The sequence below is a fragment of the Alosa pseudoharengus genome, unplaced genomic scaffold (genome assembly GCF_046254945.1).
Source record: "Alosa pseudoharengus isolate Yale_2024_CS ecotype anadromous, Long Island Sound unplaced genomic scaffold, YU_APseudo_1.1 YU_APseudo_1.1_scf_7, whole genome shotgun sequence".
NCBI classification, from domain to species: domain Eukaryota; kingdom Metazoa; phylum Chordata; class Actinopteri; order Clupeiformes; family Clupeidae; genus Alosa; species Alosa pseudoharengus.
Genome location: NW_027468859.1, coordinates 39,853,398 through 39,997,576, shown reverse-complemented (window position 1 = coordinate 39,997,576; position 144,179 = coordinate 39,853,398). Strand labels below are relative to the sequence as shown.

Genomic DNA, 144,179 nt, shown 5'->3' with positions numbered 1-144,179 from the left:
CTCTCTTACTCTTCCATTGACTTCCATTGTATTAAAAGAGCACCACATGTGGTGCAAAGTGGTACTGCAGATAAAGTACAAATTCAGTGGATTTATAGACAATATTTGTAAAAAAATCTTATCTCAATGAAGAAACTCAGCAACAAGCCAAAATTTTGGGCAGATGATCCTCACATACAGAATGATATATGGTAAAATTAAAAAAAATCCTGTAAACTGTCCACGTGGTGAAATGAGAAGATGAAAACAGGCTTTTTGAAAATCAAGCCCAATTTAATAAAAATGCTCTGACAATATGATAATGTTAACAACCAAAGTTAATGCATGGACATGACCTTATAATCCATACATGAGTGGGAAAAAAATCTGATGAATTTGTGTCACATACTTTTTGAATGACAAGCCCTCAAAGGTGGTGATGTTTTTTCACATAATGAATTTATAGCCATTTTCAGAGCTTTGCAGAGGGGAAATTACACAAGATACACCTGATTTGATTGGATTGTTTAATTCAACAGGAAAATGTACTTCTATTCACATAGTTTCACTAATGTGTGTGAAATACCAAAAGAGCCAATAATGTTGGAAGTTGAACAAAAAGATTGTTCACCACGATGCTTAAAATGACTTGAAACTTCAAAGGGCTGTAGTTTTGGAACCATTAGTGATACAGATATACTATTTAAGATTTATGCATAGGTTTGGTCTACAAACACCTGTGATTTTTTTCAGATTTTTTGGGAGAGGGTGACCTGCCAGCCACTGGGTGATTTGACACGGAATGACCCTTAACAGTCTCCAATGTAGGCCTATTATTTATGATGATTGACAAAATGTTATCAGAACCACTGAAAGCAGAATTTTCATCTCTCTAAATGTATGTCATTTGTATGAGCCATTATCTCACATGCGCAGTGGCAGGAGGGTTTGGGCATTTTTTTGCCATCATAACCTACCCTGAAAAGCCATTTTTAAACAGCAATATCTGGAAAATAATCTCACCTGTAGCCTTCAAATTTCAAATTCATACCTATCTGAGCCCATGTGATCTCACACGCTCACTCACTTAGCACCTGAGATCAATTAAGATTTAAAAAATTCACTGTGACAAAATGAGGCTGAACACCCTCACAGTTGTTTTTTTTCACAGGACTTTGATCATTCAAAAAAAGTCAGTTTGGATCTGATACCTGTCGAAAATGGTTTTTTTTTTTTTTTTTTTTTTTTTTTAGCCTTAATATCTGTGAAACTAATCATCTAAGAGAGACCACATTTTGTACAGTGTTTAACCTGGTACCAGAGATGCTTACTGTAATATCTAAGTTTTCTATCTGAAAAACTGGGGTTTAACAACTCTTCAAATCTCTCTTCAAATGTGCTATTTTATTTCGCCAAGCCAAATTTTGGAAGAAGTTTAAGTACCATTCTAGGTTATACTTGAGCTACACACCTGACAGTATGGATGCTATTAGCAACAGATATTGACTGTAGAAAAATTGAAGGCTACAGGTGAGATAGTTTTCCAGATATTGCTGTTTAAAAATGGCTTTTCAGAGTAGGATGCCAAAAAAATGCCCATAAAGACCCTCCTTTCACGGCTCGCATTATGTGTGGCCCAATTAGATGACGATTGTTTTTGGATCAGTAGATGTTCCTCTCTCCAGCAACAGTAAAAACATCCACCAAAGCGATGAGATAATGCCTCATAAAAATGACCAAAATTTCTGCTTTCAGTGGTTCTGATAACCCCCTACACCCTCTTAATTTCAATGCTTCATCTTCAACTTTTAGTCTGTGAGACTAGGAAACTCATGCTATATGGAAATATAAGGCTTATGTTTGTATCTTTATCAGAATAATCAGGGTAGCCATTGCAATTTCAGTAATGTTCAGCCATGAATTGTTTGATTTTCGAGGGTCTCCAAGGGGGGCCCCAGAACTCAGTAACGAAAAATAGCTGGAGGGTTTTAATTATATGGCTGTTCATAGTTCCACATACTTATCACACATACAAAGTATGAGCCGATTTGGCCGACCCCCATCTTTCGACCTCTGCCTGGTTTTCTTGCGCAATGACTTCAGTGTGGGAACCATTCGCGAATTTCACACCAATTATATCTCCATGCTGCGCTGCAACAATTGTAGCAAAAGTGTTGCGACTATTGGAAGTTGTGATGCACAGGATAGGATCTGTGTTTACAAGGTATAAAAAAATATGTACGACTTCAAATTTACTGTTCTGATGTATTCTGTATTCTGTACTGTATTCTGATGTGTTCATATGTTACTTCTGTGTGTAGTATACAACGGGGAGAGGTCCATATTGTGCATAACTTTGTCTAATACCAAAGGTCTTACCAGATGTGGACACTAAGGGAGGCTTAGGCCTGTGTCTATTTACAATCAGGAAGGTCCTGGCCCTGGGCAGTGGCGTAACAAACCAATGGTGCCAGGTGCAAGAGCGCTACGCGGGCCCCATAACGAAATTTTTTGACCCAGGATGAATTAGCTCTGATACATGCAATACACATTAAGGGTGACTTCAATTGTTTATGCAAAGGGCCTGAGGCACCGAAGTAGTTTAGTAGTAGTAACACACGACTACATAGTAGTAACACACGACTACATAGGATCGATCCATTACATGTGAAAACATTAAAAATAATTTTATTAACAGCCTGCAGGCCAGGGTAATCTAATATTACTGCATTAACATCAACTTGCATGGAATTATGGGAACACTCAATGCGCTCAATGCGCCTCTTCAACCCTCTGCTGAAACTGCAAGCGTAGATTGCTTGCTTATAAACTCACACTGCACAGAAACAAAACTTAATGTAGCCTAACTTATTTAACCGTGCAGAAACCAAATAAAATCATTTATATGCATACAATACCCAATATGCGTGAACTAGGCCATTAGAAGAAGGCCATCTTACGAGCCTTTCGTTGTGCAAAATCGTTAACAATGTTCCCAATATTTAATGCTCTGGTATTTTCAATGGACAGGATAGCTAACCCACTGAGCCTCTCCTGCCCCATGCTGCTCCTTAGGTAGGTCTTAATAAGTTTGAGTTTGGGAAAAGATTGCTCAGCTGTTGCCACAGTGACAGCCAATGTCAGAAACAACATGAGAGCAGTACACACTTCCCCGAATGTGGATGTTACACTGTCATAATCTGAGAGAGAGGGAAAAAAAGTCCGCAACACCAGTATATGCTCCCAAGTTATAATTTATTTACTGTGACGTTTCGGGCCAACTCAAGCCCTTCATCAGACGTGAGTCAACAATCCAAAGACACCCATATATGTACTATTAAGTGATCACATGATCACACAGTGGTGTTACACAGACAAGTAATTACTCAACAGTGTTGGGAGTAATGCGTTACAAAAGTAATGTAATTACTGTAATATATTGCTGTTTGCGGTAATGCGGTAATGTAAGGCATTACAAAAAAAAAATTGGGTAATATTTACTCGGTACAAACTTCAGTAACGCGCGTTACAATGCATTTTAAGCCAAAATTAAGCGCTTGTTTTGTTTTGATACATATTCGCAAACACCACCGCGAGAACAACAGACGAGAAAAAATCCGCGCAAAATAGTAGAACGTTATCTCCTGATACTGGTTGAAGATGACTGTGGCTGCAGCAGACTGAAAGTCGGACTCTATTTGCGGGATGGACATAAGCCTACGCTCATTATTTTTAGCTTGTCAGAGACAAGGATATGAAGAACATAATAGTTAGTGCACTTTGTGTGCGAAACCGAAAGATCTCACTATGCTTCGCGAAATAGCACAAGTCATTTAATGAAACATCTAAAGTGGTGCCACGCTAATCTTTTTTATTCTTGATAAAACACTTCTAGTGCATGTCAGCTTTGAGCTGTGAACTTGAATTAAAGAGAATAAAGGGATAGAAATGCAGAAAAAGATTGTGTAGCCTGGCAGTGCCACCGCTCCCACCACGCGCATCACGCACTTTGCGTAGGGCACCAAAGGACAGAGGGGGCACCCAAATGTACCAATGAATAGTAGCTTTACTGCAAACTGCGTTTCACTCTTCATCAATAACGTTTACAATGTCAGAATGCACTAACACCATGGTACATGGAAGTTTGATACTTTTTGGGTTCTCTCAATCTCCACCACGTAGTACTCAGGGATGGATTACTGCACGGGCCTACCGGGCCCAGGCCCAGGGGCCCAAGGGGTCAGGGGGCCCTGAAGCCCAAGCCTTTACATGGAATCATTGGCACAATATCAACAAATCAGGATGTAAGCTATGAATCTGATTGAATTTAGTATTGGCCATCCCCAAAATGCACCAGAATACAGGAAATCACATCAAACAACCCCCACCCCCCCCCCCCCCCCTACCACATATACGACAATAAGTGGAGGGCCCTTAATACATCTGGGCCCAGGGGCCCGAAAGTTCATAATCCGCCCCTGGTAGTACTAGTAGAATGGAATTGGTGGGTCTTCAATAATTCGTTTTCCAAGCATTTAGGCTACATGAAGCACATGATATGCCAAGTCGACAAAAAAATCCATTCAGATAGCTAGGTGGATACCAGGCTCATAATTCACTTTTATTTGCAAAACAAAATGTGAAGCAACATGTCATTGCATACTTTCCAAAGCAATGAAGGCTGCTTAAAACAACTTAACATTGTGCATATTATTGTTAATATTGTGCTATCAATGTAACTCAACAAACAAGGCTTGTAAACAAGAGCTGGCAAAAGGGCATTATGAGAACGTAAAGATCAATGCTCTTAAAGTGACTGTGCACCATTTATAAGAAAACAGCATTTCTTCAGAAATTAATGTTAAAAAACACACAGTAATGGTCTGTATAATAGGCCTTTTATTTTACTTTAGGTGTTTGAGTTATCATTGAAATGTCACTCACTCAAAGCCACTCACTTAGGGCACCGAAATGGCCAGTAGGCCACCATCTTGACATGTCTTTATTAAGCTTTGATTTACAATAGGCTCTCTATTGAGCAGGCCTAGGCCTTAAAGTTACAGTATTTATATCACAATTTACCAGACTTTGACCTTTTGTCGGTTTTTAACAAAATTCTGACTATGATTGTTCCTTGTTTTGCATCATGAGCACTGCGCCTATTGCATTCTTACTGTATGTTGTTAGCCTTAAGCCTAGCTCAGTCATTATGCTATACCACATCTCCCTCCATTGGAAGAGCAATGAGCTGCATTGAGCGTAATAAACTGCATTTAGAATGGCAAATCCATATTTCTAGATATTTTGGTGAAAGTAACTTAAAAGTAATGCAATAGTAGTGTAAAGTGTCAATTCAGAGACAGTAATATTATAATGTAACAAATTACTTTGAAATGACAGTAATAAGTAATGCATAGTACATTACGATTTTGAAGTAACTTGCCCAACACTGTTACTCAATCACAGCAAGAGCCAACACATGTTCAGTAATGCAGTGCATACATACATCCATACACCTATCTACATTTTCCAGAAACACCTACATACACTATATACAAAAATTACAGGAATCCAACAACTACAAAAACATGTAAACATGACCTCATTCTCTGTCCACTGTCATAATCTACCACCAGCATTTTGGCAAGTTTAAAAATAGATGTCTTCTGTGAAATCTCTGCTTTAAAGCAAGACCTGAATGAGAGGAGTTGTGTTGGGAATGTCGGTGCAATGTCCCTGCTATAATGGTCTGATAAACGTCTTTCCTTTTCAAGCAGTTCATCATCACCTGTGAGTTGAAGGGTCATAGGACATAAAGACTCAAACACATGACAAGTTTCCCGCATACTTGCAAATCTTTGGGAGAGCTGACTGATTATGATGTCCAGAGTTGCATTAAATACCTGCACCTGAAGTATCTCTGCATCGGTTAAGCGCTCATCTTCCGATAGTTGAAAGTGACGCTTCACTCTCCGTGCTCTAACATTTTCAAATGTACTCTGAACCCCCCATTTATTTGTGAGCGTCTGCGCTGTAGCCTTGGCCTGGTCAAAGGCACGCTGGTAGTCAGAAACGACCTGTATAAAATTTTCCAGCAATTGCATTGCGGGGGTAGCGACGGGCCCCGGGAGGTCACGGGCCCTGGTGCGACTGCACTTGCTGCACCTACTATAGTTACGCCACTGGCCCTGGGTTTAGGAACATCAGTGATAACGTGGACCGAGGGAGAAAGCGTTTTGTTCTGTTCGGGCTAGTATCTCCATCTGGTCAGAGCCGGTCTTGTACACTGATAGGCACCTGCCACGTTGCCATGATTTACGTTCGAATGTTTAAGTATAACAAGCTTGTCTTAGGTTTTGACTCTGAGACGGATTGAGGAAGCGACTCAAGGAGCATCTTCTGTTGGAAAGCTCAAGTAGCCTAGCCTGGCTAATGCCAAACCTCATCTCATTGAGATGGGGTCTGGGAACTACACATTCATTTTCTCGTATTTGATACGTGGTTTACGAATGCCCAGAGCTGTTTATTGGGCGCTACGAATGTCTATGAAATGGGTCTGTACGTAGCTCATAACCGCTTCGGTGTGTCGTCATCGTCTTGCTGTCCCTCCTCCGTTCTGTGATTGGTTCCTTCATTGAGGTGAAAATGAAGTCCATGGAATCCAGGCTGCCTAGCAGTGTGAATAAAAATGTGCCCGTAAGGCAGCATGGGAAAACCCAGGCTACAAGTAGCCCACTTCTAATAGCAACCACAACTGTTAGACTCTGCGCAGTTTTACTGTTCGAGACAGCCTGTGTTGTTATTCATTGTTGTACCATCTACAATAAATCATCATTTAATCGCTGATCCTGATCGAGCTGTCAAGCTTTATTGACCATCTTCAATACAGACATTAGAACCAAAACATAACGCAACAACCAGAGAATCCAACAGCACCAATAATCTTCTTTCCACTTTTCCGACCTAGGCCTACTGTCAATCCATCGAAAAGTTTTTTTTATTAGGTTTACTTGCTTCTGTGTAATGCTTTACCTAACATACAATGGTCTTGTAGCATATCCATTGTTTTTTTTCCATTGAGTTTCAGTGCTGGCTGGACTTCAGGCTGGACTGAGCTTCTTATTCAAACAATACGGTTATTTCCCTACGGTGCGACAGAAATTACATCAAAGTCAGCTTCCTACAACCGGACATGCTAAATATTCTTCTTACGGGAACCCAACATTACGTAGGCCTACGAGGTAGTTGAGCCTGTTTTGCCTTGTATTGTTTATGTAGATAATACAGAAGCTACATGTCGGCACAGGATATAATGGTATATTAAGTTATGAGATTTAAAAAAAAATCCTAAATTAATGGGGGTTCTATGGGGTTAGCGAAGGGCTGATAGTTTCAGCCTCCACGGGTCCTACCACTTCCGGAAATTCGCCTGCCCCCTTGCATGGATCGCACTTTTGGCACAGGTGCAAGTTCTGGCACATGCTGTGACATCGGCTGCCTACCTTTTCAGTTTACATGCGAACGTGCAAACAAAGTTTTCCAAAATCTCCACTTTGGCCAGAGTTTTTCAGAGGCGAATTATTCGTTTGCATGTAAACGAAGGGCACAAACGAAGGGAAATGTCTCCGTTTTTCAAAATAACCATGTACGTGTAAACAGTCTTGAGTTAGTGAATTAGCTTAAAATTGTTTGCTGTTAGCTAACCAGCAACAAGTAGGTGTTTGCCTACTTGTCATTCTCTCCTGTGCAAACAAAATGTGTGCGTTCCAAGTAGCCTAGTGCGTAATTTTGCTTCATAAAGTTGAATAAATGCATTTGGTTATTTGACAGAAAAATATAAATAGCCTACTGTCATTCAGTTTATGGGCTACAATACAGAGTTGGGAAGTTATGGTAGGCCAACTTGGAGTGAATACACACGGGAAATTCTTTCTCTATTCGTAGCTGAGTAGCCTGATGGTACGCACAGTGCATACGGCCATACACCTGCAGGCGCCACAGACAAGCGTGTGTGTGTGTGTTTATGTGTGTGTGTGCGTGTGTGTGTATGTTCCTGCATGTGTGTGCATGTATCTTTCTGTGTGTGTTTGCGTGTGTTCATGAGTGTGTGCGTGTGTGCATGCGTACTGTCACTAAATGTACACATAATATATTCATTTATTGTATGGTCACAAGTTTAACTCCAGATTTCACTTTCCCAAATAAAGAAAGCTCCACTTATACAATATAACAACGCGAGTTATTTCACTATTTCAGTTTTGTGTTTGTGTGTGTTTATACGTGTGTGTGGGTGTGTTTGTGTGTGTTTATATGTGTGTGTGTGTGTGTGTGTGCGTGTTTGTGTGTGTTTATGTGTGTGTGTGGGTGTGTTTGTGTGTGTTTATATGTGTGGGTGTGTTTGTGCGTGTTTATATGTGTGTGTGCGTGTGTTTGTGCGTGTTTATATGTGTGTGTGCGTGTGTTTGTGTGTGTTTATATGTGTGTGTGTGTTTCTGTGTGTTTATATGTGTGTGTGTGTGTGCGTGTTTGTGTGTGTTTATATGTGTGTGTGGGTGTGTTTGTGCGTGGGTGTACGTGTTTACGTGTGTGTGCGTGCCTGCCTGTGTGTGTATGTGTGAGTCTGTGCGTGCGTGCGTGTGCATGCGTATGCCTACATGTCTACTGTGTGTGTATGTGCGTGTGTCTTTATGTGTGTGTGCATGTGTGCTTGTGTGTGAGTGCGTGCATATCTGTGTGTGTGTGTGTCTGTACGTGTGTGTGTCTGTGCGTGTGTGTGTGTATGTTCCTGCATGTGTGTGCATGTATCTTTCTGTGTATGTTTGCATGTGTTCATGAGTGCGTGTGTGTGTGCATGCGTACTGTCACTAATGTACACATAATTTATTAATTTATTGTATGGTCACAAGTTTAACTCCAGAAGAGTGTTTGTATGTGTGTGTGGGTGTGTTTGTACGTGTGTGTGCGTGCCTGCCTGTGTGTGTATGCGTGAGTCTGTGCGTGCGTGTGCGTGCGTACGTATACCTACATGTCTACTGTGTGTGTATGTGCGTGTGTCTGTGTGTGTGCATGCGTGCTTGTGTGTGAGTGCGTGCATATCTGTGTGTGTGTGTGTCTGTGCGTGTGTGTGTATGTTCCTGCATGTGTGTGCATGTATCTTTCTGTGTGTGTTTGCGTGTGTTCATGAGTGCGTGTGTGTGTGCATGCGTACTGTCACTAAATGTACACATAATGGCGTTTACAAACGGAAGTTCGGGAGGAGCATGACGGAATTTGCCACGCCTCCTTCAATCAGACAGGTTATTTATTCGCAGTCTGCCTCTACCTGCCGAAGTTGCAGCATCGGCGTCACTCCGCTTGCAAGACACATTTGGTCAAGCTAGGAGCCAAGTCGCCGGTCGCGCAGAATTGCTTCCCCAGCGCCTTCTCGGGCATCCAATCGCTAGCCTGTTTCTAGCTGCCGCACGACCCGAAGAAGGAGAGCTACTCCGCGGACCATATCTTTGATTAGAGTAGAGCTGGATGTAGTATCGATTGCCCTCGTTTCGCAAGGAAAGCAGACCTGCGTTGGCTTCTCCAACAATCAGTTCAGTTGATCTTTCCTCTCCTACTATAGCCGATCAACGAGCACCAGCGTCGCAGCGCAGAGCTCCGTTCCTCCGGCGTCTCCCCCTCTGTTCATGCAACATGTTTTTCAACTCAGCAAGTTATGGCAGCCCGCGTGCAGCCCACTACCTTGCCTTCCGCTACTGCTGCCTCTTTCTCTTTCCAGCTAATCAACCCTCCCCACTTTTGTCTTTGCCTACCTAGGGTGCTGCGCAACCTCCTCCCCCTTCCCCCTGAGAGAAAGTGGAATAGAACACTATGTCCAATATTCCAATATATCGTTTAATGTTCTGCATTATGTCCAATATTCCAATATGTGGTTTAATGTTCTGCATTTCTCATTAGTAGGTCACTTTGATACTAAAAGTATGATTCTATGTAATGACTGTATTATATCTGTACTGTCCCTGTGTATATATCTGTGTGACTGTGTTTAGAGATAAGCAGGAATATTATGACTTTGCAGTGTTTCACTGTTCTGCTAGGCTGCGTCGGTAGCTATCTGCCTCGGATTGCCAGGCTGCCACTATTCAGGGTCTGTGTCAGTGTAGTCCACGTGAGATGGGATGACCAACGCCATCTCCCGTCAGCCTGGAAAGATACTTAAACTCTAACTATTTCCTTGTCTAGTTAGAGCAGCTGATGGATCTTTAGGTGAAGTCATGCTGTCTCTCCCTTGATGCGCATCATTGTAAATAAACTCTGTACCTGATTTTTCATACTATTGGTCTGACTGGGTCTCTATTAAATCTATGGTATCAAAATTACCATCACCCCGTAGCGACCGCGTCGCTACCTTTTCCCCTTTCCCCATAATCTCACGCCGGCGCAAACCGCGTTCGAGCCCGCGTTTTTTCCCAGCCGGTTCTCCCTCACCCCTCTTTCCCTGGATTGGTGCCACCACCCTATAGGCTACCGTCTCGGCATCTCATCTGAGACCATGTCTACATGAAATAGTAATACAATATAATCTATGTGGTGATCACAAAATGTATTTAGGGGAGCATCGCTTTACCTTAACTCAATGCCGGCGCTGGCCGCTGATACACAAAATGAGCAGCTAAACTGGTAATACTGGAGGTCAAATTGTCAGATTATTTGTAGTTTCCCACAATATTTACCACTGATGCATTGTTCTATCTCATTGTGCGTTCTCTCATTGTGCATCTATGCATTGTTAAGATGCGCTTAGCCTTCACAGCCAAAGTGATTCTCTTCCCGAGACACGTCTGAGGCTGCCTTATAAACTGGTGTCATTTTAACTTCTTCGCGAGCCCTGTATTAGTGGTGTCCACAATTATATAGGCCTACCTAAAGCAATTCCAGACACATTTTAAAAAGTGGATTTTAGTGTAATGTTTTCAGACTTTTAGTTAATTATATACTTAACTAATTTGGTCCAAAGAATGAAACACACATTTCAAATCATGAGAGGTTGGATACATTTTACTTTAATCTTCACTTCATATAAAACACAGGTGCATAGTGGCAACTGCTGTGAAATATAAATACGAATGTTACACTTGTTACAGCATTATGGCATCAGAATGGGATTGGAAGGAATCTGAAGGGAAAAAAAACATATATCACTAATTTCATTAGATAAAGTTGAATTCTACATGATTGCCTAGATATGAATTAAAGTATTAGTATGAAGTCTGCAGCAGTGATTTACCTTGTCATGAGTTTTGTAACAGTACCTCCTGACAGGCTTTATATACTTGTACTAAGCAATTCAACCTTGGCTTGGAACTCTGAAAAGCATTAAATACACATTTCTCAGAAAGATAATACTATTCCAAGTGATACATTTTAAATACACAATATAGAGAGATATAATTTCTTAAAGAAACATTACTATGTGTACATACCTGAAAAAGAGGAACTACACTGGATACCATTTCAGGATCTGAAGGGTCCTTCACAAGAATGCAGAGGTAGTATATGACTCTGTGCTGAAATGATCATAAAAGATGGTGCAGCTACATGGTTAGCTACATGGTTAGAATAGGGAAGTGTAAGCTCAATGCACTATTAAAATTAGTTTAGCGATAATAATAATAATAATACATTTAATTTGTTTCTCAACACCTTTCAAAGCACCCAAGGTCGCATAACAGATTAAAAAAAATAAAAAAATTACACACAAAATTACATCATAATAGTAATAAAAGGGCAATTTAAAGTCCATAAGCTAGCTTGAAAAGTTGGAGAAAGATATTTGAACAACAGCCAAAAACAGACCCCTCATTCAGTGGTCCAGGTCTGTGAGGTACAAAATAACACCACTGGTTTCTGATTGGCTGTGATAGTGTTGTGTGAGTGGGTAGGCTTACACAATATGTTTCTTTTCAGTTTACGGAGTGGACTGTGATGAGATATTTGCTGAATGTGGCATTTATTGGCTTGAAATGTACGCCTACTGTTAACCATTCTTTTAAGGTTATAGATCATGGTATAGTTCTATAAAACTGTAAAAAAAAAAAGTCCAATTGATGTACATATGTGCACTTACCATATGAACAGCCTCATTGATAACAATATCTTTTATTTTGCTCATTTCGATGAAAGATGTACATTCTCTCCCTGAGGCAAAGGATGATGACACCTGCACACCCAGGGATCTAATAATCAGTAATGTTTCATGGTCCACCTTCACAAAGTGAATGCAGATCATCATGCTGACCAGTGTCACAATGATGGCACACGAGAGGACAACAGTGTTCTGAAATAAGAACAAAATCATTAAAGCAGCAGTTAGGAGTTAAGTTTGACAAGCCTTAAGCATGCAAACACCTTACAAACAACAGCACATCCCAGAGAAAACTAATATTATTAAAGAATTTGGCATTGGCATAAGCCATCAGTCTGTCTCACACTAGTTTTTGCTCCTTATTTCTCCTTAAAAGGGAGTTAGGAGAAAGAGGTCAGAATTCAGTGATCTCCAAATAAGATGTGATCTGATTTATATGTTGAATTCCATAACATATTTATGACATATTTTACGAAACTACATTGATCAAGTTAACAATAATTTTCCAAATAGTTGAGATGCATTGGATGCGCTCATGCAGTTCAATTTGCTATCTAGCCCATGTCACAAGATTTCTACCTTATGTGCGTGTTTAATATTAGCCTACTTTCGTCATTAGGCTACTTTCACAGAAAACGGCATGTAGCCTAGCCTAGCCTAGGTCATCAGGCTACCCCAGCAGTTTGTACATTATTCGCCCAAACTGCAGCGAGCAAATGGCAACATTAGCATGGACTACTTCGCCAGCAAGAGGTCAAAGCACAGTATCCTATCCTACTATCCTACGAGCATCATCCAATAGTCATAGACAACAAAAGTAGCAAAATATGCATGTGTAGGCTACAAAGCCACTTGCACTTAGAGCATCCTTACGTCGGTTATGAAGAATACAGCATACGCAAATAACCATACAGTGCAGGTATACATCAAAATACTGCGCAGGGACAACTTCGGGTTGCTAATAGTGAATTCTCGGCAGAAGTCCGTATGTGACTGTGAATCAAGAGTAATTGTTTTTCCATTTATGTCTGTAAACTGGTTGACAGCCATCTTTCACAAGTTCCCCTTTTCACAGTTTCTCTACTCGCTCTTGTTGCCGGAACTACAAATGACTTCCTAGACAATTATATCTTGCCCCCTACTGGGCGGAAGTTACATTGACCTGCATAGCATAGCCTGGCACCTGCTAATAGTCTGATAGTTTTTATTTTCTTGATAAGTAAACAACACTGATTTCAGACAGGAGTGCTCTAAACCAAATATGATTTTCAGTGGGGGTGTGCATAGATGCTAATTTCTGATTTGAGATTTCAGGGAGTCAACGTAACAGGCAATCACTTCTATTCCTTTAACTTACTCTTGTATTCATTTTTCTGTGCTTTGTTCAGTAGGCTACCCTAGCCTATTTATTAGTGCAATAGCCAGCAAAATATATGTGTGATATAGCCTATGCCTATATATATATATATATATATATATATATATATATATATATTTTAAAATTAGTAAATGTGTAATGAGCCCAATTGTGTAGGAATAAAGGCCTTGGACTGCCACCTACTGGATGTTTACGGTACATGTCAGCTTGAAATGGGCTCAATGGCATTTTATGTTTGATTATTGGCTGCTCAATATTTGATTAAAGCACCTCAATATTATTAAGTTGGAATCGCAGACTAATATGTTTTATGCACTTCTACTACACTAATACACAGACATGGGGGACTCGAGTCATTTTTTAGGACTTGAGACTTGCTTGATCAACATGTATAAAAGACTTGACTTGACTTTGACTTGCTATTCATGACTTGAGACTTGACTTAGACTTGAGACAAATGACTTGAAATGACTTGACTTTTTATTTTTTCCATAGATATTAAGGAGTTAAATTTACGATTTTAGAAAATCTGCTTAGGTGCTGTTGCATGCGTTGCGCGAGTGAACCTGTCATTGTTACCAAGTGACGCGACAGACCAACAGCAAGTGCCAGATCAAAAGAGACAGACTGAGGTAGGCAACATTTTCGCCTAGCATATCAAGAAACAAGAAAATGTGTTTGAGAGTTTCATTGAGGTTTGGCTTTTTTTAAGATATTTTGTAAAGCTGCGACAGAGAAAATCTAACAAATGGAAGTCACCTGGTTTTAACACATTGTAATACCTCAAAATGGTTTAACTCAGGAGCAGAGTGTTTGTGGAGGGGAGTAGCATTATTATTATTTTATATTGAACCTTTATATTTAACCAAGCACTTTTTGTCTGGAGACATTAATTGTGCATATACTTTGCAGTGCTTAAGCCTACTCTGAAATAGTGACCTTATAATAAACATATTCAACATGTAATTTATGCATTAAGTGCAAATACAAAATGTGACTTTCAAGAAATGTTTAAAGACCCAGATGAATGAATGAATTAATTCTCTTATATATATGGTTTGTATGTTATGGTTTTTGTTCACATGAAGACTCATAATTTTCATACAATATTTGATACCAGGCCTATATCATTATTGATATTGTATATTATTACTATTATTATTATGCTTAATGCTTTTCAATTTTATTTGAAACTATTATTTTTAACTAATGTTGTGTTTAAGTTGAATTTCACCTTGGGGATCAATAAAGTATCTATCTAAGTTGCCAAAAAGCGTCTGCCAAATAGCCTACCATAAACATAAACATATTTTTTTCCTATTTAAAATGATTCCAGGTGAAATTTCTATTCTAAATGATTCCAGGTGAAATTTCTTGAAAAGTCAAATGCAATTAATTCTCAAAATACTGTGTAGGTTGCTAAAATGTCATGTAGCTGAAATATGAAGGCTCTTTACCATAGAATTATCGTGATAATTATATGGCAGGTGCAAACCTGAATTTCCATAGTGGACTAAATTCACTTTTCAAACAGGAAGCTGTGGGACATTTTGAGTGATAGACTCAAACCTCTTCCATTATCAAATCAAGCTGTCACAAACAGCCAGTTCCATTGTGAACCTCATTGACCTTTACTGAGATGTTGCTGAGGGTTGGTTTCATCCATTGATTTAATAACTACAAACCATCTAGTGTGCCAATATACATAAAATGACTGTGATGGTGATGATAAACCACTACACAATCATGAAACATTTAATCTGTAAAAATACAACAATAAAAAGCCTACAACATTCTAATTAAGCAAAAACATTCTATTTGTGCATTAGCGACCAATATTCCAATATTTTATTGTTTTTTATTCCTGTCTTTTTTTCTGTTGAGCACTGTCAGCTGTTCAACTTCAAAATAAACTTGTAGGCCTATGCTGTGTTCAAATAATCTTGTCTGGATCTATTACAATACTGTGTTAAGCTATACAATGGAGTATGGATGCCCATGACTACCCAAAATCATCATTTCATCTCATGGCTGTAGGCTAACCATATGCTATGACCAGGCTACCTATTGAGATCTTCAGACTGGTTATAATGTTAGGCTATTGATAAATCAACATGTTTTGTTTCAAGAAACAAGCCACGCCCTTTTCTTAACCACACCCACATTTGCTTTTTCATAGGCTAATTGTTTGTGTAAGAAAATAGATTGTTCATGATTATTAGCAGTGACTTTATTCAAAGCTTGGATACAAACTACAGAACAAATGCATAAAACACAAGTGCCCAATGATTTTTTCAGACTGTTCAATAGGCTACTAGGACAAAAGCCACTTGACAATTTATGATTAATCTCCAATATATCACACTAATACAGTAGGCAGTTGTGTTTACACTACATTTCATGTTTATAGATCAGTTAGCGAGAAGGCAAATTCTTTTCACTACACAATTTTAAATATTAAAAAGACAAAAACATTATGCCATCTCAATACAGTTCCAAACTATTTTAGAAACCTCATCTCTATAACATAGAATGACACTGTTCACATTGTGCAAGAACCCTGTAGCCCAGCTGCAGGGAAACCTTTGTGTTTTAAGTAAAGAGAACAACAGGAAATATCTAGACATCACTACAAACACTTCTACCTAAACACATCAAAACCATTTTTGTGCGGTATCAAGGAAATCATTATGAAGAATACCACTTATTACAAACGGCCTTGTCTAGTTTTTAATGTGCTTTTAAAATGTATTATATAGTAGTGTGACCAGCGCACTGTAGTTTTTGCTGATAGCAGAGCAAAGATTGATGTTGATTGTGTTTTTAATTGTATCTAGACCATTTATCAGTATTGTACAGTGGTTATGTGTCAACCGATGAGATCTGACAGTCAAATGAACACTGAAATGTTTTGACACCTCTGTTTCTGAAAAAGCAATACTGGAACATTTCAAATCCACAATAATAGTGGGTGCACAGCTGTGACTGCACACCAGTATTAAGTCATTCACATACTTAGAATATTTACATATAGATTAGTATAGTATAGCGGATTGTTTTATCTTTTGGAAGATACATTCAATGATCTTCTTTAGCTATGGTAAACACTCTATGGTGCGTGTTTACATGGCCCTTTGAAAGATAACATTTTGCAGTATACTTGAAGGTTCTATACTAGAATCCCACAGCTCAGAGTAGCAGTCATGAACTAGTCCAAATGCTGGGGTTTGCCTACTTTAAACTCTAGGCGTCACTCTAGAGCTATACAACAGAATTGTACACAATAAAATAAAGTTTGTCTGATTTTGTCTTGTTTTAGGCCATTGTGACGATACAGTATTTGAGTTAAAAGTATAACAGAAGGCATGAGTAAGTGTTTTTACAATCTACTCAAATATACATGATCAAACACTCAACATGATTCTTCAATACACAAAATATGAATACGAAAAGGACAAATAATATCCAACTGCAAAAGGATATTTAAATAAAAAATACTTCTGTTCTTAAGTGCAAGACAAACATTTGGTCAGAAAAAGCTTGGCTATATTTGATGAGGCATGAGATTCTATAGAATTCATGATTACATGAAAAATGTTAGTTCTCTCACTGAGATTATTTTAACATAAAATTCAGTAGCCCCTTATTCCCATGATAGAAGAAACAACTGTTCAAGAACCTGATTTTAATGTAGAAAAATACAATTCATGAACGGAAGGGCAAAAGTTGCCAACACATAGAGTGAGGTTTAACAAGAAACAACAAGAAGTTATGTGTTTCTGAAATGATGCTAACTTATTCAGTCTATCTTCATGATACCATGGTGCCATAAACTTCACTTTTAAGACCAAAGTTCCATTCTTTAAGATTGGTGATTGCTTGGCGCTTTAAACACTGTATCATATTATGGGTGCTCACACAGCATCGGCAGATGTCTCTGTGGAGACAGACATCGTTACTTTGGCTATTTTCACAGTGGTCTTCACACAACTCTCAGCAGCTCGATTGGCAGCAATATGGGGATGTCTATTCTGGCAGTCTGACTCCAGACTGTTATCTAACTGTTGGGCACTGCCTTTGCATGCTTGACAGGTGCTCAGGAAAGCACGGCGCATGTCTTTGCTCCTAAGGGCATAGATGATTGGGTTGACTGTGGAATTGAGGAGGGTGAGCATGCTACAGAAGGCAAATATTGTTTTGATAGAATCGTCCATCCTCCAGAAGAGGTCATAGACCATAATGGCTAGCAGAGGCCCCCAACAAATGACCAGCACCACTAGGATGAGCAACAATGTCTTAGCCAAGCGGATGTCCATGCGGGTCTGCTCTGGGCGTGTGGTCTGGACTTTAGTTCCGTCAGCTGAATACACCACCAAGCTCTTCTGAGAGGTCCGACTCAGCATTCGCACAGCATGGTGGTGTGCCCTCCACAGGATGTACATGTAGGCATAAATGATGAAGAGCACCAATACACTGGTCACACCAATCCAAAACATTAGGTAGTTCTCATCAATCAGTGGGAAGATGTCTGAGCAAACAGAGTTGAGACGCTTGCAGTTCCAGCCAAGTAGAGGAAGCACTGCAATGATAATGGAGATAGCCCACATCATGCAGAAAGCAATCACAGCCTTGGTGCGGGTAACAATGCGACGGTATGCCAATGGCCGATGTATGGAAATGTACCGATCTATGGCTGTGAGAAAGAGGCTTCCCACTGAGGCTGTGAATGAGGCAGTCACCCCACCTAATTTAAAGAGAAAAACATTTGGGCTGTCCTTCCGGTGAAAGACGTGAAAGTCTAAAAAGCTGTAGACAAAGATGACACTACCCAGTAGATCTGCCACAGCGAGGCTGCCAATGAAGTGGTAGGAGGGCCTGCAGCGCAGAGTGCGAGACTGCAAGATCACACATAGGACCACCAGGTTTTCCAACACAGTGAAGGTCCCCAGAGTAAGGGACATGACAGTCACTGCCAGCTGTTGGCTAGGTGTCAAAATCATGAAGCACTCCATGTCCATGAAATTCTCTCCACACTCAATAGTGCTGCCTTCATCCCCCATTGAGCTCTTGTTACCAAACAGGTCAGAGGAGTTTGTGGGGTAAAAGTTCAAACTTTTAAAGATGAGTTCCTCATTTGGTTGCACTTTATCTGGGAAGGAATTGCTGCGAAATGCCGACAATGGCTTCTGCAGGGAAAATCTTCCCTTTGTAAGGTCGGCATCTGTGGTTGGGTCGTCATAACTGGCATCATTAGAGCCAAGGTACTGCAGCCCAGAGGTAATTGTCCTGAAAGTGGTGTCTGCCACGCCATCCAGTACAGACTTCATAACTGAAGATGAAAGGGGATTAAACGGCCTTGGGTGCGTCAGGAACCTGGAAAACCTGAAAATCATTACAGAATATAGTGATATCAAAACTACAGTGTCTGTCTGAAATTGTGCCTATATTAAATTTGCATAATATGTAAGGTAACACATATTTATCATATTGACAAGTAACACCTGTTTCGCTCAACAATAAGATATAGGCTATCAAAATGGTCATATGCACTGTCAAATGCCTGCTTGTAATGGAGAACACTAGTAGACACAGACCAGCAGATGTCGCAGAAACAATTCCAATAGCCTAGTCATTTTGTAACTGGACAATTAGGCTGTAGACTCGGTCTCAACTTAACACGCTGCATTGATTGTGAAGTAATCACAATTACCCAATGTTGCATCAAGTAGCCTAGGCTAGTTTAAAATACATTTGACTGTAACTATATGATTCGTTGGAAGTTAATTTAAAAACTATACATTTATCCACTAATGCAATTCAACGTTATGCCAATTCAATGTTATAAATAATGTTTATGTTTTCACAGACCATCATGTTTTCTTTTGTAAATTATGAAAAAACGCTTTAAACTGAAATTAGAAGAAGCCTATGCTATTACAAGAATAATTCAATCGACAAGTGTCTCTCACCAGTGCTGCTAAGAACCGAGAAGAGCTAGTAAAAAACTGAGAAAACTGAGTGGACAAATAGTAGCTTACTATTGAAGCCCCATTAACACTCGTGGTTATGTTGTTCATTTGCGTTACCTCACAATAGCCAATAATTGTAGGCTATATTTGCATTGCCCTACCTTGCAATTTGCGTTCCCTCGGAATACTTTTTGCATTAGCCTGCCTCACAATACTTTTGTGTTCTCCTGGAAAAGTCAAAGTATTGCGACATAAATTTGTGAGAACCCATAAGTAGCCTAGGCTGTTGCTTGGAAATGCAAAATTGTTGAGCGGCAATAAAAAGGTCTTGCGGGGGGGAACAAATCAGCCTAGAAAAAACACCACCATGACCCATAGAGCTCTTTGCGTTAGTTATCTATTACATAGGGTATGTGCAATATAAATATATATATAAAATGTACCTTTACATAGTTCCCCGTGTCGTTAGTCGTCATCAACAATATCCACAAATAAATAATCCCACAGATATACTGAAAGTATTTTGAATAATACCAGTCTGACTGCTAATTCTACAATCAATTGTCAAAATACGACAATATTAAATCCAACTTGCACTTTCAATTGTATGATTTGCCCTGTAATAATAGCGAGCACGCAGAATATTTCACGTTCTTATGTTTGCACGCGTATGATTGTCTGCTGCAGGCGATGTCTGAGGTCTGCGAGAGTGCATATTTATGGAGCGTCGTTAAAACGGAGTAAATCACGTGCTTCAGAGCGTTCTCTACACCGTTGTAGCCAACTGAGTGAAGATTCAAGTGAAGAGTGAAGGGATGGGCGAAATTCATATAGCTACACCCCTAAATCAGTAGCCTCATTGACATCTTTGACAAAGATACAACTGCAAAGCGGAGACTGTTAAAAGGCCTGCAATTCCATTGTAAAATCAAGAAAAAAATCACAACACATGTGGCTAAGAATAATCCAATAATCCAACCGGACTTGTTTCATATCAACCACTGCTATCTCATGAATTGTCTGTGCGTTTGCATTTTTTAAAAACTGTTAACCCTTTTAGATTTTAGCAGAAACCACAACCAACAGCTCTGTTATCAGGATCAATCTAAGGAGGGCTAAGGAGGCTATTTATTCGGTAGGCTACCCATATGGGTTAACATTTTCTACATATGGAGTCCATTCACGTATGAGCAGCTGCAAGGAATTATCATTGTCATGAATACTACTATTTTTTTTCAAGTGCAAACAATAATACATTTATTGGACATGCAGTGAAGAGAGATCGAAATTGAGATGAAACTATCACTGCATTAGACACTCTTAATTGTTGTTCGGCTACATTTCACTATTGCATTAGTGAAAATAGGCCCAAACTACAACTACATTTAATCCCCTGCCACAATGAATTTATTAGTAATTAAAGTAATGTTTTAATTACATTAATTATCTTTATCAGCATAAGAGTGTGAATATAAGGTGAGCCATCATGAATGTAATTCTTCTGCTATCACATTTGGTCAGGATGTATCTGTGAGGATAACAAACCATGCTGCAGTCTAAGATGCAGAAGACATAAATAATGTAAGAATTTAAGAGGATACAGCTGCCTGCAGGACAGGATTAGTATGAAAGAAAAAAACATTATGAGAGACTGTAGCCTACATCAGGGCTTGTCAAAGCATCACCAACAGTACCACCACTGTGTGTATGCATTTCTATTTCACTGTGAAAGATAAGACTAACAATTTATAGTTAAATCCTTCTCTTGCATGTGGACGGACAGAAGCAATGCAGCCATTTTGATCAGTGAATCAAAAGGTGACTCATCATTCAGACACAAAAAGCTGCCATCTGGGCATATTTGTTGTTACATGTAGTACTGATGAGGATGCTGCTCTTCACCTAGGTGGGTATTACATGAGGGTATGCAGCCACGGGGGAAATGCAGCAGTAATAATACACCACAAATTTACAACCAAGATAACTATTTCAGATGCTTACACCACCGATGTCCTGGCTATGACAGAAGCAGAGGTATGTTGTGTAGAAAAAGGGTCACACATCCATCGTAAAACAGTAATGGTAATATAACAGACAAAGCAGAAGTCCTTACATGGAAGCAACACATACATGCTTACACTGCAATTTATTTTGAAACACACAAGAAAGTGCACAAGAAAGACCATCTTACATTCTACATGTTGCAATACATCTATGTTTTGAAATGAGATAGTTTCTCAAAGTGTTTTGACTATTCTGAAAAGACAGATGGGCTTGAATAGACTGAAAGAATGAAGATACAGCCGTGTTGGAACAGTGAAAAGTTCCCATGGATACATTTGTAATAAATGAGGCTAGCAACAAGGACACACAAAAAATATGCCTTAATGTTTTTTAATCGGGCTTGTCAAGACAGATTTAAGAGTAGAGCACTGTACACTCAACTCATCTTTGGAGGACCTTACTCCACTTGGTAGAATTAGCAATAGCCTATAGGCATCACTTTGTGAGAAGGCTATAATGCATTCTTTCTTGGTTTATATAGAACCTTCATGTGGGATGAGGGTGGAGAGATGTCAGCCAAAGTCAACCTGTCAGGTCTCAGGTGGCTTCTTGTGACTCACTGCCTCCCATCTGCTCTCACTACGTCACAGCACTCACCCACAGTTGCGCAGTCCAATGGATGTGTCTCCCTGCATGCATATGAGCCATCTATTCCCTTTACAATTGCTCGTCTCTTCATAACGTACCACATTCCTAAAAATGCTAACATGACAGACTGTGGCACAAAAGCACTTTTTTTATGAAAGCGTTTTTACATCTATACACCATTATTCATAAATTGTAGTTTTTAACATTTATCTTTGAATCACTCCACTCATGTTGCTATGAGGAAAATGCAAGCCACCTGTGCCTTTTCCTTCCCCTAGTTCACAGCACAACTAAAATGGTACCTGATTCTCTGGGGGGAAAAAACATGCAACCACATTCTGTGTGTAAACATCTCTAACTTGCTGGTGCCATGGCAACTGGACCATTTTGGATCATGCTGCAGGTGTTCCATCACAAAACGAGACACCAGGGTAACACCATCAGCAAATAAGTGTACTGTACTTTGTTCCTCAATGAGGTGACTTCAGTGTATTACCTGGACTTATTTGGTAAAGAATGGCATTACATAGGTGTTATTACACTTCTGTTCTATATATTCTAGTTGGCTTCAATGACATGTTACACACCAAAACACCAGGGATATATGTTCTTCAGGGAAGATATATGGGACATGGTTGGATGCTTCTAAAAGTGCTGACCCAGTTTAAGTTGTTATAAAGTACTGACAGACAATAGAAGTGATTCAATTCAATTCAGTCCTTAGAGCCCAGATCCTGGCCTGCCAAGAGCAAGCACTAAGGCAATCAGAAGCAATACATACAGATTACCTCTCCATGATACATACAAGAAGGTATATAGCCTACATGATACATACAACATTGACAGTGGATCCAAAAAAAATAGGTGTGGTCAGGTGCATGATCAAAAATCGCCATTTTAACATCACTAAAAAATATAACATTGACCAAGAAATATACCTGGTTTAAAGTGTAATCCACAGCTATCTTAAAGCAACACCAAAGAGTTTTTTGTACCTTAAAATAATGTTTCCAAAATCGTTTCAGTGGTTCATCTGCTTGGATGACTGTGCTTAGGATTTTTATTCAGTCTTTCAAATGTTATTGGGTTAAATGTTGCTTTTTGACTAATTAAGAAATGAACAACCCTATGTGCCTGGCAATGTTGTCGAGACAGCATATTTCGATTCAGACAGACCCTAAACGGAAGGTGTATCTCGCTTCAGATTATGAGTTTCAAATCATTAAAATAGAGCCCTATGTACAAAGAAAAGAGGTGAGAAAGAAACAGCAGAGAATAACTTATTATTTTGTTGTGCAAGGAAGATCATCTGAGATTATCTGAATCTGCTCTGTATAGTTTATCAAAACCAAAATTATAGCGTTCAATCTCAAAAATCTCAAAATGGGTAATATCCTGCTTGTCCAAAGGAAACTCAAGTAGATTACCGTACATGTATTGTATATTGTATATGCTCTTTCAGTTTTAACATTTTATCACATTGCTCCATCAGCATAGTTTTTTTTTATCCTTAACAGTTACATAACTGCACCCTGGCTCAGCATGGAACAAGATTATTAAAAATATCATATGTCATGTAGGGCCTTTTGGAAAGCAGCAATCCACAATTTACTTAGAGTTCACATCCCAGGTACATTAAGTAATCAATAATGATGGGCTGCTTAGCAAACCTAATTGAGAAGGAATAAATGTGTGTTCTATCAAAAGGCACTTAGCATGCTATGTTTTCTGTGATGGGAGGATAATGCAGTTCCAGACTGACTGACACAAATACATATGTGCACTGGCTCATCTAATGACTCACAAAACATCTATTTTAGACCTCCAGCCATCACACTTTTTTAGAAGAATCTTGCAATTCCTAAATGCTGTCTCCCATCACAGATTCACTCACAAAAATGAATTCTACCCAAACATGGCAAACCCCTCTTGGCAACCCAACATGGCTGATGTTACTTTCATCTCTGGATGTGTTGATTTCAGAGGGAGATGTTGGGGTCTCTGGATATTCCACAAGCCCAGAGTCATTTATCAAGGCTATTAAATATTAAACTGCCACAGAGGTAATACTTTCACTGGGATATTGGGTTAAAGGATCCTCTTTGATGTGGCTGGGGGCAATATTGCAGTAAATTCAAAATAGGAATTCTTATTGCAAAATAATACCTCAGATTAGCTGTTTGGTCTGTGGTCTGGACTCTGCCAATGAAATGATACAGGGGTCACCTGCAGTCAGTTAACTATGCATCTGTCCACATATATTTCTATTTAGACATTTTTGTTTATTCACTTATGCAATGTTGTCAGATGGATGGATCTTTTGGCATGTGTGATTCATTAATGTTGAAAGGACTATACACCATTGTACAAATTAATTTAAACAATAATTGATTTCCCAGAATGACAATATAGTCCCTTTCCACATGCTGAATGACACTATCATACAGTATTTCTAATTTGTTATTCAAAATGTGTAATGTTTTTCGTGCAGTCTGCCTGTTTAGCTGTAAGCAGGTGTAACTTGTGTTGAGTTGACCGTGCGGTTCAACCCCAGGCTTGAACCTGCAAACTTAAAGTTGACAGAGTTTTAGCAGATGGAAAGCAAACCCGGGTCGATCAATTGTTAGTGGGTGACTTGCAATGGACCGAGACTGTACACAAACACATACATGGAAATCAATGCTGTAGCTGCATGACTATAATGTACACATTGACATTCTTTATACAAGAATGTAGGATTCTGTTTAATATAACTCCGGTTCTACTCAGGGGCATTACTAGACATAAATCTCTGGGGCGCAGGCTCCCCATTACTCAAATCCCCTTTTTTATTCTTGAATGTCTGTAAACTGTGATATAAAATGTGCATTAGCCTACTAACACACTTGTAAAAATGTAGAAAAATCACATACCCTTCATTTGCAAATAATAACAACAAAACCAAAGGTGCACCTTCTACAATCAGTGCAAGGACAGTAATGAGAGTGCCGTGGTGTGCAAACCTAGACCCAAACCCAACAGTGATTACCTAATGAGTTCATCTAGCTTATATAAAGTGATTATTTGAAGATCCTTCAACCTGTTGGGGAGATATCACGCAGAGTCTTGGAGCAATATATATGTATAATCAAGGGGTATAATATGTTTAAGTAGCAAATGTGATGTGTATTTTCAGATGGTTTAGGGCCTTAAGTCTGAGAACTGTACTAATAAAAGTGTATGTGTGTTTTAATTCATATGTGGTGGAACAGGTTGGTGGAATCTTGCCATGCATGCTAAGGAAAATAGTGAAGACCAGTGATTATTATAGACAGGAATCTAAGTCACCTTTGTGACCTAGGTATAGTATGTATGTGTAAGCAATAGATCAGACATAGTTTTAGAATTGTATAATTAATGCAGGTTTGACACAGAACCAACCTGAGAATATTGGGATTATATGCATATTCAAATGAGATGTAATGAACTTGCTATGTAATTGAAGGATCATCTTTACAGTACTTTGGATTTGGTTGCATGAACTTACAGTATGTTGGTGTACACAGGGGCACTGCTAGAACGCTTGGGCCCTATGAAAAAATACTCTTTTGCTCCCTCCAAACCTAGACAACCACTTGTTGTAATGTTAATATTTATTGAGGCTATTTTGAGGGCCTTTTCTTTGCAAACACCGCTCTCTCCCTATTGTTCTCTTGTTTCTTTACTTGTGGGTGTGTGATCCAGGGAACTCACAGAAAATAACAGAATGGTCGCACTCCAAAAATCTTTTCTTTCTTGCTTTTAATCCATTTCGCAACAGGGGTTAACGAACAAACGTTTCGGCTTGATGGCCTTCGTCAGTGTGTTTCCTATTAACCTATTTTGAGGGCCCTACAACTTGGAGTGTTGTCAAAGACCTCCATAAAAAAGGGGTAATTTAAGATGTAAGCAGTCTTTCTAACAAAATCGGACAGAATATGCACATTTAAGTTTGAGTAAGTAATGTAGCAGCATAACCTTAATTATATTTTTGGGCTGAGAGAGAGGGAGATGGGGTGGGATCGTTCGGATTCGAGTCGTGGTGTCTGTGGGCACTCGGACCCGAATCTGGTCCAGATGCTGCCACTTGCACCACAGCTCCCTCAACATGTTGGATATTGTATCAAACTGATTTAACCAAAGACATTCTGGTAATGTGAGTACAAAGTAATGGGACTATCAATTTCAAACAAGAGGAAATAAGCCTGTTTAAGTATGGGATGGAACACATCATCAGACTAATGCGATAATCAATCAATTAATCAATCAACCAATCAGTCAATCAAACACAACATGTACAGCATGCGGTAAGTGATGTTTGGAAATTAGGACAGAAAGTTTGTGTAACGCAAGTCACAGTGATAACTGATAATATTTTCCACATCTTGTTCTTATACACTTAATTCTTCCTTGGAAAATGAAGGCAGGTCATCAAATATTTAATACTTAAGGAAAATGTGCACATCAGCAATAATCATACGCATTCTGCAGATGGCCAAAGCCATAGTTAAGAAGTCTAACGAGACATGTTCTGTCTGATTTACTGTAAATGTTCAAGTATGTTCCTCATATGAGAATACGCAGACTCACAAAATAATATGTGTTTTATTCACCAACATCAACATGCTGAGTTAATGTAGGCGCTCCGTATTAGCACTGGAATCACATTTTATTTACTAAATACATAAATTCGGTACTTCGGCACTTTGGCCTTTCCTTAGTCTGATATACACTTATTTTTAATTAGTTGCACTCTGTTTTTTTTCCGGCATTTTACTGTCAACTTTTAATCATTGGGCAGCCGTGGCCTACTGGTTAGCACTCTGGACCTGTAACCGGAGGGTTGCCGGTTCGAGCCCCGACAAGTTGGAACGGCTGAAGTGCCCTTGAGCAAGGTACCTAACCCCTCACTGCTCCCCGAGCGCCGCTGTTGTAGCAGGCAGCTCACTGCGCCGGGATTAGTGTGTGCTTCACTTCACTGTGTGCTAAATGTGTTTCACTAATTCATGGATTGGGATAAATGCAGAGACCAAAACGGGATCAAAAGAGTATACTTATATATATACTTTGCACTGTGTTTTTTATTTTATTTTTTATTTTTACGCATTTATGATCTTTAATGATGTATTTGATCCCTGGTAACTTATGTACCTGTGTTCTTTTTATATTTTTATATTTTCCTTTTTCATATATTTAATTCTATTTGTCCCTCTAGCTTTTGTTCATTATCATATGTTAATTCTTTGTTTTTGGATGATGAAATGTATGTTAATAAAACTGCCATGCTTGCATTTCTCATTAGGTTGCAGTCACTGGATGCCTTTTAAAACCATCTCCTCTCTAATCACAATGCCTTACCCCTCTAAGTGAGTCTTTTCAAGGAAAGCAGTCTGACTGTTGCTTTGCTCTTTTCCAACTAAAAAGGTCAAGTGTTATTCCAGCCTTCCCTAAATGAAACAACATATCATTTCAGTAGGCTATAACCTGCTCTGTGGTGACATGACTGCACACATGCCTGAGCATTTGGTTTAATCAAAGTCTAATTAGATCATTATGCACCTCATTTTCTGATGGCTGTTTGCTCACCCTTCTTTCCTTCTTCAACTGAGACAGGAAGACAGGAATTCTGGATTACAATGAAGACGGATATCATTTTTAAGACTTTTAGTATTGTTTAATTTAACTGGTTGTAATGGGGTCTCTATTAAACCAATGATACTGCCATCTCCAATTATCTTTAAGAGCCAGGAGTGTGTGTACCATGGCACATTCCTAATATGATGACGGGTAAATGCATCTCTGCTGAAGGAATCTGTTCACATACGCGACCATCTCACAGCAGAATTCCACCAAAGCTTGTTTCGCTGAAATGTGCGCTAAGGAGGAGCACTCGCCTATAAGACAATAATAACAAAATGAAGTCTTACATTTAGTTATTTACTTTCATAGTATTAGCTAACAAGGGATTACAGTTGAAAACATAGCCAGAGAGAAGTAATACTCACCTCAATTGTCATGCGAGTGAGTGAATTAAGTTCCTATAAGGACTTCAGCACCCCAGCAGTCTTTGCATGTTGCCAGGGACTCGGAACTATGGTCTCGCCACTAGGCAGACTCTCAAAATAATGGCGAAATGCTGCACATTTCTCTTTCTACCAGGTTTTTCTTGGTCAGAGGTTTGACCTTGCTTTCTTTTCTAGTTTTCAGACAAGACATATCTTTCCATGCTACAACCATAGCTGACCCCACCCACTCAATTCGGTTTACTCTCCGCTGTCCCTTTCAAACCTTCCAAAATTCCTCAAATCAGCACTGATGCATCTTTATTCCTTGACTTTGGAGGCCCCTGGCCTGGCCATCTAATCTTTGGCTTCTATCCTCAACATGTTTTCTTTGAAGTCTGTTGTTGGGGATTGAGTTGACTTGAATCAGTGGGCTCTCCTTTCACCAAATTTGTAGGCTTTTGGTGACTTCAAAACCTTGATCTGCTTTAGAGAAGAACTTGAGTCACTAGTTCATGGGAAATCAAAGCCTTCATTTTTTCATGTTAGTGAGAGGTCAATCCGCAGCAGCAGGCAAGTGATAGTGGCATCCAAGTAAAGACACGGTTTGCTGCTTGCTTAATATTAGTCTTCTTAAAAAAGAAAAGATCCTCTTACCTGTAGATGTTTGAGTTTGAAATTAAACATACCATATGATTTCTTTGACATCCCTCCAGAACTTGTTGCTCCTACATCCAATTTTTATTTGCTATATTTTGTGTCCAACTTGTGTCCTTCTACCAGGGGTAGGCTAAGTTACAGCAAGGGCCATGATTTAAAATCAAATATTATGGTCTGTAATAAGTAATAAATGAGCAATACGGCCAGTTTTATTAATAAAGGGCTTTCATTATCCTGATTGTGAAATCACCTGAATGTAAATGAAAATGAAGCCCACCCAGACTTTGACTTAAACTTATGATCTATGTTTAACCTAAAGAGCTTGGGGTCGGTCCAGTATAACGCAAATTATATCTAAAATATTGTGGGTATCTATGCAACATCCTTAAGAACTTGTTTTCAAATAAGACAAAGATATAACAGAAGCTTGACTTGGATGTATATTATCTGAGCTGATATGAGTGCGTGCCACGACACCTGTGCAAAGGTGAGGCTCCATACAGAGCAGGCTTCTCTCATGTGATGCCAGAAGCTGCAGGACACTGATGCCAGTGCGTGACCCGTGCCTTGGTCATTAGAAATCCACGGATCCATGAACACACACACACAGACAGAAACTCATAGTATAGGGAAACGGTTTATAGAGAAAGAGCTAAGACCACGTTCATTGTTTTGACCTGATATTTTAATGGTTCAAAGGAAAACAAATAGAGGAACAGCCTTAAGAGACGAAGATTCTAGGGAGTAAACTGATGGCAGTCAACATCTAACTGATACAAAAACCAGGAATGAGTCTGAGAGGGGTTGGTAATTTCAAAAAAATAAGTAAACACTAGGAAATGATACACCTGTCATTCAAAATAAAAAGAGACATGTGAAGTTTGTGTTGCAATCTTCTAGGATGAGAGATAAAGTTGGAGTTTGACACCTGCTCAAAAACCAAACACAGAGGTCTGTAATCTCCAATGTCATGATCAGAAGCAGGACTGAGGCCAGACTTGTTGCTTTAGTCATGATGCTGCCGTTATCTAAACATCAGGATCAGTATCAAAAGCTGCTCAACTCTGGAAAATAGTGACAGATGCCAACAACAAACCAATAAGAGTAAAATGAAACCATAAAATCACACAGATTAAATGTTTGATAACAACCAATGACTGCAGTATGGTGGGGTGCGGACTGTCCTCTGACATGGATCAGAATGCAATGAATGAAAACTCATTTTAGAATCTTCACATAAAAGCTTAAGTCAGCTAGTGGCTGGGAAACAATGGTCAGGTAAGTCAGCATCCATCACTCTGAAGGAAGAATGGATACAAAACTGTTTTGATCAGTCCCTCTCACGGTGGAGTGAACTATGGCAAACCCCACAGTGCAACCATATTCGCTCCACCCAACTGGAGAGCTATGGCGCAGTCATATTGGGTCTCTTGGGTGGTGGTGGGGGCATGAGTTTGGCATCAGGGTCAGAGGGGTGTTTGCGTGTCTGTCCTTGGGCACACCTGTCCACAAGCTCAAGGAGGATTTCCTTTGTGACGGGGTGCTGGATGCTGTTGCAAACAGCTGCAGAACAGGACACAGAAAGCAAAAACACATGTGATGACTGACACTTCCTACAGCCCTCCCACTGCTGGGATGGACAATGTATTTGGAGGCAGTACTGCAAATGTTTAGAACTGAAACATTAAAGGTGCTCTAAGCGATGCTGGGTAACGTCACTTCTGTTGACTTTCAATCAAAACTGAGAGCTAGCTCGCTGCTTCCTCCCCCTCTCTCCCGTGCAATTGAAACTCTCCTAAACGCGCATCTGGTCTGTGATTTGCTGGAACAGTTTGTTATGTTTTCATGGGCTAGGTTTGCCCAGGTTGTTTTTGTTGCCGTTTTTGGAGCCTAGGCTGTCCACAGAGATATTCAGGACACAGACAGCTAGCGGTTGATTAGGTGATGTTTGCAGTAAGTGACATAATTTAGCCTAAAAAACGCATGGCATCGCTTAGAGCACCTTTAACGAGGGAAATAAAGGGAGATTGGTCTGAAACAAGTGTTTTGATCAGATACTCACCCATTGCTGTATCATAGGAGTTCGGGAAACTCTTGTCTATTCTTTCCCTCATGAACACCCAGCTGTTATTGACGAATGTGCATTCAATGATCTTGTTGTCATACCTTTTCAATTCCTTGTTCACCTGCAAAGAGACAGACAACTCTTGAGACAAGGATCTTGTTTAACATTACATCTCAGACCCTATACTTTCACCACAGCACTTCTTTGTGAAGACATGACTTCAAAATGAGTGACAACCTGGGCAGCAACTGTAAAATCTCATAGCATAGACACACACAAAGAGGACAGAAAACACTGAACTGAGAGAACTATGAATGTCTATGTGACAGAAAATCTCCAAGATTCAAGACACTGTGATGCCAAGTCACATCCATCAAACTGAGAGAAACACCGGTCAATCCAATAACTTTGACATCATCATAGTCTATGCACATACAAGCAAACGATTATAAACTAAACATATAAAGCAAAGCAATGACAGAACAGGCTTAGAGTGTGGGAAATGGGAAATGGTTTGCTTAAGTCCCATCTGTACTGTGTTTGTGAATGTATGCATGCGTGAGTGTGTGTATGTGTGTGTGTGTGTGTGTAAGAAAAAAATAGAGGTTGGCTGTCATGCTGCTTTCACACTGGGTGCTTAATCCATCCAAATCTTCCTCATTCTGCCCTTCTGCTGGCTCTGGCCCACACACAGTCTGTACCGGGACCCACACTGGCTCACAAACATTTCTTATAATTATTGAATCATCCACAAAACCCCAAATGCCATATCAACCCCCTGTGCAACATTATAACCTGAACAAACTAAGAGAGATTCATTACAAATATTTACTTGCCATGCACACATGTTTGACATTTCCAGAGTACACTCATCACAGAGGTTCAAGTCTGTTGGTTAGACACTCAATCGTCTAATAGTACAAAAATCAGTCATTTTTTTAAAATCTTTTTATAAATTGGCTAATAAAAGTATGGTTGAAGAAAAACCTCCTCTTATTCACTTTACATGAACCTGGCTGTTATGTATCCATTATTGTTAATACTGTATAACTAATGTTAATTAGTCACAGCAGGTCCATATGGAGAATATATTCTATATAAAGAATATAAAGCTTTCTCACATCCAGGTGGGTATCGCCCCTCACAGTTTTCATGTAATAATTCGAACAACAGCTGCACCAACAATTACTACAGTTTTTTATGGATAATTTCACTCTCTAACTCATCACCAGTAGTACCACCCTGTGAATGATGTCAATGCAATCTAACTGCTTCAGTGACCAATATCTTATACTGAAAATATTCAAACTTGACACGTCGGAACAAAATTATATTTGAAATGTATGACTACAACCACATGCTTTGGGATAGTTTGGATTCCAAATTTTGTGAAATTTCAAGATTGTACAGAGACAACATTTTGATGAGTATGACAGGGGTTCCCCATTAGTTTGCCCCAAAGGCCAAATAATGTCAAGCATGCCAAGCCAGGGGCCAAAGCATCCAAGGTTACTCACATATCAGCACACACATTGAAAAACTGAAAAATAATCATCTTAACCCGCACACATATTTCTACATTTGAGGTGGGGCAGCCGGGGGATCCCTTTCTCCGTGGAGCGGGGAGTGTGCACATATTAGTAGTCCTAGCACATTTCGCCGCAACTGCCATTAGTTAAATGTTGGATATACAAACCGATGCTGTCAATTCACGGGGCATCATGGAAATATGTCAAATATGTGATTTTCGTGCAAACAGGCAATAATGATGTGTTGGTAACATTTGCAAAATAGCAATTTTTGAAAACTTCCATATGAAGAACAGGACATTTGATATATGGCCACAAGATTGAGTGCAACATAAAACAATGATCGTTTTCATTTTAGAATCCTTATTAACGGCAACATGTTACATTAATGAGTCCTCAATGTATTTGTGGCCTAGGCTACTTCCTGGCCATTTTTGGCTTTTTTCTCGGTCAAGAAGGCACTGACTTTAATGATGACTCCACATTTCTAATACATAAATGACCCAATTTAAATACACATTCATCTTCCCAGCGGTGAAATGCTCTTTTAACTACTCCTCTTACAGTATAATGAGATATGAAAGCTGCAAAAAATATCTTGATATTGATACTGAAAGGAGACTACAGAGCAAAAAGCTAAATGATCAGGAAATGGAATGGCATAATATGACAAATATGTAACTTAACATTCTGTTTTAATAATTAACAAAAACATTTCTGAAAATATGTTGGCCATGTCAATCTAAGTTAGTGGTAGACGTGAAAGCAGGCCATAACATAACATGATAGAAATATTGTAGCATAGTGTTTTCAAAGACAATGGTAGGGAAGTGAAGATGAGACAAGCTGCAGCATGATATATTTAACATACTTCTGCACTGTGGCTGGATAAGCCCAATCACACTAGCATGGGCCCTGGGTATACCCATACGAACCTTCAGGCAAATTTGGGATTTGCTCTGCAGTTCCCTCTGGCCAAGAGGCCATTGAAGCCCATTTCCAATGTTCCTATACGGGCACGCAAATACAATCGCTAATCCAGCATGCATGTGTATTTCTTTTGGAATTGAGTAAACAACTGTGTTTAAAACCTTTGTTTACAAGATTGCTACACTTCTGAAATGATTTGGTAAGAATTTAATGTACCAATTTAAGTTTAATTTCACTGCTAGTTACGCCCCTGCTGGAAGTCGTATGTCAGTGATCCTTTTCCAGACCCACTCTCTCAATTGAGAAGTGTCTAGTGTCAACAAGGCTGCAATCACAGTCAAGAGCTTCTAATTGCTTTTCTTCGGCATTCTTTAAATTTGTGTGTGTGTTTGTGTGTGTGTGTGTGTGTGTGTGTGTGTGCTGGTGTAGCTGTGCAATTTCTTACCCTCATCCGTGCAAAGGGCCTGTCATAGCTGCCGACATACAGTAAACCCACAGTCTCTGGTAATAGCCTGCAAATGAAAAAAAATCATTCAGTTTTGAACATAACTGCCATTTTGGCACTTACAGATTCATACGCCTCTCTCCATCTTCTACTTCCCCATTTCAGAAACATTAATCTTCCACAATAAAACGTATTTGCTCAAATCCAGAGAACAAAAAACTTAATTTGGTTGAGATAAGAGTCAATTTCTCTTCCTTATCTTTATATACACCCCAGTCCACATTGGGCCATATCACTGGTCATATCTGTTAACTGTGGCCTATAATTCAGCTCCTTAGCACCAGCCTCATGTTGTCTCCCAGTAAGGGAGCCTGAAAATCAGCAGTTCTACTTGCCCTCACAGTCACTGAATGGGGGCGGATGGGATGGGCCAGGGGTCTTTTGCAGCTGGCCATTAATTATACCCCCCTACACTTCCAGAGAGATGCTGAGAGAGAGCTCTAACCCTCATTGTTTTAAAGACCATCCACAGGCTTCCAGTGAATCTTTAGAAGGGGGTAAGGAAATGAATGGTTAGCAAAGTTCACCTAACATTCACATTAACCACATGTGGTGAGTCAAGAACAGGAGGCTTCATAACAGTGATGAAGGGCTTTTTTGGGATTTAATAATGATCCCTTCCTTCCAAATGACCATAAGAAATAGGGCAACCAAAATTAGTTCTAGGATGTGAGGACATGCAAGATGTTGCAATTTTGTACAGGACATGGACATTTGTACATTGAATGGCTCCACAGTAGAGAAACTTAACTTTTCAAACCTTAAAGCATAACTCTCGCCAAAATGGTCTTTTTGTGTACCCGAGTCAAACTTTCATTAAAAGCATAATTAGGACGGAAGTGCCACTTTTATGATTGACCGTATTGACGTTTTCGGGTCAAATGGCCTTTTGAATGGGAGTGCTAGAGGCATTACTATTTTGATACTTTCATACTATGATTGCATCAAAATCGCTATTTTTCAAAACACTAAAAAGGCTCGACACAATATGAAACTTTGCTCTAAGTATCACAATGTATACACAGAAACTAAAAAGAAAGGTTTTGGCAAGATGGCGGCAAGCGGAAAAAACAACAGCTAAAGTGAGTTGTTCAAAACCTTTCTTTTTAGTAAACTCTGTGTACACAAACAATGTTCTCAATGGCCGAGTTCATGAGTAGAGACCCTGGTGATACTTCGAGCAAAGTTTCATGTTGTGTCGAGCCTTCTTAGTGTTTTAAAATAGTGTTTTTGATGCGATCATAATATGATTATAGCAGTGGTGTAGTCTAGTTAGCTGTAATGGGTATACAGAGAAGTAGTATAGTTAGCTGTAGTGGGTATACTGTGATCAACCCCAAATGTTAATATGTATCCTTGCCTATTTTAAGTGGGTATACTGAGATGGTGATGCTTTTTAAGTGGGTATACTGCGTAGTCCTGCGTATCACGTAGACTACACCACTGGATCAAAAAGACCCTAGGATGCATTTTGGCCAGAGTTACGCTTTAAGAGGCAAGCACCTAGCATATAGGCAATAGATAAACCCCTTAATATTCTCTAAAGAAAACTCAACGGTCTTAGGCAGCAATCTATCCTATTAATGTACCGGTATGTTATTTAAACCATCTCAAGGTAATGCCTCAGAGATTCATACATGGCCTTGCATTTTCCCCCATTATCTTCTGCTGAAACTCATTGCAATTCTGTTTTTTTAAATTTGATATCGCAAGTGATGTCACTTGCTATAATTATGGCTTGATAAAATGGCATGCAATTAGACCAGAACAAAGATCTTTGTAGGAAAGCACGACTAAGCTACAAAGGATCTGTTATAACACTATTTTCTTTATATGTTTTCTTTTGTGTGCGCTATCAACATTTGAAGGTGACACTGAATAAACACTGCAGAAGAAACACTGACTTGACACGTGTCACTGATTCAACATCCAATTCTGAATTAAAAGTGTGCACCAATCAAACAAGCAGCTAGAAATCATGCTAATGTATGAACGCTTCCATTTTAACCATTAGGCTGAATGCTCTTGCTCAATGGAATGCTGAACAGTGTTCTGTATACTCCCTGGAAAGATGGCAAAATGACAAATGGCCATAGACATATGCAATAAAACATGAAGATGGACTAAGTGTGGCATATGTGAAATGGCAGACATAAAACAATACATCCATGGCACAAACATAGAGTAGCTCAGGGCTATAGCTAATGTGCTTCATGTACATCGTTCTCCTGTGTATTTGACCGTGCTTCTGTGTGTGTGTGTGTGTGTGTGTGTGTGTGCAAGGGAGGGAGGACACCCAGGTATGATGGTGCCAGATGGGTATGTAGCAGTGCATTGTGTGTGTGTGTGTGTGTGTCAGAGAAAGTGCTGCAGGCGACATAAGGCTCTGGGTCTGAGTCCTGCTTAGGAGCTGATAACGCTGCAGTGGGTCTGCTGCCTAGGGGCAGCTGTTTTCAGTTTACAAACCAAAAGCCATCAGCACCTGGCAGAAAGCTACAGAAATGACTGGAGGGAGAGGAATAAGAATTCTTTACAGACATTTCTGATAGCAAATTATTTCTGTGAGGGGACCCAGAAGGACATGTCGCCTTCCAAGGACATGAATTAAAAAGAGCATGATGCCTGGCATTGGAAAGTTAGCAGAACTATGCTGGCTTCATGCTAATGAATCATATCTTATTCAATTATGAAGTCTATGGGAAGAATGAATACAAGATGGGATCATTCTGTATCACAAAAATACAACGACTGAGCTTCGCAGCATGTGTCTAGCTACATTTAAACGGTTCACTATTGGAAGATCATACTTTAAGTCTCAAAGCAACATGTCGCACTTGTCTTCACTCTGAAGTTTCTTCAGAGCTTACTGAATATAATGGATAAGGTTATGGGCATCCAGATCTAAAGATGTGGAGCAGGGGTCCTTGTCAGTGTGTGGGCAGCACAGCAAGCACTTCTTTAACTTTTCCTGTCTGTGAGAGACAGTCTCATCCTGCTATCAAAACCTCCCGCACTGCTTTATGTTCAGTGAAAAAGGATTTTGAATCATAGTGTAAAAAGGGTAAGAGAGAAATACTAGAAAAAAAACCTTGAAAAGGAACTATTTTAACTAATCTGAGTGGTGGAGAAGCAGAGCTAGTTGGCAAGCTTTGCTGAGTTGCTATGGTTGTGATGGGCCATATTATATTATATCAAGTCAGTCTCTGATGTAGGGCATACAAGTGAGATAGCAAACGTTTGCTATTGTTTACAATGCCTCAAATCAACGAATGCAGCACATAAATACCTCAGACCAAGCAGGCTTAGAAGGCAAGCAGGATATACTAAAATGAACATAACACAAAGTTTGGAGGTCACTGACTGCCGGGGGAAAATGAATGGCCACTTTCAATATCTCCCATATCACTCTACTAGTAGTTAATTTCTACCCCAAAATACTGAAGTTTTACTTGCACAAATAACTTTTTTCTCGGCAGCAGCCTAAAAATGGCACGAAAATCATTATAAAAATATATTTTGAAGAAATATCTTATTGTTTTGACATATAATATGATCAACATAATCTTTATATAATCCACTACATGCTGGGGTCTTGTTCATATGGATTTATTTCCGGTGTCTATACATGATCCTTTTCTTATTAGCCGGGTAGCATCTTGACAAGATTTGCCCAATTAACTGAAGTCCTGGTGTTGGTTTAAATGTGTAGGGATATTTCATAGTCCTGAAAGATGACAGAATATGGTCTGTTATATATGGAGCAGCATGTAGAAGAACTACAGGATCATGCAAAAAAAAAAAAAAAAACTGGTATCACTCTTAGGTCTTGACAAAGCCAGAAACCAACAAGTAAAATATCCGACAAAAAAATGAAGACATACAATCTAAACTAGTCATACACACAAACATACAAGTGTACCAAGATTTCATGAGCAGGAAAGGACCACAGTGACTTTGAGAAACACCAATTCACATCATAACTTGTGTGAATAGGGTAAGGGGTAATTGATTTTTGCTCTTTTTGTCCTATATAATGTAGCTTTTTCCCTGCTTATTTTTGATAACATCTCTATGTTATTCATGATGTTAATAGCTGAATTGATGCAAATATCACTTATAACCTGTTACTCTGTACTGAGCTCACATAAGGGATTTCTAAAGTATGAGGAACCCTAAGGATGGCACTGACTAAAAATACATTTGTATTTAAAAAAGAAACATGCTTCAAAGTGAGCACATTCACGCTCTGTGTGTGGTCTGATGTTCAACTCCTCCAGCATGACAAGTAGGCTGTGTGTGTGTCATAAAGTGTTGGAAGCTTCCCCTGTGATTGTGACTCACCCCTCACCACCAACTTTGGTGATTTTTAGACGAAAGTCAACTGAGTTATGACTTGGGGGCTTCCACTTCAGAATGTCATCACATCTACCGGGCTTGTATCTCTGAGGACAACAGAAAAGACAGAAGAGGCAAGACGTCAGATCTGAAATTACACTTGAAGGTAGTTTTTAACACATAAATATCCCTGAGAAATTGGATTACAGTTTAACATCTGAATAAGAGACAAATTTAGTCTCGCCCCTCTGTGAATCTGAAACTGTGGTTAGAAATGCAATATCCCATTTCTTCCAGTATGACAAAAAGAAAAAGAATTGTCTGCTGAAGGGCAACAGATCTAGCTGCGATGGGTGTGACATTTACAACTCAGACAGACTTAAACACATTGGCTTTTGGTAGATCCACAAATTCTTCTGTGTAAATAAAAAAAATAGAAGTCATGTTATATCCCCTGTAACTTAGCAACAGCACAAGGACTGACTGCTCTTAAAGGAATAGAACACATTTTCTGCACCCTGAACACTCCTCAAGTCCTTTAGGTGTGCACTGGAGGCAAAGATAGCCATTTCCTTACAAGAGCATGTCTATATTGATGGGAAAGTTACCACCGTATGTATGGGTGAAGAATCTCAAGTTCTGATTTGAAGTGTCGTGTATAGGTTAATGGGTTCCAGAACAATGTTACTGTAGCTTCACCCAAATTGGCCCAAAAGCATTCAGTATCATAATACCTAGGCCCTCCTTACGTGAATGATATTTATTTCGACTCTAGGCTCCATTTTTGATCAAATCAATGATAAATCAATATGCTGTTTTGACCACAGCATTAAGTCTCTCCCTCCTGATATCTACAGGTTGTTCCTGTCCATCTAATGCATGCAAGCCTAAAATATCCAACCTCACACCTTTGTCCATCTGCACAGTCAAGGCAAAAGCAGAATTACAACTCGTCACACAAGACTTAAGACTGAAAAATAAAAAAAAACTAAATATATACACTGCTCAAACAAAAATTAAAGGAACACTTTGAAAACAGAAATCAGATCTCAATGGGGAAAAAACTCATGCTGGATATCTATACTGATATGCACTGGGTAATGTGTACTGGGTAAAGGACGCCACATTATTTTTTGGTAATGAAAATGATCAACCTACAGAGGGCTGAATTCAAAGACCCCCACGAAAATCAATGAAAAAAGTGAAAAAATGATGCGACAAGCCATTCCATTTTGCCTAAATTTCATTGCAGCAACTCAAAATGGTACTTAGTATTTCGTATGGACCCCACATGCTTGACAATGAGACGGCGGATGGTGTCCTGGGGGTCTGCTCCCAGATGTGGACACGGCCATCATTGAGCTCCTTGACAGTCTGTGGTGCAACCTGCCGGTGTTGGATGGACCAAAACACAATGTCCAAGAGGTGTTCTACTGGATTTAAGTCAGGGGAGTGTGGGGGACAGTGAATGGTATCAATTCCTTCATCCTCCAGGAACTGCCTGAACACTCTCGCCACATGTGGCCGGCCATTGTTGTGCACCAGGGGGAACCCAGCGGCCTCTGCACCAGTACAGGGTCAGACAATGTGTCTGAAGATTCATCCCGATACCTAAGAGCAGTGAAGGTGCCGTTGTCTTGCCCATAGTGGTCTGTGCATCCCTCCAAGGGTATGCCTCCCCAGACCATCACTGACCCACCACCAAATCGGTCATGCTGAATGATGTTGCAGGGAGCAGGGAGGGTGAACCTGCTCTCATCTGTGAAAAGCACAGGGTGCCAATGGCGGACCTGCCAATTTTTTTTGTATTCTATGGCAAATGGCAATTGAGGTCCACAGTGCTGGGCAGTGAGCACATGTCCCTCTAGAGGCCATCGGGCCCTCAGGCCACCCACATGAAGTCTGTTTCTGACAGTGTGGTCAGAGATATTCACACAAGCGGCCTGCTGGAGGTCATTTTGTAGGGCTTTGGCAGGGCTCCTACTGTTCCTCTTTGCACAAAGGAGCAGATAATGGTCCTGCTGCTGGGTACAGGATCTTCTACCACACTGCCCAGCTCTCTTAGAGCAACTGCCTGTCTCCAGGAATCTCCTTTTGAGACTGCGCTGGGAGACACAGAAGTCTTGGCAATGGAACGTATTGGTGTGCCATTCTGGAGGAGTTGGACTACCTGTGCAACCTTTGTAGGCTCCAGGTACTGGCTTATGCTACCAGTAGTGACACTGACCCTACCCAAATGCGAAACTTGTGAAAAATCACTCAAGAAGGATAAAGATGGAAAAATTATCAGTTGCCACCACCTGTAAAACCATTCCTGTTTTGGGGGTCGTCTCATCGTTGCCCCTCTAGTGCACCTGTTGTTAACTTTGATGACACCAAAGCAGGTGAAACTGATTCACAACCACCTCTGTTACGTAACTGGCCAGACCAATAGCTTACAAGTTTGATAGACTTGATGCTATACTCCTATGAAAAAGTGTTCCCTTATTTATTTTGAGCAGTGTATATATATATATATATATATATATATATATATATATATATATATATATATATATATATATTCAATCCGACAGAAGTACTTCTGGATTTTCATGACTTGAATGATAACGGACATGACAATGGAAAACAGCTCAAAATGAGGTGATTTAACACTCCAGTAACCCCTTGTAAATGTGTTTGATGAAAGTGCAATTGAGCGAGACCTAGAAAGGGAATGGATATAGCTCATGAATCCTGAAAGAAGATGAAGGACATCCATTGTGTGACAGACACGACATAGAACTGTTGGGTTTCATATTCTTTTATGAGCTGTCCACATTTTGTCAGACTAAAATGTCAGAAATGGCAAGGCTGTGGTCTTTTTGGGTTGGCACATTTGACTGGAACATTTTTTTTTGTCGGAGTGACCATGCCCATATCAGTGGAAGTGGACAGAAAGAGTACAAGCTATCCTCACTGCCTGTGCATACTCTGAGTGTAGGCGATGGCCTTCACACTCTTTTAAGCCACTTCTATTACACACAAACAAAAATCAGCCAGGGAGCATTTATACATACAAAACACAGAAAGCACAAGGTCTCTGTGTTCAGTACATCTTTTCATCAGCAGGAGGTACTGTAGGTGTGTAAAATGCTCTCTTGTTAGCTATGAAAAGCTGTCTCATATTAGGAGGGAGGCTGTTTCGTTTGAATAGTAGTTACAAGAAGAGGGTACAAATGATGCAATTTGTACCCATAAAGCATAAGGTGACAGGACAGAAGAGCACATTTTTAGAATGTGCTTATTACAGTGCATGAAACTGCACTGTTCGGTCATCCAAAGTCGTCGTCTTCTTTTTATTATTCTTCTAAACAAAATTCCTGCGTCTAATTCAGCTTCAACCGTTTAATGTAGAAACTTTGTTCAAACTTTGTAACGTAGGACTTAAAAAGGACACTTAAGCAATGTATTTGCCAGCTGCTCAACTAGGCCCCCTCAAAGAGCCAGTTCCGTCCTTGCTGAGATTCCTTTCATCATCTCATCAAACAACCAGTATGGCTTGGTGCAAGAGACAGGAATGTGTGGAACACCAAACTTTTTTAGTATATGTATAGCCATATATGTATAATAGCCTTCATAGCTATACAAGAACATAACCAATTGGCAGATAAAAACATCACAGAGCCACACTGAGCCACACAGAGCCATACTTTTTTCCAGAAATTTCTTTGGCAATCTTCATTAAATACCCAGGTAAATTTCCATTTTTATAAAGTGTTTCTTTTTAGATTAGGAAAAGGTTTCAATAGCTGGTCTGTAACCAGGATTTCCCGATTTCATATCTGTTTATCATGAGAGTAATTAGAAGATCTGGAAGTAATGACATTTTTGTTGTTTCCGCGTAGTAGCCTAATGATAAATCCTCAGATAAAAGTGTGTCACACTGGATCGGAACATGGTGAATATCATAGCTGCAGTTACATTTTGTGAGCTATACTAAAAACAATGTTGAGTATTTCAGTAAGAAAATTGGGTGGGTGAAGTTCTTCAAATAATACACAAAGATCACCATCTGGACACATTGCTCATTCGTCATCCAACCATCTGTACTGTTGACATTCATTAGTTATCTGATTATCTGACCAATGCTGAAATTTCCATTATCTGTCTCCACATGACAAAATATCCAACACATCTATTTCAGAGTTCATGAAATTCAAAAAAGACATGTTTGGCAAAATCTCTAGCCAGGGTCATGGAGTGCTTTGCAGGGATCATGCAGGAGGACTCAAAAAGGATCCATGCGTACACCCCTGTGCTATTCCTAACCTAAGAAGATAGGAGACGTGAGGCGAGGTAGGGGGTTGAAACAAGAGAGCAAACAAGTTGCTGCAGCATGAACAGGTAAGCTGGGAATAAATGACTTGATAGAAATGACACTGTAGTCGTGGCAAATTTCGTCAAGCTCCTCACAAACCTCCGTTTAAAAATGCCATTTAGCTCATTCAAAGATCATCAAAAAGAAATCATCATCAATACAAACACAATCAAGCAATAACAACCACACACACTCAAGTAACAACCACCAATAAAACATGATGAATTGCAGACAAGTTGAAAGGAACTGGTGTAAACACGCATGTCTCGATGTTTATGAGTCAAGACTAAGAAACAGCATTGGTTGCTATCAGATCGATCTATTGATGAATGGATTGTTACACTGCTATTCCATTGCACACAATAATATTAACACCAATAGTGATACAAAATAGATAATCTACACAATATATAAAACAAACATAAGACAACACAATATATAAACAATTTTTTTTTTTTAATGAATACAGCAAAAAGTTAATTTAGGCCTGGATACTGGAAACTCGTAGAACATTGTAGAATGAACTAACCTGGATGACTGATGTAAGACATTTTCCTTGCAATGTTACTTGGTTTTGATGTGGGCAATTGGGTAAACAAAGGACAGTCCCTGATCCCTGCTACCATTCACAATCACTATATGAACCGATGAAGGAAATGTTCTTGACTATTAAGGGACAGATGGTATGTGTGAGGAGCGCTCTAGCTAACAGCACATACATGTTGTCTTCTATGGACATTAACTATATCTTCAAAGAAAGAAAGAGAGAAAGAAACACTCCACAAGCCAATTTCTCTTCATTGTAACAAGGCATAGGACTCTACACAGGGGAACACCAGCTGGCTCTGGGCTTTCAGTCTTTGCTGCTGGATGTGTGCAATTCTTCTGACAGGCTAAGGGGAGCCTGACAGTGATATTTATTTGTAGGTGATATCTGACAGGATCTAGACAGGTATATTATTATGGCCCAGAGGGACGAGTGTGCTCCTAATTGTCCAACATATGTCAGCAGTTCTGTCTAACACTGCCAGGTAATGATGTATGGATTGTGCAACACTCCCATTTACCAACAAAATTCTACCGTGCTCAGCATACCCAGGCATAATTCGCTTTCAGAGATGGCATAAGTACACACTATCCATAATCAAGTAGAAGTACAGATACTTGTGTAAAAAAGTATAAGTACTGATTCAAGTTTTTCATTCAATTAAAAAGAGCAGATTATATGTTCTATGGTTATATTAAAGTAAAAAGTATCTTAGCCTTTTTGAGGGATTATTTTACCATCTTTCTGTAAAAAGAACAGACTGTAGCCTAAACAGATAAGTTTATTCAATTTTAACAACAGTAATCCCTTAACACCTTTTCCCTGTTCCTAAAAATACCAAATGAGCTTCTTGCCTTGTACCAAGCCAAGGATAAAGTTGCTGAGAAACAAACATTTTGTTTCAGGTAAGATTGCTGGCAGAATGAGACTAGTCAACAAAAAACGACACAACATTTTGTAATCTGTAGGCCTACATGTCCAGATAAAGGACTAGATTTGAGAAAGAAGTTTTCTGTTATCATGTAACCATTGTTTTGGCACTCCACTTTCTTTGGTGCCCCAGAATATGTTGCAAAGGCTACCCCCTTTTTGTGCCACTATTATTGTCCCATCCATTTAGTTTAAAATTGATCCTGATGTTGGGAAGGCACGCAATGACATGATATAAAAATAATTGATAACTCCCTTCAAATGCATTAACACAAAAGTAACAAGCCTTTTTTTGAAAATGTATGAAGTAAAAAGTACATAGGCAAACGTTTGCCAAGGCTTGCGCTTCGTTTCCATGGAAGTTTGCTAGCACTCACAAACAGTTTGAGGTAGTTCTCCATGAATAGGCTGAAATTTGGATGGAGGGTTAATGTTGAGATAGAATGTTTACACAAAATTGTTCAATTTATCTTTTTAGATAATACATATTCGCTGTGAATGTTAAACTTGTTTAACATTAGTACTCAAGTACAATTACCTGAAAATGATACTTAAGTACAGGCTCTCAAAAAGCTATGTCAAAAAGTCCAATAAACTCAATCTGTCTGATTATTCAGATCATTATTCAGAACTGACAAGCAATGCCAGAGTATCAGAGACATTAAATGAAGCTCCCAATATGTGCTCTGTATTTAAAATACAGTAAATGACTGCATCACATCAAGACAAAAATGAGCTATTAGACAATAAGCAGAAATCAATGGCACTTGGAAACAGGCTAGAAAACAGCATCATTGCTGCTGCATCTGAAGATTAAGCCACAGGAAATGAGTATGTGATATTAATAGCCTAAGTGACACATGAATTAGCACCCTGGAAAGGGACACTAATAGGTCTAATCTGTCAATGGAGTATGCCATCCTCTATCTTTATCTCTTTGTACCAACTGTAAGGTTGGTTGGTTTCACCATTCAGCCAACTACAATATAGTTGAAGAGCACAGCAGTAACTATAATGTGATTATTTGTACTAAACAATTCTCAGTGCACATGACTGTATACTTTAATGTCCCTAAAACACAACACATAGTTAAGACAAACCATACTGTTCAGACCAAATGTTTCACTACAGGCTTTTTGAAAACATCCAATAAAGATAATCTGTTATGGTCATAACCGATAATTTCTTGCGTCATAAATCAAACGCATCTGAGATAAAATTATTCATTAATTCTACATCACTATAATTGAACTCCACCTTCCTCCAGATATGATGGTGTAATATTAGGTAACACTTTAATTCATAATTTATGTATTACCTCATTCCTTAACCCATTCGCGCCGGATGCTGCACAACGCAACATTCTATCTCCCGCCGGTTGCTGCACAACATTAAATGTCCCGCTGGTTGCTGCGTAGCGCAGCATGCTTTTTATTTCATGTTTCTAGGTGCTACAGAGGCTTAGATAATAAGATTTTGGTCGACGTTGACAATTCTTAGTATTTTTTTCAGAAAACCCTCAGGAAATAAGGTTATTTAGTTTAGAATGCCATAGGATTCTATAGGCGTTTTTAGCAGGCATTTTAGGATTAAATGGGTTAATATCTCATGAATCATCAGGAATTGACATGAGTTCATAGTCTGTCATTCGTGACCTCGTTGATGAACAACACATAATTTAAAACATTAGGTACAGCGGGCACATCATTATGAATTATGATTTATTAAGCATGATCATGATTATTTCTTTTTCTGCCAAAAATGTGGTCATCACTGCTCAAATTCTGATTCGAACACAACTTGTGCAGTTATCTAAACAAATGTCATTATTCACAACGTTAGTTGAGGGGCCACAGACATGATGAACTCATGAGCAATTAACCTTAAATTTGTGTAATCATGATGATCATGCTTAATAAATCATAAATCATAATGATGTACCCACTGTACCTAATGCTTTGGTTGATGTGTTGTTCATGCATGAGGTCATGAATGAGAGACTATGAACTCATCTCAATTCCTGATGATTCATAAGATATAAGGGAATGAGGTAATGCGTAAATTGTGAATCAATTAATGCATAAATTCATGATAATTCATGCACGCTAACCGTAAAGTGTTACCCAATATTATGATGACCACAAACCGAAGCCAACCGGAATTGGCCGATTTTCACATGATCGGTCATGACCGGCGATCGGCTGGTCAGTCTGAGACATGCTGATTTTATGCCAGTCAAAGCACTCGCACGCCGCACTTGAAACAACATCACCCAGCTGAGTTTGCAAAGTTTGAAGTAGCTAGCCAAGGCCAGCAATCAAGGTTGGATGTAAATAGAAAGCACTACCGAGTTTTTCTATGCGCAGAAAGCGAACGCTGTGCTTTGCCATATTGCGTGGAATTTAGGCATACTAAGATGTCACTTACACACAACGCTCATCAACACCCGTCCCTGCCCCCTTTACAACACAAATTGCGTGCCCACAGCGCAGTTGAAAGGAGTTAACCCATTGCGACATTAAAAAGAATCAAAATTTAGTGATGCACGTAGACTAGGACTATGACTTAATACCCTAGTCTAGCAGATTGAGAAGTGGATGTCGTGAAAGTGAGCACATGATATTAGAAAGGCAAACAAAAGTTAAAGTTGCTTTTGACATTGTAGCCTACAATGAAGAAAACTTATGCTCTGAATACTGAATCAGCTGTCTCTGAAAGTTTCTATAATTGACGCATTTAACCGGAATTTGGATTACACCTGCTTTTAACAGTTTTTTCACCGCAAAACAGACAGGCGCTGTTTTCATACATATACGGAGTACCTAATCAATCACTATTAGCACTTCTCTTCCCCTGTGTTTGCGTAATACTCCCACTTGTCCCTCACCCTCCCATAAATGCTTATGCATCAATGCATATGAACATATGTTCCATGGCAGCATGTTCAAATGCATCATGAAAATTGTTTTTGTATTTTTAGTTGGATGTGAGAAGAAAAATTTTTTGTTCCATAACACAGGGTATTTAGTAGTGTGTGAATGTCCCACACTGGGAAGCATTATAGTTTGATACCTACTGCAGTTGAAGTTAGACTTGGAGAAGAATCTGTCTGTTAAATTTTTTTAACAGCCATTCCATTATTGAAAAGTTGATTACATTTCTATATTAAATGTTCTATTAAAGATAGAAAATAAATCTTTGTATGTGCTGTAAAGTGGTTAGAAGAAATGAAATCGGAATCGGCTAAAATCGGTATTGGCAGGGTTCCAGGGCAGGTCTATCATAACTGGAAAAATGAACCTTGATGGTGGACCTAACTATGCCATTTGTTTGGCTTCATTTTCCATAGATCTTTTTAAAGTTATTCAGAAATAGACCCTGTATGATCTAAAAGTCCTGTAATTGTAACCAAAAAGCATGTCTGGGGTGATTTACGAGATGTCCGTCTGCACACTATCTAAAGACAAAGTGTGTACTTCTGGTTCTGGTTACAGGCACTAGACTTGTTTTAGCTGTGTTATAATGAACAATATCATGGGTGGGGGCATGTGATCCAGCTGGTAATTACCTGTAAAATAAGACATTTAGCACCCATAGGAAAGGAATGATCCTGTTTCATAATCTCATTTTGTGAGCAGAGTTGAATAGGGGTATAAATAGTTCCAAATGGAGCTTTTCAAAATACATCCCTAACATCAAAAATATGTAACATATTTGCAAAAACAGAAAAATTAGTATAGCTTTGAAGGTAAGCAATGTAAAATGCAATTTGTCATATACTGAATTAACTTTTAATATTGATATTAATATGCAAGAGACAAGAGACAAAGTTAATTCTGTCTCATTTTTCTTCTATACTTCAGCTTTAAGGCTTCTGTTACACACACACACACACACACACACACACACCAGTGAGTTAGGTTACTGTCACTGCACCAGCTATGTACACACATGCTTAAGTGCATGCATATCCAGACCTGGGGTTGGTGGGTTTTGATAATATTTTATCGATGAGGAATCCTTAATGAATCCTCCTTATCAGTTTGAATTCTTGACCAATCTTTTATTGGTTGATTAAACCAACACCCTTACAGATACACTGGCCTGTAAAGCAGTGAATCTGCAATCATAAATCCATTTTCCTTTAATGTGCTGGACATTTTTCAAGGATGGTTCCGTCTCACACTCTCTCCACAAAAGACCGTAATAACAGCATTTCATGAGATGGGAGCAATAAAGAATAACTGGAAAATAAATATTTAAATGAATACAAGAATCAACTGTGGGAACCCATCAGACAACATTTCTCAGATGGAAAAAAAAATACATTTTCAAACTCTGCACAAAGCCATCAAGTCCCAGTCAGAGGGGTCACGATCAAGACAAGATTGTCCAATCAGTGGGCATGGTGGAGCAGCAATAACTTCACCGACTCACAATTGGTTGACCAGAGTTTGATTTTTTGATTTTTTGAAGTCCATTTTGCTTCAGATAAAATTGTGTACTGAATATCAGTCAACTTCTACGTTAGTTATGGAGAATGGACAAAAGAAAGCAATGTACTTGAGCAATAGTAACTATGACATGACGCAGCAGCTCAGACTCACCCCCATAGGCTGGAAGATAAGACCATCCGTTTCATGGCTAACCTGGGCAGTGAAGCTCCCCTCCAGAAGCTGAAAGAGAATGAGAACATACATATGACAAAATACACATGTAACTTGAAGAGGAATACCATAGTTTTGATGCTCTCCATTTATGTGCATTGCTTATGAAGGTGAGGTCATTGAAGCTGACCAATAACTGGGCTACTCGTACAATACCAGGAAATTAACAAATGAAGAGACCTCCGTTGAACATTCTGCTATTACTAACTAAACTTTATGTCAGTAGCCAGTGAACAAAAAAGACTGACGACTGTCCATTTCTATATAACAATCCTTTTGTTTTCTACAAGAAGAATTTTAAAAGGGAGTACTTTAGGTAGCGGTAAGTATCTTACCCAGCCTCACTCTTAAGAGGTATGAGGACATAAGCAATATTGAGCTGGAACCAGGGTTCGAATTGGATTGTAATCAGTTATCATTTTGCCAACAGCCTGAAAATCCCCTTTTCAGAACAGAGCCCAAAGCTGGTGCATGTAAAAAAATGTAACTGGATGTACCTAATCCATTGTCAATATGAGTTTACACCATCAAGTAATTTCCTATATAATTTATTATTTAGATGGCTTCTTCTGCATAAAAAATGCATAATCGAAAACAGAATCATAATTGATGCTCTTGTTATTGGGCAATTCCATGGAAAATGACATTTTTTGTAACATCCATAACACCAATAAAATGTGATGGTAATGTATGATGTGAATGATTACATGAAATTTGAGCATTTGCTATTTTTGGCTGAAGAATGTACAAAAAATGAATCATACAAATGCCAAGGCATTTCACTGGCGTTATGGAATTGCCCTATTGTTCAGGGTAACATGGTTACATTTAAACTAAGAAATAGTCGTGAACTATTTTTCAAACAGCTTTTCCTAGGGTATGTCTAAACTTTTGGAGGAAGAAACTTGTTGCTAAGGAAATTTTCTTTGGACAACATTCAAGAAAAGATTATAAAATGGTGAATACATCATAAACACCAAACGAGGTAGACTACTATATAACACACTTCAGTTAACAAGGGCAAGGTTAAGATGTTACATTTAGGGATGTAACAGTATGAATATTTTGGTCACTATAACCGTGAGGTTAAATTGTCACAGTTTTCGGTATTATCGTGGTATTTTTAAAAGTGTGTTCAATATGTTCAGAAAGCACCGATAGGCCCACACAAGCTGAAATAGTTTCAAAAAGTGTCCCGTTCACTTTTTCCTTGGTGATGTTTAATTGGCTATGTGCTTATAGCTTAACTTAACCTACCGTGACTTGGAGTTTGCTATTTCTGTTATTTGGATCCAATGAGTGAGACCAAAATAAGTGTAAATAAAACTGTAGGCTACTGTATTCTCCTGACAACATGAGTGGAATGGATTTAATGTGGACGCAAATATAAAAAGACGCAGAGTGGCTACATGATACAGTGCACATTTTGTGGTGAAAATGTTCTGCCTTTTAAAATCAGGTGTAGCCTAATCCCAATCGCAGTTAAATCGATCAATTAGACAACAGAATCAGTAGGGTACCAGTTTTGTTTCATTGTACCAGGCCTACTGTATGTCAAAAGCAGGCTCGGATGAAGCTGGGAAGGATTCAACACTGTGGTAATCAACCGTGATAATTATGACATTTGAAATGAAAACGGTAATTGTTATCGTCATTTTTATCGCAGTTTGCCATTATACCGGTAATCGTTACATCCCTAGTTACATTAATGTTAGTGTTTGTGACCGTAGGCCTGACTTATCTATCAAATAAGATAATAATAATAATAATAATAATATTAATAAATAATAATAAGCTTTATTTGTATAGCACCTTTCATACACAGAATCCAGCCAACAACAGCAAGCATTCAAAATAAATTCACTCAAATGCAACTCCCATCAGGAGATTCAGAGGTGGAGTAATACCTAAAAAATTAAGTGCATAAATACTCAATCAATATGTTGATTTTGAAAATGAAGGCTTTATGCAAAATCACACATAATCTAAGCTGATTAGAAGCATGTTGTTTGGTAATTGCTTTCAAATAGAGGCACATACATGTGTGGACATACAAGTACAGATGCACACAAACGAGGATGAGAAATATGCCACATAGTCATAATTCATAATAAGTCATAAGTCATATGCCACAAAGTCACAACTACTAAAGGTTGTTTGCGTGGTAAAACTAATCTCTAGTAGACAGGTACAGTTATAATTATGGTAACTTTCAGTAGGAATGAGTTGAGACTGATCTGAAATTTGACACAATAATTCTGGTTTCAGCATGTGGTCTGACAAAGCACTTATCTTTCACAAAATAATAAAATAATAAAACCAGTGATCAGAGGACTGCAGGCACCATTAAAGTCTACCTGCCTTACCTATTCCTGTCCAAAATTGCACACACGGGGAATAGCAAATTACACTATACTAAGTACAAGCTAAGTCAGGAATATCAATCAATAAATTCAGGCTGATTATCAAGGCAGGTGTGAAGGAGAGAGGAACATCCGAGTCTGTTACTCAGTTGCAGCTGCACCCTGGGCAGATATTATCAAGTTGTCAACTGTGATCAGCACCCAGATGAATGGTGATGCATTCAAGATGGTGAGGACACAAGCACTTATCAGTATTGTCAGCTGGTGTGATATGTCAAAGGAACTGCCACATACATCTACACAAGATCATTTGACTGGCTAAAGCTCTATGATCTGCGGATATTAAAGACTAAGTTCTTCATTGCCCAATGGTGCATATTTTCTGACCTGTTGCCAGCATTTCATTAACTGTACATTTTCACTTGCTTCAGTACAGTTTGAATTGCTCAAAAAGACCTAATATATTTAGGAAATTTTGGGGGGAAAAAATTCACTCTTTTTGATTATTTTCTTTTATCAGGAAGAAACAGCATACTCCTCTTTTGGGGCTTTCACCATTCTGTAAGAAATATCCAAAACAATTGACCTCAGTTCAATATGGTTGACAGTGGAATGTGACTGACACAAATAGACCCTTTCTTATAGTAGAAAATCATCATCATAGCCCCAGGATGAATAACCCATAGGGTTCTAGGGGAGAATGAGTGACTAACAGAGAAGTGACTGTCAACATTACAAAAACTCTATTTTCGCTGCAGCATAGATGATGTTTGAATATTCTGACAGAAAAATGTATTGGACAGCATGAGTGAGAATGAGAGCGGGAGAACTCCACAACTCAACTCCACTCCACTTGAGATACTGTCTTCTTCCCATCTCTTGCCACACACTCGCCCTCTCTCCCCTGGAATCATAAAGATCTCCCTGAATCTCAGTTTACATGAAAAGAGGGTTTATGTTCTGATTCTAATAATATTTCTGGACACTGCAGTGGCTACAATTTGCGCAACACAAAAAAAAATACTCTGCGCGAACAGCATGCAAATTAATATAGCATTACGAAGGAGCACAAACAAATTCGGTCTCCTCAGACTCAGACAGTTTTTGCAAATACAGATCTTTTTTCTGAGGGGCATGAGATTTTACAATGTTTTGCAAGATGGATAAACAACTCTTCTGAATTGTTATGGCATTGCATATGACTGCAGGCATCAACAAATAAGGCCTTGTCTATATGTGGTGGTAATGTTCTGGTATCACTTTCAAGTCCCTTTCAAAAGGCAGCACCATTGGCTGAGACCTCAGAAGCCCATTATGACAATGTCCATAAAAAGACTTCTGCCTAATGGAACAGTGTCTGAGAAATGTGCCCTCAAGAACACCACTCAGTCACTGGCAGCTGATTCTCTTGAGTCTTCTGCTGTGGCTGCAGAGATAACATGGCCTATGTGATTCATGACAAACAGGCTGAGGTGGGTGGTGTGATGCCTCTGACACATCTATCCCTGGCTCAAACACAATCTCCTCCTAACAGAAGGGAGTTAGCTAGGGCTCAAACCTAACACATTCACACATCTCCCTGAATTCATCTTCTGTTCACTCCATGTATTCATGAATACCTCAGAAACAAAATAAACCATGTACTTTTGTGTTGGGAAAAAATCTCACCCAAGGGTTTTCTTCTTCAGTTTTCTCAGCATTTCCTTCTACAGTGTACATGTTTAGTAAAGATCTGTTGGTTTGGGTTTTATAGTCGTACTAATGAATGTTTTGTCTGCACCCAGTAACAGAAGATTACCTGTGGAATACCTTAATGAATGCCTTTGTTCCATCTAAGTCTCTGAGCATATGTGTTGATTCCAACAAGAGTCCACTGAATAATACACCTTTCCAAAAATCCATCTCAGATTTTTTTTAACCTTCTCCACAGACGCTCTTCAGATGATAATCAATAGGATTTTAGTTACTTGTCCTAAGAGAACTGTGCTAACACTGTCTAGTAACCACTGCAGCTAAGTAGCTCTTTACATTTCAGGGTTCATTGTCAAACTGTTATCATTAATCTATGCAGAATTACCACAGAATTAACAGAGTTGACGATAACAGAGTTGACTTTTCCCATCATGTTGTGGCTTAGCTCCACATCCTAACCTCAAACTAGTTACTGCATGATATGTATAAAACCAGAATTTAATGGCTTTTAATCATATTATTGTTTTTTTTAAAAATTGAGTGAGAGTTTCACTCCAATAACGCAATAATAGAGTTGACGGATAATTAACCTACTGTTAAGTGTATCCTTAACATTTTGTTCAAATTAAAGGGACACCAGGCAACATTTTCGTGTTAATTAATCATCTTCATAAGTCGGTATATGGTTAAATGACTCATTACAGGGAGAATGAAGACTCTCTCGCCCGCCCCTACTGCCTGTAGGAAGAATATCCCGCTTACAAGTTCAGTCTCAGACATCGCGAGAAGCAGGATCAGTTTACATCCTGCATCCACAGCACAGAGGCAGGCTAACGAAACGCTAGCGATTGTTGCACTCGTGTGTATAATGGCAGAGCCGGTGAAGCAGCAGCGAAAACCCTTGACGGAAGATGCAAAGAAAAGGAAAAAAGCTTCAGACCGAGCGAGGGCTCGCACACGTACAGATGCTAAGGGGAGTTTCATAGAGAAAAAGCATCAGGCTTGCCTAGTGTCCCTTTAATGAGAGAAGAAGCTTAACATATCTCACTGCCTTTCCAAAATGTCCTGTCAGAGGAATTTACATCTCTCTGTGTAGGCATCATGCTTCATATTCAAAGTCTGTGTAGATTTTAAGCAGTTTTATAACAGAGTTAACGGAGCTGACAAGAACTTTGAGACGGACCAAAATTATGTTGTTGTTTTTTTTAACTTAAATCTTGCATAATACAGAAAATAGACATTGTATATAACTGATATTATAACAGTAAGTTAATCTCCAAAAAATAGATTGTTAGACTTGATAACATCATGTTTAGTCGAATTGAATGCATGACTCTGTAGTCTGAGACAGTCAATAATATAGAAGTAATTTAGTTAATATTTTGTGGATATATTGGGTCTAAAAAAAATATAAAGCATTGTTATTGGTGAAAGGGTGTTTTATTAGCATAATTGATCAAAATTGATTCCATAAAGATTTATTTTTTTGATAATAACTAAATCTTTTATCATGGAGATGGTAAATGTACTCTGAATTATAGAATGACCCATATATATATATATATATATATATATATATATATATATATATATATATTCTGATCTGAAGCTATTGCAAAGATCCACTCGAAATGTCAGTCAACACGCCAGGCAATCACCCTTTTTTAATTTAGTTTGCTGATTTCTACATTGTTAATTACCAATAGCTAAAATGAAAAGATATTCAGCCTATAACGTTAGAGCACACTTGTCTGGCTGTAGCCAAATTGCAAATGTCTGTAGCCCTATCATGAGCCTAATAATAATAGCTTTTTTTTTTTTTTACAACAAACAACATGCCTTCTCTTTTGGCAATGGCAAGTCAAATAGGACAAAATAGGCTAGCCTACAATGCAAAATGTAAAAGAGAACCCAGGGCGATTTGTGTTCACAATGCACAGATAATGCGAATCTTCTGAGGTGTTCTCAGTTCGGTTCGCGTTAGAGCGGTCTGTGTTCGGTTGGTGTGTTCACATATGGACAACAAATGCTGAGTCATCTATTTGAGTTCGTTTAGAAGGCTAAAAGGGACCAAGTCTAAAAAACACTATCATTGACGTTTTGAAACACTGTTAAAACACTTCAGATTCTTCCATCAAAGAGTTCACTCAGGACAACATAATGGCCATGGTTGACCTGGTCTGATTTTTTGTAGGACTGGTGATGTAGAACTTTTGAACTCATGAAATTGCAATTATGATGCCTATACAGTATAGGGTCTGTTCTATACAGTTGTGGTCATAAGTTACCCATGCTAAGGTTGACTAACAACAGGAATACAAAATAATCTTTTGGAAATTGATCTTAATGCCTTAATGAAAAAAAATAAGGAATGATCTAACCTTTAAGGACTTTGTGAATGAATAATGTATTGTAAATAAATAAATAAATGTTCTTTTACAGGGGGCATAAGTATATACACCCCTATGCTAAATTCCCATAGAGGCAGGCAGATTTTTTATTTTTAAACGCCAGTTATTTCATGGATCCAGAATACTATGCATTCCTGATTAAGTTCCCTTGGCTTTTGGAATTAAAATAGCCCCACATCATCACATACCCTTCACCATACCTAGAGACTGGCATGGTTTTATTTCAGTTAGCCTAATAACTGGTTTGATTTGCATTGAGAGATGATCTTATGGAAAGTATCTTTTTTTCTTTTAATTAAGGCATTAAGAAAAAATTCCAAATTATGTTTTTTATTCCTCTTTTTAGTCAACTTTAGCATGGGTATGTAAATGAATAAAGCACAACTGTACATCATCAGCAGCATGGGCTTCCCCTAAGGTTTGCTTTTATACAGCCTCTCCTTCGTCATCAAGTAGAGAAACACAACCAGGACCTTCTGCTGTTGCTGGGCCATTTCACGTCAGCATTTGTCTCATGAGGCTTTGACCATGCAGCGTCCCAGCAAGGGTGGAGTCTTCATTACCTTATTACAACCAGCTAAATGGATGAGTTGCTCTGGGAGTTCAGAGAGCTCCGTGCTGAGTCTGACCGAGGCAGATATGGATTGATGATGGTGAGAGCCGACCTATTGGGAAGTTTTTCCGCCAACACATTACATTACTATTACTAGGTCTCATTTGTGAAGCTGACGTATGAGGAGGCAAATACAGAGTAGGGAGAGAGTCCCTGTAAGCCGTTGACCGTTTCCTTTGAGTATTTGTGTGTGTACTATAATGCAAGTTCATCATATTTTTAACAATTATTAATAATACATTTGAATAATTAACAACATAAACTTAATTCCAATAATAATAGTTAGTAATAATATTAGGATTGTATTGTAACTGTTCTGTAACTTCTACAAATGCACTGAATCCTGTATTAAAGCTTACAAACAGCAATACAACAATGACGTATGTACCTCAACAGCCAGTGACAGTGGGATAGATAGCACAATGCCTATGACATGCTCAGGCCTCTGGCAATTGCAAGCGCAAGTGCTAGTGGTTTTAGAATTTTGCGGCCACTTCCAAAACAGAGACAAGGATGGCAAATCATCAAGAGACCTTGAGAGCCATTGTGAGGTGAAAGTCAAGTTACAGGTAGTGACATCACCTGCTATACCAACTACCTCTTTTGCCCCCACTGTAGAGGACTAATTTGCAATAAATAATGAATACTACTTTTAGAAAAGGTTCTGCATAGATGGACTTGGGATGACCCGACATGGTAGTAGGTATATCTATTGTACATTGATTTGGTAAGGCATGGGCTATTTTAATCACTTTCTACACAGTGATTACACAGTGATTAACACAGTTCTTTTCATCCCAAAGCTATTAAACCACTACTTCACACAGACAGATCACTTGTCACAAGCAGCCCAATCTTACTAATCTGATTAATTAACTGATGGCTAATTCTTTTTTTTTTTTTTTTAAGTGAACTCTTTTCAACTTCTGAAAGTATTTTGCTCTAGGTAAAGTATTTTAAAAGCCATCATGTAAGAAAGGCCTTTGGCTATTGAAGGGAAATGCTATGTGTCCACACCTGATGTGTATGCTTATGGCTCTCCACCTGTATTTAATTAGGTCAACAGCTACATCTCACTTTAAGAGTGGATCAGTATGAGCCTTTTTACACTCAGTCAGAAATAATTCCATATAGCCTCCATGGTTTCTGTCTGAAAACACAATGTATAGACCCTCCAAACACATAACATTAAAGACTAATCCAATTCCATGGGATTCCACATGGCATTACATGATAGAATGCATAAATCCTATTACGTTTAGTTACAAGTCTATCACAAATGTAAGTATTCAAAACAAAATCTGAAATGTTGATGATCTTATTTTGGAAATATGGTTGAGACTTGGGAAATAGGGCCAAGCTGGGCTCTTGCTCCTATGGCCCTTCTCAGCCTGAAGAACAGAGATGCTGCTGTACTCTAGGGGCAGATGGCAGGAGTGGAGAACAAAGACACTCTCAAATAAAGATGGAAGCACTGATGACTTCACCATAGGAACATCCCAACAGACGCCCAATCCCAAACAAGACTGGATTTATCCATCTCAAAGAAAGAGGGATGTGGGACAAAGAATCAGACATGAGGCAACCAAATAGGGATCAGGGGTTAGCCAGAGGTTAAAAATGTAATTCATGCTCCACAATGACTAAAGGCAAAACTTGGCTACAAAGAGATAAGAGATAAGTCCTGAATACGGTCATGTCTAAACGTCTTAACAGGCTGGTCAACACATCTTAAAAGTCTACTGCCCCTTGCCTGTTACCATGACAAAACATCACAAGCTTCTAAAATGAATGTACAGTGAGACAAAGCTGAAATATGATCATGTCAAGCTAAAGGCTTGATGACCTTGAAGATTTTTGTTTTAAATTTGCAGCCCTGCAGCCTTATGGTAAAACTTCAAAGCATATCAGGGGGTCTGAGTGTATTTTTGGTCTTGGGACACTACAGCAGCTCCATCAGCAACAAGGCCCAATACCCATACTTACCAAGGCCCTAAGGACAACCATTTTTATTTTATTTTATTTCTGATGTTGAACTCAATGAATGAATAGCTGATCTGATGGATAGTTGATAAAAATGCTTACATAGATGTACGATTAACATACATGGTTTAAAAAACAAAAAAACACAACTAATCTATCAATGAATTCCTTTCATAGATGCGTGTTAATACAATCAGTCATTAACCTTATGAGCCCTAGACTATTTTAAGGGCATTCTCACTACCTTTAGTTAGAAGCATTTATCCTGGTCATTGTAAGTGCCAATCTCAGATGCTACTGTATTGTTTTTTTCAGCAAAGTCTAGGCTACCCATATCTACTACCATTTTATTACATTTGAGAATGAGTAAGATTCCATGAACATTTGATTCAATATGTTTCATTACCTTTCTTGTGGCATGTATGTCGAAAAAGGGTTTGTTTCGGACACTGAAGGGCTCCTTGGTTTTGTCAATCTGTCCTGTTTTCATCTTCTCTTGCCTAGGAAATATGATCTCTTTCTCCATACAGAAGAGCCGGGTGTTGAAATCACATTGGCCCACAGGATTGTCCTGGAAGACATTTGAGAAAGAAAGTAAACTAAAACCAACAACCCAGTTTTATCATACTCATAGTCATAAGTCACGCATTATTGTTGGTAATTGTATGAATAACAAGTAATGGAGTTGTTGATTTGTGATTTTTTGATAATAGACTTTGAACAAACAAGATGCAAAGACATTGTTAGAAGTAATTATGACCGCCGCGCAGCGAAGCGGCGGTCATATAGGTTTAGTCAGTAGAAACTTGGTGGGCATGTAACCCCACATGGATAGCATGGAACCATCATTTTTCGTTTTGATCTGTAGCCCCCCCGCTGGACTGGACCCCCCAAAAGGAGGGTAGGGCAGACACAGTTTTCTGTGAATATCTCGAGAACCGTAGGGTTTAGGAGGACCATTTTTTTTTGTATGTTGATCTCAAGGGGCCATGTCAACCCATTCCATAACCACTCATTTCATCTATAGCGCCACCTAGTTAAACACAAAAAAGTAAAAATGAGGTGTTGTAATCGCAGGTATCTGTGACCTAACATAGTCAAAACTGCACGAAATTGGAAGTGTAGGATCATTATGACACCCTCTGAATGCACACCAAGTTTCGTGGAATTCCGTTCATGGGGGGCCACACAATAAATTAATTTATGTTACTATACACCAACTGGCCTGTAGGTGGCCGGAGGCAGTTTTCTGTGAATATCTCGAGAACCGTAGGGCCTAGGAGGTCCTCCTTTTTTTTGTATGTTGGTCTTAAGGGGGCATGTCAACCCATCCCATTACCACTTATTTCATGTATAGCGCCACCTAGTTAAAAATTAAAAAGCAAAGAATTAGGTGTTTTCATCACAATATCTCTAGCTGACATGGTCAAAACTGCACGAAATTGAAAGTGTAGGATCATTATGACACCCTCCGAATGCATGCCAGTTTTGTGAACTTTCGTTCATGGGGGGCCTTACAATAAAATAATTTATGTGTACATTTAGTGACCGTACACCAACAAGGATTCCCGGGACACTGAAAGACCGGGGTACACGAAACTTGGTTTTCTGTGAATATCTTACCGTAGGGCCTAGGATGACCAATTTTTTCCGTATGTTTGCCTCCAGGGGTCATGTTAACACATGTGCATAAACAGATACACACGCACACACATACATTCACAGTAATCATACGTATGACACATACTCTCACAGTAGACATATGTACGCATGCATGCACATGCACAAACAAACATACGCAGACAAACACACAAGGACGCACACACACACACACACACACACACACACACACACACACACAAACGTGTGCACGCACACATGAACACAATTCACAATTTTGAATTATGAACAGGCAAGATGGGGGTGGGGTTGTATAAAATGAATTTTACATGTGAAATCTATGAACTAATCATGTTGGTACTTGCTGTCTAGCAGATACCAGTGAGAATTGAGTGTGGATAATGCAATTTAGTAAAACAGTTAGAATCATATAGGCTTTTCAGCGTGATTTTTGTGGAAAAAATGTGCTGGACTGGGCGGCGGTCATATTTTGTACCGTTCTGCGGTACATCTAGTTATTATTGCATTACCATAATTTCTGCAGGTGACATTTCATCCTTTTATACCCACCACTGATGCTACTAAATGTAACAACTTATTTATGTACTGTACCTATAGCTGTTTAAAAAAATGCCTACATGAAACACTATATTTTCTCTTTAAACTGTGAAAAGTCATATGCTGTCAACTCAAAATCAAACATGTTCTATGCATCTTTGAGGCTTGCAGTGAGCTGTCACTAGATGGCTTTCCAACTTTTAAAAGTCAATTAATGCACTTAAAATGAGTGTATGTGATGGATGAGAGCCCAACTACACTCTGCACCAGACGAAGCACTGTCTTATTTCTAGAGAGAGAAGTAAGTAGAAGTAAGATAGTGTAGCCGAGTCAGGTACCATATTGCTGAATTCATTAGTAAGCACTATACAAAAGTGAAGCCCCCAGAACCATGGAGCACCACCATCTCAATCCACTACATCTTGTGCATGTTTTTAATTAATCAGTTTTTATAAGTTGAATAACACTATAACAACAATAACAGTACAGCCCTGTCAGAGCATACAGGCGCAAATAATTTCATTTTTACTGTGTACTCCTTTTTTGGTTCATGGTAATTTTTCTAAATGCATATAATGTACTGTACACAACCTAACGCTTTTCTGTTTTCCATCTACCATCTGTTGTTTAGTCGACATCATTTCTGCTCCTGCTTTCATGGCCTTCTTCATTTCCTCTTTCTCCCTTTCAAAGGGCAAGCAAATGCCTTTCCACCTCATCAACTAAATTGGGGACTGAATTGTCCCTTACCACTGTTTCCAAGGGCTTGGTCTGGGGGACATTAGGCCTTAGTATCCTAAGACAATGCTGATTGTTAATGGTAGTATATAAATCACATAATTCAACAGAATGAAACTGATCTTCCTGCCAGTGTTACATAGATCTTGTTTTGGAACCTGTGACACTACACTGATTACCCAACTTATGTGAGTCAATAAGCAGTCATAAATTGATATTATCCATAATGTTATGGACATATTTCATGACGACGCATTATCAACTCGGTTGGTTTGGCTTAACTTTTGCCTGTAATTTTCCAAAATTACAGTGTCAAGTAATACAGACTGAATAACACATAATTGCCTACCTCTCACAAGCAGGCGTTTTCCCTAAGCTAATTTGTTTTGCTGTTTATTTCTCCCTGAGTGGCAACTCACTGCCATGGAAACAGCACACTTGTTGTTAGAGATCTGAGGATAGTATGAGAAGACCGTGTAGGAGATTGAGTGCTGTCACTGCAGAGTGTGCATCAGTAGGCTTGTGGCGACGTGCCAGGGGTAATGAACGTTGGTTTAATCTCCCTCTCACATTCACTCTCAGTCTCATAGGCACTCTCAGCTAGTCACCATAGCAACAGCTGCCTCTAATGTTCTATGTTCTTCTACCTGTCTAAGGATGGATGTTTGGCTTCAGATGACGCATCAATTCTGTGGCATAGCCACAATAACAGGCAGACCACTACTGGAACATGTATGAAAGTCTCCTGGCAGAAAAAGTAATCAAATAACAACAGACAAATTACAGATTGCATCTCCAAGATTAAACAACAAAGCTGAATAGGATTAACCACATCTATCTTTGGTATGCCCATGGGCAATGTGGTTATGAGGTGATCATGAGGTTTAGGTTGGCGTATGTTGGTGCTATCTTGAGGCTAAAAGGGAATGAGCAATTAACAAAGAAAAACCTGATCTGAAGTCAGTGGCACTCATTCCACTGTTGTTTAAAGAGTGCATTATCAAGAGCTAGCCTCTAGCTTCTGAACTGCCCAGTATCCATTCCCTAGCAATGAGCCCCTAGTAACACGATGCAAAGATTGTGCCGAGTGTTCATTACCCAGCATGCTTGGCTGAATTTGTTGTTATTAATGCATTTAAATGTTATTGGGGTGAGTGCTGTTTTAGAGTTACACCACATTTAATGTTATTATTCTTTTGATTGTAACTTGGCAGACATTACTAGAAAGTAAATGGCTAAATTTTGTACAAGTTCAAATCCTAGCCTAAAATATGCCTAGGTGGGTGCAGAATGGGTGCATTCTTTGCCTGTTACACTCACACAACTGCTTCAACAAAGCGAGTTTGGTGATATCCTGCTGTTGCATAGAAGTTGGTGTACTAAAGGTTTATTCCCTCTGTAGAGATGAGATCACTTGGTAAATCTGTCATTGTAATAGCAATATGGTACAAGCACTCCTTGCTTTTAAAGAAAAAGGGAGATGCCGCTCTTTTGGTTTATTAATTGCATGTTAGATCCAAAATACTAATTGTGAAACATCTCTGACCCACTCTAAACTATGCACTTAAAATAGGGTCATAATGTCTATAACTGAGTGCTTGGCAAGAGTTTGGCTGAATATTATATGGGAGGACTGTATGTCTACAAACAGTATAAATAATAATTGCATATAAAACTCCCCACCCTACCAAATTCAGTACTCACCTCAAAGGAATACAACATATACAATCATCTTAATAAAGTTCCCTAAATCCAAAGTGCTTCCACAGCATTGCTGAGATTACCAGACTAGGAAAGTTTAAGAAACTACTTTCAAATGCAAATTGGTGGTATGGACTATGTCCACTCATTTTGGATCAGCAAACGAAAGTAGGCTTTTTTTATTTTTACTCTAAAGTAACATGGAGGGATTTAAACAGGGCTTAACAACAACTCTACAAGGGGTCTTCATCCAGTCAGACAGTGAGGGAAATTTGAGAAAAATTAAAGTCAAGATATTTATCAAGGACTGCAGTGATGACGCTGCATATCCATGCAGAAGGGAAAAGGTATTAGATAGGGTATCAACTAATATAAAATAAATATAAATCCAGGTTTGAAGTGTGCATATGTGTCTTTATTATGTGTGTGTCAACATGAGGTTTGTGGTTAGATACTGTATGCGATGTAAAGACATTTCTCCCAACTCTGCTTTCATGTTCTGCATGAGAGTCTTATTTTATAATGAAATGACAGTCCTATCAATTACAGACATAAGCATAGGGATATCTCAGTCTCAGTGCATAGCAAATCTGCTGTTCTATCCATGTTCAGACTGACACTGAACTCTGGACAATAGCTGGTCTTTGCTTGAGTGGGTGGTATGAACGAACACATGCGACCCGTGCAAGTTTACACCTGCATGCGCTTATATATAAACTGGTGCAGCAAATTGTTCAGGCCATTTACACTCTACCCCACAAACTAATGACCTGCTTTTCGATTAAAGTACAAATGCAATGGATAGTAACAGTGACTCATCTTTCAATCCAATGGTAGCAACCTTAGGAGCTTCAAAATGAGTAGATATCCAACATTGTCCAAGATGCAGTGAATGACTATTAATGTAATATCATTAACTAATATAACGTCTTAAAGTGTAATTCTGGTGAAAATTGACCCCAGGGTATTTTTCTGCATTAAAGAAGCCCTACGGAACAATTTTAGCAAAAATAACCTTAACTAGATGTACCGCATAGCGGTACAAAATATGACCGCCGCTCAGTCCTGTACATCTGTTCCGCGAAAATAAATCACACTTCAATTTGTCTCCATATTTTACTCCATCCCCCACTCTTGAAACTTTTGTGTATGCTTGTTTGGCATGCCTGAGTGTGTGTGTGCGGCTGCACAGAAAGTAGCCTACTGGTGCTGAAAAGGTGAATAGATTGTAGAATAGCCAAAGAAGATGTAGCATTGTTATAAAACCTTTAAAATCTCTAAACAATCACAAGTAGGGCAGTTTATCACAGTTCATCCATTGCAACTGGATTGATGAAAGGTCACTTACACCTGTAGGCTACATTGTATTTGGGAAAAGCAAAAGGTATCAGCATAATTTTATTTATTTATTTATTTATTTATAAATAAACAAAAACATCTCTGTCAGTTCCATGCCGTTTTCAACAGCTATCAAAAACAAAGGTCATTTTTGGATGGATGGATTTTTTGTGAATGTTTCTTCTTCTACATAAGATTTTAGTCATCTTTAGTTCATGTGTTACTTTATTGTCAATGCACAAATTAAGTAACAGTAGTCTGAAACGTTATTGTTAATGCACAAATTAAGTAACAGTAGTCTGAAACGAAATGCTGTTTTACATCTAACCAGTGGTGCAAATAACTGACATGTCCAAATGGGCCTTGATCAAAAATGCGTCGCTAGACTGTTCATACACATTTTAACGGGCCAAAGTTGAAGAGCTGTTGTCCGTTATTGTTCGTGCAAATATAGGCTGATTCATGTTCCCTTGCATTGTGTAACTGAGGTCCATGGCTAGTCTGGCTTTCACCAGACCAAGCTCAATCTTTTAAGAAATCAAAAAAAAAATAGCGGGCAGATCAGGCTGGGTTCACCCAGCCTAGTCCATAGGCACCCGATATTGTTTAATTTTCCGATTGAGATATCCACGCTCTGGCTATTGTAAATGCAAAAATGCATCAGGGAGTTATGACAAAACTGTAACTAACAAACTAGATCCTAATAGAAAGCTGTTAGCTTCCCTAAGCTACAGGTAGGCTTATAAGGTAGGCCTATTTACAACATAAATTGTCAATAGGCTATGCTGGCGACACAAATAAAATCTCCTTTGGAAACCAATGGCTTACGCCTTACAGTATCAAGCGGACTTAAACCGCCATATCGTGGCGAAAAGTTGTAATAAAATTCACGCAGCTCCATGAGTCAAGGAAAGCGCGAATGAAGTAGCCACTTCTAAATGGGACCCACTACACAGTAGCTTAAGGCAGGGCTCCAGACTAACTTTTTGCACTGGTTGCACTGGTGCGCCTAACTTTTTTTCTTAGGTGCACCCGCACAAAAGTTAGGTGCACCCAAATTTTCAACCACATCGCATTTAACACCGCAGCAGGTTCACTTTTTTTCCTTAATTACTGTCCTATATAGGTTGTCCTATAACTTATGATTTACAATTCTACAAGAAAAGTAACTTAATGAAGTGTTGGTGCTTAAAGTGCTTCACTGAGCTGAAATTTAAACTTAAAACATCTCAAGATGTATTAAATAAAAATAACTGAGTAAATTAACAGTGCACGTCTTTTAAGGGCTTCAAACTGCACATCTCATGGCTCAATGTTTTACATACTATCCTTCATGATCTTTAGGCCTTGGCTAAACCAGCTCGCCATGCTAGCATCTTCCATAGAAATGTATTTGAGCACAATTTAAAAAGATGTTCCAAGTAGCCTGGGGGATTTTTATGTGATTTTGCAATGATGATTGCAATAATCATTTGACAGCCCCACAATGCAATTTACTTTTTAATTTTAGTATTTTTACATTTTCAATAAGAACATCACTATGGTTAATGCAGTAACGAAATGGTAGGCCTATTATTATAGGCTATTGCAATGACTTGCCATGCTCGATCTAAATGTGTCCATTTAATTCACCGTACACAATGACCACTGTATACATGCAGGGAATATTCGGGCTTTAAATGTAGCAGCGATGTTCGGTTTGCGCCAAACACCGGATTAAATTGATTTATGACATCAGAATGAGTTTACACAACTCGCGCGCAAAACGAATATTGCTGTTGAAAACCGGGTTACTCCCTGCATGTAACTGCGGTCAATGACGCACTCCTTTTCGGTGATATCTGTATCTCTGTCGTTCGCGAAGGCCTTGTATGCATTGTTCGCAATTTTAAGACGTCTTTTCATCGGCAATGACTCAATGACTAAATTTGGCGCAAGTGTCATTCCTGTACGTCGGGTTTACGTTCAAACTATTTTTCTGGTGAATAATTATTTCGGACTGAACTTGGTGAAGGGAAGTTTCACTAGGCCCATCATAGGCAACGATAAACTTGGATCATCATCTCGGGCTCGTCTGATCGGTTTGCTGCTGCCAGCCACTGAAAGGCAGTGGGGAGAGGGGACATTTATCTCGGCCTATGTGACCACACTGTAATGCAACTACATCCACTCTGTTTATCTGACGGGTCTCTGACCTCCCTCTCTCTCTCTGTGCAGCACACGCATTTTCAAATTTACACACAGACACTGGGCCACGGCCAATCAGAGGGGAGGTCCCGCCCTTCACTATCTGTGATTTGTTTAAACCACGATATTGGCCAAATATGTCTGTTATTGAACCAAAGGTAGAGTTTCAATGAGGACACTTTTTCCTCTCTCGAATAGCTGGTCGCACCGGTGCGACCTCCGATTTTTTTTTGTCGCACTTCTGAAAAATTAGGTCGCATATGCGACCAAATTGGTCGCACTCTGGAGCCCTGGCTTAAGGTGTGTTGCTAAAGCAGCCATAATGAAATGAAGGTGTCTTTGTTTGGATACTTCACACACACGTGCTTTTTAATTTCACAGACTACAACTACCAAGCTGGAATCAAAGCACATCGATTCCCCTCTCACACCCTGCACAAACTTAAAACAAAATAAACAGGCGTCTCAACCGTCTCAGTCTCACGCATGTATAGGCAAAACTGTATCAGACCGGTGTAACGTTGGTAAATCTTCCATTGCACAGAATGATTTTTGTAGCACGTGCAACAAATGAAAGTCAAAAGATAAAATTACAGTGCTGCTATCAATTTGCTTGGTATAACCGCATTTATAGTTTTCTACAAATGCAATCAATCAAATTGGCCTCCATCACTCAACCAACGCTAACGGTAACATTACCTAGGTCCTTATTGATATTATAAGATTAATGTACCTGCAGTAAAAACCAAGCATGTCCGATAAACATCCTCAGATTTATTTCGGCTTCAAGAAGAAATGGGAATTACATTTCATGTGAACATTGTCCAATCCTTATTAGACGTTCTCTGCGGTAAACAGTCCTTGTAGGAAGCATCCATTGTTTTTCCAACCCACTTTTAACTTCCAACAAAATTACGTCTCACTGCAACGATGAGCCATCTAGTGGACAAACGACTACTTATCGCCAATACTGGAAATGCAGCCATGATGATGATGATGAATATTTGGCTTTCTTTTAATCCTACTGAATTTGTAATTATGTATCGGCCGTTCTAATACCGATAGTATGTGGGTGCCTGTGTGTGTGTGCATGTGTATATGTGTCCACCACCATCTACAGGCCAATGAGTGTACAGTCACTAAATGTACACATAATCTAATTTTTTTAGGACCCCCCCATGGATGAAATTCTACGAAACATACCCCCAGAGAATGCCAGGTCAATCATACACATAAAATTTGGTGCAGTTCTGAACATCTTAACTGAAGATAGGGGCGATTAAAGCAGAATAATATTGCATTTTCATTTTTTACCGGGGGGGTGCAAATCACAAATGAGTGATTATGGGCCAGGTTGATGTGGGCCCTTGAGACCAACATACCATAAAAGATTCTTCATCCTCAGTGCCACGGTTCAGGTAGTTATTTAGGAAAAACTGTTTTTTCTGCGGTTCGGGGGGCCCAGCACGGGGGGGGGGGGGGGGGAGTGGCCCCCGGGGACGAAACAAAATTTTTCCGTAAAAGTCTAGTGGGGCTACATACCCACCAAATTTCATGTGCCCCGGTGGTTCGGTGTCCTGGGTATCGTTGACCAAAAATTCAGGAAGTAGATGGGGGGGGGGGGGGGGGGGTTATGGAGGTTGAGAGTCGTTCTGATGGTTATACAACACTTTTTGGGTCATTTGGTGGGTGCTTCGTCTCCCCCTAGTGCTTCTCCGCGGAAAAAACAAATATGCAACTTTCTGGTCGCGGTCCGAACACATCCGGATGTAACTCAGTGGAAGTATCCAATCGCGCCTCGAAAATGTAGTCAGATTGTAGTTTCTAAGAAGACTGCAAAACGGACTCCGACTTGGCTTTGTTGCTGTTGAAATTGTAAGTAGGGTTGGGTGAACTTCGTTTTTGTAATGTGATTTGATAGTCTCTTGAACAATGTGTTTGCTCGACCGTTTTATTGTGAGCCCTGTATGTGTTTAGCTTGGTTTCTTGATGGCTAACTCGCTAGCTAGTGGGGGTTTAGCGTAGCAGTCACTTGCTACCGAAGCTGCATGGGGAGCTATGTCTTGAAAAATGCGAGCCCAAATCAGGCGAAAACCCATAAACAGCGAAGGAATAACCAGACCGGCATAGGGCTCCTTTAAAACATATCAAATAAGCCGTGGAGACAGTATTTTTCGTTGATTATACAACAATTGGGTTCTATTGAACTATTTATTTGTTTCTGACTGGCTGAGAGACGTTCCAGGAGTTGGAATATCCCTAGACACAATGCGAAGATTTGACACAATGTAGCAATAACAGTTAAATTAAAATTAAATTAAAGTTCTCATAATTTAAAAAAGCGAGTAGCATTGGCAATTGGAGTAAAAAAATGGAGATCTTTTTCTCTAAAATAACTTTTGAGTTAATATATGAAATGTTGGATGACGAGGAGGAACAAAGAGTCAAGCGGGAGGAGAGTGCATCTTCATCCAGGTGTGTCTCCATCAGCGCAGATGAACTGGACTGTATCGAAAAGAGTCGGCCCGGCACGAAAGCAACACCATTAAGCAAACGTAGACTACTGCAGGAATTTTATGCCACCATTAGAACAACCAAAGGGGAGCTATATGGGATCAGCTTTGACGGACTTTGGGCAGGGCTCAATCATTTCAGCCTGACTCGTTCAGTTTAAAGCAGGATGAAAATGGCTGTCCGTATTTCACAATGTCTTTCAACGAAGACACGAAAAACCACAAAGACCCGTTGGAGAGGGATCTGGAATGTTGGTTACGTGGCAACCAAGACACTCTCTATTGGAAATGGAACTATTTTTAATGCGTAAAAACAAAGTCGAAATAAACATTAATCATAAACAATAATGGGGTGTTTTCAGATGATTTAGTTTGTGGTAGAATAGTTGTATAAAGCAATATAGCACTCGTGATCGTGGAGTTGGTAATGGATATTCCCACGGCTGTTTTTGCCTGCAACGCCCGAACAACCGAATTACCAATACCACTCTCACTCATGCTATATTGCTTAATCAACCACTACAGAGCTTGGCCTGGTATATGCTATAGCCCCAAATCGCAAACAGTGGATTAGCTAGGGGCAGTGAGCCAAACGCTTCCCAAATTAGAGTTGAAGATTTTTGCCCAAACCCGACGGGAAGACTTTGATCATTCAAAAAAAGTCAGCACCTGATACCTGTTGCCAGTTTTTTGGAATATGCCTCTGAAGTTGGCCAATATCTGTGAAACTAATCATCTAAGAGAGACCACATGTTGTACAGTGTTTAACCTGGTACCAGAGATGCTTACTATAAAATCTAAGTTTTCTAAGTCTGAAAAACTTGGGGCTCAACTCTTCAAATGTGCTATTTTATATCGCCAAGCCAAATTTTGGAAGAAGTTTAAGTACCTACCATTCTAGGTTATACTTGAGCTACACCCCTGACATTCCATGTCTGGATGCTATTAGTAACAGATATTGACTGTAGAAAATGTGAAGGCTATAAGTGAGATAGTTTTCCAGATATTGCTGTTTAAAAATGGCTTTTCAGAGTATGATGCCACAAAAATGGCCATAAAGATCCTCCTGTCACAGCTCGCATTATGTGTGGCCCAATTAGACGACGATTGTTTTTGAATCAGTAGATGTTCCCTGTCAAAATGACATCCGACTGGCGTGCGCCAAATTTCAGCCCTGCGCCGACAGGTCGTGCACCTCTGAGTTTTTTCTGACTTGTGCGTGCCATGCCTCTATCGAAAGCAGGATGGAGGAGCTAGAAGCCAAGACCAGGGAACAAGTGTGCCCCTACAGGCACCAGGCACCTATTTGCTAAGTTCATTAATAAATTAACAGAGGACAACATCAGAAAATAGCAGCCCCGGCCCCCACTTTGAAAACCACTGCTCTAAGGCAGTCACAAACAGCACTCAAGTAGAAAACAAACAGGGAGAAAGAGTACTTTGGACAAAAAAAGACAATGTTAGATTCCCTTGCCAAAATGTTTAGCTAGATTCGGAATGTGATTTAGCCCCTTTCTTTAGTCAGCATGTTGGGATCAACTGAGGTTACTATAGCATCTGAATAAAAAAAACATGTTTTTTTATTTTATTAATTGCAATGATTAAGAACTTATTTTCCACAGTACTAATTAGAAAAATATAATTCAAATTAATTCAAAGTCTTTTTTGGATTAATGATAAGTACACATATGGTAGCTACAGTGGGCAGTGCTTCGACTTGCCCAGCTTCCCTCGCGCGGGATCACGCGACTTTAATTTGTATTTTTCCAGTGACGCTGCAACGACGCTGCAACAACCCAAACAACCGGCAGATGTCTCAAGTGAGCAGGGTGTCTCGTAAAAAGAAATGGAGCCTGGAAACCCCTACACAGACTTAACTACAGACTTTAGCAGACTGGTTTAGAAATCATTTAATAGCCAGAAATATGCCTGCCCTGCCCTAATAAAGAAATATTTGGTTAACTGCGAGTGAATCCCGTTTGTAGCCGTAGAAGAAACGCAGGACAAATTAAACATTCTTGTTTTCTCCGAGTGCAACGATGATAAACAGACATCATTTGGACAAAATATAGAGCAAATTAACCTCCGTTGCTCAGCCAAATGCCTTCCTGTAACGTCCTGTTATCACGGAGTTAAATCAAAACGATTTTTGATGGTCACAAGTTTACGTGAGATACGCGTTTGACGGCAATGAGTTGTTAACAGACATGAACCAAGACATATAGCCCAGCAGCAATCTAGGGACTGTTCGTTATTTATTGAAGGGGCCACTGGAGGAATTTTGAGTGCTTCAGTCAAAAGTTGCATGACCCTCCCTTGCCTGCTAGAAATTGTTCAATGACCCTCCGACAGAATTGTCAAAAAAGACATGACCCTCCCCTGCCAATTGTCGCTGTCTTCCGCCCGCGCTGCTTTGCGCCACGAAGACACACTGTGTTAACGTTCTTAAATCAATCTTTCCCGGGAGCTTGCATGCTACCAGTCCTTCCTTTTCAAATGTGTTGCACCTGTTTGCACAATTTCACAAATAATCATATGTGGTTAATAATATGACAAATAATCCCTGTGCACGGGGACCGAAACAATGCATGCCAACTTTTTCCGTGTTTATCACGTATTTTAACTTTCCCCCGCTGTCTTGCCGTTTTAATGTTTTCCCGTAGAATATCCCATATTTTAATACTCTCATAACATTAGCCCTGCCATCGGGCCTGTCTCTGTGTTGCCCTGTTGCTATCCCCTTGCCCTTCCAACGAAACAGATGTCTTCGTTCATCGTTTTCCTTGCTTGAAGGCGAAGTTAGAGTGATGTTAACCTATTTAAGTTTAACGGCGTGATTGTCGTGAGAGCACGATTCATTGGCGCTTGCATGTTCGGCCGTATGTCTACGAGCGCACCTGCCTACCATCAGGCTACTCAGCTACTAGAGAAAGAATTTCCCCTGTTTCTATGTTCACTCCAAGTTGGCCTACCATAACTTACCAACTCTGCACTGTAGACCCTAAACTGGCTATTTATATTTTTCTGTGAAATAAGCAAATGTATTTGTTCAACTTTATGACGCAGAATTACGCACTAGGCTACTTGGAACGTAACACATTTGACAAAGGACAGATGTATGTTGCTAGTGACAAAATATTAACTTTCAGTGTTTTACGATGTCTTTTTCATGGGGAAGTGTTTTTCCCCATGCATTTATTCTAGGCTACTGTCAGTGACTGCCGTGAGAGAAGCGGGTTCTGTGTTTCGTTCATTTCAGTGACTGACGCGAGAGAAGCGGGGTCTCTGTTGTGTTGTCTTGCGTTATTTTATTTTCATTGGGCATGCCCTGCAGCCGTCCACAGCTCTTCAGTTCCGACAAAGCCGAAATTACTCCTTTTGAAACAATGAGTGTGCGCGTTTGTATGGTTATATTGCTTGACAGGGGGGGATCCCAAGCAGCTTTCAGCCATAAGGCTACTTTGAGAACATTTCCTAATTCACCCGACACTAATATTCAAAATGTTGAAAACTATTTCGGCAGAGCCTATAGGCAGTTTAATTAAATGTAATGTTAGTTGTAAACAAACGGGCTACTTGGTGAGGCTTGGCCTCACAGATGCGCTCGTGCCTTAGATCTTAAATCTTCACGATATAGGCCTATTAACTGACCACCCGATTCACGTTGACTGGGGGGCAGGGGGGGCCATCAGACATTTGTGCCCAGTTAATCCAGCCCTGCCCCCAACAAATCACACCTTCCCACCAGCTGTGACAGCTTAAAAGAAGTCGAGAGGACTCCTAACTCTTGGAGTCAGTGGAACAAGCATTTCACTGCATTTATAGGCTACCTGTATAATGTATGTGACAAATAAACATTTGATTTGATTTGATTTGATTTGATTTGATTTAACTCACAGACCTATTCACAAACCGGTTTTGTGGCATTTCGCCTGTTTTGAAATCCTATGCAGCTACAGGAGCTTCCAATCGTGAGGAAGCAATTTTGCATTGTAGGCATAACTAACATGCAATAACGCCACCAACAACAACCAAAACTAGGCTACTCATTGTCAACATGTAAATTAAATGTAACATTATTGTGAATCAAATTAAAATGTTCTCTTTTGCAACCATAGGCATAGTAACAGATTAATTTAATAATGTTACAAAGATACTAGGCCTACATAAATCCGTATGTTTCATTAGGCTACTAGGCTATTTGTTTTGCCTTACTCTTGATTCATTTAGGCTAGGCCTTTTTTATTCAGTTATTCATCATCTTCCGTCCTTGTGTAGCGCACGCATTCTCAGACCTGTCACCTGCCACTCATCGTAAGGGAGGTGTTTGGAATCATTCCCGCGTTACAATCATCAGCCAATCAAGGTGGTCACTTCAGTCAAGCTCGTGCATGAGTAATAACGTTATCCATAGCAACAAAGACTCACTCACTCTTAGTCAAAGATTCTAGAGCGCTCAGCTCCAGAATCTGTTCAGGAGTTGTCATTTTCCCTTACTAAGAGTAGGTCTGAAAGGCTTTGTGAATAACTTAATAAGAGAAACTCCTAGCTAAAATCTTAGCCTACTCCTAGTGGTAAGATAAAAGGCTTTGTGAATATGGCCCCTGGTGTCTAACCCAATGCATAGCCCATTTACACAAAATAATGGTCGAATATTAGGCTACTGATGATCATTGTTATTTAAGAACATGCAGTGTGCGTAGGGCACCAAAAATCATCATGCCGCACATTGTGGCGGGTCTGTTATTGAACCTACTTACTATAGGCTGCGCAAACCACAGGCCTTTATTTTGGGCAAGCCTGCATTCGAGGCAGGCCTTCTGTTGAAGAATTTTATATAAAGGCTGCGCTAACAGTAATCCTCCTGCCCCCGATACCACAGCTGTGGATAGTGTGGAATGTTCAAGTAATAACACAATCCAATGTGTGTCTCAATTGTCCCCCGCTGACCACCTCACACATTTCTCTAGATTTTGCAACGACCTTACATGACAATGCCATAAAATGCCAGTTTTTAGGACACAGAATAATGTTTGTAATGATACCAGTTAGGCCTACGTTCAACAGTAACATAAGTGTAATGAGCTATTTATTGTCAAAGGCGCATGGTGAAGTGAAATTCTTACTTTGGAAAACAAACCTTTGCCGATGTCATTGGATAGGGGATAGGCCTACTTGTTTATTTTTTACGTAGGCTACAATGGCCAGTTCAGACAAAGCCGAAATTACTCATTTTGAAACATTTGTATGGTTATATTGCTTGACTTAAATCCCAGAGAGTATGCTACCGCACCCCACAGTGATGGGCCTAGCGGTCTTACGCGTTCAGTGTGGGGTATAAACAAGCTGAGAATTTAGCGGTGTCACGTCTGCCTGTCACAGACGTGGGGAGCTGAAGCTTGGGATACAGTTACTACAGTAACTTTTTTTTCACTTTTATAAAGGCTTTGTTTGAATGCTGTTGGAACAAATAGTATTTGATTATAAAGGCAACTTTCTGTTGCAATATTCTGTGTGTTCTGGACTGCAGGTAACTTGTTAAGCCAGTGGTTCTCAAACTTTTTCTTTCATTCCCCACTTTGATCAAGGGGGCATTGACTGATGATAGTGGAGATAACGTGTTATCCCGAGGCCTTTGCAAGTCAGCATCTCCGACGGTAGTCTACCCTATTAAAAATATAAGTTTTCGATGTCCCAAACGAAGAGCCATACTTTATTGTTTTAACAATCTCTATGCTACTCACCAAGATGTAGGCATGGGAACATGATTAAGTATCCAACTGTCCTGTGTTAAATTATTGTGATTACGAGCCAGTGGTTTTCAAACATTATGCGTGACTTGGACATCTAACGAAATGCAACAGACTCATATCGTCCTCGCATTCGCAAAATGAGGACATACAGATTGCTCAGATAACAGGTGTACCTCCAGTTATGCACGGTTTTAGTCAAGTCATTTAAATGTGTTGGTGAAAAAGTTGTGTAGTCTATTGTTATTTATCCCTATTCACCCACGCCGTCAATTCTGTTGCGCAGTGCGTTAAGGCCGGCTGATGACAGCCGCCGTTACGCAGCAGTTATCAGTCCCCTGTCCAAGAGTTCGAATCTGGGTTAAGCCCATATTTTGAGAAATGCTGAATAGACCACAACCCATTTCAATTCTTCAATACGGTCACTGTTAGACTAGAGGGGAGAAAGAATGGGAAAAGATCTGGGCACAGTTCTTCCAGAGCTTCGTGCCAAGTAATAAGCGTTGAGTCGAGATGTTTGTGTGAATGAAACTAAGTGTATAGGCCATAGTGTGACATGCGTAAACCAATGGCGTAGAGATGACGCCACAGGGTTTTATTTAAGAGAGCCTACGTTTGTATGTAGGCAATTTATATTCACAATACTTAGGCCTACTAAAATAAATAGTATTTTTATTTGTATTGGTTGTTTAGAGTGAAAACTTGGTCGGTCTTAATGCAGGTTTACAACCGGCAAGTCGGTCGGACTAAAAGGGGAAAAAAATAAATATTTGGGTCGGTTCTAAATTGACAGGGTCGGTCGGGTTACGGCAAGAAGTCGCGTCTGCAGAAGTCAGCCAAATATGAATGTAATTCTGCGGCATAAAGCAGATGTATTTGTTTATTGTACAGAAAAATAAAAACGACATGTCAAGCAGTCTTTTGCCCTAGGCCTACATTGCAGTCAAGAAGTAGGCCTAGGGCAAATTAATTTACGAAACGAAAACGTGGGTCATAGTTGTCTAAGCCTCTATTGCGTAGCCTGTTAAAAACGTCGCCAGATAGTATTAAATCGGCAACAACATAGTTTTCTGCAGAAGCCTACCCAAGGCTACAGATTAATTCTGAACAGTTATTTCTCTACTGGCTCAATTATCACACAAGACAGTGTTTTGATTTGCGTAGTTGCGTTACCCCCAACACTGACAATAATGTAGACAGCAAATTTCGATTTCGATTTTAGTTACCACCGTGCAGTCAAGCCTTAAGCCATACCCAAGTAGCCTAAATGGAGGTAATGTTTAATTATGCATGATTTATTTTGTTATTGAGTTCGTAGGCTGGGATTACTCTCGGCAACAATTATGTTAAATGGTAGCCTCCTTATTTTTCAGAAGGGGCGGCAGGCAGAGCGATGTACAGTGGCAGAGCGACGCACAGTGGCTGAAAGTGGTACTAAAGCTTCAAGCAGCTTCACGCCTCGTAATGCGCGACTGAAGTGGTCATTTGAAAGCGATGCCCACTGTATGCACCAGTAGGCTTAAAGTATGTGTCAAAGTGTGTGTGTGTGTGTGTGTGTGTGTGTGTGTGTGTGTGTGTGTGTGTGTGTGTGTGTGTGTGTGTGTGTGTGTGTGTGTGTGTATGTGTGTGTGTGTGTGTGTGTGTGTATGTGTGTGTTGACTGACGTACTCTAGGCACTCACCATGAATTTGATTATGTCATAGATCAGGTACCGAGGGATTGGTTGTCCATTCACCTTGTCTATAATCATCTCCTGTTAAGTGAGTAAAAGCAAAGGAGAAACAGAATGATGGTTTAGCGAGCAAAGGAAAAAAAGACTTTTCAACAGTACAAAGTTCAGAGATTGCCCAAATGAACCCATGTGTAAATACTGCAAGTAATTGTCTGAAGAAATCAAATCAATTGAGTGGGCATGTTGATGTTGACACCCCTTGTCTTTCAAGCAGGACTTAAGCGTCCATATGGCATTATTTTCAGAAATTACCTCTCTCCTCACTCTAAAACGAGTGACAACGCTGTAGTACATGTGCCCAGCCAATAGGTGACGCCTTGGCGGGACCTCTTTCCCGATAATGACCGGCGTTCTATACATTATGCCTTACGTATGGTCCCCCATGAACGGAATTTCACGATACTTGGAATGCATTTAGAACAAGTCATAATGATCCTACACTTCAAATTCCGTGCAGTGTTGAACCTGTCAGCCAAAGATACCTGTGATTACAATGCCTCGTTTCGTTTTTAACTAGGTGGCGCTATACATCAAAAGAGTGGATGGAAACTTTTCAAAGTCACAAAGCGTGGCAAACCGATCCATATACAAACTATTAGATACTGTTGAAGAATTTTAAATACACATACTGCCATTAAGATATTTCTAATATTAGAAATGCAATATTTGACAGTTAAATGCACTGGGACATTGTATAGGGAGGCTACAGCAGTTACATAGTAATGCGTTACTGTAATTTAGTTACTTTATTGGGTAACGAAGTAAGGAAACACATTTCAGTAATTAGTTACAGTTACTGAATAACTGAAACGTCCATTCCTGCTTAACTTACAATGTGTCTAATATATTGACATTGTTTCCATAGCAGCACGCAGTGATTGCCTATAAAGATTAGCCTAGATACATTATTTCATTGCAGATATGAGCGCAGGGGAAAGCACACATTCTCCCTGCACCGCTCTCCCTCAAAAAGGTTGGTTTCAGCCTGTCTCTCCCCTACGCCAATCAGAACAGTGACTTGTGCAAGGACTGTTCATGCAGACTATAACTAGCACAGTGTTAGCCTACACAACTTTGTTCCAAATTGATGCATTCATGTTAACTTTGCAAAGTTAGTATACAGTAGCCTACTTATCACAACGTTATCAGTCTTCAGTATCAGTATTAACTTATAGCCCTCAGAAAATATGCAACTGCTCACTGTTGGAATTTCATCTCCTGGTCCTTTTTACAAAAGTTACAATTTTCAGGGGTCTCTGAATGACCCTCTTGGAGACAAAAAGGTGCTTTAGAGGAAGATGATTGTTTGTGTGTGAAGTGTATTTTAAGATAAGCTGCTAGCACCTCATAGCATGCCAGTCTACAGTGGAAACTGTAATCTACTCATGTTTGTCTGGATCAAATTAATCAGCAGATAACTATTATGACAGATATTTTTTTTTCTTTCAGAAAATTGACATCCTCTCCCCAGAAGACATTCGTTGCGTTTGGGCCTCAGGTGCATCATTATGCAGTTTTTATGGTCTCTGTTTTTAAATTGCACAAACATTATAAATCAACTTGATGAGGGCAGCTTCAACCCTAGGAGCATTCCTCATGCATATGTGTTTTATTTTTCAATAAGTATGACTGCTTCATGTTTGAGTGGACTACACAAGCCCAAGGAAAAATGCCAGCTGTAAGAAGACGGCTTGCCATGAGGGGTAAAGTAAATAAAGTTTAAAATAACTTATTTTTAGCTTAATTCTTTTCCCCATATGTAAAGCAGGAACAATTTAAAATGAAGATTCCTCCAAATGCCAAAGGCACAAAGCACCTACAATAACGGAAAAGCAGCACTTTAAGGAATACCACCTTCTATGCGAGAGATTGAGCAGAGGGCTACAAAAACATTTGGTGTGAGAAGATTGGGTGAAAGGAAACAATGATTGTTTGATTGAATGATATTTAACAATATATTTTGCATTACTAATCCAAACAATGTCAAACTTGGCACTGCACATACTTATGCCCGTAGCAAGACACTTGCCAAGTTTGAAATCAATCAGACAAACGGTTTGAGAGATATGGGAATGTCCAGACAGACAGACGTTCCTGTAATTTATAGATAGGTGTGTAACTACTTGAAATTGTCTCTGCCTCAGTTATTCTTAAACCCTGACACAAATTCGCTAAGTGTCCACTGAACTTTCAAGCTTCTAAAAGTGACAGGATGCAAGTGCTAACTGTGAGAGCCTTATGGAATATTACTCACATTCTCGTTCACCCCATCCGTCTCATACACCCACACACCTTATATAAGTGTGCAGGGGGAGGCAGCTGTATGTCTGAGCCTGTCTCGAGGACCTCTTCACTTACTCCCATCTTAACCATGTTAATAATGAATGGTGGTTATTTTCTGCCATGAACATCAGTATTGCTCCCAGCCAGTCTTTGTGCCCTCACCTGTTTCCTCCACCCTGTTAGTTTCTATCCCTCTCTATACCTCCATCATTGTAAAAGAAGCACACATTGGCTTTCTCCGCTCTACTGATCCATTCCCCCCCTCACACAGCACTGTAGACTAGCATATCTGTCGAACCATTAGTCCGATTGATTTGATTGAACATGAAAGGTGTCTTGCTATGGGCACGAGTATGTGCAGTTTCAAGTTTGACGTTGTTTGGATAAATAATGCAAATCTTTAAATATATCAATAAAAGAAGCACACATTGGCTTTCTCCGCCGTACTGTAGCCACTGCCCTCTCGCACAGCATAGCACAGGACTGAGACAGAGGGGGTAAGCGGAGTTTTAGCAGCACTGAATCACAGGTTTGGCAGCACTGAATCACATGTTTGGATGATCATCATGTCTGAAATCAACAATAAAGACTCCCTGTATGCAGTTTGCTTGCATAAAATGATTCCGCAGATTTTGCAACAACATGCCAACAAACACAGACATGCAGTGGCTATTCAAAATTATGTAAAAAGTATGTGCAATAAACTGACACTTCGAATAGCCCAGGTTACTTTAGAATAAACCAATAAGAATTCCGACTGCAAGGCCCCAAACTGAAACGAGTGATAGGCTAATGGTCCCAAATGTAAGGACGTACCAGAATGCCACACAGCTAGACAACAAGTGGCAGACAGAGCGACATGTCACTTATGCTACCAAAGATTTTTTTTTTGAGTCACATCGTTGCAAATCTCATATGATGATGCATCTTTTTACAAAATGGTTAATCATTACGTTATTCAATAGGCTAAACATATAGCCTTACATCAAAGCTTTAGGCTTATGTAATTTCGATCAGCTACAGACAACAAGTGGCTGACAGAGCGTGATGTCACTTATGCCAGAGATTGTTGAGTCTCATTGTTGCAAATTTTTATATGATGATGCATTATTCCACAAAATGGTTGGTCTTCTCCATCATCAAGTTATTCAATACATTTAACAATAAACATTTAGCCTTAACTCAAAACAGCTGTTAGGCTTATGTCATTTTAATCTGTAAAAATGTCACATGCAGCCATGTCTAAATTCTGCTTACTGCACATTAATTATAGGCTATTATAATATAATATTCAGTATTCATTATTGAATGCTTAGCTGGAATGATGTTTTTCACTATCATCCTATTTTTTAAGCAGGCATACCTGCGGGCATGTACTTGGGCTACAGGTTTTCTTCAGGAATGGCATGTTTGAGCGGGTACTGCACTATTATACTAAATGTGAGGATATGAATTTGACATGGTTGGGGAAAAATACTCCTATTCATGCCTGGCCACTGTGTCACTTGTGGCACATGTAGTTTCCATCCAATTAATTGAAAGAAATGAACATTTTCACTATCACAAAACCATCAGGCGTCACTGAACTTAAGCGTATATGACAGAAAAAGCTCATCTTTCAGTGAACTTACAATTCTGAATAATTACACTAAGTCAAAAGCAGAGCTTCATAAATTTGAATTGCTCGGCATGAGATGTAGAACCTGGCACACAACAGAATACTGAACAATCAGGATGTGACAAACCATGGCAGCTACAGTCTAGTCCAGGAGTCGGGAACCTTTTCAGCCAAGTGAACCATAAATACCACATTTTTTAGACTCATGTTTGCGTATAAATGCTAAATTGTAGAATTACACCTGTTGATCCTTTCATTGGCAATTGAAATAGACATTCTCACGTAACATCACCTATGACATACATCACAATGACACTAGTGTGAAAAATGGTTATTGTCAGTAGTCATTCATCTAAGATGGGAGAAAAGTATGTAGGCTTACCTGATATAACGTATGTACCACTGGAGCTTTTTGTATGCTTTCCCCACTATATGCCAAGCTGATTTCCATGCAATTGCAGCGTGGTGCGTTAAACATTCATGCCAGAGCAGACCCTACTCCCTCCATATAATAAAAGCAAACTCATCGGTCCACATGGCCTGGATCGACCAGTAGCCTAGTCCTAATACTTTTTTCTTGGGTACATGTTTTTATAGGATTGTAGGATAGATATGCCAACTCATAGAAAGCAAGGAGAATAGTTTGAAGATGACATGACAAAGTCTTGGGTTGCACTGTCCAATTTTAATTTTAAAAAGAATTTGGTGCCAAGTGAGATTAAACAAGCTTTATCATTTAGTATCCCTCCAAAGAGGCACAAGGTTAATAGACCTTAACAGTCCCGCCCACTGCCGATTCCGGAAGTATGAATTCAATACAATTTCTCCTTTGACAACTGGAGTATAAGCCATAAAATCGTAACCGTCCATGATAGACATAACACCCGCTATGACATGAATAAGCGATTATGTATGCTCATATAGATGCCAAAAGTTCATGGGTCATCTATCTTGTTTGGAGAAAAATTGTTTTGTTCGCGATTTCACGGAAAAGTACTACACTACCCAACATCCTAATGTGTAAAAGCTGGTAAAAGCATAGCCTTGGATTGGTAGAGATCACCGTTGCCATGGAAATGTTTATGCGTTAACTCCCACCACTGCAAGTTTGTTTTCTTGCTCAAACTGCTTGAACCAAGATGGAGGAAGAGGCAGTCAGAAGCGATGCGTGGCCATCCGACTAAAACATTTTTTTCACCTTTGAAAGTTGAATTTACTCAATGTAATCGGTAGGAAGTCAGTCATCTTGTTTTCTTACATTCAACAGGAAGCACACTATCGTTTTCTGGAAAATGTTAAAAATAATTTTGCGATGGATCATTTTGCGATGGCTGATGGGATGAGTAGTCCCTATGCTCGGAAATTAAAATATGTACACAGTCTTGTATATTAGCCTTTTTTTTTTTCATTTTTCTGTTAGTATTTTTTGGTTGAAATGAAATGTTGTATGGTTATGAGTCATGTCGTAGTTGGTCAGGGTCTAAAACTCTTTATACAGATTTTTCCAGACGCCCATGGGAGAAATGAATGGGAAACTTACTTCCGGAAACTAAGCGCTCACGAAGGAGGGACGGGACTGTTGAGCTCTGTTCATTGAATATTCCACTGTTAATGTTTCATGTCTTAAAGTAATTTTGGACTGAAACTAGAACCTATCATCACTTGCTGAGTCAAGTAAGTTAGTGTAACTGACAAGAACGAATGAAACACAAAATAGTTCCATACCGGTGATTTAAGAGAAGCAGGAGGGAGTTCCTACATCAGGAGTTGCCATGGTGTCTTTTAACTAGTTGCAGCTGTTTTTTCTCCCTCTTGGCACATCTGCCTAACATGATATTGGAGGCGTGGCTACATCCTCAATTTCACCTTTGATTTTGAATGTTGAGATTGTGACATCATATTGATATTCGTCTTACAATTCAGATAGTTTCAACCATATAGATAGTTTCTTATTATGATGAAAACAATTTTCTCAAATGTGTCAACGAGCCATATGCAGTCAAGGAAAGAGCAATATCTGATCCCTGGTTTAGTCTGAACAGTGATTTTGTTTTACAATTGCACTACTCTTCTAAAGGGGTCTCTGTCTTCTAGAGAAAAAAAAAAATCACATGACCCAAGGCGATAAAAAGAGGGATTTTCAATAGTGTAATCCTGAAGGCTCTGTGCTTATTTGAGACCATGAGGGGTAAGTTAAGTCTTTTGCCCTTTTGATACAAAAAAACCCAATCTAAAAGATCATTATTTGGTCAACTTACCCCATCAAGTAGTGTGTTAGAGAGGTGGGTGCGAGGATCCTTCCGGAAAGGGAACTCAAGATTCTCTATGTGAAAAACACTGTTGTCTCGATCGATCATGTAGACCTCATTCCTTCCCTTTATCAACATCATGTACCTGTTAGAAACACAACACAAATAATAAATCAGTTGTGGAAAAACCTAATTGCTGGGAAGCTCCATGATTACAGTTGTACAACTTACTTGTTATTCAGCTTCCTAACCAAACAACAAACTATTTGTTGTGAAAATTTCTTTGGCAGTTCACCACATTGGCAAAAGGTAGAAAAGAGCACCTAAATACATATACATTTACAAATACAAGTAAAATAAAGGCTCCAGAAATTGTTACACATCGTGTAACATTCTGAACTGAAAATAAGCCTTAGGATTGCTTGAGTGATTGAATGCCACAAAACCATAGAAGCCCTTGCTGTAAACCATATAGTACAATACAAAGTTACAAAGTGTTCAAACAGAAAGATTCTGATGAGGCACAAATTCAAATCTTAAACATATGTTCACAACTTATCACAACTTCACAGACAATGCTGGTGAAATCCACACATTTGAGATAGGATATTGGGAGGGGGTAGAGCACTGTATTTGATCAGCTTAATTCCAATATGACACTGTCTGCCAAAGCATATTTACATGGACAGCCTCAGCGCCCACAGCAATCCAGACCGCGAGACGTCATGCTCCTGAGCATCCAATCTTATTAAGGCCTCTTCAAACAGGGAATGGGACATTTTTTAATGAAATATATCCTGAATGTCCCCCAAAACCCAGCCTGACACTCTGTTCCAATGCTTGCATGCCGTCTTGCAAACTCACTCAGCTGCCTGTTGCTAGGTAACCATGGTGACAGTTCAGCCAATGAGATCTATAGGAGATGAGAATGCTGCATGTGTCCTTGGGAGAACAACAGAGGAAGGACAGATGTCTGCAAAACCGCCCAAGTCATTATTATAAGGGAGAGTAATGCATTTATTCAGCAATACCAGTGTATTCAATTCAACCAAACAGATTATACATTAAAGTATTTATAATTTGTGTGCTTATTGGGTAAAATAATATTTCAGACGCCATGGAAACTTGATGTCATTATGTCAAGGGCATGGCTGTAAGCACTTTCACTTTCACACAAGTTTCACTTCCCTCACTTTGGCGATATTCAATAGGTTGATCAGATTACTGATTTTGATAAATTGTGTGATTACTTTTGTGAAGCTTTGGCTGAAGAACATATTTGCCAAACTATGTAAAGATTTGATAAGATTTGCGGCCACTGAAAACTTGATTGACATGATGTGTTGTACAAACACAACAAAAAAAGCAAATTGCACCGAGTCGCGTAACAACCTAAATTAAAGCACTGCTTAACAGGACTCTCACATCAATGCCCCGACACAATGCACACATTGTGGCTCAGAAAACAAAGTGTGCACTTTGCATCTATCAATCAAGGTTGAACAGCCAGGGTACCCTCCCGCAATAAGTAGCAAACCAGGGGAACACACCCCACCGTCCGACATGCACATGAAACCAACATAGAATCATATACAGGAAAAAGAACAAGCAAAATAATAGGAAACTAAAGTCAACATTACCTATGTGCACCTAAGCCACTTTTAACTAAAGCCTTCAATCTTCAAACCTTCAACCACCTTCAATGCATTTGAAACATATTAAATTGAGGAATTATATTTTGATTCACTTCGTTTCCATGCACACCATATTCCAGATTTATTCGGAATAATTACATATTTAAATTATGTATGAGTCACGTAACCATCTTATTCCAGTTGCCATAACCCAATTAGGCTCCTATTCGATTACTAAAAACCTGAAAAAGACCTCTGGCATAGGAATAGGAATATTGGGGCATGTTTGTCGGAAAATGCCCCTTTCAGAATATTAAATTGTGTCTGTGCATGTTAATGCAAAGGAATTTCGGTCACTTGGTTTGTTGCTGTGGCACCTGACGAAAAGTTTGCATTTCTAAAGTAAGGATGAAGTCAATTTATATAGGCCTATTCAAACCTGAAAGTTTGAATGTCATGATGGAATTCATAGATGGGTGAAAGCATCGTAATGTAAGGTAATATGCCATATTCCAGTAAATTAGCCTATTTTGATGTGCAGTTTAGTAAAGGAAAGGAAATCATCAGGAAACAAGAGTTCATTAGTCGAACCTTTAATCGATATGTCTTGGTCATGGTACGGATAATGTGAGCTAGGAAGGTTGCCCCTAGGGCTTTTCTTATAAAAGGCTAGATAATGTGAGCTAATATGTTAGACTGATTTTGTTAACTTGCAGCCACTGAATGAGTAGGAATGACAGCTAATCCATTCTCATCAATTGACTATTGTAATATCTCTAAACTAAACTACGAAAACTAAACTGAGAGGTGATATACTGTAGCTGACTGTATGTACAAACCATCGACTTGAGCTGCAAAATTACAGGAAGTCATTCATTTTTAATGGAAGCCGGAAACATTTAATAGAAATGTTTTTATTTTATAGGCTGAATAATAAGTTATGGATAGTAGCGATATACATGCTATACTTTCCGAGGTAGTTGCCAGATGCTGTCAATGACCATCATTCAAAATTGAAGCAAGCCCAATTTCATATTTTTATCACTTATTGATAAACTAATAATTAATATAAAATGTAAAAGTTAATCTGTGTAGGGATACGTTATCCCAACGGTTCTTTTAAAATGTAACATATAACTGAATATTCCAGCAGGCGTCTCAAATACCACCTAGGTTCAAGCGGCCAGATCGTATTTTGCAACTCAAGTCGGTGGTGGTGTGTACAGTAAGGCATTTTTGGTGTGGGCTGAATCTCGACTAAAAATGCAGTGTCAGTCCTGTACTCTTATCCTGAAAAGGGTAAATGTAATGCTTCTAATAGAAGGCTTTTAGAAGCAGAGCTCCAACATGCAATCTCATTCTTGACATTGACTTTACAGGATTTTCAGGTTGGCAAGTGGCTGTAATTTCTCTCCTAAAAGTCAAAAACAAAAAGGAAATCAATATTGGCCACTGAGCAAGACACCATTCACAGAGAGCCAGAGTGAGAGAAAGGGAAAAAGAGATAGAAAGAGTGAGTGGATGAATGAATAATGAATAAATGAACAAATCTGATTAAAAGCAAGTCAGCAAAGACATGCAGTCTGAGTACAAAGGGAAATGTAGTGCCAAAAGAATTGATTCAGACAGTGAAGTAGCAGAACAGGATGGAGAGAAAGCACAGATCATGCAAAACCTTTGTGCAGAGGTTTCCACTTGCTGTTTGAAAAAGCGGAGACTAGCCTACATCTCAAAACCAACCAACATGATGTTTGCAGAAAGTCCCACCATGAGGTCCCAGGACAAAAAAAAGCCAATAGGTTACAAAAAATACACTTATTTCATCTTATCCATCTATAAATTACAGGAACGTCTGTCTGTCTGTCATTTTTATCAGCTACAGACGAGTGGCAGACAGGGCGTGATGTCACTTATAGGCTACACAGGAGGGCGGGGGGGTCTTGCTTCAGACGTAATTCAGAAGCACAAAACCTGTTACCATTGACAGCGGTCATTATATATTTCAGAAGTCATTACATGGTGCATATTTGACCGTAGAACGTTGGGAAATTTCAATGGAGCATTCTACTAGCATTGTGAAGAGCCGTATAATAAAATAATATTCAATATTCATTATTGAATGCTTAGCTGGAATTATGTTTTTCTCCCATCATCCTATTTTTAAAGCAGGCCTACCTGCGGGCATGTAATTGGGCTACAGGTTTTCTACATGTATAGATTGTTTGAACGGGCACCCCATTGGAGAGATCATTGTCTCAAGGGCTGAGGCTTCCCTGCAGTATAATTAGACAGTTAGCTTTAAAAAAGTCTGCCTATAAACTAATCTGAGATAAGAGCTGAGCACCTGCTGAGTGGCTAACATCATTATTACTGTTAAATTGGCACCAAACCACAAATGCACCATAGACGGACACAAAATCAAACTGTTCTCACTTCACAATGTTCCTTATGTGGACACCAGCTGTTCAAGCAGTGCCACACTGAAAAATTGCTGCTAATGAGGAGGAGGAGCGCTGTCAAGAGCCTTTTATAAGAAAAGCCCTAGGGGGAACCTTCCTCTTGGCCCCTTAGGAGCAAGATCAGATGTAAGCTTTCTGTTCATCATATGCACTGAATCCTTTAACAATGTTGCCTTCTTAAAGTCTGCCTCAGTCAGAGTCATGGGAGGGTCATTCACAGGCAGTGAATATGAGCGATATGGCTTGCAAGTATGCTGTATGCAGCTTGTCTGTGTCTGTGTGTCTGTGTGTGTGTGTGTGTGTGGAGAGAGAGATGTGGCTTGCTCATATGCAGCTTGTGTGCATGTGAGTGTGTGTTAGGGATGCAACGGTACAGAGTTCCCTTGGTCTGGTGTGTATCATGGTTTTTGGGCCACGGTAACGGTGCGGTTTCAATATCTTACTATAAAACCCCCCACAGAAACAATTAACTATATATTTTGCCTATAGACAAAAATGACACTGTGCCTGACTAGGCATGGCTTTCTACCACAACAGAGTAGTTTTCAATTGCTTCGTCCAACTATCAGAGGAGAGAGCTAGAGTGGGTGTCTGAGTCAATTTATTTTAAATTTCTCTCACTGATGTCTCATAGAATTCAAAAGTTACCCTACTGCCTAAATGTGTGCAGAAGGGAACATTATAACTGACATTATTGATTATAACTAACTGACATTATAACCTTTTGAGGCAGTCACCAACAAATAGACCCACGAATGTAACTATTAACTGTCCTGGCTTTTATTATTAGCCTACCTTGGAGCTATGTTTTTGGTGTGGTTTTGTTAACATATCTATCTGTATGGACGACGCCTAGCTACTGGGCAATTTTCATGGAACTTAGGTGCCGTTTACACGACGCCGGTTTTTGTGAAACCGGTGAGGTTTTGTTAACTCATTGAATGCCAAGCGGTTTTCGGAAGCGGAAAATGGCCTGGTTTTCAGCTGACGTGCATGCGTCACTGATTCGACCCAAAGCGGCAACCGAGTTATGATAAAATGTCCAGATTGTGCGTTTTCATGAGTTTTCGATCGTCATATATTTCATTTCCATTCATCACAGAGTTCCCAAAATCACATATAAGGTGTGTGAGAGTGTCTAGTTTCATAATTAAAAAAAAGAGCTAAAAACGTAATATTACGTTTTTGGAACTCAACGCATGGGAAGGAAAAACTTAATATTACGTTTTTGGCACTCAATGAGTTAACGGTTACGCATTGCGGCGCCATCGACTGGTCTGGCATATGCACTACAGCACATTTAGCCGGTTACACCTCTATGTGTACAAGCAAGGTTTTTTCTTGCCGGTGTCGTTAAAGGTGTGAAAGCGGTAAGAGAAAATTCACCCGGCGGTTTCGTGTAAACGGCCTCCTAGTGGAATGAATAGATTACAGCAGGAGTTGGCTTAGCCTGGCTCCACCCACCTACGTACTTCCGCTCAATTTTAATTTCCCTTCAGTACGTCGTCTGGGTCTACGGTATATTCGCGGGTTTTCTCCCTGTCAATCTTTACCTGTCCAATCAGCGTGGCTGAGAACGATGACGATGAGGTCGTGCGAAGACGAAACAGAAACTTATTATGATGTGATAAACAGAAGTAGCAACGCCTGCAAACGTCAAAGAATGCAGTTGGAAAAATGCAGAAATGTATTTACAGCAAAGGTAGACCCACATGCATTGTTTCCTGACTGTTGATGCTGTTTATTGTCAGTTTGTAAAGTTTAGGCGAAGTAGGAAGTAACGTTAGGGATCTCTGATCAATATGATTGGTAAGGCTTGACCAATGATTTCAAAGTTAGTGCCTGTCACGATGCAAGTGTTGCAAACGTTTCCCTATCGAGAACTGCCAGACTCTCTGTACAAATGAAATGTACGTACGAGAGTCTGGATATTTCCAGGCTAGAGTTGGCTACGCCTGGCCCGCTGTCCTTTAGCCACTCTCTGTTGGCTCCCTGGCTTTGTTTGAAAATATAAATTAATACAAAATATGTAGCCTGTAGCCTACGCCGTGTGTAAAAAACATGTTTATTTGAACATGTCATAGGCTATGTCACATCCTTGCATCCCTATAGGTCTGCCATGGGTTGAGTGGACAAGCGAGCCATGGTCTAAAACTTCCTAAAAAGTTGTGGAGTTAAACAGATCAATTTAATAATCAATTAAATGCCTGGACGAATGTTTGCCTTCACCACCACTGCAACTAAATTATCGGCGGGATGTCTGATCTGCAGCACGAGGACACGCAAAATGTAATGTTGAAGACATATCAAAAGTAAATCATTCTAAGAGCGCAGATATCCATGCAGACCAAAAACCCTATCATGCCATGCAACATTGTGGAAGTTAAAGTTGGCGATTTAGAACTTTTCCCTCACTACATTCTGCCAGCTTTCGTGAAAATCGGGCTTGTAGTTTTGTGTGATCTTCAGGGAAACAATGAAATCTCTATGGAACACTTGGACTATTTGGACTCTAAGCAAAATAGTCAATGCATGCTTAGCCTACATATCCAGCAGCAGTATAATTGTATTGTTATGATTATTGTTATGGTTGATACTATTATAATGTGGTGCAACAATTTGAGCAAGGCAAAAGGGAAATGGGGATGAGAACCTTTTAGAATTGACTTAAACATGCAGCAGTCTATTTTGGACACTTGATTCAGGTGATGTTGATAAGCTAATTCAGACTAATAGGCTGAAGACTGCTTGTATTTAAAGGGCTTAAATATTATTGAGGCCCTCAGAAAGATTTATTTAAATTAAGATAGATAGATTAGATCTAACATGTAGTTTCACTTTCGCTAAATTTGAGAGACATGTGCCTTGGAAAAAGACAACGTGTCTTTGGTTTATTTTTCATTTCAAATTCTTGAGAAGCAACAGAGAGACTGGCTTGTTTTCTCTGAGGACTCTCACTACTATTACCAGTAGTAATGAACATTCTACAGCTGGAGGAAGATGGCAGCATAAGCAACTTCATGTTAGAAGCGTCAACTCCAGTTGACTGCATTAGCAAAGTAATGCTTGTGGGCTGTACTATTCATTGATGGTATTCAGTTTGTAATCCAAAATGTTCCCTTTAGGCAGATATGAAAGGTTGGTCGCTAAACTTTCCATTATTCACATTGGAGCTGTCAGTTGGCCTTAGTGTTTTCCCCCTCAAACTCAAACAGAGATAGGCTGCACAGATTAAAGTTCTGATTGGTTGCAGAAGTGTCAGGGCCCATCTACGGGTTCTCCGGAGGCGTTCCATGAATGTGTAAACAGTGTGCATTTTGCTACGCAATGAGCAACTTTTGGAAATTATAAACTATAAATTATAAACCGACTACTGAGTTACTGCGGCTCACTTCTGCGTTGGGGGAGTACCGCTCGGTTCGATAATGTACCGCTGATCTAGTGTGTGCTTGTGTGTAAGTGAGACTGTTAGACAGAGAGAGAGAGAGAAAGAAAGAAAGAAAGAAAGAAAGAAAGAGAGAAAGAAAGAAAGAAAGAAAGAAAGAAAGAGAAAGAGAGAGAGATACTTATGGAGCCTTCAAGCCATAATTAGTTTCTCCTTATGTCTGTATGAAGTATATGATTTGATTTGGCGAATGAAACATGCATTCCACTAAGATGGCTATAGCCTACCATAGTTCACTTTCAAAAGCAAGCAGCAATGTCAAGCAACAAATCAAGAGACTGATTACATTTTTTTTTTACTATTGCTTATAGTGTGGGGGAACAGTTCAGGCAAGAACAAGTAAAAGGTTACTGGTTCTGATGAGAGCCATTCAGAATGAACTGAAAGATTTGTCTCTCTCAGACTCTCTGGGTGACCACTTGTCAGAGAGAAAGAGAAAAAGAGAGATAGAGAGCAAGGGCGTCAGTTTGTTTTTAGAAGTGGTGGGGACAATAACCATAATCTTGAGTGTGGTTTGAAAAGTGCGGGGTACCCTTATGTAAGCTATTCATCCATTCAACGCTGCATTACAATATGCTCAACAGTAGTGTTGCGCCGGTTAAGGTTTTTTAACATCTGCACCCACCCGACACGTCAAGAGAGTCAATCTGCACCCACTCAACCCTCAATATGCACTGATTAACTACCTGAACCTGACCCGACCCGACAAAAAAACAATGAGACGTCTTTTTGCTGCAACGTGTGTCTGAAAACGAGGAAAAAATTTGCAGGCCTGCTTATCTGTTCACATGTTGCAGCATTTTGGGGAGCCAGGAGGCAGCATCAGAATGTGACGTGCAACAGGGGCGTGTAGAGTGATAGGCGTAGGCCTTATTATGCGTGGGCCTTCAGATGCAGCAGGTGTGTGATTTCCAAAACCATGGCGGGAGAACCGACTGCACTTTGGTTAGCTTGCATTTGCTTTGCTGTTGCTTAGAATGTTAGATTCTTGCGATAGATGTCTTCAGACAATAAAAAGTAATTTGGAAGGGAAATTGAAGAGAAGAGTTGCCCCCTGCGTTGGCCGTGATTCCCCTTTGAAAATCAGAGGTTCACAGGCTACTGTGGCCTTGGTCAGTGGCGCTGCCAGCGGTAATCCTATGTGCGTACAATTCATTCATAAAATCATTCAATAGCCTACAACAATAAAAATAGCTTGTGTACTGTCTTAATTGAAACATGCTTCACGCACAAATGATAGCCTAGGGCAAAGAGAATGGACATCTCAACATAAGGATACATTAGAAGATGATGGTGTAAACTTTGTCACACGACGTGATAAGCAGTTCTGGCGCTTAAAAACGCAACGTTCCATTCAGTCATAAATCATTCAAACGTAGGCCTAGTGCTCGTCATGAAAAGAAAACAGCAGCTTAATATTTTTCAGGTGTTTAACAGTAGGCCTAGGCGCACTGTATCAGTTATGCCGTGAGATTATTAGGCATTGCATCCTGTCACTCTGTTTGGAACATCGCAGTTCGGGTTGATAAGATTCAGTTAATGCGAGTATGGGTCGTCTCAAAGTTTGGGACAACCAAACAGCAGAGTAGGCAAAGCAAATCCTACTTGTTAGGTTACCAATAGCTGTCTTTTCTCTAGGCCTAAGCCTATCGGAAATCGTGACATAAGCTCATTGGTTTCTTTTTTTCTTTTCTTTCTTGTTCGCGTGTTGGGTAGTGAAGCGATAATGCATTTAAATCAATGTACATCAGAGCCGATATGGCCAGGCCTTATCTGCTGCTCTGTAAAGATTCATCACAGACATCACATGTATCACACGAAAGAGCTTTTTTCAGCTTTTAAACGATGTTGGTGGTTAGTTGTTGTGGTAAACAGTTCGCGAGAAAAGTAGCCTAACTTTAATTTAATCATATTTTCTGCGCCTGTCTCCCTACCCATTCATCTTGGCTTCGCGAACTTTCCCTCAACACATGACAAACCATATATCAGAATAAACAGCAGACCTTACCGAACACAAAGGTGTAATTAAAGTTTAAAGTTTTAATTCAAGTTTAAAGCACTCCAACAAGCATGTCTCCAACTTTGGGGTTCACAATGTGTTTTAATTGTTCAAAAGGCCTACATGATTTTATAACAGGCCAAATACAAAATAAATGTTACAAATATCGCCTAGATAGCCTGTAAACATTAGGCTACAATCAGAGGATATACATAGCCTATAGGGCAGACCGACGCTCATGAGTTCATGCTTTGTTTTATCGCTGGATTTTAGGATAGCCTACTATGGCAACCGATTGCATTCCGAGCTACAGTCAACTCTAGCAGGCATTAAATGACTGGAGGGTCGGGTGGGTGCGGATGTTAAAAAACCTTAACCGCGCAACACTCGATCCACACATATCCAGGCAGGTGTGCATGCTGTGACGATTGTCATGCCTATCGCATGGTTTAGACTCGATGATTTAAGTATGTGGGGATTTTTTCGGTCAAAATTGGTTTGCACATTTTTAGAAGTGGTGGGGACAAAATTCAAATTATAAATAGTGATGGGGACATATCCCCCCCGTCTCCACCGTAATCTACGTGTTTGATAGAGAGAGACTTTTCAGCATGATTTGACATTGGAATTTGATAGGCTACGTATGTTGGTAGTTGGCAAACTCCCACTATCAAGCATATAGCCTAATAGATAGTAATTATATGCCCCCCTGTGGCTGATCAAATGCCATTCCATCAACAAAATCACAATCAAGACTCTTTTCGTTTATAGTTCCTCATTGGTCAAATCATTTTCCCAATTTAAGTTGTTGTCATAGCCTACATTAGGGATTTCCAAGAAGCGTTTAAAAAAGCCTTTAAATTTCCAGCTACTGTATCTAATGTCATTATCATAATACTATTATCATGAATTTGTATGTATTTTTCTTCTTTTACTCTAAATTGTTATTTTTAATGTGACTAATTGTATATTGTTATTCTATTCTACTCCTATTCTACGTTGTTGCTTTGGAAAAAATCGTCTTCTAAGCAAACATTAGCACAAACATAGATAGAACATAGTGTGTGGCACAGGTAATGTTGTGAATGCATGGTTAAGAGCAACAGATAATTTAGCTGAAATAGATACAATTCATTGTTTCCCATTTCTCTGGGACCAAAAGACAGGGTAGCTTTATCACTTCCATTCCTCACTCCACCAGATATGGATCAATACAATTCTGACAAGAGGATAGGCTTCCGTAATCTCATACCCAGCCGTCAGGTTTGTCTCTGAAAACCCCTCATCTCGGCAAATAGATTATTCCCTTTGCAACCACTGAATAGTCTGATGGATCATCAATAAAATTCAAAAGAGTTTGATTTCAGAAGGGGTGGTGGTGAACTTAAAAACAAAGTCTATACATCATTTGTTTCTAAGCAGATTGAAAAAAGAGGGACATCTTTTTTCAGAGACAAATCTGTGGTTTGGGGACTGTTATTTTTGCAAAAATACCAAAACAATTCACAGAAAGAAAACTGTACATATACACAAAGTGTTTAGGATAAGCCAACTACTCTCTTTCTTGTCGACAAACTAAGATTCATCACAATGATATGTCTGCCATTAACTTAATAGCGGAGGGATATAACAATCTTGGCACTGACTACTGTGTAATGTTGCTTGGTAACAGGGATGCTGGCCAGACTAATGCCATTCCATTTTTTTTCACAATTTAATATAATTCTCAAGTCAATATATTTATGGTTTTACTTTTTGCAGTTCAAATAACTTTAACTGCCATAAAGAGTTTTATTTAGAAAGCTTTTAAAAAAAACTAAGAAAAACTTTTCCCCCCAGACTCATTTATCAACAGTTGTGATACCTATTCATCATATCATTCGAGACCTATCTGGCTTACATTACACCAATGAACTGAAGAGCAAAGAAGGCTATACAATGGGAGCATATCCACATGTAACAGAGGGTCATTCCGTGTCAAATCAGACAATATCCAGGAAAATCGTTGCTGCATCGTCTCAAAACTAAATAACTAGCTTTTTTTGTTAAATATTTTTGTTGTATTCATATATTTGTTCACCCATCATTTTGTATCATTTTTACACTCTCAGAAATGCCTTATCTTAGAGCAGGGGTTGGCAAACTTTTTTGCCTAGAGAGACACTTTTACTAAATTTATTTATTTTTAATCTCAGAAGAGCCACATAAAGACGGTTACAAGAAAAAGTTTGGATATTTAACGTACAATTACTTTCATTCAACAGGATTTTTTAATACATTTTCTACTAGTTTTGAAAGTAATGTGCAAGTAACTTGAAATGTAGTGGAATGACAGAAGTATAGGCCTTAGGCTTCCCATGTAGGCTAAACACCACTGCCTATTTTCCCAGTGTCCTGGTATGCAAAGTAACATCATAGTTCACAACACAACACTCAATTTTCATTGACATGTCTTTGGCGAAATTGAACATTAGGTCTACTAGAGATTGGATTTGGTGATGGCCTTGGAGTCTGGCTGGCTTATTCAGTGAGGTGAAGTTTCATGCAAGAATTGAGGCTGTCATCATTTAAGGGCAACTCCACGCAAAACTGTCATATATCCATAACGGCAACTAAATACCATGGCATTGTGTTGGCGTTATGGATGTGACAGTTTTGCGCGGAATTGCCCTTAAACGTGAGCGCAGGTTTGTCTTTATATTTTTCATATGTGAGAAAGATTTCTCACATGCAAGTGGAATAGGGTTAACACCAATACTAACTCGTTGCAGTGTGCGATAGCCTATATAACGGGCAGTTCATTTTGCGTTTTCAGAATCAGTCTTCGGATGGAAACTTTCCCATTTAAGCCCGCATATGTTCGCGCTCGCAAGCTGTGGTCACTGACGTTTCCTTTTTGACATTTTCCTTATCTAGCCTACAGCAAGCGCACACATCAACAATAACAATTAAAGAAAACAATTAGTGTTCTTGTTGACTGAAATGGAGGGAAATCGGTGATTTTGTTTGATATTGACATGGCAACGAACTGCGAATCCAACAATATTGTGCAGGCTACGGTTACGGAGTCAAGTGAGGTGGGAAGTTATATAAATTACTCAGATAAACCTACAAACTAAAATAAAATACATTTTAATTAAATACTCATTATTATTTTCAAAAGCTGAGCCGCATCAGAGTAGACAAGTCATCTGCTGGAAACATTAGGCCTAGTTTTTGGTCAAAATATTCTCCAAGGATTCCTGGTCAGAACCCCTATTGGAACAGATTAAAACTTAGGGCATGTTGAATTTTGTCCAAAAATCCAATATGGCCACCGTATTCCAAAATGGCACATTTTTACACACTTTTTGCTATGCTATGGGGACATTTCCGGTAAAAACAGTGTCATTTTAGCAAAAAACTGTCCTTTTCTATCAAATACATATTTACAGAGGTTTGCTGATGATTTAAAAACCCCAAGTATTTTTCTGACAATTTTAAATCATTAACAAATTATAATTTTGTCAGATATTTGTCAAATATCAGAAATTATCAAATTTCCTTCAAACATAAACCTCTTACAGGTTAAATACAGTTCATATAAACACAGTTAAATAAATTGGGTACCTTAACTTAAACAGATTAAAACATATGGCATTTAGACATTTTCCCAAAAACTCAATATGAATTCAATAATATCCCCAAAATGGCGAATTTTTGGGCCTACACTTTTGGCTAAGCTAGAGGTTTTTTCCCTATTAAAAACATTTTGACAAATGTTAATTGATATAAGAAACAAGATAGTTCTGTAAAGGTGATGACATTATAAAAAATACTATTTTATCACTCGTCTAGACATATTGTTACTATTATTCTATTATTATATTAGTGAATAGTAAATTAAAAAGATGATAGCAAAGACTGGTAGTTGCTAAGATCATTTCCATCTCTGGATTTACCACATTTTCTCTCAGCAGCTCTAAGTATTACTATTAATAATATATTAATAGTAACAATATATCTAGCCGAGATACAGATAAAATAGTATTTTTTGTAATTACATCACCTTTATGGAACTATCTTGTTTCTTATATCAATTAACATTTGTCAAAATGTTTTTAATAGGAAAAAAACCCTCTAGCTTAGCCAAAAGTGCAGGCCCAAAAATTCACCATTAGAAATCTAGACGCACCCTAGCGGGCTAATCTAGCAACTCTCCGTTGGCTGAAGTTTATACTACCCCCTTAAAGGGATACCAGGCAAGCCTGATGCTTTTTCTCTACGAAGCTCCCTCTACCGTCTGTACGTGTCGATACGTGTGCGAGCCCTCGCTCGGTCTGGAGCTCGTTCCCTTTTCTTTGCATCTTCCGTCAAGGGTTGTCGCTGCTTATTCGCCGGCTCTGCCATTATACACACGTTTGCAACAATCGCTAGCGTTTCGTTAGCCTGCCTCTGTGCTGGGGATGCAGGATGTAAACTTATCCTGCTTCTCGCGATGTCTGAGACTTTGTGAGACTGAAGGTCGGCGGGTAGGATACACCAAACTTGCAAGTGGGATATTCTTCCTACAGGCAGTAGGGGCGGGCGAGAAAGCCTTCATTCGCCCCGTAATGAGTCATTTAACCATATACCGACTTACAAAGATGATTAATTAACACGAAAACGTTGCCTGGTGTCCCTTTAATGTCAGTCTTTTTGCACTTTTTTCCTGATAAAGGGCCTTGTAGAAAATCAATGAGTATGCCAGACAAATAGATAGATAGATAGATAGATAGATAGATAGATAGATAGATAAGATAGATAAGATAGATAGATAGATAAGATAGATAAGATAGATAAGATAGATAGATAGATAGATAGATACTTTATTGATCCCCAGAGGAAATTCAAGGTCTCAGTAGCATACAGACATCACACACACATTCACTAACAGCAGAAAAAAGTAATTAAAAGTATATAATATAAAAAACACAACTAAGTAATAAGGACAGTAGAAGATAAAGAATATACTAAATATACTGAAATACAAATTATGCTAAATAACACTTAATCTAAATCAATTATCCAAAACAGTATCCACGTAGTGGGTGATTAATCAATCAAGAGGCGCTTGCAATGACTGAGGCAGGGACTGAGCCTGTGATTCTCTGTGCATAGTAAGGTAAGGTAAGGTGCTCTGTGTGAGTGAGTGTCATGGTGATGGTGCAAATGAGTAAGTCCAACAGTGCAACAGTGCAAGAATAAAGTCTATATATATATATATATATATATATATATATATATATATATATATATATATATATATATATATATATATATATATATATATATATATATATATATAAATAACTATATTAAGAAAAGGTATAAGTGTGGCCACAGTTCGGCTGTGGCATGGAGGGAGGGGTTATGCATATGTGCTAATATAGCACGCAAACAGTGAGGCAGAAAGACAGTGGTAAAAAGTGGCTAGTGGACAGACAGTATCCAAACATGGAGGGGGTGAAGAGGCAGACAGACTATTCGGAGAAGTCTATCTCTCCTCTTCCCTTAAGTGAAGCTGGCCCTGGGGACAAATGACTTCCTCAGTCTGTCTGTTGTGCAAGGCAGTGAGCGAAGTCTCCAGCTGATCAGGCTCTTCTGCTTTACAATAGTGCTGTGGAGTGGATGACACTCATTGTCCAAGATGTTGATCAGTTTGTTCAGGGTCCTTTTGTCAGATATTGAAGTGATGCACTCCAGTTAAGCTCCCACTATAGAGCCAGCTTTCCTTACCAGCCTGTCAAGTCGCCCCGCATCCTTCTTCTTTGTGCTTCCTCCCCAGCATACCACTGCATAGAAGAGGACGCTGGCAACAACAGACTGGTAGAACATCCTGAGGAGCTTGCTGCACACATTGAAGGACCGCAGCCTCCTCAGGAAGTACAGCCTGCTCTGCCCTTTCTTGTAGAGTGCGTCAGTGTTGGCTGACCAGTCCAGTTTATTGTCCAGGTGGAGACCCAGATACTTGTAGGTGCTTACCACCTCCACATTGACCCCATCAATGGAGACTGGTAGCAGAGTGGGCTTAGACGTGCGGAAATCCACCACCATCTCCTTGGTCTTTGAAGTGTTGAGTTGAAGGTGATTGAGTTTGCACCATTGCACAAAGTCCTCCACCAGGCTCCTGTACTCCTCCTCCTGCTCGTTCCTGATACACCCCACAATTGCAGTATCGTCACAAAACTTCAGCATGTGGCATGACTCGGTGTTGTAGCAGAAGACAGATGTGTACAGGGTGAACAGGACTGGAGAGAGCACAGTTCCCTGTGGCGCTCCGGTGCTGCTGATCACAGTGTCAGAGAGACAGTTCTTCAGTCTGACGAACTGTGATCGCTCGGTCAGGTAATCTGTAATCCAGGTTACCAGGTGAGCGTCCACACCCATCTGCCCATCACCCAAGAGCTTGTCTCCCAGTCTGAGGGGTTGGATGGTGTTAAAAGCACTTCAGAAATCAAAGAACATGATTCTCACAACAAGATAAGTGATGGCATTGTCCACGCCCACTTTCTCCTGGTATGCAAACTGTAACGGGTCTAGTGCATGGCGTACCTGGGGTCTGAGCATACCTAAGACCAGTCGCTCCATTGTCTTCATCACATGTGATGCTAAAGCGACAGGTCTGTAGTCATTAAGCTCACTAGGGTGTGGCTTCTTAGGGACAGGGGTGAGACATGATGTCTTCCACAGTGTTGGAACTTGTCCGAGGCGTAGACTCAAATTGAAGATGTGCTTCAGTGGCTCCCCCAGTTCAGCAGCACAGGCCTTGAGTAGCCTTGGACACAGTCTGTTAGGCCCCGCTGCCTTATTGGTGTGAATTTTCTTTAGTTGAGCTCTTACTTGATCTGCTGTGATGATGGGGGGTGTGAGGGGAGGGGAGGGGGAGGGGTGCATCTGGGGATCTGTGTGTCTGATGGCTGTTGACTGAGGTCATTGTCACCTCATTGTTCGTGATCGCCATGTGGGGGAGGGGTGCAATATCCAGTGATGGTGGGGGTACGATAGCCTGTGATGGTGGAGGTGAGTGTTGCACTGGTATTGAGGGGTTGTGGGGGTGGGGGCTGGGGGATGACCACCTCCTTGATGTCCCTGTCAAGGCTGCCAGAGTCGTGGACACCTCAACAGGCACAGGCAAACATTGAGAACATGTTTGTCTTCCACCCTAAAAAGTTTGGGCTGCCTATGAATAATACTTTTCATTATATTAATGCCCAAACATTGCTTCCCAGAAAATGTGATTTTCAGGCTGTAAAAATGAAGTAATCATAAGGGCTGAAAATAATATGAAGACATATTTTACAGGCCTTGGCTTTGACAAGGTTTGAACAAAATCTGAGATGGTGCAGCAACAACTTTATCTGATTTGTCATGGAATGACCCACAGACTGTTTAAGGAGCAAATCAACTTTTACTGGGCTGCAACAGAAAGTTGGGCAAGTTATTGTTGGCAAGTGGTCAATTTGTGTTGGTCAAGTTCTGGCAAACAAACATATTTTTAAGGAAGGCCTTATGTGGATCCATCAGCAAATTGACAGGATCCAGACAACAGTGAAGCAATGCCAGACTGATGCATGAAATCCAGTGTCCAGAAATCACACAGGGCCACTACAGGCTGAATGGATTTCCTAATGATTGAGTTGTGTTTAACAGTTTGTTTGGCTCTATGATCCAACACATTGATCAACTGATTATCAGCAATAGTTAAGATGCACTCTGGCAAATATTTGTGGATGGACTCTACATCTTTTTAACTTGCACTCATTTGTCTCTCCTACCCGGTCATTTTCAGTAAGGTTTCCTTCATAGAGTTACACAGTCGGACAGCACTTTGACATGATTCTTATTTGGCCTCTGAAAATAATGACAGAAAAGATTTATCTAAGTGTAATTTAGATGTGCGGTTTGCTGTGAAACAATGAGTCTTGGGAATGGTGAGCATCAATTCCTCTGGGGAGATGATGAATGGCTTCTCTGATCATGGCAACAGGCTTTTCAAAATGAGATATTGCAGCACTCACATCTGACTTCATTGCGAACAGTATGAGAATGTGCAGAAGAGTTTTTTTCATCCGTGTTTAAGGACAATATGACTGTATGCAATGTGCATGTATATGACTGATAAAACAAAATGTAGCCTACATGTGTCATGTGGCACAATTACTCCTAGAAATTGCCGTGCGATCTGACCAACCTGACACTGGCTGCATCCATCAGCCAGTAAGACACCAAACCCTAGCAGCATTCATAAATAATTCAACAGACAAGAGATAAGATAGTAAATTAGCTACCTTAATGGCATGGGAGCTGGATATTAAGACTACACCCTATGCAGCAGATAGTGCCAAGTTCTTTACCAGGCAGAGAGGCTTTTAAACACCAATAGCAGACTGAACAATTGTAATTGCTACCAAAAGCTTATTCTGGTAGGTGAAGGGACTGTTACCATCATTGCTGTTCAATAACATATACTGTAGTTATCAGGAGCGAAACGAGAGCTAACCGGTTTACAGGAAAGGTGGAGCCATGATGTAGCATAACTGAATGGATTCAGCGGGATTATATTCGGAGATCAGCATAGATGAGGTTGCAACCAACTCAACACAAAAAGTGGTGACATTATTCCAAGGGCTGGAAGGCAGTGCAAATGTACTCCTGAGAGACATAATATTCTTGAACATAAAATGGCTTACCCAAAAAACAGACATATGCATGCATATTTTGTCAAACAATGACATTGATAAACATTTTGCACTTACAAGACCACAACAAATATTCTACAAATATACAAACGCACAAACAGAATTTGAACCAATATATTTGAGAACAGTCAAACCACAAGCCTGTGGTAAAGGGGGGTAAAATGGAGACATAAGCTGACACATGGAGCAACACAGACGAAGACTGAGGTGCAACTGGGCACCAACTTGATAACCACCTACTACTATCTAACAGACAAACAGTTATATCTGTATAATGTCAACCTTAAAGGTTAATTCCTTTCTATATATTTAACTCAATAACTAAATCTGTGATATAATGGTGGTATTTTATTTTTTGCATCTAATATCACAACAGCACAGTGCATTTCATTTTACTTTCTTAAAAAAAGAGAGAGGAAATGTGGAAAGAGTAGATGCTGAAGGGGATGAACAGCTATCCTCCCTTGTCTGGAATGTCAGACAACACTCGACATGGAGGAGCTCTGCACCACAACCTAATACAGTGTGAGGACCTGAATGGCTTATCAGAGCTGATAAAACTGCAGATGTGAGTACATCCAGATAGCAGCCATGCATAGACTTACCGTGTTCCATCAGCCTTCCAGCTGACTTTATAGGCATTGTGTTTGAGCAGATGAAGGTTTCGTTCGTCCATGGAGACGGGCTGGGCTCCTGGAAAACCAGATCTTTGAAGAGGCACACACACACACACACACACGAGAAAATGATAAAACGAAATAAATAATAAAATAATAATTTAATGGGGGCAAACAACTATGACGAGGAAATAGTAAGGAGTTATTGTGTTGCGGTTCTTGTGGCTTCTCTCGTCACAAATGCTTTGTCAGCCTGAAGCTACAACAAACTATTACTGCTGTTTTACCATCACCTCTGAGTCTAAATTTGAATGAGTCATATGATGAGTAAGTTTGGTGTTCTATTATGAATTGCTCTCTATCCACACACACTTTTTTGAAGCATTAGAATGCAGTGGAGGATGCCTGTGCAGCATTTTCTTTTTTTTTTCTGCCAGTAGCACCTGGTGGGTTGTACCCTGAGTGAAGCTGAATGAGTCATGCATTTTCTCTCTCAGACACAAATATTCATACTCTAGAGTAAAAACGTACCTGTCCCACTCTGCGTACTCTTGACATTTTCTCTGTATTTCCCCCAGCTTTGGCTGCTCAGTGACTTGCACGACCCCTTTCACGGACACCCCTTCCAAGAAAACGGCACCCTTAAAACACATTGTACAGGGGAGATGAGAAAAACGTGTGATAAACTACCTCCCACATCATAACAAAGTACCAGCTGCTTCCCCTGCGCTCTAACTTCTCACAGGAAATGCAGGCCAGCAGGAGGCCAAGAGGAGTAAGGAGAGACTCCAAAACGACTCCAGATAACAGCACTACTTTCATCACCCTAAATACCTTTTTCATGCCTTAATACTTTTTACTATCTGTATGATGACTATGCCTTGGCAATAGTCAAGTGTAATTCAATTAAAGTTTGGGTTGCATTATTTACCCACTCAATTTTCCACACAGTGTTGAATACCTCCCCTTTAAACATGGTGTTGGCATCAAATTCAAAAAAGTTAAAAGTTCCAACGTTTGACATGTTGTCCATGTTCTAGTTTATATTTTCAGCATCCCAACGATTTTGGAAATAGGATTGTACTTTCTTGAAGAGAAAGGTGTTGCCATGTTGCATATTTCTGCAAAGCTTCGAGCAATTCAAGGAGCGATTTAGGAGTTGTTATTATAGTAACTAGAAAGAACCAAAAACCAACCCACCTTAAAGTGGAATTATATTGGTCTTATATATTGATATACAAAATGCATTATTTCCAACTTCGTAAAGCCATTTTTGTTTGAAAGCACGCATGGAAAAATCCTCACACACATATAAAACTTGCGCTTACCAGTTTTAACCTTTCCTTCTTCTTTTTCCCCGAGGATGCTGCTGAGGAGCTTGGGCCAGAGTCCTGGCCAATCACATTGCCATCATCATCCACATCTCCATTGTCATCATCAAAGCACCAATCAGGGAGCTCAGGGGCTGGGGGTGCGTCCTCTACCTCACCATAGCGACGAAAGAGCTCCTTGAGATAGTCCGCTTTGTAGATGCCAGGGGGTCTGGATAGGCCGAAAGCAGCAACAGCCGCTTCAACACTGTAATGTTCACAAAAGCAGCACTCAGACACGTATGTCATCCATTCTCACCAATTATTGATAGAGCTTAGGAGACGGCATTGCTATTAACCTCCATCAGTTACAGACAATGCAACTATGAATGAATCATCAACAGTCAGTGCAGCACAGGAAGTATGTTATCCCCGCACATCTCTTTTCATTGATGCCCTTCACACTGCTGCTTTACAAACACTTCAGAGACAGAGGCTGGCCTAGTACAACACACTTCGAGGACAGATGAGGACCATGTCTTTCTGGACACATTATGGAAGTGAGGGCACACATAGCACACGTGTTTTGAACATTTCTACCAGAGCGTAAAGCAAAAAACCTGTAAAGCAACAAACCTATTCTGTTTAATGACAGAAGGTCGTGTTGGCTGTAGGGATGTGCAATATGTTGTATATCATCTACGATAATATCTTAATTACAGTTTTAACAATGTATGAGCTGATATTATCGAGCAGCGTTTCTTAAACTATGGCTAGTCTGCGACGAGGAAACTGCCGGCTCGAAATACAGGGCATACTTGCTAGGGGTGTAAATATGAATCGATTCGTATCGATGCATCGATTATACAGCCGGCGATTCAATGCATCGATTCGTCCGCAAGAGTATCGATTTATTTTGCCGCCTGTTTGTTTGCCTATCTATTTTCAGCATCAGCTCCGACCTTTCTTTTTCTGTCTATGGCTCCGATGTAAGCGCACTACCTACTCCTAAGCTGCGGGTGGGTTTTTTTTTTTTATATGCAAAGACATGAGGCTGTATAACGAAGGCTTTAGATACCTGCTCCTACATTCTGAACTTTTGTTGATTTATTTGAAACTTCATAGATATCATGTAAAAATATTGAGTATTGAATCGTATCGAATCGTATCGTGGGGAATTCTGAAGTATCGAACATAATCGAATCATTGGCTTAAGAAATCGATATTGTATCGAATCGTCATGAAGACTCCGATTTACACCCCTAATACTTGCATTGGTGGTGAAGTGCTTTCCTAATTTCTTTTACTTGAATGCTTCAGTTTGCAGTACATTGAAATCTGTTTTTCTTAAATATGTTGTCTCCATTAATATCATTAACAAGGAACAATGAATATCCTATTAGCATGAGTGAATACTAGCATTATATGACACTTGTACATTTTTTTTTTTTAAGGATGCAAAATATCCCCTAATTATAACAAAATCCCATAGAGATGTTTTTTTCAATATCGCACAGCCCTATTTGGCTGCACTTACTCATATGTTAATTTATATATTACCTATGACAGGAAAAGACAACACAAACAACCTCACACTAGCCCTCATGACATTACACATTCAGACGTCCCAAGTGAAGGTCAGGGCCATCACGATGATGGCAGGCAGCTGATGAAAATGGTTATGGCATTTGGCAGAAGCTTTCTTCCAAAGCGACTTACAGTATATGAACACTACATCAGTTAAAAATAATAGAAAATACAGAAATATAAAATAATATAGAAAATCCAATAAAGAGCTACAAAACCCTCTTTACAAAGCACCAGTGGATGCACTAGAAATGTACAAAAGCCGGTCACAAGAATACATACCTCCAATCCATCTTTTCCACCAGGTATGCACAGATGAGAAAACCTGTTCGGTTGAAGCCATGTGTGCAGTGAACACCTGTGCGGGGACATCAATGAGACATCAGTTCAGTTCAGAGGAACGGAGTTCCATATAATCCACTGTTTCATCGTGTGCACATGCATTCAGGTATTCTCCCTAGGTCTTCAGTTATTGGTAGGCATAAGTAGTGGTTCTGCAAAATCAATAGCAATCCCTTCCAGCCTAGCAAAATGTGATACAGGTCTTCTTTGAAACACAAAGGGTTCGAGCACATTGATTATGTGTGATGGTGTGTGTGTGTTCTCTATGCCTCATGCATAAGCGCTCCATCAGACCGGTCTCCCCGAGGGTGACTTGGGAACCTCTAGCTGTGTCCGTGTGACAAAGACAGAGGTGCTAGGGGCTAGGGGACACAGCACATCCATATAAATATCAACTCTCCATACTGAAACGGGAAATACAAGTAGGGAAACCAGAACAATCTCAGTTCTTCTGATAAATTATCATGGCATTGGAAGTGAATAGCACAATGCACTACATTTGTTTCATGTTTAGAGGTTTAGGACAAGGTCCTTCACCAAATTCTTTCTTTGAGTATATGGCTGGGTGCAGGTTTTCAGTAATCCTGACGTAGATGTTAACAAAAGAATTGAATTGATATATCTACTGGCCGAGCAGCTTTAAAAACGGCTTCTTCATAACCCTGTCTGAACAATTAGCTAGGAGGGACCGTGTCAGTTCAGAATCAAGCAGGCTGCTATGAGCCCTCAGACAGGTACTCTGTCCCCAGTGTGCCCATTTCACAGCACCACACTGATGAGACAACAGATAATGATCAAAGGGGTGGCATCAGTAATGAAATTCATATGTTCTCCCTGAGGTGATGGCAATTGAATTTACTGCATGGTGCTGCACAGAAACACAATTTTCCCGAAGGCTCATCCTGAGCTCCAGTCAGAGCAGCAGAGCGCCACCTGCTGTTCAGAGATTTACAGACGGCAATCACCAACACAAAAACAGCCCCCACCAAAGGGCTAGCAATAAGTAATGGCACTGCAACATCGACAAAGTCTCATTCAAATGACCTCTGCAAACAAATGGGGCTCGGTCAACATTGACGGTCCCATTCACGTGACCTCTGCAAACCTGGGCATGTCTGCATTTCGGTACTGCATTTAATGCTTTGTAGCACCACTCTTTGTCAGATGAACGCACTTCAATATTCTCCTGTGTGTGAGAACTGTGTAGAGGTGGCAAATACAGAGAAGTGAAACTGACACCACCACTTTTCACATAATTTCTCAAGAACATCCAGGATCATAGGTCATACTTTGGGCAATGTTCCTTCTATCCCCACAGGATGTTTTGCGTAACTGTGTAGCTAGATCCAATGACAACCCAGTATTCGTTTCTAGGCAGAGGCAGGCAGATCTTGATTTTAAATTCTAGCTCTGATATTAGTCTGATAAAAATTCCAGGATGGATGCCATTTTAAGGCCACAGCTATAGAAGGTTTTACAAGATTTCCAAGAAAATCTATGACATGAACTATGAGATCCTTAATGAGTTGGCATGGAATGATCTTAGTCTTCACAGCGGCATCAGCTATAAGCAATACAGCAACATAGGCAGGAATAAGCTAAATGTGTACAGGCAGGTAATTACAGCACTTGGAGTTGTCCTTCAAAAGCATGAAACGCAAATGAATTACAGATGACAAAGGCATGTTGTGTTTACTAGGAAAGATCCAAGTTGGTGTTCTGGCTCCCCCTAGTGCCAAAAAGGATATGCACAGAGAGCTGCTAAATGTATTGCCATCTTTTTATGATAGGATGTGGCTGATCTTTCAGTCAATCCTGGAATAGGACGGGTTTAGGAAATGTACTGCACAGTGAATTCCATAAAACACAGGACTTGCACTGTCAGTGTATATTTACACTGACTTAATAGAGTAAATGTGTCTGTAATAGACTAAATACAATTATACTCAGTTTATCACCATTTTGGTTACAAATGAAGGTATACACTTGTTATACCTAGGCACGTCATAATGTTATGGCTGATCAGTGTATTAGAATACAACCAGAAGATAGAATAAATAAAAACAATTCTAAAAAGTGTACTTCTGGTTCTGATTCTATTCTTAGGCATTCATTCGATTTGTTGTTTTTGCAGTGTTATAATGACCCATCTCGAGACAAGGAAGCTGGTGATGAAGCCGGTGGGTTCTGGTTCTGACCACACAGTCTATAGTTCTGACACATTGGGATCACAAGTGGGAAGAAGACAATAAAGTACCGAAGTGGGACGTTCCGTTTCCTTGCTGGCAGTTTCACTGGATCTAAACAAATTTTCGAAATCCCAATGGATATTTCACACCTTATCAAAGCCTGGCGGCTGTTAAGAGTGACGTTTTTTGCCTAAAAAGCTCAAATGCTAAAATAAAACTCTGTAGTCATGAATTTGATCGTGTTGGTATAAATATATGTACTATATAATTCCTACAGTGTTAGATGTATATACTAACATCACAGAAACATTGTAAAATTATTTAAATAGATTATACCACTATGGCCACATCTATGGTTAGATTGATTTGTTTAGATCCAGTGAAATTGCTACCTTGCCACGTCATGGCTTCAGTACTCTATTGGAGACCTTGTTGAGAAAGCTACAGCTGGAAGGTTTATATTCAAGATTACTATTTTACTATACCTTGTTTAGGCAAACTGAGACTGCATTCAATGTTCATACAATGAAGAGACATTTGTACAATGAAAGGGTCACTGGAGATGTACAGTACATTTCAGGTGACCCCTCCTCATTGGACCTTGCCGAAATGCTGTTGACACACTGCAGGGTAATTTTTTTGGTGAGCCATGGTACTAGGTGAAGTCAACAGCTGATTTTGAGACCCCCATCACAGCTGGATCTACCAGCAACTTCTGGTGAGCTAGGCATGCCAGGCAGTGCCCAGGGTGGAGAATGACAGCTCGTCACCAGCTTCCTCCTTGCGTGACTGGTCATTATAACACTGCTTAAACCATATACGGTGTAAATAAGTGTGTTCTGGTTATATTTTATTTAAGAGTGAGAAATAAATATTTCTGGTCCTTATGGCATTGCTAAAGTACTACATTTTCACAACAACACACTTTGTCATAGAAAAACTACAACGCTAAAATACTTTCTGGTTGAAATCTCCCCTGACACAAGCTTCTGCCAAACCTATAACTCATTATACATCCAATTCCCCTGCTTCATTTTAGGGAAGTCAAGTGTACAATGCAGGTTTATCTGGACAGAAGTCAGTATAATAAGCTAGCCAACTCATTTGAATACTTCTCAAAGAAGGCCTAGATTAGGACCCCCCCCCCCCCGGATATATATTACAAATGGCAAAAGTGGCCTATTTCATTATAAAGACAAAAAATGTTCTCTCTTCTCTGAAGATTCATGGCATTATCACTGTAGTGGATTGTTTTGACAATTACCTGCGCTTGCAGAGCTCTACAGATGGTCTAGTGTTACCTAGTTGGACTGTTCAATATCACCATGCCACAGTCCAATGTCATCTGCAGTTGGACTGTTCAAGAACACCATGCTGCTGGGTGTTGTTCAGAGCCGAGTCACCATTGCTCAAGGACTATGTGAAGCACTTTGAGTAGCCTATGTGCTGGAATGTGCTATATAAATACATTTCCCTTTCTTTACTTTTTTATCAATCATTTTTCAATTTTACAATTATTCATAATTGTTTGATTAACTTGAGGATCACTGAACAAGCCTATTTACTTCTCTTACTGTATATGCTAACTTGCTAAGCTACCCACGGGGTGATGCAAACATGCAAAAGGAGGAACATGGGATGAGGTGAAAGCCATTCTTACCAATCAGTTCTGTGGGATTTCTCTCCATGAAGTGCTCACAACACCGGATAAACAGCCCTGTGACCTCAGCTGTGGGGCACTCACCATGGCTATGTGGAGGAGAGAGAAGAAGACAAGGTATCACCTTTAAAAAACGTGGGTCAAAGCACAGCCTTCTGTTTCAACTTTTTATACAGTTACATAAAATGTACAAATAATGGGTCATTTGTGGCAAAAGATTTCAGGAGGGTAGCCAAATCCCTACCATCGAAGCTTAAATAAATGACAGGGGATGGGAATATACAAAGATTATTTTTATATTTTTTTCTTTATTCTCCATGATCCCTTCTTTTTAAAAACACCAATTTGACTTTGTCTTATGCAAATCTTTCTTTTTTACTTTCCACCCTGAACATGGGCAAAATGCACCATTGAGGTCAGTATGTTTTATATAGAGTTACCACAGGTTACTCTATACAACCACAGGTGGCACTGTGGTAACTCTATATAAAACATATTAATTGATATTGAACAAGTCTTTTTGGGGTCCTAAAAGAGCTAACGGTTATCTAACAGTTATCTAGAAGGAACTTCCTCAAGATCTCAGAAGTTTGCCAATCGGTTGTGTAGCTTATTTCGGAAATGTCATTAAACCCAACAGTAGACCTAAATAAACTAAATACCATAGCCTTGGTAGGTTAGCAATACAGACTTGAGAGGTGCAAGTCAGCAAATGAACTTAACATTAACCTAATGTCATCTGTTGCTGTGAGGCACACAGCTGCAGGTTAAAAGCTGCATGCGTGTGTGAGGAGAGAAGACACATAGGCTACAGGAAGCACCGACTGTCATTCTTAAAAGTATATCGATACTAACAAAATTAGTGACGTTTCTAATTTCAGGGATAGTTTTGTAGTATTGATGCACCATGCAAAAGAGGACAAACGCTTAGTTCGTGGAGAGACAGCAGATGCGAGGAAATGCGCTCACCCTTATGACGTTAGGTGCACCAGTATGACCCAGGAAAAATTGGTCGCACTCTAGAGCCCTGGGGCCTGTACTACGAAGGGAGCTTAACCTACCCAGATGTAACCCAGGGTTACTTTGTTAAACCGGGGTTGACAAAACCTGGTTATCTTAAGTGGTGTTAATCGGTACTACGACGCTGATTATGAAGTTGATTTGTTGAGCCGGGGTTAACCTCATTGGAGTTTGTGCGCGTTCACATAAAAGGGGCGGGTTGCAGCGCAAATCACCACTTTCAGTGATGACGCGTTCACCTTATTTTACGGATGAGGAATGCACAATTATTATGACAAGTTATGAGGAATTAAAACCCACTCTACGACAAAAATCAAATACGTCGGCAGTGAACAAAGCATGGCAAGGCTGTTGGCAACGTATTGCAGATCCTAAATGCCTAAAAGTAAAGTTTTATTTCCACATGTTCTTCAAATACGGAGGATTAATAGCTTGCGGAATGTATTTAATGAGTTGAAATTCAATTGCTTATTTTGAGTTCATAGAAATGCCTACAGATGCAACACAATTTAGAAGTGGGCATATAGATTACAGTAATAAGGATAATTGAATGTTTAAGTAGCCCCATTGACTGATTGACTGATTTTTAGTGTATGCCTAATCACTGAACATTTCAGATGCAACACCATTGCCAAACGCACATGGCAGCTGGTGAAAATGAAACACAAACACATTATTCAGAATAGCGGTTTATATAGTCATAGCTTGCATTAATATTTCTTAATTATGAAAACATGTAGGCCTATGCTTATAGCCTTCACTTGGCCTCTGTTTTACAGCTAACAAGAAAAAGGTGTCTTTGAACACTACTGTAAGGCACCAGAGTGTTTTACAGTAGCAGAGGAGTTGGTCATCGCAAATAATAGTGGAAGGCCGATTATAGAGGGGGTTGAGGGAGGCATTCGGTCGGATTCTGGTGCTGTGGAAATGTGTAGCCTTTATGTGCAGGGTACAGTAATATGACATTCAATTTAATACGTTTGTTAAAATGGTGATTTTAATTTATTAGGCCTACTATATGTCCGATTTATTCTTGCTCAGATGTTCAGCATACTGTAGGCCTATGTCCGATTTATTTTCGGACATACAGTAGGCTATTCTTGCTCAGATGTTCAGCATCACCGATGGAATACATGAATGTCCACGTACGGGCATTGCTATGAGACGTCTTCCTTGATCATCTGACAAAGATAACGAATTCCCTCGGCTGAAAATCTATATCTTCATAGAGAATATCGTCCGGGTAGGCTATATATATTTTCTGGCGGTCTCTAAAACCCCTCGCCCTGCGAAGAGAGTCTCTCACGATTTGCGCTCCAATGTCGTATGGATCATCCAGGTGCGCCGACATGTCTCGGGAGAAATTGTTAGTGGAGGGGCGGGACTTATAAAGGGTGTGGTTAACGGAAACCTCGGGTTAACCAAGAACATAACCTGCTCGGAGCAGGTTTGAGATGCAGCGTAAATTGCCATGGCAGCATACCTCGGTTAAAACCTATCCACCTTTCGTAGTACGGGTTAATCGGGAAGTTACGCCACACGTGATCAAGTTACTCTCGAAGTTACCCAGATAAGCCAGAAACCCCGCTTCGTAGTACAGGCCCCTGCACATTCTTCCGACTCCAATGTGTTTGCAGGCTTTGTTACTATCGTTAACTGCCTCCATTGTGCTTAAATGACAGGCTCAAGTCAAGGGCAGAATGCGCACAAGCTGAAAATCGTGTAGCTAGGGTTAAGGGGGGGTTGCGCCATAGACTAAAGACTCTGTACCACATTTAACAATTATTTATCAAAATAACAGTTGCAATGTGCAATTTTAACAAACACCATATAATATAACATATAACACTATACAAATATTTACAAATATTTGTGTTAAAAAGTGATAAACAACTGAAAACAAGAACAGTGAATTAATGTGTGCAATTTTAACAAACACTAGGCTATACAGACTATACAACACTGAAGTGCAAAAGAAAGTCCAAAACAACAAGGGCCCTTTGGTAATTGCACTCTTTTACAAGAGTGGACCATTTATGTTTATTTTCATGCCGGCTGTCAGACTGTTGCCCTGCAGCCTGTTCCGCAAGTCTGTCTTGATCTACTGTATACACGGAGAGTTAATGAAGTTTAGATTATTTTATACTTTTGTGTAAGATTTACCATTTTGATTAGAATGTTTGGCGAACGATGATAGATAGCCTGATGACAGCCAGCAGATGCTGCTGTTCGGACGTATCACATGATTCGGAGGCATATCCTACCCGTAAATCCTCAAATTATGGCAGGGCCTTTTCCCCTGGACAATTCCAACGCTGGACTATTTGAACTTTCTGACACTAAATTAGGATTAATGCATTACCATACCGGATATGTAATCATCCCACCTCTTGTAACTTTCACCTCAGGTGGCTTTAAACACCATGTCCTATTCTCTACACCTGACTATCATATGCATTTGTCATGTATACAGACCAGTGTTTCCTCTATGTTGATTTGGTAGTGGCGGCCCGCCACGGTTTAATTTTCTTCCCCCACGGTATCAGAAATGGGACAGACGCACAATAGTCGCAGTTGCCTTTTAAATGATCCTGCCGACATTATGCACCCCCCGTTGGCAGCCGTTAACATTGCAATTTAACAACAAGCAGAACTATTCAGAGGTTTGGGGCTGTCCAGTTTACCTCCACATAGTGTGTGGATGTGCTTATTGTCCAAACGTTTGCTTTCTTCTGAGTCACTATTAAACAGCACCTCCACCAAAAACGTCACCGCGGTGGGTCCGTTTTAATAAGACAACGTTCAACTTGTCAGTTCTGACAGCTCACGTCCTGATATCAAACATCTGGAAACATTAAAACGATAAGTGAGTCACTAATATAATACAAATTGGAAATAGTCTATAGATGTAGTAATAGATGTAATGATGTTAAAATAAATAGTTGTGTTGTATGACACGGAAAAGTTTTTTTTTTTTATAATTTGGGCTACACAGACGCACAAAGGCCGCACGACCTAAACGTTTGTTACCCTTGTTGCTAAATGTGAAAATTAGCAAAAAGAAGTGCAACCATTTTTTTAAATGTCTAACGAATTAGGCTACAGAATGCTTAGCCTAGGCCAGGGGTGGGCAAACTGCGGCCCGCTGAGCATTTTCATCCGGCCCGCCAAGCATTTCATTTGGTTATCAGGCTGCTCGCTATTTTTTTCCTGCGATAGAGACGACTACTGCAAACTGCTTTTCACTCTCATTAGAGAACGTTTGCAATGTCAATGTCAAAACATCATGTTAAATCGAGATAACATCATGTTAAACTAAGTTAACTCCTTTGCAGCAGATCTAACGTGAACATTATGTGATCCATTTAATTGGGAAAGCGTCTGCACTCACGAGAGGGAGAGAGAGCCGCAGGTTCCAGCTGGCTTGTCATTGTTGATAATTCATATATCCTTCTTATAAGAAACTTTTAAAATGAAATCATGAAGGCAACAGTATAGTTCCCACTACTGACCATTTAAAAACTGTGAGAGGGCCCAGCCGTAGGTACAGCACTAGCCATAGCGGAGCAGGCAGAAGATCATTGAGAAATAAACGTGAATTAAAGCGACAGTGCACAATTTATACATTTGTTAAACAGCATAAAATTAGCAGTATTTTTAAGCAATTCATATTTTAAAAGAAATACTTTTCATACTAAATTATAGGCTATAAAAAAATATTTTTTTATGTATGTGTCGTGTGTCGTGGGGGGGGGGGGGGGTTGTTGTGGGGCCTGCCCCCACTGCTTAAAAAAATCCTAGAGGAAACACTGCAGACTGTCCTGTATTTGACCCTAGGCAGATGGGTCAGGCCCTTGAGTCATGGATCTGCTCGAGGTTTCTTCCTATATGTATCTCCAATTCTAGTCGCCCCTGTTACCCATGGGTCTTTTCTTTTTTCTCTGATTGTCTACACTCTGTAAGGCGCCATGATACATGCGTAATGTTTTGGCGCTCTATAAGCACAATTAAATTGAAATTAAAATTGGATGATAATTGCCAGTAGCCTGTGGCTATCAGTCCACGATCACTAAAAGACATTGTTTCGATTTAACTCAATGAAAATATATTATTTTATATTGTTGGTTGGTTTAATACTGTTGCCAATGAAAAGTCGTCCTAATGGTCTCAACACGTCGCTCTCAAGCTACCAGTCGCTTGCCTTCTGAGCTTTCCAGAGGCTGAAGCCACTTCATTTGAACACAATTGTGGCCACAAGGCATTCCAGCCTAGCCTGGGCGCCAGCCGCACTTAGTCCCGCCCACAACATTTGAGGTCGGGAAGTTCAGTCAGGCATTGCTCCGTTGTGGAGCAACTATGCTCGCGCCATATCTGGCGGACCAATCAAATCGGGCTTTACGATGATGGACAGGTGAGCAACACGCCATCACGTCATCTGAGCTTGCTTAGGTTGATTATGTTTGCAACAAAAACGCTGCGGCTAGAAGGAGACAGATGGCTTCTAAAACCCTATAGAGCTGGCAAGTTTTTTTGCCATGAATGTCAACATATGTTGTCTGTGAATTTTTAATATACATTTTCGTGTAAAGAATGCTACAATTTAGCAGGTAGAAGTTTGATGCGGTTAAACTTTGTGTGAGAGCACTTTGTGGACTACAGCTTTCCCCTAGACGACAGCTAACTAGTTTCCCATAACAACCATCAATTGGTCGAGATGAAGAGGGTTATTAAGATCGACTTTGAACATAGTGAACCATACAACTTTACAATTACACTGTATCATAGTGTTAATGTGTTGAGTGAAGCTAGACATGTTTCGAATATTTTTGTTACCATGTGTGTTTATTCCTGCCGTTACAAAAACTAGCATATCAGCTAATGTTAGCGATTAGCTCACGTCACATAGGCGACATGTAGTCTTTTTCGTTATGTCTTTTCCACAACTGCTAGCCGAATAATCACATAATATACTGTCAAACTCGTAACATGAAAAATTATATTAAAAATTCACAGACAACATATGTTCATATTCATGGCACAATTCAAACAGGACCAGAAAATAATTATTTTCTTACATTCACTTGCATTGACGATTTTTCAATCTAGAGGTCCACTGGGGGTTTAGCGGATGGGCGGGACTTACCAGCTCTATATGGAAAATGCATATTATTTCAATGAGGTTTTATCACTGAAAACGATTATTTCTGAAAACTTTAGCCAAAGCTGAGATGTGGGAAAACAATGTTAAGGCATTTGTGGAGAAGAAGGATGGTTTGTGTGTTCTTCCTACATCTCACGGTAAGTTATTTTGTTGCTCTGATTGGTTAGGTCTATCCAATTGAGTGCAGAGGCATTCCCCCCTGTGTCGGTTGAAACACGCCCTATAATTAGGTCCCAATGGAGCAATATCAGACTCATATTCTGACTAGAATTGAGCATGGCTACGTCAGGCTAATTCCAGCCTACTAATTTAATAAAATAAAAAAGTAGGCTAAATCATGCATAATTAAAAAAATAACTAAATTTAGGCTACCATAGGCCTATAGGCCTATAGGTGGCACTCTTCCCTCTGGCCAAAAATGATCGATCCCAATGCCCCAGTGCTGTGACGGGGACACTGCACTGTAGGAGATGCCGTCCTTCGGATGAGACGTTAAACCGAGGTCCTGACTCACCGTGGTCATTAAAGATCCCATGGCACTTATCGTAAAGAGTAGGGGGTTACCCGGTGTCCTGGCTAAATTCCCAATCTCGCTCATTCAATCTGGCCCCCTAATCATCCCCCACTGTAATTGGCTCATTCACTCCCTCACTCTCCACCTCAAGCTGGTGTGTGGTGAGCGTTCTGGCGCATAATGGCTGCCGTGCATCACCCAGGTGGGTGCTACACATTGGTGGTGGTTACTAGTGAGGACCCCTTACCCCCCCCTCCCCCCTCATTGTAAAGCGACCTTGGGTATCTTGAAAGGCGCTATATAAATCGAAGTTATTATTATTATTATCATTGCCTATATGCAATAAGGTTTCAATTACACCCCAGCGCATGTTCAATGAATGATTTAAAGCGACTGTCTGTCTCGCAATAAACACAGCGGGTAGAATTCCCGACATTCTTTTAACTACATGAAACTTATTAGTGAACCATCAAATACCCCCCAGATGTCAGTGCTTATCAGTCCCAACATTTAGCAATATAATCAAACAGTCCAAAAATCGTATGCTTTTGATAGCCTACTGCTGGTATGCCACTCCAAACGAAACGCATGCCTCAAAATAAAACGTAGAAATAAAGACCTTCCTCAATTAAGCCTGCCCCAAAAAGCCCTGTGCTTTGTGCAGCCTAAGTAAATAATAGAACCCGGTCATAATTTGAGGATTTATGGCATTTAAAAATGGTAAAAACTTCCAATTCATGGCACGTTTTTCATTTTTATTTTTTTTAATGCGTTCTGCAGAGAAGGGAGACTGGCGTTGGTCACGGTTTGAAATGAAAGGGAGAAAACAGTAGCCTAGAGTAACACGGCGGACATCACTCATATAATGTAGGCCCAGCTATATTTTTTTTTTTTTGCTAGTTAAGGGGACAGGCGTGTGTTGCTAAGGTGGCCACCTTAACTGCAAAGTGCTGCGGGAAACCCTGGATGTCACTTAAGTTCATATGCGAGTCAAGGCAGGTTACCCAATACTTTTTTGCAATATAGTGTAGTTTGCTCTTAGGTTGATGCATCAATACAGATCGATGGATTTTTATACCCCTAAAACTGGGCCTCCGATGGCCTTGTGGCAAGCAATCCCACTTCTGACACTTTAGACTGAGGCTGAGCTATTGTGAGGCTGCTAAAACTATGTACTCCACAGTGTCAGAGTGTCTTTACTTTGGTTGAGCATGTGCTCTGACTGCCATACCAACAAGCCTGGCTCTTTGCCATTGTGGTGAAGCTGCAGGTTTGGTTCCCTGTAAACCAAGGTAAAAATAACATACTTTTTCTTGCCACTGTAGATCTGATTTAAACCTAATATTTGGGGAAAAAACACTCCACACAGTTTACACATTGTCCTGTTGGCTTACCCTCTGCATTGCAGTTTGAAATATTTGATTCCCTCTTTTTCAATGTCATTGCGGTCATAAAACCGAGTGGTGTTGGTCAGGTCGATGAGCAATCCCATTTTGACCTGAAATGAAAAGTGAAAAGTACCTTATAATTTTAACTGATAAGACAAACCTAGGAGTTATTGCATAATAAAATAAATTGTAGGAAACAGAAAAAATACCTTTAGACTCTTCAGATAGTTAGACAACATGCTTGGGTGAAATCTGTTTTCTTCAGGGACTTGATCATCATATCTAGGACCCAACATCGTTTTCAGGGGAAGGAATTTCCCTTAAAAATAAATGACTTGCATTAAACAAAATCACACCATGATCTTAATGCAATCTGGGATAGAGAACCTTTTGATATTGAGTTTAAGTTTGTATAAATGCTAATTACTATCAATAAATAAATTAGGAGTAACTTCACACACTGATCACACAGCATCAGAGGGGCATTCCATCAACCTCGCTAATGAAGGTGGCGCTTAACAGCAACAGCCTGGCTTGAACTAGCGTAGACTTTCACTTGGGGCTGAAGCCATTCCATTAACTCAAGTTAGCTGCATCTTGCCCTCGTTCATTCAAACGAAGCTTAGGTCAGTTTCATGTCTGCTTGTGCACGGTAAGTAGACCAAAACAGTAGATTTACCGAAAGGATATATGTCGTAAAACTAAGGGGAAACTAGATTATTTCTGTTCGATTTACAAGCGCCATCTACAGGATTTTAATTGAAAGTCATAAAATTGGAGAAAAATGAAAGCATACATTTAAACAACAATGATATTGGTTTGAAATCAAATGGGAGTTTGATTGTTTTTACTCAAAACAAGGCAATGAATAAATAGCATAACCACAAAACAACTTTAGCAGGCTACTCAAAATAATAATGCACTCCGTTTGCAAACTGCCAAAAAAAATCTCACCGAAAAAGAAGGGTTCACTGGCCTGTTCTTCTTCAGTGAGTTTTTTTTGGCTGTTTGCAAACGGAGTGCATTGCCACCACCATCTGCTGGACTTGTAGGTGTAATGGCAAGTGTGCCCTTTAGCCTCGTTCTGGCCGCCAGTTGAATTGCTATAACCATACTACCTCTGTTGCCAAAACAGATCATTAAGGCATGCTTTATTGGACATATATCTGATATCTTGGAGTCTTGTGCAATTATCCATCTGGGGGCTTGGTAGAAATAAAACTTTACTAATAAAACTTGTTTTGTACAATCATGTTGTTATTGTGGGCATCAATATGGGCCATTTATGGGGGCACTTATATTGGTTATGTTTATTCATAAAGGTCATAACTGCATTAAGTCAATATGCTTTATTACCTTACAAGCACTGTCTAGCTTTACATGGATGATGCCTACTTACAGAAGTCCTTCAGATACACAAGATGGATGGGTTATTGTGGGGTATGGTCATATAGAATCTGTTTATTCAAAAGGTAATGGTTACAAATGCAATTAAGTAGTACTTTACAAGAACATATGTGCTCAATGGATAAAATATGTTCACCAGCACTCACCAAAACACACCACTCCACACGTGTGTTTGATGCCAGACAGGCTCATATCATGCTGTTCTATATGCATATGCCTATGAATTTACTTTTCGACCAAATCTGCTGTTATGTTCTATTCCCTAAGAATATTAGGCTAACTTGGCCAGACTCCATCTTAGAATGTAACCAGGTTTGTTCTGTGGCATACATTCCCATAGTTACCAAGCTGGGATTCACGTAAACCACACTAATGGGACGGACCTCTCACTAAAATTAGCGAGATTTACCGAAATAAGCCAGGTTTAGCATTTTGCGAGGTTGATGGAATACCCCTCTGGTGTCAGATGTCATTTCCTATGTGCAGCCGCGTCAGTCACAGAGAGCTAGCATCTAAAGATGGGCTCTAACAACATCCATCCTCTAATCAAGAAGTAGTCTAATGATACTTGTAACTTATGGCCTACGCGCCAAATTCGCACTGAAAACCAGACATCAATGTTGTTTTGACCATGTAAATAGTTTATGGGCTTGTTTGATGATCAAAGGCGAGTTGGACATTTGGAAGTTAACTTAACTAACAATGACAGTAACTTGCAGTTCGCTGGCAACTTATCTAAAGTTAGGCCAACGTTAGTCACTCCAGTACCTACCAGTAACTTCTGCTACCGTTAAGCTTGCTTGCCACTAGCTTACTAAGATTACTTGGTTAATAGCTAACGTTAGCCAGCTTGGTATGACTGAACATGGCATTGAAATTAGACACATACAAATAAAGGCTCTAGTTGACGTAACTAACGTTGATCTCAGCAAGTAAAAGAAGCAAAAGCAGCGACATGCTTAGCTGTTATGTCAACTACCAATAACAACTTATATTAAATTAACGTTAGCTCTGCTAAGTAGTAGCTTGCTGGCTAACGAGTTGTGTTGTTAACGTTAACGTAATAGTTAACATTGGTTTGTAGCGTTAAGTTACCTGCTATAGGCTGTCCTCTTCTTGGACAATTCCGCCATCGCGGAGGTGGCCCTGTATGTGACATATCGGTGGTCTTCTGAGGTCCAACAGGCAGAAGCTCACATTAAAGCAAACCTCCAAAGGTGGGCTAGCAGCATCAGTGTGATGCTCCACTGGAGAGGGTACTACAGCGCAGGCTGTAGCTCTCCTGTGGTCCGCTGTCTGGGCCTCTAATTCTTTAGTCAAATAAATAACAGATTTGTAAACGTTACTATTTTCCTACGTATTCGATGCAGAGTATTATCGTTCCAGTTTGTTTTTCAGCTCTGTTAACCCTAAGCCTCTGTAATAAGGCCGGTTTGCCTGCGTTCTTAACTCGCCATCTGCGATGTCTAGCAATACCAATGAACTACAATGCAACTCACCATATTAATCCCATAGTGCAACGCGCTGTTTTTTAACTGACTGCAGTAATATGCAACTGCCACTAGGGAAACCCGCATAAAAGGTCATGTACCTAGGTTTTGGACCAAAGGCAGTGGTAGGTTTTGTATATAAGTAACTAGAAATAGCCGTGCAACGTTACCCTCAAATGTATGCATACAAATGGGCGTGCAAAATCATTGTAAATGTGTTTGACAGCAGTGATTGTGGCACCACTGTAACCTGCGCTGTCTGTTTGACTGCACTGATGGGCTTGAACTCAGGCTGGTGGATGAAGCAGTTCTTGATTAAATAATGATTAAGTTTGAAGTTTCTGATATTAATGTAATTAGTGAAGGGTGAGTCCAGCTGGCCTTTCTCAAATACAATCAATAGCATTGTTTTCACACTACAACTATGCAAGAAGAAACCCCTGTATGGTTGGCCTACTAGGCTGCAAGTGGAGTGATTGCTGATTCAACAGCGGGACTACATTCATACCTCGGACCCTATCGTTAAATTAGCACTAGGAAACCGGGTTTCACCTCATGTGTTGTGACTGTAAACAGTTTCGCCTCTTTGACATGGGGGCGTGTCTGTTCTACTACGAGGCGAGTTCTAGGATTTCTAAGCACCAGGAACTGCCGCCGCCGCAAGCGCCATTTTCAGACTCTAGCACGAATCTGCGCCATCTCGAAAAGTTTGAGAAAGGGGACGTTTATCCCTGACATAGTGGATACTCTGCTGGGTTATTTCATCAACAACAGAAACTGATCATTTAAAGGGAATTTAAAGAGGGGCTTTGGAATAACGTTAGCGAATGAAGTTGCTAGCTAGCCGTACTGTCGCTAGCTTACTTTGCTAATATTAGCAATATTTATGTAGCCAACGTAACGTATCGCTATCACCGCAAGTGACCAAGTGTTTACATTTTCATTGGAGGCTGTGGATGTGTGTCGACGGGTGATATCGTAGTCATGCTTGGTGAATCACTTAATCATCACACTGAGTCAAATTTAGACAACGTAGAGAATAATAACTCCACAACTGTAACTTCACATTCTACAGGGGCGAACATCAACAAAACAAGACATGCTCTGTTCAAAAAAGGTAGCCGAAGAGTGCGCTCGACTGCTTCGAACTACCAAAACAGCATCCAACGATCCCAACAACAGAACCAGAAACATGGACTTCTTAGAATTAACAACCCAGTGCGTCGTGCAGACATAAACAACAACGCAGTAATGCGGCCAAAATCTCCTGTGCAGCTGAATGCAGAAGCAGCGACGAACAAATCTCAAGCGGCTGTGTTGAGTACCCATCTGCTCAAAGTGGGGTCAAAAAAGGAGGTAGGTATCTCTGCTTGGTTTACTTGAGATATCCTGCTCTGACTACTTAAGCTGTGGCATGTTAACGTTACATCTAAGATGTTAGCTTATGCATTTGCATTTGTTTTGTAGACGTATGAACATTCTTTGACATTAGGCCTACCTGCTTAGATTAATCAGGTTTGTCAATTACACCTAGAGCAACTTACAAGTCTAGTAGGTCAACCTCCTTGACTACATGGACTACATCTGCGAGTGCATTTGACCGGCATAAAATCGGCACGTCTCAGAGTCAGACTGACCGATCGCCGGTCATGGCCGATCACGTGAAAATCGGCCAATTCCGGTCACCAGCCGATCAATCTCTAGATATCTTGTTATAGCAATTAGTATAATAGTTCAGTTATGACAATAATAAAATACAATGAGTGATACATGGACAGTTTAGCCATTACAATTTATCAACCAGTTACAATATATCCTGGCATAAACATTAATTCCTCTTGGTGTCTCCAGTCTGCAAATATACCATGCATACGCCACCTCAACAATGTCTCCAGATATGTCTTTCAGAGATATATTTTGTTAAATAAAATTTTTGTATAGAAAAGTGCTTAGCACGACTTTTGCGTATGCATGCACTCTCGGCCCAATAGGTGACACTGCCACAAAAATGTAAAATGCCATACTTCTTCACATACTATGCACTCCAAGAATAATCTATAGTCAGGACACAAGCCAAAAGCAAGTTTAAATACCACCTGTGTGGTAGTTAATTACCCTTAACTGGTTTGGCCTTATTAGAGAGTCATGGATAACTCTGCATTAAAGAAGTTGAAATATTTCAAAGTAAAAAAGGAATCTGATGTGTGTGATTTCACTCATGTGATGCCTGTATTTATCATCAGCTGCTGAAATCCAAAACAGGACGACCAGAGCGTTCATCTCAGCTAGGAAATCAGACCATCTACTGCCCCAGTAAATGTGAACCGACACCACCGAATGTTAGTAACCGGGGCCAGAGGAGCAGATGTAGTGCTGCTGGGAAAACATCTGTGAAGAAGTCTGACAACAGTTGTCACCAGAGGCCTCAGTCCAGCTGTAAAGAGGTTAAAAAACCGTTCAGCATTGCTGATAATATCAGCCTTGTCAATTTATGCCAGTCTGAGTTTGTCCCAGAAGACAGCTTAAAAGATGGAGAGAAAGTGTATGCAGGTGCGAAGTTCAGTGAGCCTCCATCACCCAGTGTTCTTCCCAAGCCACCGAGTCATTGGGTCGGTGAGAATACACCTCCGTGTGCCGGTGATGGCAGAGAGCAAATGACTTCTCATTTAAAATCTCTGCTTAAGGTTCCTGATAAGCCATGATAGTTACATCAGGCATCAGGCTGTTTTAAAAAATTATGCCCAGTCCTCTAGTGCTCCGATGATTCTTTTTTCCACAGGAAAATTGCTTTTGAAGAATGCAGGAGAGATGGCTTGTTGCAACAGAAAATATTGAATTACTGGACTTCTGATTCATTGTCTTACAGTTGTGATGAAATAATTGTCAGAAAATTTCTAACAAAATTTGTACATTTGTGTATTATAATACATGTAATATATGTGTATATTTTCATGTTTTAACAGAGTGAACTCTAGTTTTGTTACTGAAGCTTGAAAATGATGTATATTGCAATCAGGTGTACTGTACTCTCAAAGTGTTAAAAAACACATTGCATGTAAGATGTCTTAAGGGGTCCTGTAAGTTGTGAGAAAAGTGGATGACATGACATAGTAGGGTGTTGTTAACCCATTGTTGTGACGTGATGTGTGCTGACCATGGTTGAGTGAAAAGTGGCCAGTTTAAGTGGGACAGTCTGGAAAGCTCATACAATTGACTGATTGAACATGAAAATGGATGCAAGGTTGGCAGTTGGATCCACTCTGAATTGAGAAGTCCTACGTGCAGGAGTTATTACAGCGTACAACTGATGCAGAAGACGACATCTTCAAAATCAGGTCTCTTTTCGCAAGCACTGACATGTCTCATCTTATAACAACAATTACTTTATGGCCAGTAGCACTATTTCCCTTCTGTGTTTTTGTTGATATGAATCAAAATTATCTGATTTATTTGCACCAAACTGACAATTTATCAACTAGTAACATTTTATCCTGGCAATGCATTTTTTCACTGAGGTAACTTAAGGCAATGGTGTGTTAAGTAATACAACATATTTTGGTGCAACAAATCCAGTTGAATAGACAACATACTTAATTTGGCATGTGAAACAAACATTTTATTTATTTTTACAAATGAATACAATAAAACAATTGGCTTCCCCCAGCTTGGTGTGAACGATGATTTTGTTGTAAACTGTTTTTCAAAGCATGGCGACAGCTAGACTATGGTTGAATGCCTGTTGTAATACTAGGGACTTATTTTCTGCTGATATTTTAATTCATTTTGGCCAATTGCTGATACTGGTGTAAACTGGTGTATCTTTTTATTTCCTTTAAGGGCCTCTCCTGTAATTTAATTGACATATTACTCTTATTGTTATGGCCTAGTTGTTGCAGATACAGGCATACAAGTTTAATGCTAATTCATTATACCCTAAATGTATAGGAACGGGTATCACTTGGGCGCCAACCTCTCGGTGCTCACAGACCAGAGAATCAGTAGCAGACCCTGGGCCACTTCACATGACTGAACCCAGGGAAGGACCTGAGCACACAAACTAACTAACTTGATGACTAATTTGATGATTTGCACCTATTTACTGACCGTAAATGAATACTTAAAGAATGTAGACACATATAGGCCTACACTAGTTATGGTGTAGGCGACCATTAAATGTGTTGTTTAAGCAGTGTTGTAATGGCCAGTAACAAGACCAACAGATACCCTGTCTCTGCTGAATTACTGAAGCTGAGCAGGTGTGGGCTTGGATGGGAGACTTGGGGAAACTAGTTGCTACTAGAAAGGGTGTTGGCAGGTGACTAGTAGATGGCAATCTAACTTTTGGCCAAAATAAATCCCCAGTGTAGGCTAGATGCATCCTTCAAATGAGACTTTAAATTGAGGTATCACAATGTACAAGATCCCATGGAAGGATTCATTAGCCACTTGCCCCCTGGGCACAGATGTTACAGTAACTCAGCTAAGCTAGCTAGCTAGCTAAGAGGAACATTTGGAAAAACTAAATGTACCGCATAGCAGTACAAAAAATTACAACCACAAAAATAAATCATGCTGGTCAATTTGTCTCCATCTCCTACTCCATCCCCTACTGCAACTACTTTTGTGTATGTAAATGAGTGTGTGCATGTGTGTGTTTGCTTTTGTGTAGCCTATGTATGCTTCTCTGTGTGTGTTCGCTTGTGAGGTGTGTGTGTGTGGGGGGGGGGGGTAATGGTGTGTGTGTCTCTGGTGTTTGTGCGCGCTTGTGTGTGTGCATATGTAACGGTGTTAATAAAGTGCTCCATATAGTTAACCCTTAGAACCCTAAGCTGTTTTTAGGGCATTTTCACTACCTTTATTCATAAGAATTTATTATGACCGCCGCGCAGCGAAGCGGCGGTCATATAGGTTTAGTCTGAATTTTTTTTAAAAAAAAATTTCGCATGCCCAAATTTCCGTCAATGAGTCCCGGGACACTGAAAGACCGGGGTACACGAAACTTGGTGGGCATGTAACCCCACATGGATAGCATGGAACCATCGTTTTTCGTTTTGATCTGTAGCCCCCCCGCTGGACTGGACCCCCCGAAAGAAGGGTAGGGCAGACACAGTTTTCTGTGAATATCTCGAAAACCGTAGGGTTTAGGAGGACCAATTTTTTTTTTTATGTTGATCTCAAGGGGCCATGTCAACCCATTCCATAACCACTCATTTTATGTATAGCGCCACCTAGTTAAACACAAAAAAGTAAAAATGAGGTGTTGTAATCACAGGTATCTGTGACCTAACATAGTCAAAACTGCACGAAATTGGAAGTGTATGATCATTATGACACCCTCTGTATGCACGCCAAATTTTGTGGAATTCCGTTCATGGGGGGCCACACAATAAATTAATTTATGTTACTATACACCAACTGGCCTGTAGGTGGCCGGATACAGTTTTCTGTGAATATCTCGAGAACCGTAGGGCCTAGGAGGTCCACCTTTTTTATGTATGTTGGTCTTAAGGGGGCATGTCAACCCATCCCATTACCACTTATTTCATGTATAGCGCCACCTAGTTAAAAATTAAAAAGCAAAAAATTAGGTGTTTTCATCACAATATCTCTGGCTGACAAGGTCAAAACTGCACGAAATTAAAAGTGTAGGATCATTATGACACCCTCCGAATGCCTGCCAAGTTTTGTGTACTTTCGTTCATGGGGGGCCTTACAATAAAATAATTTATGTGTTCATTTAATGACGTACACCAACAAGGATTCCCGGGACACTGAAAGACCGGGGTACACGAAACTTGGTGGGCATGTAACCCCACATGGATAGCATGGAACCATCGTTTTTCGTTTTGATCTGTAGCCCCCCCGCTGGACTGGACCCCCCGAAAGGAGGGTAGGGCAGACACAGTTTTCTGTGAATATCTTGAGAACTGTAGGGACTAGAATGACCATTTTTTTCTGTATGTTTGCCTCCAGGGGTCATGTTAACTCATTTCATGTGCACACATGTGCACAAACAGATACACACACACACACACATACATTCACAGTAATCATACGTATGGCATACTCACACAGTAGACATATGTACGCTTGCATGCACAGGCACATACACAGGCACACACACAAGCACGCACACACACACACACACACACACACACACATAACATAAACATGTACATGCACACATGCACACAATTCAAGAATTTCTCAGAATTATGAACAGGCAAGATGGAGGTGGGGTTGTATAAAATGAATTTTACATGTGAAATCTATGAACTAATCATGTTTTGGTATTTGTTGCCTAGCAGATACCAGTGAGAATTGAGTGTGGATAATGCAATTTAGTGAGACAGTTAGAATCATATAGGAAATATATGGAATATATAGAAAAAATGTGCTGGACTGGGCGGCGGTCATATTTTGTACCGCTCTGCGGTACATCTAGTTCTGGTCATTGGTCTGGTCATATTCTGGTGCCACACACCAGAGTCAGAGTCTAGGCTATCCAGATCTGCTCATGTATTAGTACTAGCATTGATTTTATTTTGATTTTTAAAGAATTAAAATATAAAAATCATATTATAAAAATTCTTATATTTTGACCTGTATCTCACCACAGCAAGCTCATAGCTCTACATGTATTTCATGTGTGTGTAGGGCAGACTGTCCTGAAACGGGCAATATAATTGGAGGGATACTCTGGGGCTGAGCAATTTACAGAAATATGTGGTGTGTGATTTACGGAAATAAATGCCATTTTTTATTTAGCGATGAAAAATGACCATTCTGCGCTCCATATCTGTGACAAGAACTGATCTGACCTGACTTGACCCAAGTTTGCCTGTTAGCATGTGTGACTATGTATGCACTCATGATGATTCTCAACTTTTTACTGCATTGCCATGAACAAAGTAAAGGCAAAAAAAGTGTTTCTTTGTTGAACAAATTGGGATGCAATGTGAGCCTTGAATTGGATGCCATGCAGGAATTTGCTAGGATCTCAAAACCGGATTATGAAGATGTTTTGCCATAGAGAAACACACGATAGCGTTGGATTATAAACATGCTTTGCCACAAAAACAGACAAAAACGTGGGGTAAGTCCAGCTATATAAAGTTATTATTTTGCTGTCACTTCGTCTGTTTTATAACCCAGAAGCAGGGCCGTAGTCAGATGTGACCAAAATGTCCCCCCCAATATTCGGACTTAGAAAAATAAAGAAAAAAAAAACGCTATAGGCTACTACAGGAAACCAACAAGTCCCACCATCTGAAATGCAATCCAACGTAAATAACGCACAAATTAGTGACCTATTGATGGTTTCAGAGAGAGTAGCCTACACTGTGAGTGGTTTGTCCTGGAGGTTTTGCGTTTATCGTTTGAGGCGTGCTCTATTAAAAGCTTCCTGCACCTGCAGTGCAGGCTGTCAACAATATCGCAAAAGATACCGGTACAATTCTCACAAAACTTGTTGAAAAGGTGTAGCACTGTCTAAGGAAACCCCATTCATTTTTGAAGCTGATCAGACTCAAAGGGAACTTTGACGCATTTTACATATTGTAGCCTATTTTCTTGCAATTAGGCTATAGCGAAAGTGAAACGTATTGTCCTTTTATTTAAATTTGTGCGTGCCTGTGTCATTGATTTCTTTCACATGTCTTACAACATAAATAATGCATTCATATGCTAGTAGTAATGTCAGAAATTAAGCCTAGAAATGGTTGTTGCATCTTGCATGTTACATTTAGATGCGCACTCAATCGCGCATCCATGCAGGCAAAACGTAGCATTCAATTGTGGCGATGGCACAAAAGTTGAAAAAACTTTTACAATGGCGGTGATAGCCTACAGTTAATGTGAATCGCGGACAATAACCAAAGAAAGGAATTTCCTCCTCCATTCACCAAATAAAGGATGTGTTTCTACATGTTAACAGAAAACATAATTTCTGTCAGAAACCAGCCTGTAATGCATAGGGTAACTTGAGGTGAGTCAGACAGAAGAGGGGCCTGTCTTAGTAGCCTATCTTGAATCCCATCCCTTTCAAACTACCTTAAAATTATGTGATTAGCCGCCAGAATAATAAAATCAAAATACAAAATATGATTGGGCTATAGGTCCAAACCTATGAGTAAGCATTCAGTGTAATAGAGGTTATCAAAGATACTCTAGTTTGTATTTTCTTTTAAAATATACATTTTGGAGACAAATGGGGTCATAGGTCTATATCCAGGGATGGATTATTGAATGGACCTACTGCATGGGCCCAAAAGCTTAGGGGGGGCTGAAGCCTAAGAAGGTGTGAAGTTTCTTCTCCGCCCTTCTCTTCTATTTCCAGAAATCTAACAAGTCGTCATAATATAAAGGGTCATTTTTTTTTTTAGTCTTCAGGGGAAGTAGGCCTATGCCCCATGCCCCCCTATCTTAAGAGGGGAGGGTTTTTCTATCCTAATTGACTGACTTAACGAATGACTTGTTTGTGATTTTAATAATATTTTTGCATGGCAGGAAATGTATTGAAATCCTGTTATTGAAATCCACACCGCACCACAGATTTGGTCCCCCCCAATGTTGACATCATGGCTATGGCCTTGCCCAGAAGGATGTATTTGGTATCAAATGATAGCTCTGTGTCTCCTCTTTCATCTAACATACGTGGCATATATATCCGATCACGGGTCCGCGAGTAATTCAAACGAGGTGGGTGTGCAGCGTTGGTTTGTGTACGTGACGTTAATATTTTGCAGTCACTTCGTCTGTTTTTATAAGCCAGAAAGATCGATATCCATGGTACCAAATGTTCCTCTTATATGTAAGAATATAATTAGATCTAATTAGAAATATAACAGATTTCAACATATTAGATAGGCTATATAAGTAGTTTACTTATACAGTTACATACATTTACACATTCATACTCATGTTTTTGTGCCACATTATTCCCTTTTGGAATTTATTTTGTATTATTTTATTGACACACCTCACCTCATACTGGACCTGAAATGAAATAACCATATGCTTAGATACTTAGTGTAGTAATAGAATTGTGTCTGCAGGCGGACCAGATCTCTCTGTCTTCCCTCACTTTTGTATTTCCTGACCCATGCAGACAAATAAAACTGCTTCATCCACCATCATCGTTTCCGAGTGTCACCAGTCAGTCACAACGCAAGTTACACATGCCTGTGTGTGTGTGCGTGCGTGCCTGCTTGCCTGTATGTGTATGTGTCTGTCTGTGTTGTTGTTGTTGACCAGTCTTGGAAGGGGAAGCTGAGGAACTGCGCGTCCTTCTGCCAGGGGTGTCAGAGGCGGTATTACGCACTTTCACCGCTCTCTGATTCACTTAGATCTGTAGGCCTATCTATGCGGATCGGTCACATATGCAACGAAAAGCAGTTTTTTTCTGTTGTATTTAAATAGGCTACCAATGTTATGTGTGTTTGCCGTAGGCTATAGCCCTTGAACACGATCTGAATCATTGTCGGGACTAAAATAACTCGTGTCGAAATGTCCTCTCGTCTATAACTAGAACACAGACTGCAAGTCTACTTTAACAGAAGAGGTGGCGACCAACGTGAACTTGTTGCAAGAATTGTCACAATTGCTGGGTGGTCATTTAGCCTACTGTCTGCTACATTTATCCTAGAAAACTGCATGACGTCGGTCAAGATTAAAGCGAATGTTTGCAAGTCGAGAAGTCTACAACGCTGAAAGATGAAGGGGTCTGAATCTCTTCAGGATTTGAAAAGGCAAGTTTGTATAACAATTGATGAAGCCAAGGAGAAATTTTGGCACCTTAGCCAAGACATTTGGACTTGTCCAGAGCTAGCGTATGAAGAGAAAAAAGCGCATGACAGACTGGTAAGATTTTTCAGTGAAGACAACGGATGGATCGTAGAAGGTCACTATAAACTTGACACGGCATTTTGCGCAACATGGGGACCCTTCGGAGGAAAGTGCGCTGACAATGAAGTTCATATTGGTTTCTTGTGTGAATACGATGCTTTGCCTGGAATGGGGCACGCTTGTGGCCACAATTTGATAGCAGAAGTGGGGGTAGCAGCAGCAACAGGCTTAAAGGTTTTGTTGGAAACTCTGTCAGACTGTCCACGTGTTAAGGTAAAAATACCATTTCATTTTTGATCAGTTGACTTGCCTATGAATGTGTATGGCAACAAGGTAACAATAATGTTTTTCATAACTGGCAGCATTGTGTTATTTTGTTAGGATAGGCTATAGCTACTATCTCTCTCTCTCTCTCTCTCTCTCTCTCTCTCTCTCTCCCATCCCGTGGATTCATTTTTTTATTAATTTTTGTGAAACCATGATTTTTTTTTTGTGAAACCATGATTTTTGGTGAAACCACTTTTATTTGAAGAGCTTAATATCTCCTCTTCACTTTTTTCGAGTAAAACGCCACAGAAATGTAGCCTATAGGCCTAATCAAGGGATACATGACTTACTTTTTTGTTGCAGTTGATCTTGAAGGCCTACATGTTTTGTCTTTTTCAGATTACTGTTTTTGGAACTCCTGCAGAGGAAGCTGGTGGGGGGAAGGTTGACATGATTGATAAGGGGGCCTTTGAGGGGCTAGATGTGGTGTTCATGGCACATCCTTCACAAGAGGATGCCACCTATTTGCCAATTATTGCTGAGCACGAGTAAGTGCAGTATAGCCTTAGTGGCATTTCTTGGAAGGTTATGGAATCAGGCTACATGGGCAAAGTTAGCCTATTCCTAAGCATTACAACCATATGTGACAATTTCAACACATGCCTACAGGCTATTAGCCTACTTAGTATAACACCAACCCTTTTTAGCGACCAAATCAAAATATAAATAACTCCATTGGACGTATTAGTTTTTCGGTAGCGACTCGCTACGCCTATGCTGTAGCCTATAGCTATAATGCTAGGTGAACGATTTGCATATTACAAGTTCGTTTACCATCATGGCTTCGTATAGGTGAAAATCTTGGTAGGTCCTACCTTTAAAGACCCTATGTGTATTTAGGCCCTACAGTAAGTGTGTAGTAGCATCTAGTGGTGAGGTTTTGGAATTGCAGCCAAATAAATGGCACTAAATCTGGTGGCAGAAATAGGCTACAGTCACAGTCAAATGGCATAAAAAAAGCGAAAGGCCTTCATAAGAGCCAGTAGTTTGGTTTGTTCTTTCTGTGCTACTGTAGCAAGATGGGGGCACAATGTGGCAGGAGACCCATTCCCTATGTAGATATTAAAGGCTCATTCTAAACTCAGGAAACACAACATATTTTCAGGTAATTATTGCATTTCTGCTAATAAATCACCTTCAATCACAATCTAACTTTAATTTCTAGCTGACTTGCCCATTTAGTGTCTAATGACGTTGATGTTTTTAAGCTATGCTTGTACTGTATGTGCATGTGCATTTGTTTATCCACAGCGTTGTTGTGAGGTTCCATGGCAAAGCCGCCCATGCCGCTGGCTATCCTTGGGAAGGGATCAATGCTCTTGATGCAGCTGTCCTTGCCTATAACAACCTTTCTGTTCTCAGGCAGCAGCTGAGGTCAGACTGGAAAGTACATGGTGAACCCCCGCCCATTCCCCACATAGTCGAACACATCAGACATTTCCCTTGACTAATACAAAGCACCTCATGGAGTTTTGATGCGTATTTGCAGGTATTATTCGTCATGGTGGGGTTAAACCCAACATCATCCCAGACTTCACCGAACTTGAATATTACCTGCGAACACCATCACGCAAAGACCTGCAAACTATCCGAGCCAAAGCTGAAATGTGTTTCAAAGCAGCAGCCATGGCAACAGGTTGTGAGGTAAGTGGGATGAATGTTTATTAATTATAAAATCCCCTTGTTGGTTGACTTATGTACAACATATGCACTTGCCATGTCACTAAGCTGTTAACCTGTGTTTCTGTGATATTGAACTTATAGGAACACCCCAATTTATGGGGAAATTAGCATATTTCCTTTAAGAATGGAAAGTTGTGTTTGTGTAAGAATATAATTTACCATAATGTCACTTCTAGGTTGAAGTTCTATTTGCAAAAAATGAGTTTCACAACTTATTGCGTATTCCTACGCTGGAAAGGCTGTTTGAACAGAATGGAAAAGCTTTAGGCATGGAGTTCATCCCAGACATCAATGGCTCTGAGGGTAAGCATTAACAAACTGCTTTGTCTGTAGAAACCTTTCCATTCACCACACATTTGGCCCGCAACATATAAACATATTTAGGTCTTGTTTGCACATAGAACAAAATGTCAACTCTGCTCATATAGTCATCATGTTTTGTTAAGTACAGGTGTTACGACGGAGTATTAGGGCCACACATGAAGAAACAAATATTTTTGCCATGACGAGATTAAACAAGACATGTCGACTTTAAAGTCGCCATGTCGACATTAAACTCGACATGCACACATAAATGCACACATATTAAAGTCAACATGTCGACTTTAATCTCGCCATGGCAAAAATATTTTTTTCTTCATGTGTGGCCCTAATACTCCGTGTAGACATTTTGCTTGGGGATGATATGGGGGTGATATGCCTACAATTTAGATTTCTCTTGTGTTTTTTTTTTTCTTTCTGAAACACATTCAATATATAAACATGTCCTCACAATAGGACCCAAAAGGGCTGAAAAACAATTTTGGCATCTTTATGAGTTCACGTAACAGGACAAGTGAAGAATGTGTCTCTATTTGCCACAGTATCTTCTAAGAATGCATTTCTTATTCTTAAAGGTTCAACAGATTTTGGGAATGTATCATTTGTTGCACCTGGTATTCACCCCAACTTCTACATTGGTTCTGAAGCTTTAAACCATACAAAAGAATACACAGTGGCAGCTGGTGAGTCTCAGGAGTGTTTATAATTATAATGTGGTCTGAATAAGTAGTTTAGAGGATATTTCTACAATTTATTTACTATAGCTAGATTATATCAGGTCTCTTTTAGAGTAAATTAGATTATTGTTGTCATTTTTTGGTCATTCTTTAATTATGCATTTTATATCTTGGTCTTTAGGTTCAGAGACAGCACAGTTCTACACTTTGCGGACTGCCAAAGCTTTGGCTATGACAGCCCTTGATGTCATTTTCTGCCCAGAAATGATGCAGAGGGTGAAAGTAGAATTTAATGAGGCTAAACTGAAAGAAGAATGAGTATAAAATTGAACAAGACAGAGGGCAAGACTCTCAACACTGAATAATAACTTAACAATAGAAAAACAACTTAGCCAAGCTTGGAAAGATGATCAACTTAAGGGAGAATTCCGGCAGCTACTGCTACACTCTGGGGACATGTTCATGAGCAGCTACTGCTACACTCTGGGGGCATGTTCGTGAGCAGCTACTGCTACACTCTGGGGGCATGTTCATGAGCAGCTACTGCAACACTCTGGGGGCATGTTCGTGAGCACCCATGTTCACTGTAGCTGTCTGCGCAGATCCAGCTGTTGGCTGCAGCAACTTGAGCTATAGGTAGAACCGTTTTTTTACGCACCAGCAGTACTAGTGAACACGAGAAACAGAGATCTATGTGAAAAATCGCCGGAATTCTCTTTTAAATGGGACATAAACAACATGGGACATGGCTAATATTGTTAGGATTTAAATAATGACTAATTCTTATATAATAAATAATCACTCTTCCTCCACCATTTCCATTATTTTGTGTCATCTTCAATTGGACAGGTCATCATTTCATATTTTGTAAAAAAAAAAAAAAAAACCTTGTGAAGTTATCATACTAGCAGTTCACCCAAGATGGCAGGGTTTCAGGGGTTTGGGAATACCAAAAGTGAATGTAAAGCTGATTTTCACACACACAAAAAAATGTACTGTAGGCATCTTTTAGGGCATGTCCATAATATCTCTTGTTAAATATCAGACCCTCGCCCTGATATTTCCTCATAAAGAAAGTGAAACGTCTGACAGGTGGGACGATCAGCATATATGGTGACCCCTTGACCGTGTATGAAGATTTGAAGTAAATCAGATCAGTTCTTTTAAAGTTATGTGTGAGCATACACTCACAAACACACAGATTCACAGATGGACAAACAGACAGATCTGAATATAATACCATGTGCTCCCTACCAGGAGCAAGGATAATCATTTATACATCATAAAGGTTTTATTTGTACTTCTTTTATTACATAATGAAGTGGATATTACTTATAATAAATTAGCTGTACTATTTACCATTCTAATTAAGAATTCACAACAAATACAAAACCATCAGATGCAAACAGAGGTTTACAGTAACTGTGATTATAGGTCAAAATGATCTTCCCTTCCCTTTGTTGCAGAATACAATAGATTGGAAAAATAAAAAATCCTGAACTAGAAATGTTAAAAACTTCTTACTGGCCAATATCACAATTATTACATTGACATCAATCATGCATCTCAGTACCTGGTTTTGGGGTTAGTGGCACTGTTTAGGCTTGCTTATTGGTGCTGTTTAATGTGGAGTGCCTGACACTGGAGCCACATACACTCTGTACTCTGTACTCACCCGGTGTTGAAGCATTAAGAGAAATTCCTTGGTGTGCCAACAAGTGCCCATTCCAGTGAACATTATTTTCAAAGGACGTTATAAATAGATGGCCCAATAAATAATGTTGAAGAGCATGTAAGCCCCAGGAAAGATGACTCGTGAATATTTGTCTATAGCGTGTGTGTCAATCCACATGCTGTTGTATGCTCTTGGGTTTCCAGGGTGAGTGTCCTGGTCTCCACTCAGTGCCAGCTGCACCAGGATCCTCTCCCTCTGCACCCCGTTCTCCTCTGGTATACTGTAGTTTCCTGTGGTGTTTATGTCCTCCTGCATTCCATAGTTCCCTGTTGTGTTGACATCCATGTCGCTATAGCTGCTGCTCATCATCATCTGGTCAGGGTGAGCGAGGCCACATGTGCATGGAAGCTAAAAACAAGGTTGTCAGCAAGGTAAGCAGTCTCACGCCTACATTGGTAGAGACTGTAAAAGAGCACCTACAGAATAACAGGCCTAGGACATGATGTAATGGCTTCTTAGAAAAGACTGAAGGAGAGAAGGTTCTACAGGTGCATTTAATAGGTATGTAAATGCTTTTTATATCTGCCCAAATCAAAAACTCTTACCCTTTCTCGTAGTTTTCTCTCTTTCCGTTCTTGCACTGTTGACAGGTAGTTAACAGCTGCGTACTCTATCACTGACAGAAATACAAACACAAAGCTGACCCACAGGTAAATGTCCACAGCTTTGATGTAGGAGACCCGAGGCATTGATGCATTCACTCCAGTGATGATAGTGGACATAGTGAGCACTGTGGTGATGCCTGGAACACAGACAAAAATAGCAACAAAGTTTAGATCATTACAGTGTTTTCTTACATGTTAGACATTCTGGAATTCTCTGGAATACATGAAATCTACAGTTACTTGGTCAATGTCATACACTGAAACATACCCAACAATGGTCACACTTTACTCTGATAGTCTACTCCCTTTCTACAGATGTAATATATATATACTGTATATACAGTATGTTTGAGGGAATATTAGTGCACTGCCAGGACACACCTGTGACATCACCGTCTAACTCAGTATGGGGGTCAGTGTTAGCTGAAACAAGATTTAAATTGAGATTAGAGCTGCAGCAGTGTCCCATGCTACCTATATCCCCCATGGTGCTTATGTAGCTACAGCTGAATTGAAAGGATGTTCCAGTGGGAAAGCCTCTTCAACTACAAAAAGAATGCTTATTTAAGTATTACTAAATATACTCTGTGTGCCATAACCCAACAGCTAATCAAAATATCCCTATTGAACTTAAAGCATTTGACTGTCCTTAATTCATACCCTAAAATTATGATCTGGAAACTAACTGGATAAAAAATAATGATCTGGAAACTTTTCAATGGCCTTTATATAGTATCAAATGTCAAGTTAGGGTGGAAATTATGGTAAAGATACCTAATGGGACCCTTGCTGGTACAGCCCGCCTATCAATCCAAAAGGACACCCAAGACAGCATGACCATGAGAGTGGCAGGAAAGTAAGTCTGGAGCAGGAAGAAGAAGATGTGGCGTCTCAGAGTGAAGGTGATGTACAGCCGATTGTACCAGCCTAAGGGGTAACACCATACACACAAAATTTATATAAACTACATTTGTGTAATACTTTTCTGTGTCATTTTTTCTACTGAAACAGTCGTAGACCAGTACCTGTGCTGCTGTAGAAGGCTAGCTTTGTAGAAGTGTGGAATTTCTGTATTAGGAACTGTGACACTGAGATTCTCTCATCTGTTTGAAGTGATTCATTCCCTTTCTTCCAGTAGAGCATTAAATCATCATCAGTATATGCATCTGCAACAACACAAATAAACATTCCACTGGAAACTTTTAAAAGGGAATTTAAAAAAGACAGAAAAAAGTGGTTTGATGACTTACAACTCTCTATTTCAAGCGAGCACGTCTGTGTGTCCAGAGGAAATCGGCTTAGGTCCATACTGCACATAGCTGTAACTGTGACCCTAGAAAATCATAGCGTGCTTGTTAATTAAGCAGTGAGCATCACATGCATATACTTCAGGAAACAAGATGGAGAAGGCTCTAAGACCCTGGCTAAAGATTTTTAAAGTGAGTTTGTTCAAACAGAACAAAATGGATGTTGACAAACTGGATACAGATCATGTAAATCCAGACAGATCCAGAGGTAGGCTACTGTAGAGGCGGATGAGGTATTATTTTTTGTACATTAAATGCACTAACTGATGTTTTCACTAACATCTGAGCTAATCCCTATGGGTATTTAATGATAAATTCCAACAGGATCCCCTAAAGTTATAAAACCTTCCTACAATCTGTTTCTACCCAGCAAAGCTCCATCCACATCCCCTCATCCCTGCTGCAATATTCCACATGGCCAAAACGTCTGTATTAATTGTAATTATTCTTAGCGCAGATGTGTGCACCATGCAGTGTGTTAATGTTAAACGGCATGTGTGAGTTTTAAAAATTATTATTATAAAGGGGACCAAGTTCTGTGCAAAAGGATGCCCTCATTACCATCAATGTGTCTTGTAAGACATTATTTTACCACCAACATAGTTTCACACTTTATATTTCTAACTCAAACTATTTTCAATTAAGTATTTCCATATCGACACAATAGACATATTAGAATAGCATTTTCTGAACGGAAATACCAGTGTTTGCTTAACAAAACGTTTAGGAAATGTTATGTTGTAGAATAGAGCTTAACTTGTGTTTACATAAGAGACGCCCAGATTTTTGGGTAGCTTCTCTCGTAATTACCCTCATGGCCTGCAAGTGACAGACCTAAGGCAGGATGTACACGAGCTGAAAAGTGCATAGTTGAACTGTTTCTTTTTGCATGGGAAAATATGGCCCTGAATGCATAAATAGATGAATGAATAGGTACATGACTGATATCAATAAGGAGCCAAATAATCCTTCTTCTGTCAGAGATCAACAAGATGTGGTTTACTAGTTTTGGGCATACATCTACAAGTTTTTCTAAATGCTACCCAAGTTCAATCTTACACAGTGACTGGGACATGGAAAATGGACATTATTTGATGTTATGCAACAAATGCATGACACTTCGCCATGGTCAAATGTACTGTGCATGGCCTGTCAATACAATTTCAGCAGATTATTGGGCGAAGGACTTAAAATCTCACACCTGCATGGATACTGGCTGCTAGGTAGTTACCTCAGGCTGTAGAGAACTTTTCCATCAGGGTACACTCTTAGCATTACATTATCAGTGGTAGTATCATGGGTGAATGACCTCTTAGAGTGTACAAAGAACATATCAGGAACCCAGATCTTCTTCACCAGACGACTATCAAAGGTCATGCTCTGGTTTTTATTGCTGGGAAATGATAGGCGCTCATCTTTCCAGTAGTGCCTCAGGTACAAGGTCATGGTGAAGTCCTGTGTTGGATATAAATACTGCTTATTGCCAACGTTTGCATGTAATTTATACATAAACACTGTTGCATCATCTGTAATACATTGTAACATATAACCCACTATTACAACTTGTGAAATTAAGTGAATGTATTGATAATCCATCTTCTAATCTGGTCTGTCTGTTGATGGGTTTGTTCATGCCAATTTGTTTGAAAATTAGCTTATTTGGCATCTTCCCCAGAGTAAGATAAGAGGATACACACCCTTTTCTTCTCTTTGTGTACAATAACCCAGTCTGACACCGTTAGCCTATATACAAATAGTTCAGTGGTAGTGGGTCGTTACGGGGTCATCCCTATGTTCCCCGCTCGGGGTTAGGGTTAGAGTTAGGGTCCTATGTTCCCCGGTCCCATCCAAAGTGGGGAACATAGGACCCGGGGAACATACTGTAGGTATGCTCCCGTGGGTTACAGCAGTTAGCCTATAGCTAAAAGGGAGCTTAGCCTACAGTGAATTATGATAAACTACAGTAACGGTGTCAGACTGGGTGATATTGTATGCACATAGAAGAGAAGGGTATGTATCCTCTTATCCAACTCTGGGGTAGACAAGCAAATAGGCTAAGCCAGTTTCCTAAAAAGCGTGTTCCTTTCAACCTTGCACTTGTTTCTGCATCTTCAGCATCTGTGAGGTGGACCTAAAACTATTTAGGCTACACAACTGTGTTTTTATCCATAAAGAGCTTTACCATATCAACTTCAGAAATTTTGTCCAGACTCTCAACTTGGACATCTACACCTACAGGAATGGCTGGTCCTGTATACAGAAAAAAACAAACATACAAAATATACATAGATATACAAAACAATTATTTGACAAAGTCAAAGAGGAACACTTTTGCAGCCATAGCATAATGGTACATTTATATGTATACTGTATGATATTGTATCAAAAACACATGAGAAACTCCCAGTTTCCCTAATCCCTCATATCAGGATCCCATAATCCCTAGCTCTACACAGCCTCTCCCAGTGCTTTTGCCACGGAAACAATAAATATGTGGTTGATTTTGTGCTGATGCTGAACTGAAAGTATAGAGCAGAATAAACTGCTGTGTAGTAACGTGATAACATTTTTACGTTTTCTCTGTAGATTATGTTCTATGTGTTTTATACAGTACGTCCTCACTATTAAATAGGCAAATTAGTCAAACCAGACTACAAAGTGTTTCTTATCTTATTTTTTGCTAATTTAAGTTTACCACAGTGGTAAATGGACCTGATATGTTGAAGCATTATTACATTAATCATACTTCATTTTAACTCATGAAAAATAAACAGGTCAGGTCATAAACAGGTCAGGTCAGTGTAAATAGCTGCCTGCTTTGGGTCTTAAGATTCAGATTAGCAAACTCTGACATGATTTAATTCTACACTCAAGCAACGACTGGTCATGGTCTGTAATTATCTGCCTCTAATCCAGGATATGTTATGTAATCAATTCAGAGTATAGGAGATAGGCATAGACACAAATTATAATAATGGTGTGTGCTGCTGTGAATATCCAGCAGGGTTGTGCAAAATTCAAATTGCAAGTCTGCCTCCTGTTTGCTACCTCAATTGAAATTCAAGTGTAATTCAAGAATTGAATTGGAATTTAAGAGCCAGTTTCAATTCAATTTTGGAATTTTGCACAACCCTGATATCCAGAGGACATTAGGGACACAATAATAAGTGGTCAATGGTCTCCAGAAATGATGACACTCTTACGAAGATTACAAGAATACCTCCAAAACCAGGCCTCATGATGAAGTCATGGTCGTCTATTCGGAGGAGCTGTTCAGATTTTGTCACAGGGAACTTGGTCATATCAGAGCTCCTTTTTAAAACTGGGCTGTCAGGGAAAAGTATAATGTCACTGTCAATACTCATTTTTAAAAATAAAACTGTCATTTAAAACATGTTGATGAGCTTGCATTGTCTAAGATGAAACATTACAGTGAACGAGAGGTTTTACCCAAGAGTCAGCCTGGATCAATATTTGGATAAAAATGGATCAAACATGATGCTATTGTGCTTCTGTATATTTATTGAAAGATACAATCTGGAAAAATGTCTCAAACAATTGAATGGATTGTCGTGAGGTAATTGATCATAAATGGGGTACCTGCCAGATGAATGACTTCTTCCTCCAACCAAGTAGGATTCTCTTTTAGACCTGTGAAGAAAAACACTGAATCAGCTTCGTTCTGTCTTATGATTATAAAAGAGGGAAAGTATGATACGCAAGTATGACATTATTCAGGTTTTTGATGTATTTTAAAACATAACAATAGCTTTTAAAAGTTTTGAGTGGCAGGGCATTTCTTGTTGCACACAAATATTTGAACCGGTCCTTAATGAGCCATACCCTTACCCAAACATCTGTCAAATATCCTCTGTTATGAGACCAATATACCCAAAGTCTGAATTTCACATTGGTTTCCCACTCCCTTTAAACCTTTAATCACATCTTATGAAGCCATAGGATAAAACCATATAACCATACATTCAGTATGTGTATTCACTTTACAAGGTCACAAAAGATTACATATTCCAGGACCTCTCCAGGTAGAGAAGCTTTATTAGGACAAAGTCCAGATAAAACCAAGCCCATACCATCACAGAATAAGCCTGGCAAAACAATTTCATCAATCAAATATATCAACCAGTGATGGAAACATTACATGAATTATATCAAGAACGTGTGCCATTGCACAGTAGAAAAAATATGCAAACATTGAAAACTAATTTGTGTGCTACCAAACCAAACTACATCACTGCATTTGTGTATGGGGAATAGCTCAACAGATAAATTAAGCTACCAAAACAACCAAAAACATCTTGGTTGTCTCCAAGAGTAGTACATTACATTTACAAGTAAAAATGCTGCTGCTATTATATGATTTCAGATAAGGATTCTAAAGCTGATTTTGGTGTAAAAAGATGAGTGAACTAACACTGTAAGTAAAAGGGAACAGTCTTCCTCACTTGAATTGATTTAACAAGTTGTTCCCTCCCTGAACAAGGAACTTTGCACTCATCTAACACAGGTTGATATTCAGACCTGACAGCACTGAAGTGGTGTGACTCCGTGGCATCAGTGATTTTTTTATTTTATTTTTCTATTATAGAAGCCCATGTACTGGGCCCATGATTTGATGTGACAAATGCTTAGACAGCAAGGCACACTGAGACATTCTAAGGCCAGAGTCAGTCTCTTCCGAAGATCAGCGCTTTAACAAAACAAGACAATCTCTCCTCTTAGGCTCCCACTCTTGCACAGACAAACAAAATACATTAAAAGCTTAGTTCCTTGTAGCCTACATCCTCCTACAAGATAAACCTGTAGTAGTAGTCAACATGGATGCCAGAAATAAGACTGAAGGCAGCAAAGAGCCATCTGCCTGTCAACAAAGCACCACTGATCTGATTGATACATTTCTAAAAAGAAAGATCCACTGAACTATAGCACTGGAGAGAATGTACTTTTGGAATATCATCTCACTGTATAGTCTGGGTGAACCCACATGAACCTGTTAGCACATTTGAATTTGCTCTGCAGGTCCGTCTGGAAAGGATCCCATTATGCCAGTTTCTAAACTTCCAGGGGCGTAACCAACAGTGAAGTGAAACTTAAATAGGTACATTAAGCTTTTACCAAATTGTTTCAGACGTGCAGCAAACACGTTTTTCTTATAAACAAAAATGTAAAAGATAGTTGTTTACTCAGTTCCAAGGAAAATGCACGTCAATGGGATCCTTTCCAGACGGACCTGTAGAGCAAATTCAAATGTGCTGGGTTCGTCTATGGGTTCACCCAGGCTACTTAATGGGTTTACATTCCTCTGAAAAGTAACTTAATCACAACACAACACAGCTCATGAGATATACAGTACAAGTCATACTTGCACAGTGTATGTGCTGTAGTAGAGAGTCGTGACATAATATGGAGCATATCACCTAGATGTTTTGACCGAGACAGTTCGTTTTCAAATATAGTGTTTGACTTATTATTTGACTTATTGTTGCCTTTTTCTGACAAGTTTGTATGCCTCTGCTGTGCAAAACATGTCCTTTTACAATTGTACAATTAAATTACATTCATTTTAAAATGAATGAAAATAAATGCATTTAAAATATAATTTTGAGAAAATCTAGATGCACTGATATCAAATGTAACACACACACATTAGTCAAAAGGGTGAGTAGCTGGAACTCAAATGGCAAAGAAACAGTGAACAATGCTGCCTAAGGCTGTTTTATTGTGTTGTGCTGTGACTCTCTCTCTCTCTCTCTCTCTCTCTCTCTCTCTCTCTCTCTCTCCCAGAGCAATGGAACATCTACAGTGATAGCTGTGCCGTATATAGTTCCTTCATCCAAACTATTCTGATTGTTGCTACAGGGAATGATAACACTGTGATTGTGTGTGACACTCCAGAAAAAAAGTACAGTACAGTACAAAAAAAACAGTTCTTCCAATTTTGTGAGCTTTCATTTGCAAATTCAAGGATTGCCTTATTAATTCTCCTATTAACACAATATCTCTGCAAGATGTTTGCATTATAAGGTATTTATTTCATTTAACATTTTTGTTGCAATAGAAATACTCGACTACAATTTATGACAATTACACTATTTCTAGAAATTTCAAGAAATTAATTAAAATCACTCCGATTTTAACTATATTTATCACAACCATCCACAGCAAGATCCTAGAAGGACTGATCAAAGCATTGAAAAAAATGCACAGCTTCTAACTTTACATTCAATAGCTTTAATGTGCAACATTTCGCCTAGGGTAACAGTACACAAAAATCACGGTTTGGTGTGTACCTCCGTTTTGAAGTCACGGTTCGGTTAATTTTCGGTACAGTGAGCCTGTAGGCACTGCTAACCTAAAATTGACTGATAATATTGCTGATGTGCAACGGGAACAGTATTTTGAAAAGGTGTCAAATGCTTTTTGATGTTAATTGACTAAACTGACATAGGTCCACCACTATGTTTGTGTGGGAAATCAATATTTGAAACAAGGTCTGCAAGCAAAAAAGCCTACTGTTGATTACTGTTAAAGACTGCATTTGGTACATTCGGTACACATCTGTATCGAACCTAATGTCCTGTAGCCTACCTAAACATTCGGTACAAATATGTGTACCTTTACACATCTAATTTCGCCTATAGGCAACCAAAACCTTGGAGTAACAAAGGGTTGGAATTCTGCTATTCTGCTATACCAAGGCAATAAATCAAATGACCCCCACCACGTTCACACCCTCACACACCAAAATTAGATGTTATGCTACAATAACGTGGATTGGGGATATGTCTTATGGGTATTTTACACATTTACACACAAGTCATTAATGTGTTGTTTTTTCTTAATTAGTTGAACAGTAGATTATTAGTAGTATTGGGTTCAAGTGGGCCTACTTAGGGAGCATTCATATCTATAAAAAAAAGGAGTTAATATTATACATTTTCCATGGAGTGCTAAATCATTTACTCCCAAAGTACATTAGTTTAAATAACGATTGTTTTTAGAAATAGGCTATGCCATCGCAGGAAGAAAGGTGGGGTGAGGTTCCAATGGGAATCATCAATCAATCAATCAAGCAGTTTTCCAAGAACACAAACTGCAATATGGGTAATGTTTTCTAGGCTAAGCTGGGAGAGACTCCGACTACTCATCGAAAAGGATTGTTGCTGTTTTTATTTATATGACTTTATAGGCTATAGACGTATACGACATAGCCTATAGACATTAAACATGCAGGTGATTAAAAAGAAACATTAAGAGTGTGAATGTGATGTGAAAAGTTTCATCACACTTTTTCAATTAGGCCTACAAATATGCTGTGCATGCATGCTGAGATAGACTACTTACTTGAGATGTTCTTTACCTGATCTGACTTTGTGTTTGAAGTGGACGTCCCCTCTTCAGATGAGAAGACCTGCAAAAAACTCCGAAAAACCAGATGATCAAGAGGGCATCCGAACGCATGGTCCTTGCGCACACAGTGGGGTAGGGAAATAGACCAACTCTCCGACTGCGTCTCAAATGAAAATTAGTTCACAAACATTTTACCACAACCTAACTCAGGGATATAGTTTCAAACATTCTAACATGCCCAATTGATCTTTAGCACACAGAGGACGAAACGAAAGCCAACAAATCCTAACGTAAGCTTCCACGCATTTCACCTATTCCGTTCGCGGTACTAGGAGTACAACACTGACGTGTTATGGGTGGGAAAACGGTGATGCTTTGCGTGCACCGTATCAACTCTGCATTGGTTTTCGATATCTCCATCCGTCTTTCGCATGTGTCTTTAAGAATTGGCTTGTTGGACTTGTTGGTTGGCTTGTTTCATTGTATCCCATTGCTTTTATAATGTTGGCTACATTATAGCTTCTGTCCGACATCTCCAAATGCTCCAGAAGAGATTAGAGTAAAAGGATTTTGATGTTTTTGAAAATATTAAATATTAAAAATAAAACAACAGTTTCCCTAAGGCTATGATGAAGTGACTGAATAGGATCTAACTGTCAAATAAGCCTATTACTTTTGAACAGACATACCTTGTAAAGATGAGCATATTAATAATGGACTATGTATGTGGCTAATGCCCTGCCTGGATGTAGTCATTTTCAGACAAGCTATCGAAATTTGTCAATATTAACTAATCAGTTACAGAACTGGTTATGAGTGAAAGCTGTGATTTCCCTGGAGCAGAGCCAGCATTACACATCAGCATAACCTTACAGCATGTTCAATAATCTTGCATCATCCCATGTGCTCAGTCCCTTCCACTGGGCTTGGCATGCTATGTTTGTTGTTGAATACGCAAAACCTCTTGATGATTTTTGTTACAACTATTTTAACAAGCATACTTTTGAAATACATTCAAGTGATCATACAGACAGCATCTGGTGCAAATTCATCTCAGAGAGCACACACAGGATGGGTGTGTGTGCGTGGCATGGCAGTTCACCCTGTGCCCGACACAAATCACAGATTAACCCATGAAAAGCATAGCATCATTCAAATCCAGCATGTGACATAGGCTTTACCGACATGTGCATGTGGAGCAAGCAGAGCCGTCAGGCTGTCATCACAAACAGGACGGACACATACGAATGAAAAACATCCTTTACATAGTTCTTATGTACTGTGAGTTCTTATTTTAGAGGGAGCTTGTTCTTTGGGTGTTATAAGTGTACTCATGACCACAATATTAGAATAGAAAA

General features: G+C 39.6%; 6 protein-coding genes across 6 annotated transcripts; 2 read left to right on the top strand and 4 right to left on the bottom strand.

Moving 5' to 3' along the window:
- Nucleotides 1–11,010: 11,010 nt before the first annotated feature.
- Nucleotides 11,011–13,197, bottom strand: LOC143109396 (phosphatidylinositol N-acetylglucosaminyltransferase subunit H-like). The gene is made up of 5 exons (XM_076272110.1): nucleotides 12,989–13,197; nucleotides 12,098–12,307; nucleotides 11,454–11,537; nucleotides 11,258–11,336; nucleotides 11,011–11,146 (listed from the first exon to the last, which is right to left on the bottom strand). The coding sequence occupies exons 1-4, from the start codon at nucleotides 13,163–13,165 to the stop codon at nucleotides 11,262–11,264; spliced, it is 546 nt and encodes a 181-aa protein (XP_076128225.1). The 5' UTR covers nucleotides 13,166–13,197; the 3' UTR covers nucleotides 11,011–11,146; nucleotides 11,258–11,261.
- Nucleotides 13,198–15,562: 2,365 nt separating this feature from the next.
- On the bottom strand, nucleotides 15,563–20,077 carry cnr1 (cannabinoid receptor 1). The gene is made up of 2 exons (XM_076272138.1): nucleotides 19,906–20,077; nucleotides 15,563–18,875 (listed from the first exon to the last, which is right to left on the bottom strand). The coding sequence occupies exon 2, from the start codon at nucleotides 18,818–18,820 to the stop codon at nucleotides 17,408–17,410; it is 1,413 nt and encodes a 470-aa protein (XP_076128253.1). The 5' UTR covers nucleotides 18,821–18,875; nucleotides 19,906–20,077; the 3' UTR covers nucleotides 15,563–17,407.
- A 9,380-nt stretch (nucleotides 20,078–29,457) lies between these two features.
- On the bottom strand, nucleotides 29,458–118,951 carry rngtt (RNA guanylyltransferase and 5'-phosphatase). Its single transcript, XM_076271849.1, has 16 exons — nucleotides 118,558–118,951; nucleotides 116,265–116,374; nucleotides 116,062–116,165; nucleotides 107,973–108,061; nucleotides 104,064–104,139; nucleotides 102,213–102,462; nucleotides 101,416–101,525; nucleotides 100,873–100,974; nucleotides 82,020–82,155; nucleotides 75,810–75,881; nucleotides 58,131–58,295; nucleotides 48,603–48,671; nucleotides 38,165–38,265; nucleotides 33,764–33,830; nucleotides 30,857–30,980; nucleotides 29,458–30,357 (listed from the first exon to the last, which is right to left on the bottom strand). The coding sequence occupies exons 1-16, from the start codon at nucleotides 118,619–118,621 to the stop codon at nucleotides 30,200–30,202; spliced, it is 1,797 nt and encodes a 598-aa protein (XP_076127964.1). The 5' UTR covers nucleotides 118,622–118,951; the 3' UTR covers nucleotides 29,458–30,199.
- Nucleotides 118,952–119,586: 635 nt separating this feature from the next.
- Nucleotides 119,587–122,615, top strand: pnrc1 (proline-rich nuclear receptor coactivator 1). The gene is made up of 2 exons (XM_076272445.1): nucleotides 119,587–120,308; nucleotides 121,196–122,615. Exons 1-2 carry the CDS (start codon nucleotides 119,937–119,939, stop codon nucleotides 121,652–121,654), a joined length of 831 nt encoding a protein of 276 aa, XP_076128560.1. The 5' UTR covers nucleotides 119,587–119,936; the 3' UTR covers nucleotides 121,655–122,615.
- A 5,618-nt stretch (nucleotides 122,616–128,233) lies between these two features.
- On the top strand, nucleotides 128,234–132,616 carry LOC143109355 (peptidase M20 domain-containing protein 2-like). Its single transcript, XM_076272067.1, has 7 exons — nucleotides 128,234–129,071; nucleotides 129,465–129,613; nucleotides 130,377–130,519; nucleotides 130,615–130,769; nucleotides 130,985–131,111; nucleotides 131,705–131,812; nucleotides 131,988–132,616. The coding sequence occupies exons 1-7, from the start codon at nucleotides 128,667–128,669 to the stop codon at nucleotides 132,122–132,124; spliced, it is 1,224 nt and encodes a 407-aa protein (XP_076128182.1). The 5' UTR covers nucleotides 128,234–128,666; the 3' UTR covers nucleotides 132,125–132,616.
- Nucleotides 132,617–133,430: 814 nt separating this feature from the next.
- LOC143109340 (gamma-aminobutyric acid receptor subunit rho-1-like) lies at nucleotides 133,431–142,932 on the bottom strand. Its single transcript, XM_076271997.1, has 10 exons — nucleotides 142,832–142,932; nucleotides 139,054–139,104; nucleotides 138,674–138,780; nucleotides 137,636–137,703; nucleotides 136,685–136,908; nucleotides 135,397–135,479; nucleotides 135,172–135,312; nucleotides 134,921–135,073; nucleotides 134,087–134,283; nucleotides 133,431–133,889 (listed from the first exon to the last, which is right to left on the bottom strand). Exons 1-10 carry the CDS (start codon nucleotides 142,930–142,932, stop codon nucleotides 133,560–133,562), a joined length of 1,455 nt encoding a protein of 484 aa, XP_076128112.1. The 3' UTR covers nucleotides 133,431–133,559.
- Between the last annotated feature and the right edge of the window lie 1,247 nt (nucleotides 142,933–144,179).

Excerpts from the sequence above, each read along its gene's own strand:
- LOC143109396 (XM_076272110.1), bottom strand. The coding sequence starts at position 13,165 with ATGGCTGTCAACCAGTTTACAGACATAAATGGAAAAACAATTACTCTT. Across the intron at positions 12,308-12,988 it reads CTGTATTCTTCATAACCGAC|AACACTGTTGTCCTCTCGTG; the intron begins GTAAGGATGCTC and ends TTCTTATTTCAG. Across the intron at positions 11,538-12,097 it reads TCAATGAGGCTGTTCATATG|CACAGAGTCATATACTACCT; the intron begins GTAAGTGCACAT and ends TGATCATTTCAG.
- cnr1 (XM_076272138.1), bottom strand. The coding sequence starts at position 18,820 with ATGAAGTCTGTACTGGATGGCGTGGCAGACACCACTTTCAGGACAATT.
- rngtt (XM_076271849.1), bottom strand. The coding sequence starts at position 118,621 with ATGTCACATACAGGGCCACCTCCGCGATGGCGGAATTGTCCAAGAAGA. Across the intron at positions 108,062-116,061 it reads TTCAAACTGCAATGCAGAGG|CCATGGTGAGTGCCCCACAG; the intron begins GTAAGCCAACAG and ends TCCTCCACATAG. Across the intron at positions 101,526-102,212 it reads AGAAGGAAAGGTTAAAACTG|GGTGCCGTTTTCTTGGAAGG; the intron begins GTAAGCGCAAGT and ends ATGTGTTTTAAG.
- pnrc1 (XM_076272445.1), top strand. The coding sequence starts at position 119,937 with ATGCTTGGTGAATCACTTAATCATCACACTGAGTCAAATTTAGACAAC. Across the intron at positions 120,309-121,195 it reads AAGTGGGGTCAAAAAAGGAG|CTGCTGAAATCCAAAACAGG; the intron begins GTAGGTATCTCT and ends ATTTATCATCAG.
- LOC143109355 (XM_076272067.1), top strand. The coding sequence starts at position 128,667 with ATGAAGGGGTCTGAATCTCTTCAGGATTTGAAAAGGCAAGTTTGTATA. Across the intron at positions 129,614-130,376 it reads CCAATTATTGCTGAGCACGA|CGTTGTTGTGAGGTTCCATG; the intron begins GTAAGTGCAGTA and ends GTTTATCCACAG. Across the intron at positions 131,112-131,704 it reads AGACATCAATGGCTCTGAGG|GTTCAACAGATTTTGGGAAT; the intron begins GTAAGCATTAAC and ends TTATTCTTAAAG.
- LOC143109340 (XM_076271997.1), bottom strand. The coding sequence starts at position 142,932 with ATGCGTTCGGATGCCCTCTTGATCATCTGGTTTTTCGGAGTTTTTTGC. Across the intron at positions 135,313-135,396 it reads CTCGCTTGAAATAGAGAGTT|ATGCATATACTGATGATGAT; the intron begins GTAAGTCATCAA and ends GTGTTGTTGCAG. Across the intron at positions 134,284-134,920 it reads ACCAGCAAGGGTCCCATTAG|GCATCACCACAGTGCTCACT; the intron begins GTATCTTTACCA and ends TCTGTGTTCCAG.